The sequence below is a fragment of the Python bivittatus genome, unplaced genomic scaffold, assembly GCF_059951505.1.
Source record: "Python bivittatus isolate LINGU-HERP-01145 unplaced genomic scaffold, Pbiv_v1 ctg000850_np1212, whole genome shotgun sequence".
NCBI lineage: Eukaryota > Metazoa > Chordata > Lepidosauria > Squamata > Pythonidae > Python > Python bivittatus.
Window position 1 is genome coordinate 6,245,844 of NW_028277112.1, and position 137,992 is coordinate 6,383,835.

The 137,992-nt window shown below is 39.0% G+C and overlaps 1 protein-coding gene across 1 annotated transcript; it reads right to left on the minus strand.

Annotated features, from left to right (window-relative positions):
- Window positions 1-629: 629 nt before the first annotated feature.
- On the minus strand, window positions 630-58,653 carry TNPO1 (transportin 1). The gene is made up of 25 exons (XM_007438202.3): window positions 57,901-58,653; window positions 57,621-57,734; window positions 53,697-53,772; window positions 51,491-51,640; window positions 44,846-44,952; window positions 38,634-38,767; window positions 37,284-37,365; window positions 36,279-36,401; window positions 32,320-32,438; window positions 30,281-30,341; window positions 29,456-29,624; window positions 28,606-28,758; window positions 26,477-26,702; window positions 25,870-26,041; window positions 25,140-25,226; window positions 24,545-24,652; window positions 24,202-24,360; window positions 24,033-24,120; window positions 19,620-19,718; window positions 19,369-19,464; window positions 16,702-16,777; window positions 15,812-15,911; window positions 12,468-12,542; window positions 9,835-9,977; window positions 630-5,662 (listed from the first exon to the last, which is right to left on the minus strand). The coding sequence occupies exons 2-24, from the start codon at window positions 57,723-57,725 to the stop codon at window positions 9,870-9,872; spliced, it is 2,673 nt and encodes an 890-aa protein (XP_007438264.1). The 5' UTR covers window positions 57,726-57,734; window positions 57,901-58,653; the 3' UTR covers window positions 630-5,662; window positions 9,835-9,869.
- Window positions 58,654-137,992: the final 79,339 nt, after the last annotated feature.

Consider the following 137,992-nt stretch of genomic DNA (forward strand, 5'->3'; position numbering starts at 1 on the left):
TTAGAGATCTGTGGAAAGACAGACGTTGGACATTCTCCCTCTTGTTCGATAGTTCAGAATTCTTTTTATTCTCGTGCTGTTTTTTTAAGTTTATACTTTTTTATTTAAGACAATAAATGTACAATCCTAAAACTTCCATTTTTGCAAGTGTCATGTTAAGTATAGCTATTCAACTGTGATAAAAATCCAGTGAATGGATTTCACTGATGTAATTTCTAATCATTCAAGAAGTATCACTGTCTTGATACCAGACATACTAAATCATGGCAACATTTCTGTGTTGCAAATATGTTAAAATATATTGATGTATTAACTTAAAATTCAGTTGGCAAATAAGTCTCTGTTCTGATCCTAAAATGGAAGTTTAATTCATATTAAACTGTATAAAAGGCCCACATCTTAAAACCTAGTTAATTTTGTCAATTTCTGCTACAAGCCAAAGAAAAGCAAAAAGAAATATAAACAGTAATTCCATGCTAATTAAACCTACATGTTTTTTTCTTATAGCTAATGTTATCTTCCCAAATATCAAGACAAACTGGAAGCTACATAAATATATAATTCAGTTAAAAACAAATCAGAGTTTTCAATGGGCTCCTTCTCTTTCCATTAAGAATCAGAGTGCAGCATCTATTTAAACAAATTTTATTAACATAGTCAAGCAGTGATTAACATTCACGTCTATTATCACATCATACAAATGTAAATACAAAATTACTACATTACAATATATATTCTCTGCATGATCCAAAATATTTGGTGGCCCCAAAAATTCTTTAGAATTCAGCAGCTTATCAAAAATTGAAACCATATTGTGTTTAAAATGAAGCTTTGTTGGCAGAGGCAGACAAGAAAAACCAGCTTAATACAGTTTGAGAAGTTGCTGAAGGATATGTTTGAAGGGAATATTCTAACACACATAGAAAACACATCCAATTTAACGCTTCCAAGCAAAACTCATACAACCTAAGTTGTCAGCAGAAAGATCTGGCTATTTTACTATTTTTACTATTGTGAGTACATCCAATTCTAATAAACAACTTATGACAAAGTTGATTAGGAGAAAAATGATAGTATCTTTAGGGGAAAGAAGGCAAAAATGTGCCATCCAAAATGTTTTAACTGTACATACGAAAGTAGTACTGATTCTAAAATGAACTGTCACACAAGAATCAAGTTGGTAGGTGATGAAAGATAGGGAGATACCATATCATCAATGCTACAATTAATTTGCAGTTTAACTGTCTTGGTTAAAAAGTGCATTCATCCAGCAAAACAAGACTGAATAATTACTTTAATATAACCATTAAGAGTTTCCCTGTTATGATTTCACTCAGTCTTTTAGTGATGAAACTGCACTGCATGCCCATACTAAAATTTCACTCAGGACAGCCTAACACTGATTTGTTTTGACCAGCAAGTATGAAGAGTATAGCTTAAGTTGCAGACATTTTTAATTAAGTAGCATCTGAAGTTTTAGTGCAGTGTTAAATTGTATTAAAATGTCAAGATGTTCATCTAATCACTTCAAAATCAAAGTATCCTAAAGAGCCAAATGCTTACCACAGTAAATAATTCATATACAAACAGCAACATTATTTTGAGATTACTGCTTGGCATATAATAGTTTACAGCAGGAAAAAAAGGGTGATCTTCATGTTTATTGTCTAGGCATTCAGAAATGTTGTTCGTTATTCCAAAAAAACCTAGACTACTACACATGAACATACTCCAGAAGTATTTATATTAGGTAATAATCTGTTTTGTTTTACATCAGGAACATAACTTTGTACTGCAATATAAAGTCTCTTTTATGGTGATTTTTGGGTACTATTCATACAGATGCATTCTTCTCTTAAAAAGAATGTTATAACATCCTTGTTAATACATTCAATATGAATAAAATAAGCATTGCTGTCCCATAGTAACTCAATTTAGATATGAAAGTTTAAGACATTAGGCAGTTCTATATGAACAACAAACTGGTACTCTTATGACATAAGCCTCTATCTAAACAAAAGGGTACAAGATTATTTACCTGAGATAAAACTAGTATGAATATTTCTTATCCAAATAACAGAAATTTCAGCTTTGGAAATCCTCTTGCAATAGTATAAATCTAAATTACACAGTATTTATGTAGCTTAAGTACTTCAATGCCAATGCTAAAGAAAAAGTCAGAAGTATCACAGTGTCAATATTGTTTATTACAAAAGTAAAATTACTTTTAAAAAAACCTATTGGCTATGTATTTTATGAATATTACCCATGACTTCATCTTCAATGTGGCAATAAACCAAGACTACAATCCTAAGCATACTTACTTGGAAGTGAGTCCTCTGAAATGTATAGTATTTCAAATTAAATACGATTAAACATTGAAATCTAGATCAAAGACCTGATTCCTACACACCAGTTTAGAAAAAAATAAGATAAAAATCTTACAAAATGTTATCCATTCCCCTTCAATTGAAAGAAATGCAACAAAGACTTTAGATAAGACTTTTTCCCTTAATAGTCACAAACTCAACTATCAAAAAATCTTTCTATGTTAGCCAAGTTGAACTGCAAAGGAGATACTTTTACATTTTTTTAAAATATACTTTCTGTTACCAACTTAGGTTGATCAGCAGCTTTGTTCATTGTTAGAATCCTTCAAAAAGCAAAGGGGCCTTCAACATGAAAACAAAGCCATATATAAAACAGTAAACACTGACCTCCTGAGGTTCCTACAACAAAAATATTCAAGTAGAAAATCTACATCACTTAGCAGCGGCTATTTCTGTAGTTTAGCACACTAAGCACTTAATTCACTGTGTAAGGAGCAGGTTTTTAGTAAGCCGTGCTTGTAGCATGCCAAGAGGCAGAGAACACTGGAATGTAACAAAGACAAACACACGATTCTACAGAACAACATTCAATCAACATTCAAAACTGTCAAGAATACACAAAAAGAATTAAGATGTTTCATATATCCCATGATGCAATATATTTGATTTACAACTTAGTGTTGTATTAGAATTCTCCTTACCTCAAATTCTATACCAAGCAGCTTCTGCAAGTATATTAAATTTTTATTCATTATGAATACTATATTCATAATGAATATTATGAATATGGTTTGCTATGAAGCATTAATTTGTTAATTCTAATTTTAACTGCAGTATTGCTTTGTTAATTTTCTGTGTAATCAGCTAAATTACAGTAAAACAGTCACATCCCTTTATATTAACCCATGTAATAAAATTATCTCTCTATATAAGTGGCTTATATGCGCTAATCTTTAATGTTATCTGCAACTCTCAAGTTCAACTACAGAAGGGCCAAAATAAATAAAGGTTTCGTTTTAGAGAATTCCATATAGAAATGTAAACCCTTGCCAAAAGGCAAGTTCTAGCCTTAGTAAATGTTAAGATTTACTTTCTTGGGAATTCATATCTACTTCCTTGATTGAAAAAGCTATAACTGAATGGTCAATTGAAAGTTCTGGCTTCCAACAGAGCAAGTTAGTTGAAAGTAGATCACTATATATGATTTTATTCCAGTGGTTTTAATGGCATAGTAGCATAAACTTAATTGTTCATAGATTTTTATACAGAACATATTCTAACAAGTCATTTTCAAACATATTTGACCCCACTGAAATTTGCAAAGGGAAAAAAAAAAGGAATGTATAGGACTTGTGCATGCTCCCATGCATTAAACAAAAACCTGAAATAAGATTTCATAAATTCACACTCACACAAGATTGAACTTCAGTGCAATGGCTAAATCATACAATAATCAAAATCATGCAAAGTCAATCTCTACAAAAATGCTTATCCAGTATGTTTTTTCAATGTAAAGATGAGAAGCTAAAATGTAAGGCGGTTGTTATGGCTTTTCTTTTCTTTTTTGCACAGATTAATTTTGCAGCACTTAAGGGAAAATGGAAAAGTGTGGCTTCATCTCTGACCAGCAGAGTTATTTTCTTTCCATTTTCCTTTATCATCATGGGATACTCTTTATGCAACCTAAATTTATCACACTTTCACTTTTATAGTAACACAAAATCAAGTGTACCAGTTAGATTTTCACATTCACAGTACATAAGAAAATACACATGGAAAGAAAAGTGAAAGGTAAACTTAACAAGGATTTATTCACAGAAATACAAGCAAATAGAAAAGGGAAGCAGAAAAGCTAAACAAATGAAATGAAAAGGATCCAAACGAACATTCACTCTGTAGCTTTTAACTTGCACCCCTGTGTGCTCTCTCTAGGACACAATGGGCCACCAACATGCGCCGATACAGTGTAGATACCCTGCTTTACATATACTAACTTATGCATCTCTTTAAGATCATGCTTTGGGGGGGAGGGGAATAATAAAATATAATATGTTGGGTGTGAATAAACACAGAAATGTAGCAATCATGTCATCAATTTTCTACAATTGTCTTTAGGCATCAACTAACATTTATGTAACCTTTAACAGGTCTTACCTTATAACTCATTTTAGAAGATTTGATAAAAATCACTAATAGTATAACCATGCAGAAAGCACATCACACTGACAGCACAGAGGCAATACTTTGCACAGCTATATCTGCTTTCCACATTGTGCAGGTTACACAATACAATATCAATCGTATTCCTAAGAGATCCTAAAAGTTATTTTGAGGCCTAATTGTAACTACAGTATTTTATACTTATATCTTAATAAAAATAAAATCCACAGAATTTTAAAGGAATTTTAAATGCAGGGTTATACTGCACGAATTGGTAAACTGCAACACAAAACTGGCGCAAAGTAAGTAATGTATACCACTCTCACTCCTTGATGCAAGCATGCTACTTTCCCACTAAAAATATGCTTGATCACTATGATCCAAAATGCATGCCTGAACCTTAAACTGCACATTTAAGAATTATGCCTTACTCTAGAAATTAAATCTAATGAAGTACAACCATCAAATCATATCTACTACCTTTTAAATGTAAAATTAAAAAGATTAATCTTTCTTCTGAAATGCCCGTCCCCCCCCACCCAAAAATGAAAAGGAGTGACTTATTTGGCATCTTGCAGGTTGCTTCATTTGTTTGCTTTAACCTTTATTACTTCATTATGGGGTTATTTAAATTTGTACACTGCAAGTGCTTACTCCTAATACAGGTAGCAAGCTTCACCTTAACTGTACTAACTTCATTTGTTTAGTTCTTCATCAACATGCAATACCTAGGAATCCCATCAAGATGAAACAATGCAGAAACCCCTTGTTATACCTTTAACTGTCTGTAATTGCCATTCTTCTGTTTCCTTTATCGCATGAACACAATGTATTTTCTCTTTACATATTCCCTATGGATCTATTTTATAATTTCATTTTGGTACAATTCCCCATAATATTGCAGAATGTGCTGTTGTGAACAGACTTTTTTGCGCATCTTCACATCCAGTGCAGAATTGTAACAGGAGACAGATTTCCACCCACAAAAGCTCCAGATGTTAAAACATTTCCCAACATCGGCTTAATACAGTGACGGCAACACCTCCCTCCCGCCCCTCCCAGTAGGCTTGGGATTGTACTGTATTCCCTACTGGTTTACCCTTCCCCCCAGTAAAGGGTAACATTTTTCCCTGGGTGCAGAGGCTTCCTCCCAGTCTTCCAGGCTGAAGGACCTGCAAGAAGCAAATAATTAGTTTTTATTCAGAAAGCAAATGTTTAATATTATTATTAATACACAGTTCTTAAACAGATAGGAATACAAATTAATGTTGCTCTGTAGTATGCACTTCTAAAGCAAAGCACCATTATAGTATTTTCAGAGTGAAGTTAGCTGCTATTCCTTGAACTTTTTTTGTATTAAATACATCATCAACAGGTCTCATAATATTTCTAGTCCCATTTTAAAAAATAGCTGAAATAATAAGCTCAATTAAACCAGACAAATCACTAATGCCTAGAGACAAGACTGTGTAGGTAAAGGCCATCTTCTTTGCTATAGTTTAAATTTCTCTTGATTTTAGGAGTTCCAACTATGATACTTCATTAAAAGCTTATATATCATGTACAGAAATTACAAATCATAATATAAGCCTATGTACAGAAATTACAATTCAGGTATCACACTTTTACCTCCCAAACTCAGTTCTAGAGAAGAACTGATAAAGTGCAGACAGGGATAGTTTTCATTATGCATGTTTTTTTTTTTAAATGAGTTTACAAAAATTTGCTCTCTTCGTAAGTGGGATGAAAATAACTTGAGATTTTTTAAAAAACTAAATGGGGGGGGAGACCCCAAAATGATGGATTTCTTATTTATTTATTTACTGTTCAGTGATGTTTATTCAGACACCATTGCATTGATGGATGAAAAGGAACCGCATACTACAACATTATGGAATCAGGAAAGAATTGCAGTCATCTTTAAGAAGAATGGAGCATTCTCCTCGGTAGGTATGGTGAACCAGTAATGACCCTGGAGAAACTATGTGATGGTAGTTAGAAAAACATGATTTAAGGAAGAAAATGTAAGACAGAAACTCAAATTAGTCTGTCTTAACTCTACTGAATACAAGAGGCAGGGAAAACGCTGTCAGACTTTCAAGGCTTTGTTACTATAGCCTATATCAATAAAAAAGAGTTTCAGTTATTTACAGTGGGGCAAAAAAGTATTTAGTCAGCTACCAATTGTGCAAGTTCTCCCACTTAAAAAGATGAGAGAGGCCTGTAATTTTCATCATAGGTATACCTCAACTATGAGAGACAAAATGAGAAAAAAAATCCAGAAAATCACATTGTCTGATTTTTAAAGAATTTATTTGCAAATCATGGTGGAAAATAAATATTTGGTCACCTACAAACAAGCAAGATGTCTGGCTCTCACAGACCTGTAACTACTTCTTTAAGAGGCTCCTCTGTCCTCCACTCGTTACCTGTAGTAATGGAACCTGTTTGACCTTGTTATCAGTATAAAAGACACCTGTCCACAACCTCAAACAGTCACACTCCAAACTCCACTATGGCCAAGACCAAAGAGCTGTTGAAGGACACCAGAAACAAAATTGTAGACCTGCATCAGGCTGGGAAGACTGAATCTGCAATAGGCAAGCAGCTTGGTGTGAAGAAATCAACTGTGGGAGCAATAATTAGAAAATGGAAGACATACAAGACCACTGATAATCTTCCTCGATCTGGGGCTCCATGTAAGATCTCACCCTGTGGGGTCAAAATGATCACAAGAACGGTGAGCAAAAAATCCCAGAACCACATGGGGGGACCTAGTGAATGACCTGCAGAGAGCTGGGACCAAAGTAACAAAGGCTACCATCAGTAACACACTATGCTGCCAGGGACTCAAATCCTGCAGTGCCAGATGTGTCCCCCTGCTTAAGCCAGTACATGTCTGGGCCCGTCTGAAGTTTGCTAGAGAGCATTTGGATGATCCAGAAGAGGATTGGGAGAATGTCATATGGTCAGATGAAACCAAAGTAGAACGTTTTGGTCTAAACTCAACTCGTCGTGTTTGGAGGAGAGAGAATGCTGAGTTGTATCCAAAGAACACCATACCTACTGTGAAGCATGGGGGTGGAAACATCATGCTTTGGGGCTGTTTCTCTGCAACGGGACCAGGACGATTGATCCGTGTAAAGGAAAGAATGAATGGGGCCATGTATTGTGACATTTTGAGTGAACACCTCCTTCTATCAGCAAGGGCATTGAAGATGAAACGTGGCTGGGTCTTTCAGCATCACAATGATCCCAAACACACCGCCCAGGCAACGAAGGAGTGGCTTCGTAAGAAGCATTTCAAGGTCCTGGAGTGGCCTAGCCAGTCTCCAGATCTCAACCCCATGGAAAACCTTTGGAGGGAGTTGAAAGTCCGTGTTGCCCAGCGACAGCCCCAAAACATCACTGCTCTAGAGGAGATCTGCATGGAGGAATGGGGCAAAATACCAGCAACAGCGTGTGAAAACCTTGTGAAGACTTACAGAAAACGTTTGACCTCTGTCATTGCCAACAAAGGATATATAACAAAGTATTGAGATGAACTTTTGATATTGACCAAATACTTATTTTCTACCATGATTTGCAAATAAATTCTTTAAAAATCAGACAATGTGATTTTCTGGATTTTTTTCCCCATCTTGTCTCTCATAGTCGAGGTATACCTATGATGAAAATTACAGGCCTCTCTCATCTTTTTAAGTGGGAGAACTTGCACAATTGGTGGCTGACTAAATACTTTTTTGCCCCACTGTATATAGAGTCTGTTTCCTGACCTAGTCTAACTCAAAAGGCTGAAAGTAGGTGATTGTAGATCGTGTATGTTGAGGTTTGAAAATATGCAAATCTTTGCATGTTCAGGCTACTTCAATTCAATGTCTACACTCGAGACTTTTCTGTATTGCAAATGGAAGAAACAGAAGAAGAGGAAGAGTGTTTGGCCCATCTGCAAGAACACTGAAGACCTGCTTTCAAGTAGCTTAGTGGAGATGCCTCATTAAGGCCAGCTTAATTTTCTGTGTGAATTTAACATTAGATAAGAGGCTACATGTATTTGGCCAGATGGAAATCAGATATCATATTCTTATCCCATTGAAAGAATAACACTGCACACTGAAGTGGAAAACTGATACGTTTGACAGGCAAGTCATACAAGAACATCTAAATATATTTTCAGTATTACAACTATCATTTGTTATGTATAAAGATAGTACCTAGATGTTTCCATGTCTCTTTTGGGGCTAGAGTCTCAGAAAGATGAAACACAAGTACTGATACTTGTGGTGATGAATTATATGGCTGTGTGGAGAATGGAACAGGGTCCATATCCTGCAGTGGGGCCTTTCCCCTGTGACCGATTCCAAGCAGTGTTAATTATCTTTGTGATGGATGGAGATATAATTTTCTTTTTGCAACTGCTTTTTCCTAAAAGATTCAAGAGCTTCCTGAATTCCCATTCCAGCCTGAAGGGGAAAACATGATCTGCTGACTAAAAATCTCACATATTTTATTCCTCTCTAGGCAGACTTTAATCCTAGAATTACAAAGTCAACAAGAAAATGAAAGTAGTAAACAACAGTAGAAAAAAGAATTTGGGGCATTTCTGTTTTGTTGGATGTTTTAGACAGATGAGGCTCCCAGTATTAAAAAGAGGGAAAAACAATCAAGTATTAGGAAAAAGAGAAAGTTAAAACAGAAATTTAAAAAGTGTGACATAAAAAAGTTATGTATCTCTCTCTAGATAGAAACATGTATTTTAATTTTGAGAAGAGCAGAAAAGGAAAAATGAAGAACTTCCTTTCCAGAGACAAAGTAGCAAAGCTTTATAATTCCTGTAAATAATAACCACTCCCATTAATAAAAAGCCAAATTGGAGATAAATGCAACTTGGTTAATCCACTAAATCTCATAGGCTGTGGCATAGTTCCATGAACAAAAATGACTGGGTTTGAACCACAGACTAAGCTAAAATGTAGTTATTTGGTTTGTGTTTTTGAGTATTGTGAGAATCTAGATGTTGATTCAGAATGCTGTGTGAACTAGACCATTGCATTAAGCAATAGGGAGGCATATTTCATAGCACATTAGGTAAACATAGTAATTTCATTCTGCTAAACCTGGTTTAAAGATTTATCGGATTGTATAAGTCACTAAATGAGGCTGTCCCACTGACTGTTGCAAAACCGCTGAAGAAACTAGTGCTCATTTGTAGTAGAAAATCTGTAGTTAAATACATAGACCAACCAATAAAAAGTACACAGAACAATTCATGTATTGGAAAACACAAAGTCCTACAGGCAGGAAAGATCATGGGGGGTAGATAGTTGAGAGATAAATTATTTACCTCTAATTATGGTACTGCAGCTTGAATACATGAGGTTAAACTCCATAGTAAGCTGCCAGGCGCTCTTTTAGAGGAACAGGAAACTGGTCAGAGAAACGCCTCCAATTTTCATCTCCAACTTGATTTTTAAATCCATGAAGGATCTGAAAATTAACTGAAAGTTAACTTTTTTCAAAGACAGACTACATTTGAAAAATAAATTATTTAGTTAGCTATGAATTAAAGGCACAGTGCCCAAATATTAGAGACTTGTAAATCCTTTGGAAGATACGTTTTGGAATGCATGAGAACACATACAAAGCACCTCTTTTCGGATTGTTAAAATGGTTAAATCCACATCTTTTTGCAGACTCGTGTAGCTGTTTAGCAGCTGCTCTTAGTTATCCCTGCATGCATATGCAAATAGAGCCACTCTGCTTTACATATATTATAACAAATTAACAGCAAAGACGTAACAGTATATTTGCAATATAATGTAATATCAACATGAATAATAAAAAGAGAAAAGGGACAGAAACAGACCAATTCCAAAAAATAGTATTTAATTGTCCATTTATCAAAAATAAATGAAACAAACTCAAATGTTAACAAGTGACATATTTTAACAATCCATTTTTAAAAATCATACGGACATTTCCCTCTTTTTACTGGTCCATGCCCAAAAGTCCACAATTCTTGATCTTTTGATGAAACCCAAATTCTGGGTTTTAGCAAGAAGCCATACACAACTATCATCCAGAATCATATTAACGTATTTTTAGCTTAAGATATGTAGCAGTAATAGGACAAGTCTAAACCATATGAGTTAATGTCCAACTTCTAAATTTCATCCTCAACAGCAATAAAATGGCAATCGAACCTTACTAAAATTCTATGAAGTGCCAATATATATGAAACAAAATGTTTCATTGTATTTTATTGCATTTTAAGATCTAAGACCATTATTCCAGAGGTTGCATAAATAATCAGTTTCATAATATTTATTTATTTATTTATTTATTTATTGGCTTAGAAAGATAAACTCCAATCATTGTGGAAGTCTAATGTTAACTATAATGTACTTCCCCATTATTTTGATGCTGAAATATAAGCAGCTTAATGGTAAAAGAGTGAAAATTATATTAGTATGTCAATATTTTCTATAAATATCTTACAGCACTAAGAACAAGTATTAAAACTGATTCCAACATCAGCAAGGATTCAAATGCTTGTCAAAATTTCAGAGATAAATAGATAAGATAAACAAAGGGATCTAAATTTTAAACATAATTTAAAACCCCAATCCATACACTTGTCAGAATTCCTGCTATGACCCAGTGACTTTAGGTTAAATTTAGAGAATGAGAAAGGATAACAAATTGGTATTTCTGCCCTATCATTATATCATATCATTTTATGCTGAGCCTCTCACTGCAATTCTTTTACTTTCAGAATGTATAATATTATAGGCAAGAGGCTGTAAAGCGAGATTAAAAAGAAAAGGAGAAATAGAGAGCAACAATTACTAATTATTTTACAATTATTAATTACTTGTCATTTAGGGACATATCAATCCAAAGTACAAAACTTTAGGAAAACCCAAAGTATGTCAAAACCTCTAAACTTCCAAGAAACTGTTATCAAGTGTTCTTGGCATCTAAAGAAATAGCAGCTGCTTGATTTGTCTACTGAGGATTAAAGAAGATTTTAATTTAAAATGTGAAATCTAAAATTGTTAGAGCTTTGCATGATCCTGTATAAATCTAGCCTCAACTACATTAACAATAGGTCAAAGCAGTTGTTAAAATGTTAGCATCCTTTATTTATCACGAAAACAATTCTATAACTAGAACACATAGCAGGATCTTTCCCTGGTTGGGGCATAATGAAGCATATATCCCATCATCTATTGTTGAATAACTGAAATTATACAATTTGGAACAAAATATTAAGAACTGTTAATTAATAGATCTAGATTCTGTATACACTTGTCTGTGTGTATTCTGAACAAATGATAAAATATTTCAATGCATAATAGGCGGTTTTCAAATGTTCCTCTTAGCAATAGAGTCTTGGAATGATGAACACGAAGTAAGAATTATTCTCCTATGGACTTAGATGAATCTCTTTTGTACACATATATAATTGCTCCAAGCTCTTCAATATGGAAGACTAGCGTAATAATGGAATCTTTCATTTAACTGTTCTAATGTGTCCAGGGAATGTGAAGGACTTTCTGGGCCATCACAAGTCATGACAGTCCCACAGAAAGAAGAAATGAAAGGAAAAGTTGAAGGAAAAAAGTGAAGAGAAATGGAGACAAAAAGTAAACAGTAAAATTTCTCCAGGAGCTCTTACCAAAATAGGTAGCACCAAGGAACTGGTGGGAAAGTGCTGTTTGCTGCCACCTAGAGCTACAAAAAAAACATTCTTTGGTCTTGCCTATTGGTGCAAGGGGAAAAGCAACCCAGCTAAGGAAATCTTTTAGCAACTAGTGGGGAAAAAAATAATGCAATCATCCCTAATGATAGATCCACACACAGAAATTATGTACAGCATTTGCACGTTACCAAAATACAGTAGTCAGGTACTATTCAAAACACTCTTACCTCACACTTTTAAAAATAATATACTCCTTTGAAAAAAGTTATTACCTTACAGAACATGTCTCGGAGATCATCTTTTGGGCTAATCCATGATGCAACAGCATCACAAAAAAATATAAAGTCCTGCAAATGTTTATAGAAATTGTAAATTAGAAAGGTCCACTTACAAATGAACAGAAATGCAATAAATTATTTCAAAAATAAACCTTATACTCTTCTGCCTCACAATTTGAAATATCAGAAATAATTCTAAATAAAATGCAATTATCTTTCATACTGATATCTTATATGCCTAGAACATTCCCTTTTCAAAACTTTAGTCAGCTCATATATACAGGTAGTCCCTAGTTTAAGAACAAGTTCTGTTCCCAAGGTCTCTCCTTAAGTCAAATTTGTACTTAGCTGGAACAGTATTATTGTATAATACTGCGTAAGTAGTACTGTGAAATTAACTTGAACCATTGGTATATTTAACTCGAATCATTATGTATTTAACTTGAATTTCACTAGAGTAGGCTCTGTTCTTAACTATGGGTTGTCCTTAAACTGGGTGTTCTTAACCCAAGGACTACCTGTATTTGTTTCTTTGTTAATTAATCAAATTTGATTATTCAAATATTCAAAGGGGTTGAATCTTCTTAGTATTACATATTTCAGTTTGTGGAACCCCCATTCTTCCTGAACAATTAAACCGTTTCCTACAGAGATGGAAACACCAAGTTCCTCCGCTTGCTAATAAGGCTTGCCCCATTCAGTTCTTTGCAGGAAGTAGAAATACGGAAAAACAATTCCATATTCCTTTGTATGAACGATCTGCTTCTTTTCTTCAAAAGAATGGGATAATGGAATAATACATAATGGAATCCATACAATATTTTTTATCAGAATAAGTAGCTGAATTTAATTTAGAATATGCATTGATAGTTTATGATAGGAAAAGTGTGTTGTTGCTGTCTGAGGCATTTGATCTAGAAGTAAGTTCCACTGACATCAAACTAATACAAATGCAATTGTTATTCTCTATTTACAGAAACGAAAATAGGAGGAGTTGTTTATCTCATTCCTACTCCCAAAAGAATGACTTTGGAAGTGGGACTGAATGAAAACTCTGGAATGTGCATGAAATCCATGGACTGAGAACCTCCTTTATATGTGGACACTGCTATAAGCGAGTGAGAACAAAGCACTGGTAATGGGTTCTCTGTCTGTCCGCCTCATTTCGGTGCTCGCCTTCTATAGTTAGGAAATTCCTCCTCTGCTTTCCCTTGAACAGGAGTAGATTTTTGTAGGATTTTCTAATGACTGAACAAGATTAGGTCATAAGCATACCTACCTGGAATAAAAGCCACTGAACTCAACATGACTTACTACTGAGTAATTGATGCTTGCAGAGTCTAAAGAAATTGATGCTTGCAGAGTCTTAGTAATTGATGCCTACTTAAACTTTCTGCAATTAGTCCCTCCCTCCTTTCTTTCCCTACCCAGCATCATCTTCATCCTCTTTTGTTCTACACCTTCTCCTTTTCTCCTATCTCGTAACACTACAACTTCTTTTCACTACATCTCCATCCTCCTCATCTCCATCTTCACTATTTCTCCTAGAAGGGGGATATGCAGGAATGTGTATATACTTATATGTGAATATTTATGAGAGACACAGAATGGTTTGTGTACGAGAAAAAACTGTACAGTAATGTAACAGGGGAATCAATTTTACAAATGGATTGCCTTATTTTACAGGCAATATTAATCAGTGGTTATTAATTCAAGTAATATCGATTCATTTTTTGGTTCTCCCACAGTTATTTTTTCCAATGTAATCTCTGGCCAGCATCCATATAGTCATATATTCATACATACACACACACACACACAACACACACACTGGTTTCAGCTGGAGTCTGGAATCTTTAGCTGGCAAAATAGGGAAGTTGGGCAATTTACAGAATTTCTTGAATACTAGCTTAAATTTTGGATTGTCTTCTTTTCAAGTTAATACAGCATTTAGAACTAATTTTATTTTCCCTTCTCACCTAGTTTGGACAATGCTCACAATTTCTTTCACTTTAAAAAGGCAACTTGGGGAAAGGTGATTTGGTTCATAGACCTGGTAACTATTACAAATGATTATCTCCTTAAGTTGCCAGGGTTGCGGGGCAGAGAAAAAAGGATGACTTTTAGTTTCCCTAATGTATCAGTTACATTAGAGAAGATATGACTAACAGAATTGCTGGAAAGAGGTTAGACACATAGCTTTCCCTTCTTCATAGCTCCAAAGCAACTATTCCCACATCCTGAAGAAATGGGAAGCTTTGACCATCTATATGTCACATACTTGTCTATCTATTACTGTTTAAATTCCAGTTTTTTCTCTTTGTGAGTATTTAATCCAATTAGGCCAGAAAAATTTAAAAAGAGATCTTGGCTATAAGAACGTTTTAATAATCTAGTGGCCAAGCCAAAAAGCTAAAGCCAAACAATTTTGCAATGCCCAACATACAGTGGAATGTAGAAGTCTGATAATATTAGAACCTAACTTAGTCAAAACCTTATATAACAATTTCTTAAAACTGCAAGCAAGGATTATTAAATATTGTTAAGAATATCATTGCTGTTACATGTAAAAGGAATTGGATATTTATTTGCTGATACCTTACTTTTAAAAGAGAATTATGTAAACATCAGCATATATAAGATCTGGTGTTTTTAAGTTGAGAACTTGCTATAAAACAGTTTTAAAACTTCAAGTACCATCCTCATGTTGAGGGAGATTTTAAAATAGAGCATATTGGAACCTGACTATTGCAAGTAACAGAACAGCAGAGACAATTTTCATTTTACACAATTAACACCATTTTTGATTTCTAGAGTTCAGATATTCCTAGATTTTTCTTAATACAGGTAGTCCATCAGCAACTGCCTCATACAGCAACCTTTCACAATTGCGACAGTGATGAAAAAGTAACTTTACAACCAATCCTCACATTTATGAACTTTGCAGGTCTGTAAAACAAAGGAAAGCTGAAGTAAGATCATAAGCCGTCACAGTTTCACTTAGTGACTGCTTCACTTAACGACCTAGTTGCTGGTCCCAATTGCTAAACAAGGACTACCTGTACCTTTATATTTGGGGACAGATCACCAGTTTTAGAAGTAGCCGTCTATTAATACATATTGTATTCTGTCTATTAATACCGTTTTTTAAAGAGTTAAACCTTAGTTTATCAAAATTCCAGATTCGAGTCATAGGACTCAAGAATTTTGTTTTAATTTAGGATGTTGCCTTCCAGTGATGTTACTGTATTTAGCACATTAAAAAAAAAAAAATCATAACTGCAAAAGTGAAGAGATGTTTCAGTTTGCTGTCTTATCAAGACCAGTGCAAGACTTACTTGGACTACTCCACTAGGATTGACAGTAATCATGGTACAAATCCCACGGAACGCTGAATCTTTTTCCTCATTGTCCCTTATGTTTCGCAGAGAGGTGCACCTAATATAATAAAGAACCAAGTTTTAGTTTTGTTTTTGTTTTTAATTTTAATAGTATTTGATGGAATAAGTGTCACAGCAAAAAGACCTTAAAGACTAAACAACATAAATGCCATTAATCTTACATACTTTCTACATTACTTTCGTGTATATTAAGCCCTATTGAAATCCCCAAGGTTTGCAATATTAAATCAGCTACTTTCCTGAATTGCACAGCTGATATTGAATGTGACCTGTATTCCATTAAATACTTGTATTAATATAAATACATATATTTATAGGAGTGTCCATCACTAAAAGCAGTATATACTGCAACAATATAAAGTTTATGATGTACCAATAATATAACATCTTTAACTTGTTACAGCAGCAAGCAAGCAATTTGGTACAAATCTAGAAACATGTATCTCAAACAGCAAGTCAAACTGCAAATGATTTGAAGTAATGTAATGCGGTGTTTAATGTTTTATGCTATTTGCATGCATATTATCATTCTGGTGGATTTTAAATGCTTTTAATAATCAAGCTTTGACACATCAAGCATGTGACAATCTTATCCCATGCATCAATTAGTTGTTAGCCACAACATGAAATATATACACAACAGTACTGCTAAAAAACCTCACAAACCTGATAGGACAAGATTAGTCACATGGTTGGCAATGATTAAGAATAGTGATATTTGTAACCAACTGAAAAGTATATCTAGAAGTGAGAATAGAGGAAAGAAAGGAAGAAAGAAAGAAGAAAGTGAAGAAAAATGAATAAAAAAAAGATTGAATAATACACACCAGGGTCTTATAAACTGCTGTAGCATGGGGGCCACCTCTTGAGGACAAACGTAACCAAGACGACCAATTGTTATTGCTAAGGTAACGCAATCACGGTTATACACCACCAAACGCCAACCAAGACATGAGCAAATGAGGGGGGAAGGAGAAAAATAAAGAAAAAACAACAAATAACTCAGAAACAGAAACCAACAGAACCTGTGTATGATAATAAACATAAGATTTCACCAGTGCTGTTCATTACCACCCCAAAAAATAAGGGGCAGCAACATGTGGCATACTATTTGGCGGAGGGCAGGGAAATAAAGGAAAAAGGAATTAAGTGAATGAGAGAACACCAAAATTATGCTTAAAATCAAAAGATTAATTTAGCTCAATATGTTAATATTGTTTAATCTGTGACAAATATTTCTATTCAGGGCATTTCAAACATGTCTATTAATTAACCTTTCTGTGTAATATTTCAAATTAAAATGTAAAAGGATATTCATTTTAAAATCCAAATAGACAGAATTAGATCAGAGGTGATTAAAGTCATTTCATAACGCTAATTTTTTATTATTTAAAACTAAATTTAATAGGAAAGAGGACAATATACATATAGCTTCTCACAGTAAGATCTGTGTTTTATTAGGTATTATTACATCATTTATCACTGTTAAGTGTTTCAAAGCTAAAGATCTGACAAAATATAAAAATAATCTGCTCTGCTTGAACACATTCATGTCTTTAGTATGAAAATTTACCTTAATAGTGGCCATAAACCTGTATTAATGGTGTTCTTTCAGCTCACTGAGCAATTCTTCAGAAAAGGGAAAGTGTGGGTATGTTTAAGGATTATTTGAAGCAAACTACATGAATACTAAAATCCAGCAGATTTGTATGAAGCAGAGAAGCCTATGCTTAAAAGACATTATGCAACACTCCAAAACAGGCATTTGTGTGAACAGATCTCATGAACACATGCAGTAAAGCTGATGATGCTTTTTTTCACTGTGAGGTTTGGTGTAGGATATACCAACACTATAAAAGACAAATTCTCCTGTAAGACTATGTGGCTAAAATTATATATTCAGCTTTGTTTATTTTTAAATCACGCTGTTCATGAAACTTCGGTATTAATAATCAAATTGCTTTTTTTCTTAAAAAAAAAAAACAAATTGGATAAACTTCTTTACAGTAACATTGCTCAAAATTTATATACTGGCTGAGAAGAAGTGTATTTCACGTATCTTATGTTTAGCAGGTATTTTTACTTTATGTAATACTATATTGTGCCAGGATAACTAAATCTATGAATTTTGTATTTTGATTTCAGGTATTATATTCTTCTAGCAGAATATCCCACAACAAATCTAATGTGCAACACATTCAACATTTATTTATAGTATATAGTATGTCTGGGGTATCCATTTTAGAAAATTTAAGTGTAATTTTCAGGAAACTGATTTCCTTTAACTTCTGCATTTTATTAAAAGAAACCCAGTGCACCAATGATGGTTTTAAAAGGGTACAGTTTTCATTTCTTGTAATGGTTTGGGAGATTTCTTTCATTCAAAAGGATTGTTCCAAAAGATAAAATTATTAGCAAACTCTGAATAGTGCAATGCTTGTAAGATGCCAAATCACAGGTATAATTCATTTTCATTACAGAAGTAAATGTACTGCTACACTGCATTTTTCCATTATACATTTTAACAAACATACGTAGAATGAAACAACCCACATCCTTAAAAGTCAGCAAAAAAGACCAATCAATGTCTAAACTCTGATAACCATTCATTTCTATGACTATGACTTTAAATGTACATTTATAGTCTTGCTATCAGACTACAGTGCAGACATAGATAGCTAGAAAGATAACCAGAATTTTTTAGAGCACTGGAGAATTTATTAAAAGCATGTTCTACAAGTATAGGACAAGGCTCAGTTCCATTTTAGAGCCTCCTTCAATTCTAATGCCACAACATACGTCAACCAAATAGCGTATGTTTGCACAATGTATAATGTCCAGCCACTCAGAAATATTTGGTTTCATCCTGTTGTCCATTATAATTATGAAGCCTCCAAAGTAAGCTACATGCAAAGAAGTGACAATTTGTCTCATATGAAAAGAAGTCAACTGGATTACTTTAAGTATAAGTATAACCAGATTTTAGTAATATAGCTAAAATTTCTGAGATCTCATGTACTGTTTCAAAACAACCCTACTGGAAGGGAGATTTTGGGGCGACTTCATCCAAAGTATTGACAGTTTCATGCCAGCAAGACAAGGAAAAACAAATTTGCTCTTTCTTAACGCAAAACAAATACCTTCCTGTTAGTCTCAATTGTAGGGAATTCATTACCTTGGCTCCAAGTTTGCCCCAAACTTACTACTCATTTGGGAGCGCTCTTGAAAACTTGTTCATTAATGGGTGATCCCTCCCCACCAACACATCTCTAGAACATCTCATTTGCTCAATGATAGAATCCCAACATCAGAGAAGCAAAAGTCACTTAATTAATCTGGGAGGACTTGTTTATTAAACAAAATGGATTGAAAAAACATCTAAAGCTCCTCTTGTTTTTAACACTAATGGAATTTCCCTACAATCTTTAATAATACGTTTTAAAAGAGCTATCTACATAACTTTAGTCACTGCAAACAGTTCATTTGTAGGGTACCTGTGTTTTCTAACAAAGTCTTTGGTGTGTTGGGTCTGTTAATGATTTCTACAAGCTGGTGCAAGACCATAGGGATATAAGGCTGCATCTCTATACCTAGAAAAAACAACACGCAAAGAATTTGTTAAAAATCGCTTTTCATTATGGGCACATTAACATAGCTGACAGAATTTATAACTGGCTACAAGACCAAAAAACAATCTACACAATTGAAAATTCAAGCTAGCATTAAAAAAACAAGCCAATCTCACCCATCTGAATAGAAATTTCTCCAATTGCCCATGTGGCATTGTTACACACAGAAATGAACTCTGGGTTTAGGTTGGTTCCCAAAATTGGCATGAAATCAGCTGAAAAGAACATAAATAAGCCTTGTCATTAAGATTCTTCCTCTGCTAGAACATAACACTTCAGCATAATATAGTTTTAGCAGAAAGCTCTCTTGAGCAGTTGGCATTTCCCATCCCCCATATTTATAAAGCCACCCCTCCCAACAAAAAAGTTCAGAATCAAAACTGGAAAGTCCATTTACAGACATAACTGAATATATTAAAATTAATCTCCCTTCCAGATAAGGGGCTTTTTTTACAAATCTAAGGGACACGTGGATATATTTGTCACAGGAAACTGTTTTTTAACATATGCAACAGCAGTTTCTGAAGTGAAGGAAGCATAGTATTTATTAGGCTCTAGCCAGAAGCATGGTAGTAGATGAAAATTCTAAATCTAATCAAAACAGGTATTCAGGAGCCACCAAGTAGCAATCCAATAGGAAAAATAAGTTTATGCAAATGAGAGAAAAGGGTGAAAATTGAGATTTAAATATTAGTCACTATTAATAGCAATAGGGTATTTTCTTTAAAAATTGAGTGGGAGGAAAAGGGAACACAGGGCTTACAATGAAGAGTCATTTTCTAAAATGGACAGAAGATATCTTGGAAACTGGGTTGCTCCTCCCACTTGCTCCAATAGGCAGGGCTAACAAAATTTTGTAACAATACCTAGAGTGACAGAAAAAAATGTTTCTCTGTTGGATAGGCAAAAAGGCTGGGTAGAGACATATTGGAAAACGATATAGATATAAAGAAAACCAGTCAGAAACAAGTCTGCTAGTGACTGGATCCACTGTGGCAAAAACCAGACTGATCATGTGGTTATTAAGGATTCCTGAGGCTGCAAGAAGGGAGAACCAACACTCAGAATGATCACGCCAGCTGGAACTCCTGCCATCAGCTGGGCTTGCTTGTTGCTTGCTATATGCCACTTCAGTCACAACTGACTGTTTTCTCTTTCCATTTAAAAAACATAAAATACAAAAAAAAAAAAAGGCGAAGCTCCTCAAAGTCCTTGTGACAAGGTGAGCTGTCTGATTATGACAGTATGGTAATTTGTCTCAAGCTGGAGTTTAAAAGCACCTTTAAAAGCAAGATTTCTACGAGGGGATTGTCAGGCAAATTGTCAGGAGATTTTAGTTTCTGCTGTGTGATTCTGTGTCAATTGGAGGTGTTGTGCATGTATCAAGAAGCAAGGTGGTTGCAGTCACCGAAGGAAAGAAGAGAGGATCACCAGAAAAGGAGGGATGTGGAACTGATGACCCAGCTGATGTATGTAGAATCAGGAAGGAAGAACTGCAGAGCAGACTAACTGGTAAAAAATTGAGCAACAGAGAAAAGAAGCTATGACAGAACAGAGAAGAGTGACTAAGTGTGGCTTTCCAAGAAGGCTCAGCAAAGAGTGATTTTTCTCTTCTCCCCACTCCTCCTTTTTAATTTAGAAAAAGCTAGAAGCAGGAAAGAAAAATTAAAGCAAAGCTGTTTAGAGAAGGAGTTAACATAACAAAGCTCAGTGATTAGGTCTCAAAACTGTGTGGATAAAGGAGAGACCAATTGAAACAGTTAAGTAATTACTGTACAAGAAAGCATTATAAAATAAATAAACAAGATTGTATGTTGTTCCTTAATTAAGATATGCACACCCATCAAAGAGATAAGGCTACTGGAAATACAAGTACAAATTATTTACTTTGATTATCGCAATAAACATCACTCTTGATGAGAGAAGAAGTACACTGTGTGTATGCTTGGATTAATTCCTATTCCTTTCTTATTCCTCAACAGTCCTGAGCACTGGAGCCTGGCAGAAACTAAACTGGAAGGAGGAGTTGGGTTCTATCTCACTTAGCAACTGTTACCATCTCTTACTAATACCTACTAGAACAAGTGAAAGGAGCAACTCAGCTTTTAGGATGCCTTCCTCCACTGAAAGAAAAATTTAATAGTTCGTTATTCTCACCTAAATAAGATGAAGTTTTGAATTAAACTATCTGACATGTGATCATTCAAATAGCCCATCCTTCACTCTTTTATTGCCAAGAAAAAAATAATTAAGTGCCAGCAAAATAGTACATCTATCTCTACCAGAAATCTCCTTGAACACACAACCCATATACAATTGGAAGAGAAAGCTGGTGAACCCCTAAAAACTATTTGTAATCTTGCTTGTAATCAGTACTGTGACCTGCACTGTGATCAGAGCTTCATCCAAGTCCTATAAGAGATTCTGATTAACAAAAAATCATCCAAAATAATGGACCATGTCATCATGTCTTTCTTGAACACACTGAGCTAACATTCATTGTTTGTATGGAAAAAAATATGTGAAGCCCTAGGGTAATCAGCTTAAGGGAGTAAGTTGGGTTGTATATACAAATCAATCGGATAACAATCAGGGATAAGTCTGAGTAGGCCTCCCCATTAAAACACACACATACTGAATACCGCTACTGGAATCTGCTCCTCACAACACACATTTCTGGAAGTGAATTTGGTCCTGATCAAGAGAGATCTCTGTGGTGTACAAAATGTACAATACAGGTAGCCCCAGGTTAAGAATGCTCGGTTTGAGGACGACCAATAGTTAAGAACTATTGTAGCAAAATTCGAGTTAAACACACAATGATTTGAGTTAATTACACAGTGCTACTTATACAGTATTACACAATAACAAGATTCCAGTTTACATACACATTCGACTTAAGGACAGACTTTGGGAATGGAACCCGTTCTTAAACTGGGAACTACCTGTACTATGGGAGATTCCCCCCAAATCCTAGGATTATAGCAAAGAATCAGCAGGCCTATTTTATATTGCCAGATGTCATGTCTGATGTCAACTGTTCATAATTCTAGGGAAATACTGAATAAGAGTTGTGTGACTGGGAGGATATCTGGGAGAAAAGACTGTTCTCCAGAAAACTCACTATCATGTATCTTAACTTAGCCAAATTCCACCTGGATGTTCTAGCAGGCTACTAGAACAATATTCTATGGATAGATGAGATCAAAGTGGAATTTGCGGACACGAATAGAGAAATTATATGTTTGGAGAAATGAAACACAGTGTTCCACTGAAAAGGTCTCATCCCAATCACATAATACTGTGGTGGGAATGTCATGGTTTGGGGCTGCTTTGCAGCCTCAGGATCCAAATGGCTCACAAACACTGAAAGAACAATGGATTCTGGATTGTTCTTTCAATAAATTCTATAAGAGAATGTCAGGATATCGGTCTATGAGCTGAAGCTTAAATGAATGGGAGTCACACAATACAACAGTGATTCTAAATACAAAAGTAAATCTACAACAGAATATCAGAAGCAGAAGAAATATCACATTTTGGAATAGCCAAATAAATGCCCTACCCATATCCCAATTACAATGTTGCAGCACATTCAAAAGCAAGCAGTTCATGCAAGGCTGGCTTTAAGCTAAGGCTGGGCAGGCACTGGCTTAGGGCATAAAAGCTTAGAGCACCTACACTGCTCCTCCTTCTGAATCATTATAAAAATGCAGATGTTCACACTGGCAGGGGTGGCGCCATCAATGTGGCCTAGAGACACCATATATACTTGAATCAGCACTGAGTTCTTGCAAAACAACCTAAAACTGCAATGAGCTGAAGTAGTTCTGTAAAAAAGAATGGACCAAACTACCACCAGGCCAATGTGTGAAATTGCTCAACAGGTACATACAGAAAACATTTGGCTGAAGTCACTGCTGCTAAAGGAGGTGACTCCAGTTACTAAATTTAAAGCTTCACAAACTCCAACAAAGACAGTGAGTATTACATGTTCAATAAACACATGATGCAGTAAATTTTGTGTGTTGTTTGCTTGATCAGAATTTCTTTATTTATTAACAGGACCCAGATGAAACTCAGATCACATTGTAAGTCACAGTGCTGCAGGATAATGGATAGTTCATAAACATTACTATATGGATTAGAGGACAGGAAAGCTCTACAGAGTTGAAGAAAATACCTTTCAGCATTAAACTAGATTTATTTAAACCAAGGAAGAAAGAAGGCTGTGTGAAGAAAACAAACAGGAGCCAAGCACCTGTTTCCCATCATTCTGGATAAGAAATTATTCATTCAAATAATCCACAAAATATTTCTCCCCACCATGGCAAGTTGGTAATAAAAACATTTTAGATAAACAAGTGCAAATATATGCATACATATATTTATGGCAATTTTCCATTACTCCAGCAATCACTATCATCTTACAGTATAAACAATATACAATACCAAATTAAAAAACGCAATGACTATGAATGGCAGTTCAGCCTATGCATGATAACAGCTTGCAGTATTAAGTTACCTACCAATGCAGGGTTTCACATGTTGAAAACATGCCTTTGTCAAATCCCCTAGCAAAGCAAAAGAACTCTGTCGTACCTCAGGCATTTTATCCTAGGAGAAAAAGAAAGAAGTGAGTTTTTGTTTTTATTTAGAAAATAAAACAGCCCTGAGGCAAGAGATTATTTGTCTCACCTGCATACACTGGTACATCAGTGTCAGGATATTGCTCCGAGCCACTAGTTGTTCAATGTTGCCCCCAAGTCCTTCAGCTAAACCACTAAGTAAATCAAGAGCCACAATCATGAAGTCTTTATCTGGTGCTTCATACTGGTCTGGTTGAGCATTATGCAACTAACAAAAGACACAATCAAACAATGTTTAAAAGATTTAAGTGTGCAACTCCAGTGTATAATTTTTGCTGCTTCTATTCCTCAAACCAACAAAATGGTCAAAGAATATTATAATCAAGCATGGAGTTTAAATTCCATTGAAGTTACATCTTCTAATGCTATGAAAACTGGTAAAAGAAAAATACCATGGCTTGTGCAAGAGTCTTCTGTACCAGGTTCACACAGCGCTGGTAGACAGGTTCACAGTATGGAAGGAAGCCAGATTGCAAGGCAGTGGCAACCGAAGACAGGCACTGAAACACAGAACACACAATGAGGAACATGTGTGCCATCACACCATAAGTCAAAGAATATATTTGCTACATTAATTCTGTTTAAAAGGGTAAGTTTTGAAGGATAAAATAAATACATGTATTCACAGATGAAGAAACTTCACAACAGTGCAGGGACATAATCCTAATGCTGCATTTGCACAAACAAGATCAGGAACCAGGAACTCCCACTGGTTCTTTGCAGTCTAATCCTACAACTCCTTCAGAAATACATTCTTTCAAGTTGACTTGGAGGCTACTTTGTAGAAAATCCACAGAACTGCTACATTACGATGCAATCATATCAGGTCTTGTCAAAAGGTCTTCATGAAACTAATGGGGTTTAGTCCTAATTATATGGATGCAAAATTAGGATGCCTCAATTCCCCTGTTAAAAGCTGTCATCATAAGGGGAAGAAAATTTATAAAGTGACAGATACATCAAAGAACTAACAACAGCACCAATTACCTCTAATAAAGGGAAAAGATCTTTATCTTCATCCTTTAACATGTTCCATTTTTGGATTAATGGAGGCATAAGCATCTGAATGTATTCCTGTAGACAGTGAAAATTTCACAGAAATTAGGCTCTATACAACTTTATCAGTTTTTTAGTACTTACAGAGATTCCTTTGAATTGAGGATATTGTTTGCTAATGCTTTCCCCAGACTTTTTCTTTATTGCAGACAAAAACAAAGCCTTATTGACAACACTTGAGTCCCCCCCCCAACAATATTCTTAGCAATTTAGACTCTAGCATTCTTCTCCCACACTTCCAAATTAATAGATATTTGACAGTCACTTGTTGGCCCTGGGCAGGAAAGATATGTTTACAATATGGCTCTATCTAATCTAGGGATTGCTGGTTCCTGCCTTGCCAGCCTTGTTCCTTGTATTTATTACAAAGCAATAGAGATACTATCAGTGAAGCATTTGAGGACTTATCAGGAAAACAGCTAGGCATGGTTTTAAAGCTTTAGTACACAGTATTTTATTTATGAAGTCTGAAGTCAGATTTTATAATGTTTCTTAAGCGTCTAACACAAAGCAGGCAAAATTTGGACTATACATAAGTCCAGTAATGTAGTAAATAACTTGGGCAAGAAATCTCCAAAAATACTTGTCTAGTATAAATGCTCGATGAAGAAATGAATAAGAAGTCAAATTTTTATCTGGAATTAAGAGATACAATACTTACTGGTTTGTTTAGATGATGGCCTACAGAATCTGCTAAAGTTCCTATGGCATCATAAAGAATGAGCAGATTCTTATGCTGGTATTTACTAAATGCAAATACCAAAGTATCAAGTATATAAGCAAGATAAGGAACAAGCTCTGTACAAGCCTCCTCTTCTAGAGTAGCAAAGGCACTAAGAGGCAAAAGAAAACATTAGTCTACAGAATGAAGGAATGCACTTCTTCCTCTTAGATAAAATAACAAATCCTGTACAAAATCTATTAACCGTCTATATGGAATCAAAAGTTCCAATGGATGTGGGAAATTATTAGATTTCTTTTAAATAAATTCTTACTATAACAGCTACAATAGAACTTATTTATCTAATACATAATCCTGCTATAAGCTTAACAAAGAAGAAAAAGGTCCAAAGCAAAATTATAATTTCATTAGAAAAAAAAATACAATGCAGCCCTTTATAGCAAATATAATTACAGCAGAATGGCTAAAAATGGCCTCAGAAGGAAGCTTATTCAACTAGAAAGGAGCTAAACAAAAATAAAATAATGCTGTAGACTTCAGTATGTACCCTGAGAACCATGGCCAGCATTTCTATACTCTGACCTACCTGCAGGCAGCTTCTTGTACTCTCTTGTTACTATCAAGGATACGCTTTAGCAACTCAGTCATTAATGGCTTCAAGTATGTGTCGGGGGGTTGACTGACTACCCAATGTGCATAGCGACTAAGAGTCCAGCAAGTAATGGAGCGCACAAGAGCCTTTTTATCAGAGAGGCACTGAATAAGGTGAGGGATTAGCTCGGGAAGATATGGAATCATACCCTGCATACAACCTGTAAGAATAAGAAATGCTTACTTTAACAATTTGACAACCATATAGTGCTGCTGCTACTACAAATAATAATATTAATCACAAATTTATGTCAACATGTGAGACTGGCATTAATAAATGTAAGAAAGTGTGGAAACTAGGCAGGGGAGTTCAGTGGTTGTGAAAAGAGGTAGCACAGCCCAGAGGCAGGGGCTGTGGGAAGGAAACATTTCAAAAAGACTCATCCTTAATTGCTATAAAATCTACCTGCTATAAATCTACCTGCTATAAAATCTACCTTTCACAGTTTTCATGCTTAAGTTGAAACAAGATTAAAGAACCCTTTCTGAAATTTGTTATTCTCATGTTTTGAGTTTGCCAGCTGCATGGGGCTTGACAATAATATATTTTAAGTAGGGCATAACTATGGAAACCAAAAGCAAGTTTTCAAATTTTTGGGGAAAACATAAATACAGGTAGTCCTTGACTTACGACCACAATAGGGACTGGAAAATTTGTTGTTAAGTGGGGTGATCATTAAGCGAGGCATCACGTGACTGCACCCAATTTTATGACATTTTTGCAGCAGTCGTTAAGCAAATCGCCATGGTTGTTAAGTGAATCATATGGTTATTAAGCGAATCACACAGTAGTTAAGTGAATCATACTGTTTCCCATTGATTTTGCCTGTCGGAAGCCGGCTGGGAAGGTCACAAATGGTGATCACGTGACACCGGGACCTTGCAACAGTTGTAAATACATGCCGGTTGCCAACCACCTAAATTTTGATCATATGATCGCATGGACACTGCAACAGTCATAAATGCAAGAACTGGTTGTAAGTCAATTTTTCAGCGCCACTGTAACTTCGAATTACACACAATTATATTTATTAATATATTCAACAAAGGATCAAGATACCACAAAATAATCTAGTCAAAAACAACTCTGATGTGGAATTAGAAAAAGCCAAAATTGCTTCCGCTATTTTTTTTTTTTTTTCCAGCTTCTAGACTTTAGAATGCAGGCAATATTTAGAGAAGTGAGAGCTATCCCCTCCTGCTAGATTAAAGTAACCAGGGGAGGACTCGCCCTTTGCCCAAGGCAGGTAACTAATACTTTTTTTCTTACAAAAAGGAGCCAGGGAGAACCCCATTATTAAAGACCCTTTCCTTGGCCAGGAAGAGCTGGGAGTAAGCACAGTCTGGAGGGGAACTGAGTATTTATTTCCGAATCAGAGAGTTTTGCACATTCCTAGGAGGAAGAGATAAGGGACAGGATACCAGTACCAATGAGGAAAATGCCAAAAGCAAGTGAAACATCCCTTTTTTCTCTCCCCATAATTCATTCTCTTTTCTTACCCTTATATATCAATTTGCACATGTAGTCACATCTACACACATATGCATGTACCAGTTCATCCATCATCACAGAAAACCTGCCTCCTTCTTTTTTGTGCTCTTTAACTGGCAGCTCAAACGCAAACAGCCAAACTGCAGAGAAGAGCTACATTGTTCTTGGTTGGTTGTCCATCTCCAACACTTACAGTCTTCACTAGGGTATTTGGGGGGGCATGGGGGCATGCGCACAGGGTAGCTTAAGTTAAAATAGAAATTCCATATACCTAAGAAGCTCTATATCTGTACAAACTGATACTTTAGAATTTGTCTATTTAACTTCCATCCACCCACAATGACTTTTAAAAATTTCCTTCCAGGTAGCTTTAGGATTATTTCTCTAGTATCTTACTAAAGTGTAATTAAAACACATATAATCGAAGCCAACACATCACTGATTCTTCTTGCTCATATTCCTTGCAGCAGGGATGTGTTCTGTGTGAAGCACTATGTTTAGATTTAACATAGTTCTTTTTCTCACTATGAATATTAACAGAAGTACAACTTGAACCTCAAACATTCATTTACCTTCAGCAATTGCTCCTAGAACAAGGATGCCTGATTCTTTCACCACCCATTCAGGATGAAAAAGCAATTCTTTTAGAAGGGGCAAAATATGTGGTAGCAGCTCATCACGGAATACATTGGCAAGGACATCAAGGGCAGCAGCTGAACATTTCCCTAAAGAAAGAAACATATTCATTTTTGCATGATCTATATATTTTCAAAACCTTCCCTCACTTCATCCTGCAATATTAGTATGCTATTTGTTGAAAATTATGAAGAAATTATAAAAAAGAATAAAATGCAAAGGACTTAAAATTAACCTATCATACTAAACATTGTAGGAGGAGAGATGAATTAGTCTATAGTGGTAAAAAATCAGATGCAGTTTGGTAGCCCATTTTTGGATTACCAAATTTTATTAAAAGGCAAGAAAAAAGCCACAAAAACATATGCCTTTTAAATATGATAGTTGGAAAAGGTGCTATCAGACTTCTCCTGATTTTTTGCTAAGAGAGCTTGAATCCTTGTAACTAACTCTAAGTATCTATCTATCTATCTATCTATCTATCTATCTATCTATCTATCTATCTATCTATCTATCTATCTATCAGATTTATACAGCTGCCCATCTCACTAACATGACTCTGGGCAGTGTACAATAAAACCAACAATTAAAACAAACCTTCAGTAACCATTAGAAACAATTAACATAAAATATAAATAAGATCATGCGAGAACGCACCAAAATCTCATATACAATACAACTATCTTGTTAGTAATATCTAACTTCAGAACAATTGCTAAACTAAGCTTAATATGACATAGAGATATACTTATGTTTTACATTATTTCAGTTGGAAAAGTGACATACTTAAATTCCAGTCAGAAATAGTGTCATCATCATCAAGCTCATCTTCTTCCTCCTCCTCTTCTTCAATACCATCTTCTTCATGCTGCTGAGCTACTGTTCGTGAACGGTGAAACCGGGGCCTTATATCTTGTTCACTGTCTGGAATTGCTTCATCTTCTTCAACATCTCCCTATTACCAAAACCAAACAGCAGAATATAAGTAGAGACAGATGTTTCAAGAATACCTTGTCTCTTTTTATGCTATATCAATGCTTTTTTTTTTAACTTTTATATGCTGAGTTAACACACCAAATATATGTTTAAATTTAAAAGAATTAATAAGTAGAAAGTAGCAAACAACTTACAAAAATAAGTTAATGACTAAGAAACCACTAAGAATTATTAATAGTGCAATTCTATGCTTAAAGTTATAGGCAAAAATTTAGGTATCCTGGTCAGATTATATATTTCTATTAATCCCTAAGTGAACCAAAGCTGGCACAACCTCTACATAGTATAGAGTCTTCATATTTTGTATCTGTAAGCAACTGTACATAAAAAATAAGTATGCAATCAAATTTGTATATATTGTGTTTCACTCTGTATCACACAGAAGCTGTCTCAGCTTTGGTTCACTTAGGGATTCACTGAATCATGTATCTTGATCAGAAGTTATTAACTTCTACATATAACAGTACCTCTTCAGAATCAAGTCTCATTGAATATGTAGGACCTTACTTCCAAGAAAGTGGATATACTTCTGTTGCTGGATGTACAGAAACAACAAAACTCTTTTCATGAATATCAGAGGCAAAATATATTATTATTATTATTAGTTATTCCTACCTTCAGCAGAATGATATCTATTTCTGAATATTTCATACCATTTACTAGGACGGGTATCAACCTACAGAGAAAGAACTTAAATTATTGAATATCAATTCCTCAAGTTGAATAAGCAGGAATTCACATTAGTTAATATTTTCAAATGCCATTCAAACCCATGCAAATTACTTAAGAGAAGATACTGATGTAATGTCTCCTCACTTAATGTTCAAAGTTTTGGGCCTGGATTTCAGTGGCATTCTAAATGACATGGATTTATTTTAAATCAAATTAAAATTCGCATAACTTAAAATCATGAACTATAATGTTTAGAATATTTAAAGATGTAAAATATTTCATTGGATGCTATTTCAGGATACTGAAATGTTTCTTTGATTATACATATACATACATATCACAGCCAAATGCAATGGACCATACCTGGTGGGCAACAGCAATGTTGCAGGCCCCATATTTACTTCCAATTGGTTGACAGGTGCAATTCAAAGTGGTAGTTTTAATCTATAAAGCCCTGTAAAGCTTAGCTATTGGTTACCTTCAGGACTATTTCTTTCAAGTGGAATTAATCCATCTAGTATGTTCCTCGTGGGATAAACTAATAAGTCCCTCATTTTAGAGAAGTGAGGGAGAACAAGAGTACACCAACAGTGGTTTTCAGTGATGGCCCCTACTGTTAACCACCAGTAATCACACATTTGATGAATACATTTGATAAATAATAAAAGAAAATTTGACTCCATCACAAATATGCCTGAAGGCTTCTTTCACTGGACAGAAGAATCAATTACAGTGGTACCTCGGGATACGAACGCCTCTACTAACCAACTTTTCGGGTTACGACCAGCTCCGGCTGCAAAAATTTACCTCGACGTGCAAACTCCGCCTTGGGGTACCGTCATTTTTCCGCCCTGACACATGGTCTGCGGCCATTTTTCCGCCCCTGACACGTGGTCTGTGGCCATTTTTCCGCTGCGCCGCACCCGGCCGTTTTCGCGCCGCGCCCAGCTGTTTTCCTGCCCAACGCGTGGTCCGTGGACACCAGAACGGATTAACGGTAATTACATTGAACCTTATGGGAAAATTTGCTTCGGGGTGCGACCAAATTCGGAGGGCGGAACGGATTAACCGGATTTACACTGAACCCTATGGGGAAATATCCTTCGTGTTACGACCAACTCGGAATACGCCCAGAGTCACGGAACGGATTAAGTTCGTATCCCGAGGTACCACTGTACACTCAGTTTGTTTAACACAGCAAATTTAAAACATTTATTTAATTTAAGTGGTCTGCAGTCATACTACACAGCATGGAGAAGCCACTAGGTACTTTCATGGTAAAGCAGATTTTTCCTTGGTTGCACTACATGAAAGTTCTCACTATCTGATATTAGTGGCTTTTACTTACTTTCATAAAAGCTATCCTAGCAGGCAAAACTATGTTTTAATCCTAGAGCATAGCACAAGCTATTTTAATCAATCTTCAAAGGCTTTATAATTCAGCTATTTCTATCCTTGCTGTAATAGCGATTCTGTTCCCGATATAACACCACTGTGCTTTGATATTCCCAATAAAAAATTCACAGGAGACAGTAAATACGAACAAACATTCTTAATAACTTGTAATAGTTCCTTTCAAAAATCTGGAGTCAAAATTGCATGTATTCAGGTTTAGTAACAAAACTATATAGTAACAAAACTATATAGGTTTGTTACTAAACCTGAGTACATGCAATTTTGCTATTAAATTGATTACTGAGACTTTAAGAGTTTAACAAAATATGACCAGAAGACATATTGACACTTCTGAAATTCTGGGTACTGAAAAGTTAGTGTCAAGTTAGCATTCACAATATTAAAGAGGTGTGTCCATGGCTAAGTACATGGGCACAAAATGTTACAATTATCTCAATTAAAATGTACCAAATAATGACTATACAGGATTTATGAAACATTTTAAAAGTTTTTAAAGACTCAGTGAGATAAACATGGATATAAACTTCAAATAAGCCAGTATAATAGTAAGGAGAAAATAAACTTACTTTGTAAGATGCCGATATAGTACATCTTTACAAATTGGCTGTTCAGCCAAAGTCAACCAGAATTCACAAGCCTCCAAAGCCACATTTTCATCTTGGTCCTGAGTTCTTTGCAGCATGTACTACATATGATAAGAAAGTAAAAAGGAACAGAAATTGGGTCTCTTTGAAAATATGATGTAATTAAAACCCTTTAATATAACAGTCTACCATCATATCGGTAGTTTGGAAAAATGGATTTAATATTTGAATAAGTATAGGTGACAGATACTATCCACTATATTCTGGCTGCTTAAAGCACAACTCTTCTTTTGCCTTATGCAAACTTGTTCTAGCAGGATAACATTTTGACATTCAACCTCTGATTCAAAAATATTTAATCAAGGCTTTATTTTCAGAGTTCTGCCAATTTTTCTAGAATCTGGAATCATTTTTTTCCCTTAAATTCCCCCATTTTATTATTTAATAATCAAATACTGTATGTGCCCTGTTCTGATATTGGTAATTTAAAAATATTTATTGTATTACAAACTCATTTTCTTGACTGTCCCCTATTGTTATATTACTAATCTTGAAAAAGTGGAATGTTTTGTGCTGGTTCACATGTAGGTCTGTCAGTATTTGTTTCCTCAGTTTTTCACTTTTCAAACTCAAGTATCGTTTGTCCAATTTCCAAATCAGTATGCAGTTTTTAAAATCTGCAACAAAAATTGCATGCTTTTTCACAAACCATCATTTTCATGCACATTTTTAATGTAAAGCTGCAAAGTACGTGCATTTGTTGCAAGTAATTTTACTAATATAAAGGGTTTTCTACAGTATTTGACGTCATGTTTTTGTGTACACTGTTTTCCAGTAAATACAGTTTTAATTTTTGACTGAAGACTGTATAATTGGAAAGATCACATATTGAAATATAAATGGATTTTTGTTTACATATCAATTTAGCAAGTTAGGAAAGTTTACCTTAAACACACAAACTGAATGAATTTCTCCTTAATCTTACTACAAAGTAGCCATCTATTTTTTCAATGTTATCACTAATAATTGGAAACATAATTGCTGTGGCTGCAGAAATGATATCTATGGCTTAATTCACACCAAGGTTTCTTTATGCAATCTAATATATTAGAAAGAAAGCATGGAGACAATGTGCAGGCAATATTTAAATCAATGTATTAGCAATAGCAACACGTAATGATTTATATTACAAATAGTCCTCAGGTTATAACCACTCATTCACCAATGGCTCAAAATTATGACAGTGCTGTACAAGGGGAACTTATGACCGATCCTTGAAGTTCCAGCCATCACAGCATCTCCTGCAGTCACGTAATCGCAATCCAGGCACTTGGTACCCAGCTTGCGATGACGTTGCACCAAGCCATGGTCAGGTGATCACTGTTTCTGACATCCCCTGCTGGCTTCCCACAAGCAAAGTCAATGGGGAAGCTGGTAGGAAGTCAGAAGTTGCTCCAGCTCCCACTGCTTTTTCACCTGCCCACATTCTGTAGTGCCCGCCCACTGCACTCCCCATAACACCTGCCTGTACTCTGTAGCGCCTGCCCACGGCACCCACCTGCTTGCCTGGAACTCCCACCTCTTTCCACTTAATGGCCCACATTGTCCTGGGCTTATTACAGCAACCAGGACTGCCGTTGCTAAGCGATGTGGTCATGTGACACCATACTTTATGACTGCATTGCTTAGCGATGGAAATTCTGGTCCCAATTGCTGCTGTAACTCAAGGACTACCTGTACCTCATAATCCTAAAATTGGAAAATCATAAGAGGTGTTTTAAGTATCCACATTTAATGGCTGGAGATTTCTAACTGGTATGGTGACATGCTACATTTATGAGAGCCAGATTCCCTCCCAAGTTAAAAGCTAGCTCCTAATCTTTTCATTGTTTTATTACTTTTCTTGTGTTTTTCATTTGATTAATTATGGGTCCAAAACCTAGAAGAGAAAATGGGACTCAACCCCTCCTCTCTGGAGCAACAGCAGCTTATCAAGCAAGCTGAAAAACAGCAGAAAGTCTGCAGGTGAATTTATTCCAAACCCACCAAAAGAAAGTAATAGAAAAGAAAGCTATGTGGACTTGCTTATCACTATGTGGACTTGCTTATCTTTTAGAATAACTAAATTTAGTTGTTCTACATTTATGCAGATAAAGGCTTCATTCTATATGTCCATTGGAACTTTCTGGAGCTGAATCAGAGATATACTGCTTAGAATCAAAAAGTGGCAGACTGAAAAAAAAAAAAAACTAGTGTGATAGATTCACATTAGACTCAGCCTGAAAATTCTAATACACAATGTGAAAGAGTGTTGAATGTTCAAGATGAAATGTTTGTCTACAGAATGTATTCATACAAATAATTTATAATTCCTAAACAACCTTTACAACACCAACCAAGGTCAGTCAATGGTAAATTATAAATAAATGTATGTGTAAGGATTGTTTTTATTGAAGCTGATACGGCCTCAAACTGAAGCTACTTGTCTGTGAGTCTGTATGCCGATTCTGTACAAAGACTTAGTCTTATTCTCAGATGTTTGAAAACTACACTACAGGATTACATTCTGCACTGAACTTGGTGAGTAGATTCTGGGAATGGAATGTAAAAAAGAGAATGAGTTTTTCAAATCTGCCTCAGCAAATCAGTTCAGAAGGGGAAGTTATTTAGTAAAGCCCATTTGATATCTAAACCAAAAGGGAAAACGCCTTTTTTTGTTTGTATCTTCAGTTTACTACTGGATTCTGGTATGAAATTTTTTGATCCAGAAGCTGTATAAATTTTACTATTTTGTTATCATCGGAACTAACAAAATAAGAGTCTTATTCAATGTTTTCTTTTTTCACATTTTCCAGAAGGAGATGAGACATCTTTGACATCTTTGCTTTGGAAGCAATTCTTACTTGGTATTTTCATTCTATATAATTATTGGGATAGACTGAAAATACAGAGGATCTGATGTCCTAATAACAATAATCTTTTATTTTTTTCTATTTCTTTTTTTAGGTTTGTTTTGTATTTTTTTAAGGAAGTCTTTATCGCTTTTATTTTCACTTTTATTTGTGTGTGTGTGATTTCAGTTTGCTGAAATGAAAATTCTTTTTTTCAACAAAATACTGAAAATTAGTTTTTTACGAGCAGTTTTTTCAGACATCATTTTTAGTTGCCTTCTTCCAAGAAGAAACAATATTTACTAAACTGGCAGCTTAAACCTGAATTTGTATCTTTGGCAAGAAACTCATTTCTTTTTACACAATATCATGGCAGGGGCAAGTATCTTAAAGAATATAACATATACTTCTAATGAACTTAAGATGAACTTTAGTCAACAAAATATATTTACTGGGCGCCTCAGAGAATGTCTGAGGCTATCAACTTCATTATGCTGTAAGAGGAAAATGATGGACATGTGTATGGGACTGCTTCACTATCATCCCATTTTGGTTTCATATTCATAGGTTTGTTAATATGGTTTTGGGAAGAGTAAAATGTCTTAAAGATGTGAAAGTGATTTTGAATGATGCAGTATTTTTTAAAGTTTTTTGTCTTCTAATATGTTGTCTTTTTTGTATTGTTTTGTTCTGTATACTAAAGCAATAAAAATTCGCACACACACACAAACTTAAAGGAAAATAAACCCACGGACAAACATAAATAGGACATTTAGAAACAATTCCGAATTACAGATTTGACTTTCAAGCACTCTGATATATTTAATACTGGAAAAGTTACATCTGCCAAAAATCTCTAACTCAAAGAATGCATCATCTTAATACATTTTTAAAATATACGTTTCATATCTGAGACACATACATCTACACATACACACACACACATTTTATGGCACATACTTTGAATGTTACCTATCTATTCCTTTTATTTTTTTACTTACTAAAAAACTATTCTACTTTCATTCACTTTGAAACAGCATGCAGTGTTACCTCAACAATACTAATCATATGAGGAAGTAAACGGTCCATTCTAACTTCCAGCAGCATTACCAGAGCCCGACAGACATTTTTACGTACTTCAGGCTCCTCGTCCCCAGCCAATGCAAACAGATTCTGTTGAAGGGGAACAAAAGAAAAACAAGAAAAACTCAAGTATTAGATAGATAGATAGATAGACAGACAGACAGACAGACAGACAGACAGACAGACAGCTATAAATAAAAATTCACATTACCAACTTTATTTTAGTAGTCTATATTATTTGGAAGCAAAAAACGATGGACGTAAGAGTTTGATTTCTAGATCTCACTGTTCTAGAAACAGAATGTCACCTTTAATTCAACAATGCAGATATTTTTATTCCATTATAAACACAACAGAAGCTAAACCACAGATAAGGCTTTCTCAGCTCAGATACTTTTAGTAGATGAGCAGAACTGTATTAATTTATACAAGAAGTTCTGTCTCTTCTAATGCTCAACACCATTCAGATCAGCTAACTACAAACAAAACTGGTTGTTCTGTATTACCTACACATTTATTTACAAGCAAACAGCTACACCAATTAATCCTGCCAGGGCAGAGAATAGACAATTTAACTGCAGGCAAAGAGATGTTACCTTTATTGCCCTTACCCACCAGATCCCAGCATAGCTGGAAGACAGAGAAATGGATACTACTTAAGCTGCTTTTTTGGCCAAACATTAATATAAAGCCAGAAGATTTGGGCCCTAGAATTGTCTGAAAAACAACAGCTTAACTCAATTATTAACTCAGAGAAAATTCTGGATTTTTATGGTTACTGGCTCAGTTTTTAAAGTAGCTTCTTTGTAACTGTTTCAACACTTTATCGAGAAAAAAAGAGATATTACTGTCTGCTTGTTCTCTCTTCAAAGCCAAACAGGACCATTTTGAAGCAATGGAAACTTCCATTTAGAAAAAGAGGAACACATCATAATTATCCACAATAGGTACAGTCGAATATGAGTCACCCACCTCAATAAATCCATCAATGTGCAGCATAAGGGCTTGAGTCCTACTGATGATAAACTGATTGACACAAGCAACTGCATGGGACCTATAAAACGTAATTTAAAAAAAAACCTGTACACATCAATAACTGTAAAAAGTCAAAGGAATAAATTTGTCACTTCTTAGAATTAAACCAAACATCAATCTGTTTGCAAAAGGAAAAAATACCTTGCTATTTAATGCTATGAATAAAGCATGTGTGTATATTGCACATCTGGAGCAGTTTCAGAAATGTCAAAAATATTCTGTATCAGTTACACTAGTTTTATAGTCATACTGTTGTTAAGAGAGCACCTCAAGGATATTAAACTTACTTAGTAGGAGCACAAACTCTGGTTGAATACCTTCTTTTTTGTCAAGTATTTATTGATTTCTAAGGGACAGTAAAATGGTGAGTGCTGTCATCTAAAGTTCAAGAAGCTACCAACTGAGAATATCCAGAACACAAAGTTTAGTCACCTGTCAGGTAAATGTCTCAATATCACATGCCAAAAGAACAACTTGTGGCACATGAACTAAGACAATAATGGAATAACTTTTCCAATTCAGAAAAAACATTTACAGTTAATAGTCAGTTCTAGTCAATAGAAAGGGACTTTTTCACAATGTTTAGAGATCTGAGGAAGCAAAGAATGATGTTCAAAGCCCAAAACCTGGATAAAAATAACAAAGAATATCCAAAGAAAATATCTCTGCTATGCGAAATTCATGGGTTACCAGTGGGTTTTTGAGTGCAATTCAAGGTGCTGACTGCTGTCTATAAATCTCTGCATGGCACAGGTCATGGATATTTGAAGGATCATCTGTCTCCAATTGTCTCTGCCCATCTGGCAAGATCCAACAAGGTAGGCATGCTTCAGGTCCCATCTATTACAAAATGTCATCTTATGGAACCCAGGAACATGCCTTCTCTGTTATGGAGCCTACCTTCTGGAATAGCACTTTCCCCCAAGGTTTGCACACCCCTATCCCTGTCTGTATTCAAAAGAGCCTTTAAGACCCTGCTCTTGTCAGCCCACTATTTAGTTTGAGTTGTGGTTTCCCCCTCCCTGCCTGACCATTTCTATTTGTGCTTTAAATGATTCATATCACTGTTTTCAACCTTTGTAAGCCACCCAGAGTTGTATACAAGTGGATGGTCGCAGAAAACGAACAAATGAATGAATGAATGAATGAATGAATGAATGAATGAATGAATGAATGAATGAATGAATTTCAACAGTACACTCATGTTAACTATATTTAAAATGCTTCCCTACAAATCTTGTGGACATAAATGTTTCAAATAACTGAGTAGGGACGTTCATCTCTTACCTTATTTTTGGACTGCTGTGCTTGAAGAACTGTAGAAACTTAGGGATCATGATATTGAGGGGACGATCTAAAGCATCACTATCTAAGATTTCGGCTGAATCTTCACAAATCTTCTGAAGAGCTCCAAATGCACCCTGCCAGATAAATTTTGTTTTTTTAGATACTTATATAATGACATCAGACACACTATTATTTAAAAAAATTACCTTCTTATCTCAGTGCAGGCTGAATTGCAAATATAGCTGACATTTATTTATTTATTTATTTATTTATTTATTTATTTATTTATTTAAAATATCTGTATGGCCACCCCTCTTAGAACACAATTTTGGGCAGGTGAAAAGAACAATAAAATCAAGAAACAATACCAACCAAAAAACCAAAAAGAAAAAGTACCTCAGTCATCCTCCTTGGATGCCTCCAACAAAATCATCCACAGCCTCCCATCCCCTTACCCTAGTGCCTGAGGGAACAGCAAGCTCTTTAGAGCCTTCCAGAATGCTAAAGGGGTGGGGACTGACAGATCCCCAGTGGAAGGGTGATCCAAAGGGCAGGGGCTGCTACAGAAAAGACATGCTTCCTATGTCTTATTAGATGGCAACATTTAAGGGAAGAGACCTGGAGCATGCCTACCATATCAAACCTGGTGGGGCCAGCAGATACTCTCAGGGAAAAGCAGTCCTGCAAATAACCTGACCCCATGCCATGTAGGGCTTTAAAGGTGACAAGCAGCACCTTAAATTGCACCTGGAAAGAAATTGGGAACCAGTGCAGCTTGTGCAACAGCAGTGTAACATGGGCAAACTGAGAGGTAGCTTACACTGCATGTGCCGCCGTATTCTGGACCAATTGTAGCTTCCAAGTGATCTTCAAGGGCAGCCCCGTGTAGAGCGTGTTGCAACAGCCCAACATCTTATTAAAAAGTACTTTTCCCCCCATAAATATAATCAGAAAGGTCAAACAAGACACTTTTCACAGTAGAGGAAGGAGAGATAAACAGGAATAAAGTAGGTTTTTTCCCCTAATCTAGCATCTAGCTGAGTAAGTCTTTATTTTTAGAATGATATGCTTTCTTTAGTTAAACTAAGATCTCTCCTAACTGCAGAAAATGTCCTGGGAAAGGCAACATTTTCCACTAATCAAACGATGAAGCAATATGTTTTTCTTTAGCATAGATGTTATGATATTTTACAATAATGCAGTGGCATTATTAAATTTTTCTTTTTTATGTTTTGTATCTGCTTGCAATATTGTATATGTTATTTTTTGTAAATCAGTCATTATCTGTAAGTTTAATATATACATTAGATGTTTAGTTTCAACCCTAACTCCCTTTATCATTGTAATTTGTTAAATTTTGTTAAGGTTTTTAGGGCTTTGGGGGAGTCCTTTTTTTCTTTCTTGTTTTATTTTACTTTCTTCATTCTTATTTCTGGTTAGTTTAATCTAGTTATGTTGTATATTTGGTACACTGTTTATATTTTCTAATCTTCTAAAATTAAAAAATAAAGTAAAAAATAAGAAAAGGTTCTAGTAATAATTACTTTGCTTGCTCAAACTCTGCTAGAGGAATAAACTTGTTCCTTCTCAACTGCAGATGAAAGTTTTAGACTTAAAACTGGATTAAGCTAATCACACACGTATCAACACAAGTAGCTCAGATACTATGAATCGTTGATAGGAAAGTATGCCAGGAATATACTTTATGAGAAAACTACTTCCATGTATACATAAAAATATACATTTAGTAAATAATAAAATTCCCTTCATTCTTCCTAATAGCAGAACAACATTTGCAACTGGGATACGCATGCAGAAATACCAGATTTATAAATGTTTGTACTAAACCATTCTGCCAACCCTTTAATAAAGGGTCATGTTACAATAATGTAGCCTCTTGAGAAAATATAATTAGCAGTTCTTCAGATCTCTTTTGCTGGCCTAGGAGTCTCCATAGAAAAAACCCTAATATGCGCAGGGTTTCTGTACAGAGATTATATATAAAGACAATGCATTTCCTGACTCAAAAATTATAACGCAAAAAACTCCCAAAAAACAAAACCATGCCCCATTTCTCCCAAAAGTGTGTTAGACATATGACAGCAGTTTTAGTAATTTAGCTCATGAAATATAATCCTCCCAAATGACAAGTCTGTGACATTCAAAATGACCCAGATAAGGCAGACAATTGTAAGTTAATTTTATATTATTTTATATCATTTGCAGCTACTATGACAAATCATTTACAATTTAACAGACTTTTGCGAAAATGGACACCTCCTCATACCTAGGTTAACTTCCTCTTGCTGGTTCTGCAAACCAAAGGTGTACATTTTTTACAGCTGATAATTAACTTTCAATTTCTTTTCCAAGAAAATCCATAAAGAAACTATTCTATCTATGGTGCTTTTAGACTGTTTCCACTGTTCCCATGCACCAGATTCTGCTGAAGAACATATTTTAGCAATGATTGGCCAGATATTCAGTGTTATTCTTTCAACACCTGAACATTTTTATGAAGAGCTGAAAAATATGAGGTTAGAATCTATTCATTCTGATTTAGAGTTTAATAGCTGAGACAATCAATTCTAATGTTAACATCTACATCATGATAGATGTTAGCCAGTACCAAAATTCTGTATGCCTCTTCATAAAACTGCTTATTCTGGTCTCTTCTCACTGACTGAAACTTGTAGAGGTATTATCTCAGTTTCACGTTGAGTTCTTACTCTATTTCATGTCGATTTGCACAGTACACAATCCACTGAAACACTAAATCAGAGTCAGAAAGGGCCATTTAAACTGTACAGTCCACTTCTGTTCAGTGGAGGAATTTAAAGTATTTGCTCTAGATGGTTCTCTAATCTCCATTTGAACACACCCCGTGATGGGGTACCCACCATCACCAACCAAATAATTGGTTCCAGAGTCAAAATGGTGTTATCAATACAGAATAAAATGGAACTATTACTTCACCAAGTATGGAAAGTACACTTCTGTTGATAAAGCCTAAAACTGCATTTGTTTCTTTTGCAGCCACATACTGCTAACTCATATTTATTTTGGAGTCAACTAGTACTCCCAGAAATGTCTACAAGTCTTATTGCAAAGCTATGTGCAGTGGGGCAAAAAAGTATTTAGTCAGCCACCAATTGTGCAAGTTCTCCCACTTAAAAAGATGAGAGAGGCCTGTAATTTTCATCATAGGTATACCTCAACTATGAGAGACAAAATGAGAAAAAAAAAATCCAGAAAATCACATTGTTTGATTTTTAAAGAATTTATTTGCAAATCATGATGGAAAATAAGTATTTGGTCACCTACAAACAAGCAAGATGTCTGGCTCTCACAGACCTGTAACTACTTCTTTAAGAGGCTCCTCTGTCCTCCACTCGTTACCTGTAGTAATGGCACCTGTTTGACCTTGTTATCAGTATAAAAGACACCTGTCCACAACCTCAAACAGTCACACTCCAAACTCCATTATGGCCAAGACCAAAGAGCTGTTGAAGGACACCAGAAACAAAATTGTAGACTTGCATCAGGCTGGGAAGACTGAATCTGCAATAGGCAAGCAGCTTGGTGTGAAGAAATCAACTGTGGGAGCAATAATTAGAAAATGGAAGACATACAAGACCACTGATAATCTCCCTCGATCTGGGGCTCCACGTAAGATCTCACCCTGTGATAAAAATGGGGTCAAAATGATTGCAAGAATGGTGAGCAAAAATCCCAGAACCACATGGGGGACCTAGTGAATGACCTGCAGAGAGCTGGGACCAAAGTAACAAAGGCTACCATCAGTAACACACTACGCTGCCAGGGACTCAAATCCTGCAGTGCCAGACGTGTCCCCCTGCTTAAGCCAGTACATGTCCGGGCCTGTCTGAAGTTTGCTAGAGAGCATTTGGATGATCCAGAAGAAGATTGGTTTCATCTGACCATATGACATTCTCCCAAAGTAGAATGTTTTGGTCTAAACTCAACTCATTGTGTTTGGAGGAGAGAGAATGCTGAGTTGCATCCAAAGAACACCATACCTACTGTGAAGCATGGGGGTGGAAACATCATGCTTTGGGGCTGTTTTTCTGCAAAGGGACCAGGACGACTGATCCGTGTAAAGGAAAGAATGAATGGGGCCATGTATCGTGAGATTTTGAGTGAACACCTCCTTCCATCAGCAAGGGCGTTGAAGATGAAACGTGGCTGGGTCTTTCAGCATCACAATGATCCCAAACACACCGCCCGGGCAATGAAGGAGTGGCTTCGTAAGAAGCATTTCAAGGTCCTGGAGTGGCCTAGCCAGTCTCCAGATCTCAACCCCATGGAAAACCTTTGGAGGGAGTTGAAAGTCTGTGTTGCCCAGTGACAGCCCCAAAACATCACTGCTCTAGAGGAGATCTGCATGGAGGAATGGGCCAAAATACCAGCAACAGTGTGTGAAAACCTTGTGAAGACTTACAGAAAACGTTTGACCTCTGTCATTGCCAACAAAGGATATATAACAAAGTATTGAGATGAACTTTTGATATTGACCAAATACTTATTTTCCATCATGATTTGCAAATAAATTCTTTAAAAATCAGACAATGTGATTTTCTGGATTTTTCCCCCCATTTTGTCTCTCATAGTTGAGGTATACCTATGATGAAAATTACAGGCCTCTCTCATCTTTTTAAGTGGGAGAACTTGCACAATTGGTGGCTGACTAAATACTTTTTTGCCCCACTTTATATCCCATCCTTTATTTTTGTATTTGATTTATCTTTTCCTAAATGTAGAATTTAGCACTTTTTCTTTATTAAATTTCATTTTTTTACATTCAGGTAATTTCTTTAACCTATACAGATGCCCTGCCCTATCTGTGGGGATTTTAATGTTGATCTTGATTCCCCACTGGCTGCAGAGGAATTTTTTTCTGTCCTGTCATTGTACAGCCTCTCTACCCTTTCCATTGGTCCCACTGATATCCATGGACAGATCACAGAGTTGGTTCTGTCTTCAATGATTATATCCTCACTAGATTTAGTTTTGCCAACATCAAAGCGCACTGTCTCCAGAACATTTGGGATAAGTGAAATCAGCAAGGGATCAGAATGTTCCTTCTTCAAAATCTAGTAAACCAAAACTTCTTTTTGTCCCAGAGAAATATTTTTGTTTGTTTTATTTACACAGTTATCCCTTACTGTAAAGCTTTCAAGTAAAATTTGATTTGGCAGGTTACAGCAATAATGGAATAAATTATCCAATGAAAATCCTAAAATGCTTCTCAGATTACTCTGAAACAGAACTTTAAAAATGACACACCCAAATCAAACTTGCCTAATGTACTCTTTGCTAATACAGTTTATTTTCTCTGATAAGAACTGTTAGAAAGTTAATCAAGAGGTCAGAAACAGCTTAATGATATGTGGAACACTCTGACCTATTTGGGCAGAACTGCCTATGATTTAATTCCCATCAAACATTTCCATTAACTCAGATGGAAGGAAGAGTACACCTCTTCTTTAAAATGAAGAGTAGCACTGCTACTGGAGGAAAAGAGAAATAAGGTTCATTACAGAATCCAAGAAAGTCTTCTCATATCTGCTGAAAAAAGATCACTGGAAAGGACATTTTTAATGAGGAAAAAACCCTAAGATAATATTTTCTAGGAGTTTTTCAAGCACTTGTCTTCTGTCTTTGAGAAAGCAAGTTTGGGAAGTAAGAATTCCTTCTGAAGGATGATATCAAAGATTTTTGTGCAACTATGAGGACTGGCGCATCACTAATATTACAGTATCTCATGATAATATATAATGCTTCTAACTGATGAGTCCAAAGACTAACTCCAACAATTAATGATATTTTAGATTTCTTTTAAGTGCTTTTTAATATCTGATGCTTTCTTTTTACTGCTATTCAAGCTAAATAGATAATTTATGGCAATTTCCAGTTTCATTATCTACTAAAAGTTGTTACTTACATTAAATAAACACAAAATAATAATCACTACATTAAAAGATTTTAAAAATTCCAATCTCTATCTTATTTCAAAGTGTACTATGTGAAAAATGTCAGGTAGAAAAACATAAAAGCAGTAAAAATAATAATAACCACACTGTTGACCTAAAAAACTAGGAAACCATTAGTTGATTATAGCATGTTAGAACAATTTAAAGCTGTCATAATCAAATATAGAGGCATGTTAAATTAGAAAAACAGGCCCTCACCTCACAAGTATTGTAGTCTTCAGAATCAAGCAGGCTACAAAGCTTTGGTAAAAGTTCAGGCCAGTTCTGCAATTCTCCTTTTGAGGCAATGGTTGTAATCAAGATACCTTGAATTTGTTTGAAGGAATTGAAATACAAGTTACTGATAATAAGATGCTTTAATATAACAATGTAACAAATTAATTCATAAATAAGGAAGGCAACAGAAAAAAGATTTAAAAGCTTGTCTCTTTAGGTGACTGAATAAGGTGTGTCTGTGTTTATAGATACATACACACACATATGTTTTTAGACTTAAATATGGACTGATATTCAATCTGGGTAGAAAGCTAATCTGCAGAGGAACGTCCTGGTACTCTTCTCAGTTCTCCTCAAGCCACAAAACATTGCCTTAACACTAGACAAGTAGATGGCATATGTAACTGTATGTATATGGTTAGAATATACACTTAAGGAAGTACTATTGGAAATGGGGGAATCTGCTGAAAGGCTGAAGCTGCAGGCAGTTCTTCCGTGATTTAATACAAAGATCAACTTTCACCCTTCAAATATAAGCAAGACTCCACTTCTACTATCACTAACTATTGGCCACACCAACTGGGGCTGATTTAATATAACAGCATCTGAATCGTCAACAGTTGCCTTTCTCATCTACTGATAAGGCAGACATACTTTGATTCTATATTCTGCAAGTAGAAACCATTACAGCAATTAAATAAACATATAAAGTAACTGCTGCTCATGAAACAGTGATTTTCCTTGCTGTTACTCCCCCATGCATACCCAAATTTGCTCTAAAATACCTCTCATTCTTCCAAAGATTTGGAAATATGTAGGAGGATCTGCTGACATATACAACTGACACAAACATAGGGGAACACTATATTAATTAATTAATTAAATTTGTATAGCCATCCATCTCACAAGAGAGCGACTCTGGGTGGCATACAACACTCAATTAAAAAGAACCAATAAATACATAAAAAACAATCATTAAAACTATAAAAAAACACACAAAACAGGAGACTATGATGTTAACTGTAGTAAGGGAGCCATTGCAAAATCTCCCCAGCCCCCTGGGACTCCCAGACCTGATCACATAGCCAGGTCTTGAGGGACTTGCAGAATGATAAGCAGGATGGGGCTAACCTCACTTCCGGGGGACAGAAAATTCCACAAGGCAGGCACCATGGCAGAGAAGGCCTGCCTCCTGGGACTGGCCAAATGTAATTCCCTGACAGGTGGGACCCACAGCATGCCTTCTCTGCCAGACCTGATGGGACAGGTAGATGTAACCAGGGAGAGGCGGTCCCTCAAATAACCCAGCCCCATGCCATGAAGGAATTTAAAGGTCAAAACCAGCACCTTGAATTGCACCCAGAAGCTAACTGGCAACCAATGCAGTTCGCAGAGCAGAGGTGTAACATATACCCTTCTAGGGGCACACATAACTGCCCACACAATTGCATTTTGCGCCAGCTGAATCTTCCAGATGCTCTTCAATGGCAGTCCCATGTAGAACACTTTACAGAAGTCCAAATGGGGGGTGACTAGGGCATGAGTGACAGTGAGCAGAGCCCCCCGATTCAGGAACAGGCATAACTGGTGCCCAACCCAAAGCTGTGCAAAGGCCCTCCTAGCCATGACTACCATTTGGTCTTCAAGCAGCAGTCATGAGTCCAGGAGGACCCCCAGATTGTGCACTGAGTCTGTCTGGGGCAGTGTAACCCCATCCAGCACCAAAGATGGCATAGTCCTAGAACTGGAAGGCCTCAAAACCCAAAGCCACTCAGTCTTGCCAGGGTTCAGCTGAAACCTATTGTTCCCCATCCAGACCCTCACAGCCCCCAGGTACCAGGATAAGACATTCACAGCATCGCTTAATTCGCCAGGGCAGAGATGTATAATTGGGTATCATCAGTGTACTGATGATACATCACCCCATGGTGATGGATGAGCTCCCCCATGTAGATGTTGATCATGTAGATGTTGAATAGGAGAGGGGAGAGTACCGAACACTGAGGCACCCCATACAGTAGGGGCCGAGGGCAGGATCTCTCCTCCCCAACTACCACCAACTGGAATTGGCTGTGCAGAAAGGAGGCAAACCAGCACAACACTGTGCTGCCCACTCCCAATCCTCTAAGCCAATCCAAAGGGATACCATTGTTGATGGTATCGAAAGCCACAGAGAAGTCAAGTAGGGCAAAGATAGATGCACAGCCTCCATCATGTCCTCACCAGAAATCATCCAAAAGCACAACCAATGCTGTTTCAGTCCCATACCCAGGCCTGAATCCCAATTGAAAGGGATCCAGATAATCTGCTTCATCCAAGGTCTTCCAAAGCTGCTGCGCAACCACCTTCTCAATCACCTTCCCCAAAAAAGGGAGGTTAGATACTGGATGAAAATTGTCTAGCATAGTGGGGTCCAGCGATGGCTTGAGGAGGGCACGACCATAGTCTCCTTAAGAGGTGAAGAAACAACCCCCTCACTCAAGGAAGCATTAACCATCACTAGAACCCACTCACAAGACACCCCCTGGTCCACTTTAACCAGCCAGAAGGGCATGGATCTAAAGACCAGATGGCTGAGCTCACAGCCCTAAGGACCCTGTCCACTTCCTTAGGTCCAACAGGTTCAAACCCTTCCCAGATAACAGGTCAAGACTCCTCCCTAGGCATCTCCACTGGACCTGCAGCAAAGCCAGCGTCCACTCTGAATGAATCAGAGCAAATTTGTCCAAGACATGCTAAGCAAATTCCTCCACCTGCCCCACAAGAGGTTCAGAGAACCTGACCCCCCCCTTACCCAGGAGGGCTCATGTCACCTGAAACAGGCCCATGGGGGGAGGTGTTATCTGCAGACAAGGGACAAACTTGACCAAACATGGGTAAGAGCTACTATTAAGGCCTACCTAGTGGCGGAAAGGGTGGCGAAGCATCATTACTCCTCCACTTTTATTGTGTCTGCAGATATGGAATGGCCTGCTCCCCATCTCCCACCATATTTCCCCATGCTCGTCACCACCATAATACTTCTACCTGCCTCCATCCCATCAACAGCAGCCCCATCTCCATATCCAAGCCCCTCAGTTCCCAAGACCAGGAAGCACCTACTGTCCTCACTAGCCATCCCTGGGAGGGGAAGCCAGGCACCCTGAAGCATTTTAGCTTTACCAGCTTTCAGCACCTTCAAGGTACCTAGCGACCACCTCCCCACTTCACTGTAAGACAGTCACACACAGAAACATTCACGGGCACTCTTCCCCTGCTGCTCCCACAGGCAGGTAGAGGGCATCCTTCCCATTCACCCTCCATCAATTCCTCCTCTGACTGTCACCCAGAGGAAGGAACCCACACATTCACACACTTTCACACCCCACTAACATCCAAGGTACCCCCACCCTGCTGCTCCCACCAACTGGTGGAGGCTCCCATCCCATTTACCCTCTCCCCACCAAATCTACCCCCGGCTCTCACCCAGAGGAAGGGAAAAAAACGAAAGGATCAATTCACAATTCACAGTGGGAAATCCACAGTCCAATTCTCAAGCACTTCACTATTAAATAGGAGCCACGGGGGGGGGGGGTCCACAGTAGTCTGCCACACTATTGCAACCCCCACCCTGCCCAGCCACTGCTCGCACCTCCAAATCCCCAGAATCCAACAGCAAGGCAGATGGTAAAAAGATGGTAAGAAAGAGGGCTGTTTTGGACTTCTGGGGAAGCAATGGTGGACTGAAGTTGTAGAGCCAACAGCTGTGGCGAAAAGAGGAGCTGATGAATGGATCAGATCCTCAGAACTCTTCTCCAGATCAAGGAGAAGACTAGGTTCACCCACAAGTTTGCTTCATACAGAGGCTCCTCTAAAAGACACTATAAAATAGCCATCTCTGGCACGTTTGAGAGTTCTGGGAGCCAGGGGGAAATCATCCTGCCAAAGCTGTGATTCAGTGCCTTCAAACGGAAACTGGGTTCTTCTACTTCCTTTCTTAACCAACTTAGGAAATTGCTTGTTATTGATTTTTTGGATGTTAAGAACCTTCTGAAGGGCAAGTTTCATTGCACTAGGAGAGATTCCTTCTATCCTGGATGAAAGAAGTTTCATGTAAGTTTAACAATTAAAAAGAAAAAAATTAGTTTTTGGAAAACAGCAAAAGGGGGAGTAGAATGCTAATTTTGGAAAGTTTTGGAAAGTTAAGGGGCCAGATGGACTTGAAAGAATATTTCCTGTGAGTTGTTTAAAATCTTATAAAAGTATATATGTGTATTTTGAAATTAACTCTATGAAATCCTCCTGTGGAAAAGTTTTGCTGATTGGAAAATAAACAAATCATAAGAGGGGACTTTGAAGGTTGACTAGAGGGAACCAGAGAGAACTAAGGATTATAATTAAAGGAGAAGAGACCTATTAATACAATGGAGCAATATTACTTGACTATAGAAGAAATTAAAGCAGTTTGGGAACAATGTACTCAGAAATACCTTCAAGATTGTCTGCCACTATAAAAATGGATCTAACAAAGGCTACAGAAGAGGAACAGACTACTGGACAAAATGAGACTGAGGCTCATTTGAATGTGGATTTGAAAATGGATTTTTTTAAAACGCCCGACTACAAGAGTGATATGGGAAAAGATGCTATGGATTTGAAAATGGATTTTAAAATGACAGACTATAAGAGTGATATGGAAAAAGATGCCACAATGGATTTACAAATGAAACTGGCTGATGTCTTAATAACTAAAGGGGACATACAAATAATAAATCAGAAGAGTAACTTGGATAGCCTTATCTTAGATTTACAAAAGGAATGTCTTAAACTGTTAAGCTGTTCCTGAGAGGATACAAAAAGTGATAAGAAATCAATTTGTGGGACATTTTTTGACAGGATTAAAGATTACGCTTTTTAAAAGTAAACAAAAGGAATACAAAGTGGACTTATTTGACCAGGGTTAAAATATATATGTTGTGGTTTCTGATAACTATTAATGGATTTTTTTTTTAACCAAGACTGAATAACAAGGCTTTAAAGATTTGTTTATAAACGGGGAGAGATTTCTTTTGCTTTATTTCTCAGAGAAAGTGTTAAGTTAGAATACAAAATGAATTCATTTGATTAAGGTTAATCTATATATGTTATTATTTCTGATAGCTCTTAATGGACTTTTGCCGATTAGGACTGAATGATGAGTTTTTACAATTTGTTTATTGGTAAGAAATGAGATATGGGAAGAGATTTTTTTTTTATTGTAATACCAGAAAAGGAGTTAAGTTACTAGAGTTGTTCATACTTGTCTAGAGGGAGGGGGAGCCATTTCTTCATATAACTTTTAAAATTTTTTCCTTATTTTGTTTTTTTCTTTCTCTTTGCACTTTTCTTTTTATATTTTTCTTAGCTTGTATTAGTCTTTTATCTTTGTATCTGTAAACTTTAATAAAATAAAAAGAAAGAGGGCTCTCTCCCCAACACTGCTGAGCTATGAAACACGATTACTATGGCAGGCAAACAGATAGAAACAGCCCAAGCGGTCCTCCAGAGCAGCCCAAACAGGTCCTTCCAGCAGCAAAAACAGCCAAGCCAGACCAGAATATGCCAAGACAGTCCAAAATGCTGCCACCAAATTCAAAAAAGCCGCCAAGTTCGCAAATGCGGCAAACGCGGCCAGAGCAGCAAATGCAGTCAGGGCAGTAGGCATGGCCAGCGCCACAAGACAGCAAGCACCGCCATCCTCCAACACAGTCCTCCAGCCAAAACAGTCCAAATTGCCCCAAGCAGTCCAGCTTCAAAGTCCCTCCACCCAGACACAGCATACCACATACATAAAATCACAAGGACAGCGGCTCCATAGCTTCCACTCTCTCCACCATCTTAACTGGAAACATTTAAGGCAAGAGCAGAGAACATAAGGCTTCCAGGTATTACTGAACTAAAACTTCCTTATTATCAATGATGCTAGCTGTGACCAGAACTTAGGAACATCTGGAGGACTCCTGGTTCCCTACCCCTGAGCTAAGGTATCCAGAAATATACCAATTTGAAATATTACAAAGAAAAAAAAAAGGATTTTGCATTAAAACCACCAGAAGAATCCTAAGGTGACTACATTAAAGCTGGGCTTTGAATATATGTTTGTAATAAGTCCTTTCCTATGTTTTGACCATGTTCCTTTCAAGACCCTTCTATGTTCAGATCATATGCCCTTCAAGAAGAACAATGATCATGTGTCAAGTAAAGCCAAAGAAATAAGTCAACTTTTTTAGACTGAAGATATTTTAAGATTAAAAGTAGATATTCTTTCTGCTAATAGGCATTAGGGAATTCATATTATCATATTATCCTACATCTAAAGGAGCTAAAATAATCATCCGCATTTTTATCATGAAACAAATTAAAAGCAGAAGACTTAAAATAAATTTATTGGAAATATATATTAAATAAAAGTATGATGAAATGTATCAACTGATATACTCATAGCAACCTAATATTCATATATCTGAACCAATCAATTACCAAAACAATTATTTTTGAAGAAAAGAAAAAGACCTAGCATTTTAGAATAGCACACTCAAAAAATGTAATACTTATTTACAAGGTATTCAGCATAAAGAAACAGAATATAAATAAATATTCATGACTCACCCACAGTGGCTCTGATTAGTGGAGAGGAATCACCAATATTGTTTAAGCACTCAGTTTTAATGAAGTCAGTTACTCCATTAGGAAAGTTGTGAAAGTGAGCTTTGACATTATTCTTCAAAATGAGACCACTCAGTGATCTTGTTGGTTCATCTGTAATAAGTTTTAAAGAAAGTCATTTAGGCTATAATCTTCCATATATCTACTTGGGAGCAAGCCCAACTGAAATCATGAAATCATTATGAAATAATGCAGACTTGCACTATTTAATATTACAGTACAATATTAAATTGTATGACTCCATTGACATATTATAGCTTGCCAGTATCTCCCAAGGCAGTGTTAATGGAGGACCTAGCAGGAAGTTTAACTTGTGACCTCTGAGATTATTTTATCAATAAAAGCAAGTTAGAAAATATTTCTTTAAATAAAACAAAACACTGTGGTCTTGCAATGCACCTTCTGATATATCAAGATATTCTGTGACAGCACCCACGCTACCAAGCACATACATCCAGTTTTTCTGTTGCAGTTTTCACTAAAGAATGGATATCCTTTTACTATAGTATCACCTAAAAAACAATGCACTATTTAGAATTTGAGATGTAAAAACATTTCAAGCTTGAAAGGAATTGTTCCACTCTTGCCAGAAATGTTCAACACTACTGTATTTCAACCTTTCCAGATGCAGCTGAAGTTCCAGATGTTTCTAGAATGGTTGCAATAGCATCAATACTCTTCCAGTAGCCAGAATAGCTGTTTCACACTCCAACAGTTTCAAAATCAAGACACTGTGTACAATATTACACTAAATTTTTTAAAGTACAATGAAATTTCAATTTATCAGATCTTGATGCACCATCTTCAAATGGAATGAACTGTTTTTTGACTGATTTACTTCATTTGGATAATGACATCATTATGTAAATGACTTCAGATTCATTATACAAATTATGTAAACTGACGCAAATGACATCATTCGCATAATGGCATTACCAAGTGATATGAATGGCAGCAGGTAAGTTTAATTTAATGTAATTTAATATACATTTAATCCAATTTAATGTATATGAAAGGTTTGTTATATATCTAATAAATTAAATACATTTGTTAATAATGTATAGCCATTCCCTTACAGAATATTAGTTTGGATCTTCCCTTGATCTGCAAATTTATCCTAAAGCCTAATGATATCTTAATTTGTTAGCCTATCATAGTGTACAGAACAGTAAATGAATGCTGTCTTCAATAATACAAAAAGTGAGGGAAACTGGTGTTTTATTGTAATAAAGTCCATCTGAAAGAGGAAGTTGTTTTAAGAATAGAAATGAAGCATTTTTAAGGAGAACATAAACCATGACACACTTTGCAATTTGAATTATACTTTTTATTAAGAAAAAAATAGATTTCCCCCCCAAATAAATTATTCAGCTTAATCTCAACAAAAAATTCTTCTAATTGTATTTTGGACAGCCTAAGCAAAATAGACTTATTTTGGAAAATGTTCAAGATCTGGACAGATTCAGGCTGCAATTATATAAACAATTCCATCATCATCATCATCATCATCATCATCTTCATCATCCAAAACCACATCCCATTAAAATCCACTTTCTTGTATAATATGCATAACAGGACAATATGGTTTTGGATCATATCTAGGGCTTTAGAACACCTTAGGAAAAATATACTATATGCTGAACAGGAATATGCATAAAAGATTAATTTTTTAAGAAAGTAGAACATAATGCACCCTATTCAGCGTTAAATTACAGTGAACTAAACAATGAAAAATAGGCATAAATTAATCAACTAACAGTGATGACTTATGCACAAAAAGATACCAGAAAGATAGAATGCTTTGGCATACCATTTTAAAGATACTGTAGTCAGTATGCTACTATAGTATGTCAAAATATGCAAGGGTTTGCTAGCACAATTTTAATATTATAACAAAAGTATTATTAGAATTTTTCTTGATGCTGCCCAATACATTCATTGTATTATTCCAAACAGATTTACTTGAAAAGAAATTCCATATATTTCTGAGCAATTGTTCTTGTACACAAAATAAGGAAGAAATATTTTAGTGGAATCTAGCCTAAACAATCTATGAAGTCTTGGTGAGTAAAGTATCCAGAAACCTTTGAAATTCTGGCCTAATTTATTTAGCTCTGTAATTACTTAATACAAGTAGTATAAGACTCACCTTCAGTTTTTAGCTTTGTAAGAACAAATATCAGGTAGTTGTTGAAGTCTGGATACTGATTGAGTTGTTCCAGTTTCTAAAGTAGATTATTTTGTTAAAGGCTATTTCATGTAAGATATGAAATACTGCAAAATTGTATTAAATGCAAGTGAAACAGATTTAAATTATTTTTTAAAATATCATTGCTGGAAGTTCAACAATCTACCAACTAAGTTTAATCAGGACCACAATTGTTACAAAGAACACATATCTCATATATTCTTACTTGCTAATTATTGGGATTTTTTAATCACAAAACTTTAATTAAAAATACTAGAAATAGCAGAGCTCCAAGCAGAATGCACAAAGGATTCTGCCTCTTCTTTTTCCTATGAAGATCCATCTTTATAATTATCCATTTGTTGGTTATGCTTATATCCCACTTTGCCTTCAGGACTTCAAGGTAACGTATGTAACTCTTCTTCTTCCCATTTTTCCCTGCAATAACAATCCTCTGAGGCAGGTTGGACTGAGAGAGTGACTAGCCCAAAATCATCCAGTGAGCTTCCATGGCTCAGACTAGACTAGAACCAGGGTCTCCCCAGTGACAAACCAACACCTTAACCACTACAGCACACTGGCTCTCTCATGTAGCACTGTTCTATATTGGACACACATGAAATGCATCCCAGTTACCTCTCCCACTTAAGATGGCAGACATAGTCAGGGAACATTCAAACAGAATGAGTTTTAAAGAAATAACATCAATCTATCTGCTACAGACTAGACCACTGGCACAACAGCATTGGAAGAAAACTTCCACCTTCACCCTTATTTTCAAAGGTTATGTAGAATGTTATTACCTTTTAAGGTAGTTATGTGTGACAGACCGATCCTCAATTGTCTCCTGGTATAGACACTGGTAAGGCTTGAGGAGCTTCATAATTATGTTAATAAAGTTTATACTTGTTGACATTCCATGATGCTCATATGCTTAATTATCTTATAGCACCGCTTTATGTACACCTATTCGAAAGTCAGATTCAATGCAATTTAAGTTTTTTGCAGGCAGATATTTGCAACATTAAGCTGCAATCTGCTTGTATTATTACAGCTGTATTCAGCAAGGCTAGGCTAATGTCTAAAATTGCAATCTGAAACAGGGAGCAAGTTAGAATCTTTAATGCAAATTCCAACTTGGTAAAATGCTGTGCTAATTCAAATGTTGCGATTCTATACACACAGAGATGTAAATTCAAGTGAAGCTACTTTGGAGCAAACATCTATCAGTACATATATTATTACAGTATTTTGTGTATCTTGTCACCAGAAGGAAAAGGTATTACTACTTTCTCTTCTTACAAAACAGCAGTTGAGCATATTACACAATAGAATATCAAAATCAAAAGTCTCTTTAAAAATACAGATTGGGTTTAAATACTGCACTGCCATGGTTTGTATAACCATGGTTTATTGAACTACAAATGACTGAGCGATATACTTTAGATTACAAAATATAACAAATTCCTATAATATGCTAAGCCAAAACCAAGCAAATCATAATATGGCTTACTACAGTGTGTAAATCCACCCTGACGGTAAGGAACAGATAAAACATACTTCATGACAGTAAGCTGCAGACAGTAAGACGTAATTTTTCCATTGACAAGCAACTCAGAACACAGAAGTACGCCAAACAAAAGAGAGAAAAGCAGCCTAGCAATCAAGCTGGAATCAAGACAACTCTACCATAACACTCTGAGGTCTGTTTTTTAGCAAGAGAAAGTATCCTGACAGAAGATTGCTTGTGAGCATGGTCTGTTATATGGCTTATCAGGACCTCTCTATATTAAATAATCAAAGGATAGAATATGCTTTTTCAACATATCTGACAGTCATATATTTTTGGTGTTTTTTTTTGAACAGGGGACACACTAGATATAACACATTCCAAGCTATTTCTAGAATAGTTAATTTTCCTTACCATCTTAGTTTTAAGAAACTATATAGAAGGGAGCTTCTTACATAGTTTTGCTACTTAAAAATGTGCATATTACTGTCATGCAAACACAAAATTTAAAATTCATTGAATAAAACAAAACTACGTTAAAACAAAAATGGCTATAGCAGCAAAGGTTTTCAAAGTATTATAAAACTCAGGAAGTATAAAGCTGCCAAGGAAAATTCAACAATTCCTTTTCAGGATACATGCTGCAATGATCAAATTTAAAAAAGTAAGAACATAGTACTTTACCCAACAGGAAAATCTACTAGCTATGTTGCACTTTAGATGAACTAAAACAATTGTCTCATTTAGGAAACCTAAGAATTATTTGCCAAGACAGTTTTCTTGGCAAGGTTTTTCAGAAGTGGTTTGCCATTTCCTCCTTCCTAGGGCTGAGAGAAAGTGACTGGCCCAAGGTCACCCAGCTGGCTTTGTGCCTAGACGGGACTAGAACTCAGTCTCCCTGTTTCTAGCCTGATGCCTTAACCACTACACCAAACTGGCTCTCATTCCCAAGAACAGCCTGTGGAATAAACACCAGAGAAGGAAAAATGGCTAATAGTTGTACCAAACAATATGGGAGCCTGACTACAAGGTATTTTTTATACTTCCTTTGTTTGTTTTGAATTTTCCTGCCAATTCACTATCTCATATTTACATTCAAATGTAATGTAAATGTACATTTCATTTTAAACTACTTCTTTAGGATGTGAGATTATTCAAATGTAATTTCATTTAGCAGGAGTAAAACAGAGTTTGATAACTGAAAATCCAAAGATGCCCTACTTAGCATTAATTCTTTTTAAAATTAAACTACCTGCCTTAAAAAAAATGCATGCACAAACAATGCACCAAAGGTATAATTACTGATATAGAAGAGGCATTTACATCTAGTTTGTACCCAAATCTGTACCCCAGGGATAAGTAAAAACATTTATTTTAGATCCTAAAATTCTGCATACACAGGCACACTCACTACAGCATGCACCCACATATAAAAATTGCATGTCTGAAAAAAAATAACAGTAAGCATCATTGATTTGAATACTTTTAGTGCTTATCAATGATAAAACACTATGTGTAGTTTACAACTATTTCCCTTATACAGAAACTTAACACTTTAATCACTTCTCTACCGCCTTCAAAGAGTCAATGCACCAAAAGGAAAACAAAGAATTAAAAATCTATAAAATTCGTATCTTATTATTTTCCTTCTCCTGAAGGTGATCCACTATGAAATTACAGGCCAACAAGAAGCTCCTTAGGTGGCCAAGAATGATCAGCTTCCTGTACATTAAAACGTCCCAACGGAAAGAGGCACCTAAAGGTACAAAGACTTATTCTGCCGGGTTTCTAAATTATCGACAAGGATCATTCGAGAGAAAAGGAGCCGGTTGGAATTTTCCGAAAGGAATTTAATGGCACAGATGGTCGGATCTGCCGCTCCACAAGACCAGCCCGAGACACAGGCCAAGAGACAGGGGCCGAGAGCGAGCCTGGGAAAAGGACCGACACCGGAGCTGCTAAAGGCGGGCCAAGCTTTGAAAAGAAAAACGGGGTTTGGCGCCAGGCTTGCAACAGGTGCCGGGCCTGGGCGCAGGGAGGGGGAGGCAGGAGCGGAGCAGAACGGACGCCGCCGCCTACAGGCTCCCTTCGCGATTCAAAGCCCGCGCCAGGCCAGGCGGGGGCTGGGCCTGGCTCACCGCTACGGTCGGCCACCTTAGCGGAGGCCCGGAGGCGTCATCCTCTCCAGGGCGTCGCGCGCGGCAAAACCCCCTCCCTGCTCCCTAAACGACAAAGCTGAGCGGGCCGCTGCCTTAAGCGCTTCCTCCTCCTCCTCCTCCGGGCTCGGAGTCATGCGGCAAACCGACCCAGCCGCTGGGCCTTGCTATCTCCGGGGCCGGCCCGCCCGCCCTGCCCGGTTCTCTTTTGCAGGATACTTGTTGCACGGCTCTCTGCGTTGTAGTGTCCGGGGACTGCGACTCCTTGAGCAGCTGTAGGATCTGCTGGAGCCCCTGCTCGTCAGGTTTCCACTCGTACTCCATCTTGGCGCTCTGCAAAGACAACAGGCAGGAGCCGCCGTTAGCGGCAGTCACGGCGGTAGCGCTAGGCCCAAGCTGGAAGGGAAGCGCGGCGCCCAGTCCTTCCGGCCCTCTTCGCTACCCACGCCCAACCGGCCCCCCTACGGTCGCCCCGCTGCTCCCGCCGAGCCGAACGGACCTGCTGCTCGGTATTCTCCGCTCCGGCCGCCGCTGCCGCCTACTGTGCGCTGCGCGGAGCCGACTGAGTCACGGAGAAGAATTTGCAATCTGGCTCCGAGAGCCCGGCTGCCCGCGTTCCCCTGGGTCCTAGAGCCTCCTCGCCACCCAAGGTGGCTGGTCCCCTCGGCCGCGCCACGGGCAGGCTGGCTAACGCAGCCCAGGGAGGGAAGCATCAAAGCCGAAGAGAGGCGGCTGAGCAACGCGCGCGCATCTCTTCCTTCCCAACCGAGGAAGGAGGCTTACAAAGTCGTTTGAACGAGTGCCACCTATGTACACCATAGTCCTAGCCGTGGGACTCGAGCAGTGAGACTTCTTGCGGCAGCCTCACTTGAAGAGAAGGCATTTCTTCTAATGCCAGCCCTGTGGTCTTTCTCCCACAGTCTTTAATTTTATTAAACGGAAATTAGTAATTCAGTCCCGCTCGGGAAACCACTTTTCTTCTGTAGAGTGCTCAGATTTCCAGCTCTTTTCTGCACAATGCAATCCTCTGCTCAGAAATGGGCCACATTTGCGTTCAGTGTGACCTGCTTCCAGGGAAGATCATAATAATAATTTATTAAATTTATATGCCGCCCAACTTTCAGCAACTCTGGGTGGTTACAATTGCTAAAAACGTTTAAAAACAACAATACAAAAATACAAAACAGCACAAGACAAAGCATTTCAGCCTTATACTAGGAGTTTGGGGGAAATTATCACAGAGCTTGGACCTTGATGCATTTCAGGTTACTGAAAACTATCCCTGAGGTAAAGTGCTTTTCTCTGGCTATGTTCACGTCATGTCTATCTGTAGTCTTTTTAATCATGATCTATTCAACCTGAAGTTCTCTATTTGAATCAAACAACACAGTATGCTATGTACAGGTAGTCCTTGTTTAGCGACCACAATTGGGACCAGTAATTCAGTTGTTAGGCAGAGGTTGCTAAGTGAAACTGCAACTGTGCTTATTATCTTACTTCAGCTTTCCTTTATTTTACAGATCTGCAAAGGTTGTAAATGACAGGATTGGTTGTAAAGTTATTTTTTCATCACCGTCATAACTTGAACGGCCACTAAACAAGGCAGTTGCTAAACGAGGACTACCTACATTAATAAATTTTACTTTATTTTGGATGGATTTTAAAATGATTGAAATCCATTTCTTAATAATATGTATTATAGAAATACTTTTTTGTATTTTTTATTAGCTTGCTAGATTTATATCTCACCTTTCCTTCAGGAGTCAGTGGCATAGCTCTCCTCCCATTTTCCCCCACAACCCAGTAAATTAGGTTGGGCTGAGACTGGTGAGCCCAAAGTTTCCTGGTGACCTTCCAAATTGCTAATTGTCAAATTGCCCCTCCCCCCGTCATCTTGAATGTTTTTTAGTATTTATGTATAGGGTTGTTTTTAGTCAGATTTTAATTGATTGATTTTAATTATTTATATGGTATTGTTTTTTAATGGCTTGGGTTTTTGGTTTTAATTGTGAACCACCCAGAGTCACCCGTTGGGGGAGATGGGCAGCATACAAATTTAATAAATAAGGTGGACTTGAACTTGAGTCTCCATAGTGCCAGTCCACTGTCGCACATTCAGACCCAATGAGAATTCTGCCTTTCAAGTCTAGAGAGCCATCAACGCATCTTGTATATGTTTAAACCTCATAGACTAATATAAAATCTATGCTTTTGTTAGGAAAACAACTTTTACTTTAGACATGCAGCTGTTTCCCCCCTTTTCTGTTCTGATGGAAAACAGCCTAATAAAATATCCATAAGGAAATTGGGAATGCTGTACTTATTTTAAAGGATGGTCAAAAATATAATTACATGCTAATTGTGTGTGTGTGTGTGTGTGTATTTTTATATCTATCTATCTATCTATCTATCTATCTATCTATCTATCTATCTATCTCTTCCTACTACCGCACACACTCACACCTGCAGTTCTTAAACTTTTATGTTAAAGGATCCCATAATAACAATTTTAAGGAGGGGACCTTATAATAAGCAATCTGGACCTTAAGACGTAGCTTAGCTTTTACAAATGTTATTCATCCCATAGTATTTTTGGAGTGAAGTCAATCTGGAGTATCCACATTTAGAAATGTTACAAAGCTTCAAAATGACATTTTTCTGAATTTGGAATGAAGAGTGGGGTGAGGGGACTGTATTTGTCAAGGCATGTATTTTTAAAAACTGATTTGTTGAATAGAGAAAAATTGTTGCAAGATGAACTTTGTTACAGACACGCGTGTTGTTTCCAAGGGGCAGGAAGATGAAAATGGGTGCTTGTTATGGGGATTTCTGGCAGAGAAAGGTCACCTACTGATTACAATGGTACCTCGGGTTACGAACGCCTCTGCTTACGAACTTTTCGGGTTGCGACCAGCTCCGGCCGCAAAAATTTACCTCGGTTTGCGAACTCCGCCTGGGGGTACGAACCGGATCCGCGGCCATGTTCCGCCCGTGCCACGCAGTCCGCAGCCATGTTCCGCCCGGCCGCGCAGTCCACAGCCATGTTCCGCCCGGCCGCGCAGTCCACGGCCGTTTTTCTGCCCTGCCGCACGGTCCGCGGCCGTTTTTCCACCCTTGATGCGTGGTCCGCGGCCGTTTTTCCGCCCTTGACGCGTGGTCCGCGGACACCAGAACGGATTAACGGTAATTACATTGAACCTTATGGGAAAATTTGCTTCGAGTTGCGAGCAAATCGGGTTGCGACCAGAGTCACGGAACGGATTAAATTCGTAACCTGAGGTACCACTGTATTCTGAACCGTGGACAGTTCTTAGTAGGAAAAGCCATTTTGTGGAGGCATGACTGAGAGGGAAACATGCAGTGTTGCTGACTCTCTTCTCCCCACTGAACCATGCACATAGCCAAAGGCAGCTGGTCCCACTGGCTTTTCCATTCTTCCACAAGTCACTACCTTTGATGCCGACTCCTGATTTGATGGAAAGACATCCTTTGATCAGCTGATTCAAATCCATTTTTATAGCTCTTCAGCTAATGTAACTTGCCTACATAGGACTACACCTACAATGAATTCAATATTATAGGAACATTTTAATATACTATAATCACTTGCAATGCAGCAGCTGGAAAATAAAGAGTGAAGAAACTTAGATATTTTGATTAATACAGTATCTTGAACTAAATACTCAGTCAAAACTTAGTATTTTTTCAAACCCAGTGTCTGCTAAAGGATAAGACTGTATTCTTGTTCTGTAGTTTTAAAGATGTTGTAACATCGACTTGATCAACTAATACCAGCAACATAAAAATAAGGGCAAAGTACATTGTATAAACACCAAAACGTATGACTATACTTCTGAAAACTCCAAAAATACTGTACACACAGTATGTTTTCTGAAAGTAATTTTCAGAAATTATTAGCCAAGATACTTAATAAATTATAAACCATAATAGCTGTATTCCACATGTTAAGCCAAAACACCAAAGATTAATGGCACTCACAGTAAGATATAGCCAAGTGTGATTTGTACAATTTTTTTCTGATAATGTATGTGTAGATATGCATCAGCTTACCTTTCCTCAACTTATTTTGTGACATCTACATCTTCTTGTTCACTTCCTGGTGTATTTCATTGGTGAGGTCATCCACCAGTTTGGGGTTTGGTATCATCAGTATGCTGAGGATATGCAATTATATCTGTTGACATGGGGCCAGCCAGGTGAGGCTGTCAAGGTGGCTGAGGAATTCTGGGAGTTGAAGTCCACCCATCCTCAAGCTGCCAAGGTTGAGAAACACTGGCCTAGAACTTGTGCATGTTTGGATGGGGAGGAACATCTCCAACTCAATCCAGCAAGACCAAGTAATTGTGTATTTGTGTATCTGGCCACCCAGATCTGGAGATATTCCATCTTTGACCTTTGATGGGGTAGCACTTCCCCCTTCAAGGTTGATATGTAGTCTGGGGATCTTCCTGGACTCACAGCTCCTGCTTGAAAGAGCAGGTGTCAGCTGTGGCCAGGAAGGCCTTTGCACAATTCCATCTGGTGTGCCAGTTGTGCTCTTTCCTAGGTTGGGGGGCCCTTCAGATAGTCACTCATGCCCTAGTCACCTCGTGGATTGACTACTGCAGCACTTTACATGGGACTGCCCTTGAAGACCACCCAGAAGCTTCAACTGGTCCAGAATGTGGCAGCACAAGCAGCAATGGGGATGCCTCGGTATGCCCATGAAACACCTCTCCTTCACAAGCTGCATTGGTTGCTAGTTTGCTTCCGGGTGTGATTCAAGGTGTTGGTTGTTACCCATAAAGCCCTACATGGCATAGGGCCTGGTTACTTGAGGGACCACCTGTCTCCCATAGCATTTGCTCAGCCAGTTTGATCATACACGGTTGGCACACTCTGGGTTCCTTTGCTTAAACAATATCATCTATCAGGACCCTGGAAGTGTGCCTTCTCTGAAGCAGCACCTGCCCTCTTGAAGGAGGTTCCCCCCTAGATCCAGATGGCCCCCAGTCTGCTGTTGTTCAGAAGAACTGTGAAAATGTAGTTCTTCATCCAGGCCTTTGGTGAGGGAGAGTGAGACTCATTTCATCACGCTTACCATCTTTTATCTTTATCTTTTATTGATTTTATTCTAATTTCTTTGATTATTGTGAGCTGTCCAGAGTCACTGAGAGTCAGGGGACATACAAGTTTAATAAATTATTATTATTAGTTCTCAACACAGAAAACTTTTATATTGTTTACTTATCTGATACTGAAGCTTGCCATTACATATCTGCTCCATTCATATATTTCAAGCTAAGCAAGTTTTAATTTTAACTGAAATTTTAATGTTTTTATTTAATTCAAATTTGCATCATATAATTAATACATAAGATTTAAAAATTACAGGACATGATCAACTGCTAAACCTTTGATTATCCCAACCTCAATCACCTGTGACATACCAGACTCCTCTGTATAAAAGGGGGAAAAAATCAAGTTTTATCAAGTGTCGGAGAGTAACATTAGACTTCTGATAACAGTAGAACAGCATGATTCAAATAATGGATGTCTATTTTCAATAATATACTTGTGCTAAGTTTTTCACTGATAAATAAATTTCTAATACTAGAGGTAAAACAAGATTGATAATACTGACAGGAAGGCAAATTCATGTTTTACTACTGAACATATTCTTTAATTTATATTCTTTTCACATTGACAAACACTTTTACTTTGATGAAGTATTTGAATAATTTAATTTTAATCAATTACATTTTTCTTCTGCAGTGGATCTGACTAAAATATAAATTAAACACTTGATGCTTCCGACAAGAGTTACTTCTCAGACTTTTAATCAATCTATGACAACTTTTGAGACCCACTATTGGTTGGAGTTTGTCTGTTCAGGAGATTGGTGCTCTATCTGTTTGGACAAAGTCCCCCCACATGGGAGAAATTAACTTGTATAGTATCCCAGAATAAAATTTGCTGCGGTGGCAAATTTCTAACCATATAGAACATGACCATAACGTGAAACGTAACATGAAACATACTTTATAACGTGAAACATACTTTACCAGTTTAGACTACATCCGAACCTGAACAAAGATAGCCCAATCTCATATTAGTGTGTGTTAAATGGGATTGCCCCTGAAGACAGTTTGAAAACTACAGTATGTGTCATTTACATCATGACATGACAGGTACAAATTACATAATTCTCATTATTTGCATGATGATATTGATGCATATGATGTCTCATGATTTTTGCAGGACACCTATACATAACACTAAGATGTTACAAGCATGTTATGTCTTTTATCAAGAGTGCATTCCTAAGCAAACTTTTATTAAAGTTTGAAACACAAGAAGAACAAGTGAAGGAATGTATGATAAAATAGGCTAAAATGTTGGTTATAACATATAAGTGGGAGAATATGTGGATGAAAGGATTGAAATTTGCATAATATTATAATCTTACAGAGAATTTTTATAAAATGATGTATTGTTGATATTTATCACCGGAAAAATTGTCTAAAATCTATAAAGGTACTTCAAATTTATGCTGGAAATGTGAACAAGAGGGGACTTTTTATCATGCTTGGTGGACATGTAAAAAAGCTTAAAAAATTGGATTCAAATACATAAATACAGAAGATTTTAAAGATTACTACACAACTAAGCCAGAGATGTTTCTTTTGGGATTGATTGACAAAAAGTTGGAAAAAAATCATGGAATTTTGTTTTTATATATGATAACAGCAGCAAGACTGTTGTTCCACACGGTGGAAAGATTTGACACTACCGACAATGGAAGAGTGGGTGGTGAAGATGATGGAGCTTGCTGAGATGGCTAAATTGACAGTCTTGATTAGAGAAAAGACACTGAATAAGTTTAATGCCAACTGGAAGCCCCTTTTAGACTTTTTGTGTGAAACAGAAAAAAATGAAATTATGATATATAGGTTTGATGATTAGAAAAAATAGTAGTTGACAGAAAAAATGGAAGTTATGTTGTAACCATAGAGTAAGAGGTCAATTTAAATTTATACCTATAACTGGTAAAAGAAAATTGGAAGTCATTTCTTTTTGTTTTTTCTTTCTTATCTACACCCACCCACCCACCCTTCCTTTCCTTCCTTCCTTCCTTCCTTCCTTCCTTCCTTTTTTTCTCATCTTAAACATTAGTTTCTGTTTTTATCTTTCTTGCTTAAAATTTAATAAAGTTATTATTATTTTAAAAAGTGCATTCCTAAGCTAATATCGAAATAGTATTCTTGATTTTTAAGGCTTTTCTTGACTTGAGACTAAAATTCATGAAGGATCATTTATCTGTACTCTGAGAATCATTATATATTCCTTTGCAGAATCCCTTATCAACTAGTATCTGAGATTTCAGAATTGGTTCCCTTGCTCTGAAAAATTTGACCGGGAATGTCTAAATTTTTGCATATAGCTGTATTGTATACCCTAGAAGGTATGCCAAGGACTGCAAGTTTAGTTAAAGCATATGAAATTTTCTTTAGATACAATATTAAAAAGTACAAAAATAGTATCAGATATCTGTAGTTATAAGGCACTGTGTAGAAAGGAATCTCTTCTAAGATGGATAGATAAAACTTCCAGGCTAACAGCACTTATTTTCACTGCTGTCTTATTTCAGCAATGATTTCAAGAGAGAGAGAGAGGAGACATGGTGCTAAAACTGCCATTTACATTTCCAGTAATACACCATTATCTAAATCTTTCTGGACAGATGCAGCTAATCACAACTACAACAGTTTACATGTGCTTATGCTTTTAACAGAATATTTGCACCACCAGATATGTAAAGTTAAATATTGACTTTAGAGCCTCAACAGTACAGTGCTACCATTGTATTTCTGTATTCAGAACCAAAGTCTAAAAAATCATCAGTATACTTACAAGTATTCTTTAGTTTGACCTGTTGAGCATTTCTGAATAATCCTATTAGCTTAATAAGCTTTCACATGTACAGCAATCTGCATTAGATGACAATATTGAATGAACCCAGGTCCAGCACGCTGCTGTAGATATGATTAGGAATGAATCTGTTGCTCAGAGAATTGCCCCATCTTTCAAAACTTTTGTGCAGCTACTTCAGGGCTGTTCCCCTTCTGTACATGTCAGAAGTTGAATAGTTCTACCTTTCCTTTATCACGTTGATATTTTGCTGTCTTGATTGAATTGCTGATACATTCCTTTTATTTTGAACATACAACCCTTTTTGTTCTTAGCATCACTTACCAACCTCAGCTTTTTCTGAGCTTTTGATTTTTCTAATATCTCTATAATTCCAGGCTACTTTTGGGTATACCTTGGTGATAAAGGGGATTTCTTGGTGATTTGGCCTTCTTTCCACATGTGTCCTTTTGGCTTTCAAATCTTAACTAAACTTACTATGTAGCCACATTGGCATCTATGTCTGCCTTCATTTTTTCTCATTGATATTTTTTGTAGTTGTACTTTTAATGCTTACTTTTGGGGAACTCTCATCCATCTCAAGCTCCTTTTTCCATTAGCTTTTATTTTTGCTCTGACTTCATTAAAATCCATCTTCTTGAAACCCTAAATATACATTTCACTACACTCACCTTCTGTTTCTCTTAAAATCAAGAACTCCAGTATTACATTCCTTTAAATTACTGCTACTTCCACTGCCTTGACTAATTTTTTTCTATTGTTTAATAGTTCAAAGACAGCTGACCCTCCTTTACCTTCCTTCCATTCTAAAGGAGAAAATTATCTGCTTTCTGTATCTGTCCAAATAGATAACTTTCTTTGCTTTAGTACAATGTTGGTGGATTGTTCTCTTCGCTGCAAATTTGTACCTGTTTCTTCCAAATACTGTATGCAAAAATGAAAAAAAAAACCTTACATTTCTATGAGTTCCATATTGTAGCTTCATTTAAAACAAAAATTAAAAACATTTAAAAGTACATGCAAATAATACATTTATCATTATTATATGAATGAAGTATAATTTTCAGTATAATCCATAGTTTTTATTATTTTAAGACCAAACCTAGATGTACATGTTACATTTTATAACATAACAAAATGAGTATATATGTGTTAATGGTGTTAAATATCAATTATAGTTTAGATTTTCCCCAAGTTTCTGCTTTTTTCCTCTGAAACTTTTTTAAAAAAAAATCTTGTATCAAAATTTCTGGAATTTTTATACCTCTACTATCAGTTTATGTCATCAGGATTATGAACTGTCAGATATAACTATTTTTTTTCTAAAATGCCATAGGATTTTGTTTACTTTGTATAATTTCTACACAGTAACATATTTTTAATTATCATAATAATACCCTGACTTCATATAAATATCTTATGAATAAATGGACTAGCAAACTTTTAGGAATTTGGCAGTTATTTTGAGGTTTAGCTTGACAATTCTGAAGTTAAAAATTATTTATGAAGATTGATATATTAAAAAGTGATTTCTAAAATGTGTGACTCCTTGTTCAGAAAAGCTGATTTTTTTTATACTGCAAACCTTCATACAGTTACCAGCAGATAAACATAATTGAACTATATGGGGACTCTCTGATGCTAGGGCTGCAAAAGGTTGGCTGTGTCATGCTAACCTTAGGTAACTGTTCACTGAATTAACATAACAGGGTTCTCACAATGCACCAACAGCTATAAGGTAGCTACATTTTAACCTATCCTGTTGTGCGAACCTAGACATGGCATTGATAATGTTAAATACACTTGCTTGGGATGATAAACTTAATCAAAGTTTTTTATTGGCCTAATTTCTGTAAGCAAGGTTTTCTGCTAACAGAAACTTATTCCTCTGAGTTTTCTATCATCTGTTCTCCATGATAATGCTATTGTAGAGAATATAGTTTGTTCGAAATATGATTTGTAAAAGGACAACACTAGTAAAAACACTGTATTGTATCTGGCATGATTAATATGCCTATAAAGCATTCATCTGCAAACTATTCAAATTACATTTTGTAACATTGGAGACTGGAGTCTATAAATTGGAAAAGATGTGCTACTTCAGAGAAATACTTTTTATCAAAGACAGAAACAGCTTCAGTTCATGAAAGCCATCTTGAGGATCCTTTTATATTAATAAAAAAGCAAGGCAGAAAGCAAAACAATCATTGAGAAAGTCTGTTTCCCAGATTCCAACTGAAGTGTTGCATATCCCTACACTGTTTTAATCCTGATGGCTGCTTACAGTGGTTACCTCCAGATAGAGGGCAACCAATAGAGCATTGACACATCTATTCCATCTTACCCTGATTAACAGGATTTTCTCTGAAAATAAAACAACTGAAAAAAATCAAGGGTTACAAAAGGAAGATGACACTGTTTAGATATATACAGTCTATTGTGGAAATATCCCATTTTTCTTTCCTTGTAAGGCATTTTGAAAACTCCACCAGCTAAATCCAAGGCTGTTGAGCTTCTTTGTACTTTGTGGCATGACGTGCTGGACTATACAGGGTCAAGGCTGGTTCAGCACATCTTCAGTAATCCAAGCAAAGGAAAATCATACAGATAAAAAAAGAAATGCTAGAGCCACGTGGGATGATCCTTTCCGTGTCCAACTGATGCTCTGGACTGCAAGACCGCCCAATACTTTGCCCTACTGAGGCTAATCAGAGTTGTACTGCAGCGTCTCTGAAGAGGTGTATGTTAGCGAGCTCTAGTTTAGCCCGACAGATTCATGCTTAACGGCAACGAAGATCGTCTACAGAACCGTTAAAGCCAGAGGCTCAGCTGACTAGCTAACATATGGCGGCTCGTCAATAAGCTAACGCTAGATCTGCGCTGAAGGCGTTGGGAGGCACGTGGGCCGCTCTCGAAAATCCCCAGCGCGCCTAGTCAGGAGCTTCGAAATTAATTCCGCCCCGAGGCACGAACCAAGTCTCCGCCCCCACACTCCTCCCGCCCTCTCCCATGACCTCTGCCTGACCTCCTGCGCTCCTCCAACCCACGCCGCGCCAATCTGCCCCAGCAGCGGGGGGAGGGGTCGGCCCAATCGCAGCCTCGCTTCTTTTCGCCTCGCGGCGTCACAGAAGCTCAGGCGAAAAATCGAAGAGTCCCGGCGTCCCGTTGGGCGGAAGGCGAGACGTGGTGGAAGAGTCCGGCCTCCTTGTGGAGTTTCGCCGAGGCTTGTAACCTTAGAAACGGCGGGCTGGTCCCTTGAGGTGGGCAGACGCCGAAGCCAGAAGAAAGAGGACCCGGTCGCCCGCGTTAACGTTCCAAAAGCGAATCCCGTGGAACCGTTTGGGAAAATTGATGCTTTTTTGTAGTAGCTTGTCTCATCCAGTTTTTGCTGAGGTTAAAGCAGGACCAGTGACTGTCTAATTCACACCATTTAATCCAGTGTTTTTCAAACTTGGCCACTTTAAGATGTATGGACTTCAACTCCCAGTATTCCCCAACCAGCAGGTTGGCTGGGGAATTCTGGGAGTTGAAGTCCACATAGCTTAAAGTGGCCAAGTTTGAAAAACACTGATTTAATCTTACCACATACTTTACTGATTCATAGACTGAGATTGTAAGTTTCCATATTTTGTGGCTTTTTGTTCCCTTGTACCTTCTAATGTTCCAACATAGTCATTGAGGTCTTAACAGTAATTATGAGTACATCAGAGCCTAGTGGCATTTAAAAAACTAAGTGTGTTCACCCAAACATAATTACCCTGTGGTTTGCTTAGCCATGATTTATTGAATAAGCCATGATTGGCTGGATTTACACTATCCACAAGTCATAAACCATGGTTTGCAAGCCACAGTGGCAAAGCTCACAGTATACCACAAATGACATTGGACTTTGGATGTTTTCTGAACGCAGTTCGCTGTTTTTTCTGAACTGTCTGATGGCTATTCTGTTGGAAAATAAGCAAGAAACATTTCCAGAACACATTCTACAGATTGCTTCTGCTGGCTGTGCAATTCCTTCTGACTGAGGCCAACCAATACTGTGTTCTTCACCTGAGAAGAACACAGGAGCAAATTCCTACAGAAATATCCCAAATCAGGAGTCTCTCAGATACTTTTGCCTTGGGCATTTTTACTGTCATAGCAGGAGTTATTTAACTATGTAGAGTCTAATTGTCAGGTTGTATACAGAAAACAATCCTATTTTCAAAATGTATTTGCTGATTACAAAAATGAAACCAGAATGTTAGCCTCTCGATACTGAGCAAAAGAATGGACACTAACTGCTCCTTAATCACAAACAGAAATCAGATGTGGGACCATGGCCATTTTCCTGAACATTGAACAAATTTGAAATATTTTTTTATACACATGGGCTGGTGGTATTTTTATCACAGGTGAAAACAGTGCATATTATCCATTATTGCACTTAATTCTAAACCATTTGTGCAGCTCAAAAAACAAGTGTTTTCTCTGTGCTAGAGAACTGGGAATGTTCATGTGCCTATGCACCAGAGAAAGTAGTCAAATCTGGCTTTGCATACTTACTTTACACTATTTACACAGATGGCTTTAGTTATGCTGCCCCAGTTCTTCACATCTGGGGACATTCCTTGCCTCTCTTTTTTTTCTTTCTGCTCACTGGCCTCTTATTTCCTTTAACTGTTTTCCAGCAATTTTGATACTTTTGAAGAAGTAGAGAAATAAACCTGTTGCTGCCTAGTTAATGGAGGTAACTAGCAGTTGCCAGATAAGATAAGGAGTCACAAGTATCACTGCCATTCCTTGCTTTTTTAGACATGGGTCTAAAGCATGTGGTAGATTTTTAAGACAGAAAGTGAAAAGGACTTTTGAAGTTATTTTCTTAATATTTCCACAGATCTGATCATCCGAGGAGTTTAAATAAATGGTAAAATGTCTGGCCAAATATTCTTAAATAATTGCCAAATACTCTAAAAGCATTAACTTTATTAGAGCAACAGTTTATTACTGTTGCATGCTCTTTTTAAATAATTTATTAAAATGTAACATTTAAGAATTAAACATTTTTTGAAAAATATTGGTTATTAGTTTGTTTAATTGTAAACTAAATAGCTATATGCCTATATTACAATTCTATAAAATTATAAAATTAAAAAGATAATATAAAGATTTCTAACCTATTAGCATCACTGAAGCAATGAGCATGAAACTGAGCAAACTCAGGGAGGCAGTGAAGGACAGGAAGGCCTGGCGCAATATGGTTCATGGGGTCACGAAGACCCCTTAGTTTAACGACTAAACAACAACAACAACAACCTATTATATATTAAAAACACCTATATGGTGAAAGAGTATTAATACTAAACTGCCTTTTCTTTTTTGTTCTTTAGGGCATTTTAATCAAGAAAAAAACTTAAATAGAAAGTTAACAATTACTGTAAATGAAACTAAAAGAAAATCACGCAAAACAAACTTAAATGATATGTAATGGTAAATTTAAAGGGAAAAATTAAAGATGAAAAAACAGGCTATCAAATTCTATAACTTTTTTCAATTTCATTGTTATGATTCAATTTTTGAACAATGAATTAAACCTAAGCTAGGTGGAATGATACTCTCCAGTCTTGCCTCTCTCCTTCAGTACAAAGCTAATTCAAAGGTTGAGAGATGACAGATTTCATTAAGCCAAAGTTTAGCACTCTTCCATGAGTATAAAATTATCTTTTTCACAACAAGCTCAACATATCCACAATTCTTCTAGATTGAAAGAATCCAGATTTGGGAGATACTGCATAATAAAATATTAACATCTTTAACCCTTAACTGCCTTCACCATAGTATTAATAGTTAACCCACAAGGAATTACAGGTGGATATGCCCATAATATATGATCCAAAGTTCCTTCAAATTTATGACATCTCCAGTGTAGAAGGGATAGGAATTAACTTTTTAAAAACATTCTTTGAGGACCTTGAAAATATTATTTTGCTCAATCAAGTGAGTTTTTAAGCCATCATAAACTTATCTAACTTTCCTTAAAACCAGAAATCACTGACTGGGCAATATTGGATACTGTAATTCTCTGCCAAATTTTTAATATGTTCTCCACTTTTTTTTTTTTAGTTTTGGTAATAATCTGTCGGCTTAGTCTCAGAAAAGCCATTCTCCAACACTGTACACTTAATGCCTCTAGAGTTTTAGAGGTTATAAAAGCATTTGGGACAAATCTTGCATGTAACAAGTGTATTAACTGTATGTATTGCCAGTCATTATATTTATTTTTTAAAGATTTCAAAAGGTTTACAGGGATATTCATTCAATAGCTGGGTAAGAATAAATATTACCTTGTGGGCCCATGTTTTTTAAAAAAAACATGTTGCCAGCCAAATCAAATTTAACTGTTCTGCCTAATAAAGCCCAGACATATCCACACTCAGTGCTGGAAAAGTGACCAAATTCCTATGTAATTAGAATCAAGAGCATTCTGTACGAGCGTTGTAAGGGTACTAAATAGTAGCTCTCAAGCTGAGCCCACAATGGTAAATAGTTAATATTATTTCCATTCCAGTACATAATTGAAGTTAAGCCGCCCAATGGCATTGTTTAAAATCAGAAAAATTAAATCCACCATCAACATAAGAGAGTTGTAACTTTAACAAGGAGATCCTGTGTACTTGCTCCTTCCATAAAAATTAACTATTAATTTATCAATCTCTTTAAAATATTTAAGGGTAACTAACATGGACATTGCTTTCAAAATACATATCTGTCTTGATGTAAAATTAGGGTATTTTCATCCACCTCTTAATGTCCTCTTTTCTCTAGGTAATACATTTTGCAATGTTCTTATTCCTACATTGGATATTTTTCTGGTCACAGTAATCCTTTATACTAATCTAAATTTTTCAATGCTCTTATCAGCACATCATTCTTAAGGCAACATCAGACTTGGTTTCAACATGGGAACTATACTTTCTGGTTCCTGCAGTAGGCAAGATGACATCATGGGTGGTCCTAGATGACATCATGGTAGTATTTTACTTTGATATACAGTTTTTAGCACTTTTATTTTAATTTTTAGATTAAATAATATTGCTTTGTTTTATATATATACATAAATGTAAAATGGTTACTATTGTATATTTTGATTGTATCTGGCCTTAGGGCTGTAATAAATGTGTGTGTGTGTGTATCATGGGTGGTCCTAGATTTCTGGAACGCTAACTGCATTCCAATTTAGATATGCCTATAGTTTTAGCAAGTGGTAAGTAAGACAAATTTGGTTATGGTGCTAAGTTTACGTAAGGGCTGAATTTGATAAGGTAGCAATCCGCAGTTCCCAGGCTATAGAAAACAGCTATCTAAATGTAGTTCACCTGGCCTCCCAAGGCCATTAAGAGAACAGCCAAGTATCTGTTAACTGTTGGAATAAAATGCTTGCTTATCAGAAACTTGATTCAGGCTTCTGCAGTGTGGCCAGGCCAGTGGCCGACACACGAACCAGAAACCTAGGATGAGGGAAGGTACCAGATAATAAAAGCACCTAAAAGCACGATAAGGCGATCACTGCTTGAGAAATACCTGATGCTACGTAAGCAAGTAGGGAAACGTATAACCATGACAGGCTATACAGGAAACATAGAATAAACCAATAGTGTTGCTTAAAGCTGTTGCATGACTATAAAAGGCTATATGCCCCCACAACCTGCCCCCACCACCTGCTTCCTGATGTGAGAAGGCAGGGAGAAGTGAGGGCCTCAAACGAACCATGTTTGCTAGGGGAGAGCGCTGTGCACCATGGGGCAGCCTTGGGGGGACGGCAGGAGGGAGGATGGGCAGAAGGCACACTCGCATCAGAGTGGAGAAGGACGGCAGGAGGGAGGAAAGACTGCAGGCAAGAGGCATGTTCGCTCCAGAGTGAAGAGAAACGGCAGGGGGCAGCTGTCGGGTCAAGTGGGGATTGGAATGTGTATTGCGCTGATTGGATTCGGAAAGTGGAATGTCTGCGGTTTTGCGGTTAATTAGCGGCGCTCCGGGGCGGTAAAAAGGTGAGATTGTGAGCCAAGCCCTCGTAGGAGGGGGAGGACAGATAGGGGGTATAAAAACCTGTCAGACCTTGCTTCGGAGTTCCTCCATTGCTGCGGGAGGGACCCACCTTTGCAAACGTGCCCAATAAAAACTTCTGTCTACTGGATAACCGAACCCGTGTCTGTCGTTTTCTGACAAAATTGGCGAGCCAGCCAGGAGTCCTCGACGTGGACCGGACTGTGGGGAACCGGTGAGTAATCGGCCGTAACACCCCGTTGAGGTGTCTCCCGTTTTCCCCGGAGTCGGGTCCAGGACGGGACTCCAATCGCCAGTCAGACAGAAGTAAAGAGGAAGTCGGCCGACGAGGGGACCTCCGGGAGGTCTGGTGAGTACAGCCTACCCATAATCTCGGGGAGATTAGCGTGGTTACGAGGCGTTGGACGCCGCAAGGGGACAGAAGAGTCCGGGACCTTCTGTAAGGTGGGAAACGTAGTCAGGAAGGATGGGTAAGGCGCAGAGTAAGAGTGTAAGGCCAGGGGCCAGTGGGAAAAACGCAGTAGGGGGAATCCCCACGGATTCTCCATTAGGACAATTGTTGCAACAGTGGGAGACACCCTGGTTGTGTCCATTCACCAGGGGTCTGGAAAAACCGACCATGATAACTTTGTGCACTAAAGAATGGCCAAAATATCCACTAGTGGACCCCGAATTCCCCTACCATTGGGATACTCTTGGAATCCCCAGTAATTACTGGGTGACCCAACTAAAAAAAAAAAAAAAACTACATTGTGGAGCATAAAATGTTAACACAGGAACCCTATGTGGAAGTCTGGTTCCATGTTCATTGGGAGGGGCCTCGACCCAAGTTAGCCAAAATTTTTGTCCAAAAAGAACAGGAAGATGAGGAGGACCTCTGGCTGACTGGACCTCAATGGGGGCCGCCACCTCCTCCTCCTCCTCCTCTTCCTACCGCTCCCCCTCCGGCGCCCCCACCCTATCCCGGGCTGCGGAAAGAGCTGGACCAGCTGAACCAAGACATTCAGAACTTGCCCTTTATTCTAAGGTCAGCCAGTGCCTTCCCCGTCCGGGAAGTCCCGAACGGAACGAACGCACAGGGGGTGACCGTCACCAGTTACGTAACGGTTCCCATCAAACCCAGTGAGTTGAGGGAATTAAAAAAAAAAAAGACCCTCCCTCGTATGCAAGAGAACGCCCATACCGCCGCCGAACAATTGGAACTTTTTCTCGGCCCGGTGGAATACTCCTGGGGGAACTGAATTACATTTTAGCCCACCTCTATACGCCAGAAGAGAGGGGCCAGATTTGGCGAGCTGCACTCGGGGCTTGGGAGCAAAGGAATGCAAATGTCCCAAATGCCCCGGCCGCAGATACTAAATTCCCTCTGGCAGACCCAAATTGGGATCCCAATAATGCTGAACATCAGGAGAACATGAGAGGAGTTTCCCCCTGTACGACTAGGGGGGTCATGGTTCCCCAACCGGGACCCACGGGGAACCCTTGGTAAACATCACGGTGGGTCCCACTGGCGAGGAACAGCAGTTCCTCGTGGACACCGGAGCCTCTCGAACATCGCTGTGCCAACCGATCCCAGGGATTGCGAAATCCCGGGGCACGTCGGTATCGGTGATGGGGGTGGGAGGCTCTCCGGTCAAGGCAGACGTACTGGAGGGAGTGAGACTGGAGTGGAATGGGAAGGAGGTAACTGCAGATGTGTTACTGATCCCACAGGCGAGAGTGAACTTGCTGGGAAGGGATCTAATGGGTAGTCTAGTAGTGGAGCTGTGGAATGTGGAACAGGCAGAAAGGATGTGTTTGTTGCGAGAGGCGGACGTGGAGGTTGTGAACCCTGAGGTATGGGCAGGGGAGGGGGGGGCGGGTCGGTTTCGCATCACCCCAATTAGCATCCCCTTGAAACCAGGGGTGACGGGTTTGCGGCAAGCCCAATACCCGCTGTCCCGGGATGGGAGGCGTGGGCTGAAGCAACAACTGAGATGGACGGTGCTGCCCCAGAGGTACACCGAGAGCCCCCTCTTGTTTGGACAGGCATTGGAAGAGAAACTCCAGGGGTTCCGGGCCCCTGGGGGTTCTCGGGTGCTGCAGTATGTGGATGATTTGTTGGTGTCTGGAGAGAAGGAAGTAAAGGTGAGAGAAGACTCAGTGGCTTTATTGAACTGGTTGGCTGAGGAAGGATTGAAGGTGTCAAAAGGGAAGGTCCAATTTGTGGAAAGGGAGGTCAAGTATTTAGAACATGTACTCCGGAAGGGCGAGAAGTTGATTGATCCTTCTCGGATACAGGGGATAATGCAGTTGAAGCCCCCTCATACTAAAACGGAGGTGCGGCGGTTTCTGGGTCTAGTAGGATATTGCCGGCTATGGATAGATGAGTACATGAGCAAGGCTCAGTTTCTGTATGAGAAGTTGAAAGGATCATCTGACAGGGTAGAATGGACAGACGGGGACACAGAGAAGTGGGGAGAATTACGAAGGAGCCTGGTGACGGCCCCGGCTCTGGCTCTACCGAACTTGGCCCCCCCTTTCACCTATACGTTACAGCCCATGGGGGAACTGCCATTGGAGTGCTGACTCAGAGACGGGCTGGGAAATATCAACCAGTGGCCTTCCTGAGCAAAGCCCTAGAACCAGTGGTGAGGGGATGGCCGACTTGTGTGCAGGCAGTGGCTGCCGCTGCTGTGCTAGTGACAGAAGGGAAAAACCTCACTTTTGGGAGCCCCGTGATTGTCCATTCAACCCATCAGATCTTAAGTGTGCTTAGTCAGCAGGCGGCTGCTTGGATGACAGAAGGAAGGATGTTGAAATATGAGACAGTTCTCCGGATAAGTCCTGATGTGGTGGTAGGAACAGACAGGAATTTGAACCCAGCGGAGTTTCTTGCGGGGGAGCGGAAAGAATGGGAGCCGGCGGAGCACGAGTGCTCCACCCTGTTGCAGCTGCAAACAAAGACCCAGGAGGACCTGCAGGCGGTCCCGCTGGAGGAGGGTGAGGTCTGGTTTGTGGATGGGTCTAGCCGAGTAGAGCAGGGACAAAGGAAGTCAGGATATGCGATAGTGACGGCGGAGGGAGAGACAATAGAGAAGGGGGCACTACCAGCGGACTGGTCGGCTCAGCTGTGTGAAGTGCACGCTTTGAAACGGGCACTAGAGTTGGGAAAGGGAGTGTCCCTCACCGTCTACACAGACTCGCGATACGCCTGGGGAGTAGTGCACACTTTCGGGAAAATTTGGCTGGAACGGGGTTTACTCACAGCTGCTGGAAAGGGAAGGTTGCAGGGAGGAAGCAGGTCATTGGGTTACAATTGAGGGGACCCCAGTAGTGAGCCGTGCTGACATGAGGGGGATGGTGGAGAAACTGCACGAAGGGTCTCACGGGGGGTGCAGGCTTTGATAGACACTGTAAAGCCGTGGTACTGGAGCCTGGGGGTTCGATGGGAACTCCACACCCCTTGGCATCCTGACTCCAGTGGGAAAGTGGGAAGGGCCAACGGGGTGTTGAAGCAACATCTCACCAAACTGGGATTGGAAACAGGGCTACCTTGGACAAAGACACTTCCGGTTGCCCTGCTTCGAATGCGGACAGCCCCTCGCAAGGATGTGGGGGTCTCCCCATTCGAGCTGATGATGGGAAGACCTTTCCTGGCTCCAATGGGAGAGCCTATCCCCGAGCTAAAGGATGCCTTCCTGAGAAAGTATCTCTTGGTACTGTCACAATCTCTCTTGTCTCTAAGAAAACAGGGACTCCTCGCTCAACGGCCCCCCTTGCTGAAAGACCAACACCCCCACAAGCCAGAGGATTGGGTCCTGATAAAGACGTGGAAGGATGAGAAGCTGAAGCCGTCTTGGGAGGGACCATACCAAGTTCTCCTGACAACTGAATCAGCGGTTCGGACCTGACAGGGTTGCTGGACCCACTACCATCGGGTTAAGCGAGCTCCCGACCCCCGACCATGGACTGCCCAACCGGGAGACGGACTCAAAGTAAAACTTAAAAGGAACTGAACTAAGGCAGGGGAGGAGATGACCAACATAAAGGCGTAGAATTGGCACAGACAGCTTTGATCACTGGGGATGATCCCCGTGGGGGGATGTTCTATCATTTTGGGTCTTCTCCCATACCAAGACCCTGGACTAATCAAAGGCAAATGGCTCTAAATCTCTTGGGGATAACCAATGCAACTCAATGTGTATATTTCAACAATACCCAGAACCGTACCCCCCATTGCCCTCAAACGGTCCTGCTTTCACTTGTGGAGGGGTCTATAATATCCCTTACGCCTCAACCCCTCTATACCTACCTAAAGGTTTCTTTTTGTTATGTGGACATGAAGCTTACACCTATGTTCCAGCCTATAGTTCAGGGGGCCCTTGTGCCATAGGGCGCCTGACCTCTCTATATGCCCTGCCTCCAATGCAAGCGCACCCATCAAAAGAAAAAAGAAAAAGGGAGCTGCCATCTGATTGTGAGAGTGATGTGACACTCTTGTCCAAAACAGAAGCCATGGCTCTGGCCCTCTCCTTAGTAGGGGTTCCTGCACTAAGCGGAAGAACTTATCTGGACCTAAGGAAGGTGGCCTGCCTCCTGGCTAAAAGTGTCAACCTTACATCCTCTCTCATTGCAGCCCTCACTGAAGAAGTCACTGAGATCAGGAGGGCGGTCATTCAAAATCAGATAGCTATAGACTATCTCCTATTAAGGGCAGGACAAGGCTGTGAATCTTTTCAAGGTCTTTGTTGCTTTAACCTAACCAACAATAAGAATTATGTTGAAGCAAAACTAGCCAAGTTGAAGACCTTAGCCTCTCGCATATCCGAGGATCCAGAGGGATGGAATTGGTCGTGGCTCACTAGTTGGTTACCTAACTTTGCTTGGTTAAAACAACTTTTTGTACTAGCCATTGGTTTCATTGCCTTACTGGTCCTAGTATGTTGCTTAATGCAATGCCTCCCTGCTTGTGGGAATTACCTGTCCCAGTGTGTGAAGCCCCGGGTCCGGGACGAGGGAGCAATCCTGTTAGCCAGGTTTGAGGCCCAACAGAGGCGTGAAAAGAAAAAGGGGGATTGTGAGAAGGCAGGGAGAAGTGAGGGCCTCAAACGAACCATGTGTGCTTGGGGAGCGCGCTGTGCACCTTGGGGCAGCCTTGGGGGGCCGGCAGGAGGGAGGATGGGCAGAAGGCACACTCGCATCAGAGTGGAGAAGGACGGCAGGAGGGAGGAAAGACTGCAGGCAAGAGGCACGTTCGCTCCAGAGTGAAGAGAAACGGCAGGGGGCGGCTGTCGGGTCAAGTGGGGATTGGAATGTGTATTGCGCTGATTGGATTCGGAAAGTGGAATGTCTGCGGTTTTGCGGTTAATTAGCGGCGCTCCGGGGCGGTAAAAAAGGTGAGATTGTGAGCCAAGCCCTCGTAGGAGGGGGAGGACAGATAGGGGGTATAAAAACCTGTCAGACCTTGCTTCGGGGTTCCTCCATTGCTGCGGGAGGGACCCACCTTTGCAAACGTGCCCAATAAAAACTTCTGTCTACTGGATAACCGAACCCGTGTCTGTCGTTTTCTGACACTGACTTGTAATACCCAATAAAAGAGTAGTTCAGAACACGCTCTGGGCTCACTCACCTCGAGGAAAACCTGCGTGTTTGTCTTCACTCTCGCCTGTCGAGACCCCATGAGTGGCCCACCCTGATGCGGACAGCAAAACCGCATTGTGGTGACCCCGACGTGATCGCGTGATTTCACGAGGTGCGTCTCGGACCGTCCTTACTTATTCGCTCGAGGGGAGCTGTGCACTCGTCCCGTCTGAAACACGGCTGGATATTCGTAAGTATGGGCGGAAAATTCTCTCAACAACAGACAGCGCATCTGAAGGAATTGAGGGAATTAACCGAATCTTCCTCTAAAATTTCTTCAAACGGAGGCAAAACCCTCCCCCGTTTGAAAAACAAAGAATTAATTGGCCTTTTGTCTTACATTTGGCAACAATGTCCATCATACCCTGAAAAAGGGTCACTGAAAATATCCACATGGACAAAATTGGGGGAATACTTCCACGCGGCCCCTAGGGCCCCGGTCCAAATTCTGACCTCATGGCGTGTGGTCATGGAATGCTTAATGATTCACCATAAATTCGACAACCAAATGCCGGCAGAACCCATACCACCCCCGTATGATTCTGTTAAAAATTCTCCGGCCACTTTACTTCCCATGTCGGCAGGTTTTGGGTGCCTTGATCCAGCCAATGGTCCCACGGCTCCCATGGCTCCAAGTCCCCCCCTGACTATAAAACCTCAAAGGGGGGGTCACATAATCAGAGCTATGCAGACTGCTCAGCAGTCAGGTCAACTCTCTGCTGAGGATCTTGAAGCGTGTGCAATGTTTCCGGTGACCTGGGTGGTGCCCGCCGGAGCTGCTGCGGGCGCTCCCAGCCAGCCGGTGCATACGCACATAGATTACAAACAAATCAAAGAGATTAAAAGTGCTGTTAGAGATTATGGCCTGCAGTCGTGTTATGTTATGGGCTTGCTTACTTCGCTTTCTACTGCTGCTGTGGAAATGCTGCTTGCAGATTGGCAGTCGCTTTTTGGCATGATTTTAACCCCTGCTTAATATGTAATTTGGAATTCGGAGTACGGCAAACAGGCTGCCGTTGCCATAAATGCCGGACTCCCTCAAAATGTTACTGCTGACGATGTCCTGGGGACTGGCACCATCAGCACTATCGCACAACAGCAAAACTCCGATAGAGCTGCTTTTCCTATTATTAAAAATTGTGCCTTAGCGGCCTTACGAAAGGTTGATGACAATCAGGGCAAACCTTTGCAAACCTTTTCTAAAATAATTCAATCGCCTACAGAAGACTATTCTTCCTTTATTAGTCGCCTTCAAGTTGCATTAGAACGCCAAATTGACAACGTAGATGCTAGAGGTGAACTGTGTATGAAATTGGCTTATGAAAACGCTAATTCGGACTGTCAAAAGGTGCTCCAGCCCATAGCTAACAAACCTGGCATCACCCTGGCTGATTTTCTCCAAGCATGTCGTATTGTCGGAACCACCAGCCACAAAATGGCTGCGCTGGCCTCCGCCATTACCACAACCTTGCTTCCGCCTTCTTCTTCCTCCCTCACGCCACAAGACGCACTTCCTGTGTCACGCCCTGCCGGACCCAAATTATTTCCTCCATTTATCAAGCCTACTTATCCCCCTCTATCGAACCAACTCTTCTATCTTTGTTTCTGTCCTTACAACACCTCATTTCTCAAAGGACTCATTCTTTCCATGTTGCACACATTCGTAGCCACCAACCGTTCCCTGGTATCCTCCAGGAAGGAAATGGCGTGGCCGACGCTGCGGCTGCAGCTGCATCCTCCTCCCCACTCATTTTTGCCTTTTCCTCTCCCACTCCTTGGGAAAGTCATTCCTATTTCCACCAGAATAAAAAGGCGCTCATTAAGCAGTTCAAAATTTCTGCTACAGAGGCCACTGCAATTTTACAGCAATGCCCCACCTGTAGCAAACAAGCGCACTCTGTGCCCATGGGAGTTAACCCCAGGGGGACAGAGTGCAACCAAATTTGGCAAATGGATGTTACCCAATATGCTTCCTTTTCCCCATGGAAGTACTTACACGTTTCCATTGACACTTACTCGGGGTTCATCATGGCCACCCCTCAAAGGGGCGAAGCCTCTAAACACATTATTAATCATTGTATTCGAACCTTTGCAACGCTGGGACGCCCAAAAGAACTTAAAACAGACAATGGGCCTGGCTATACAGGCAGTGCTTTTGCCGCCTTTTGCCAGAAATGGGGAATCACACACAAATTCGGCATACCATACAACAGCAAAGGTCAAGCCATAATTGGAAGAGCAAATCAGACCTTAAAACATGCTCTTGACAGATATATAGAAACAAAGGGGAAAGGGCCCCCTAGCCTCCCAGCGGTGCAAGACATTCTCAACCTTTGCCTCTATACTCTTAACTTTCTCAACTTGACCGGACTACCTGCCACTTCTGCTGCTTGTCGTCACTTTGCCTCACAACCTGCCGCTGACCACCAACGACCACTTGTCTACTATCGTTGCCTGCGAGACCCCGCCTGGAGAGGGCCTGCGCAACTCATCACCTGGGGTCGAGGTTACGCGGCCATTCAGCTTCCCGATAAGGTTCTGTGGGTCCCTGGTCGTTGCGTCCGTCCTTGTCATCTCCCGCTTTCGCCGGACGCCCAAGACGCCCCTCCTCCTCCCCACATAAGAGGCCTTACTGGTGTCACTCCGGAAGCTGACCCTCAACGTACGGCCGAGGAAGAGGACAGCAGGGACAACAGAAGGTAGACCAAGGGAAGGGCCTCAGTCAAAATGTCACATCTGCCTCAATTGGGAAGAATACTGTGGTTCCCGGTTGCCCTTCAGCTACTGAGCGTTGCCCTCTGCGCACCTAACTATGCGCAGCACAATCCCCATCAACCCCAGAACCTAACGTGGGCGGTATTGGACGCACACGCAGACATCCTGAACTCCACTTCATCTATGGCGGTGCCGGGGTCCTGGTTTCCTGACCTGTACTTTGACTTTGGTGTGATGATGGACACCACCACTTCTCCCAACAGACCGGGTATGGTTAGCCACAGATGGATCAAGAGATGGCCCCTTTATGTCTGCCCCGGCCATGTCAGGGCAACAACATACCGGAAGAAGTGTGGTGGGGAAAACGATTACTTTTGTGCGGACTGGAGCTGCGTCTCCACGGGAGAAATAACATGGAACCCCCCTTTCAGAGGTGATTTTATTACGCTCAGACGGACTGGTGGGAACGTACGTTGTGAGCAAAACCAATTTGGAACATATGTTAATTGTAATCCGGTTAAAATCTCTTTCACCGCTGAGGGAAAACGACACACGGGGTGGCAGTCAGGGGTCACTTGGGGAGGCCGAGTTCATGATAAAACCGGGGAGCCGGGGAATATTTTTACTATACGCCTAACACAAACCCCCATAGAACCCCCGGTACCGGTGGGCCCCAAGACAATACCAGCCAACCGCAGGGAGCCACCCCCACAACCCACCCCCACTCCCGGGAAAAGTTTGCCTACTTCCATCGGTTATTCTTTTTCCCCTTCACAGAGCCGCCCTGGGAACCCTCTTTGGGACATCGTCACAGCCACCTATCACATGGTCAATGACACCAATCCCAACCTTACTACAGCCTGCTGGTTTTGCTACGATGTTCGACCCCCATATTATGAGGCTGTAGGGCTTGTTTCTCCATACAACACTTCCTCGAATGACAAGGCATGCAGATGGAAACATGGCTCACAAACATTGCAGTCAATCTCAGGCAAGGGAACCTGCCTTGGACAGGTTCCCACACAGTATGAACAATACTGCAACACAACACATAGTGAGGTTGATACAACACTCTTTTACATACCACCCACAGATGGATGGTGGGCTTGCTCTACAGGCCTCACGGCCTGTGCCCATGGTCATGTAATAAGCACCAAAGGTTTTTGCATCCTTGTCCAGGTCATGCCACGCATATACTACCACACAGAAGAAGAAGTTTACAACATTTACTCAGGGTCAGAACTCACAAGACACAAGCGTGAACCCATTTCCACCCTCACAGTAGCTCTCTTGGTAGGACTTGGCCTAACAGGAGCAGGAACTGGGATAGCATCCTTTGCAAATCAGTATGTCCAATACCACCACCTTAGGGCAGCCATCGATGAAGACTTAGAAAGAATAGAAACTTCGATCTCTCACTTACAAAAATCCCTAACCTCCCTCTCAGAAATGGTCTTGCAGAACAGAAGAGGCCTTGATTTACTTTTTCTAAAAGAGGGGGGGTTATGTGTGGCTTTAAGAGAAGAATGTTGCTTCTATGCAGATCACTCTGGCATAGTGCAGGACTCCATGACCAAACTCAGGGAGGGCCTGGATAAACGTAAAAAGGAGAGGGAGGGTCAGCAAGGATGGTCTCAATCCTGGTTCAACTTTTCCCCATGGTTGACCACCCTGATAGGTACCATAGCAGGACCACTGATATTGCTACTCCTTGCATGTACATTTGGCCCCTGCATTCTATCTCGCCTAACAAAATTTGTGGAAACTAAAATAGGTGCCTTGGAAAATATGGTACTGGAACGCCACCATTACCAACCAATACGGTCTGGAGAAAATATGGAAAAAGCATCCCTCCGCATAATAGACTCTGACGAAGAGTTGGAATCCACCAGTTTTACTTTTAAAACAAAAACGGAGGAGATGTTGGAATAAAATGCTTGCTTATCAGAAACTTGATTCAGGCTTCTGCAGTGTGGCCAGGCCAGTGGCCGACACACGAACCAGAAACCTAGGATGAGGGAAGGTACCAGATAATAAAAGCACCTAAAAGCACGATAAGGCGATCACTGCTTGAGAAATACCTGATGCTACGTAAGCAAGTAGGGAAACGTATAACCATGACAGGCTATACAGGAAACATAGAATAAACCAATAGTGTTGCTTAAAGCTGTTGCATGACTATAAAAGGCTATATGCCCCCACAACCTGCCCCCACCACCTGCTTCCTGACTTGTAATACCCAATAAAAGAGTAGTTCAGAACACGCTCTGGGCTCACTCACCTCGAGGAAAACCTGCGTGTTTGTCTTCACTCTCGCCTGTCGAGACCCCATGAGTGGCCCACCCTGATGCGGACAGCAAAACCACATTAACTTGGAAAAGTAAGAGGAAAAAGCCTAAATTTAAACACTGGAACAGAGACTTGTATAAAGGCTTTGACTTCTTTACACTGCAGAATGCAAACCGTATTTTGTGTACAAGGCTTCATTTTTGTTTGGAATAAAGATTATAATTGAGTCATGTCTGAAGATCTTCTACCAAGTTAAGCTAATTGTTGAATAAGGGATTAAGGGTCTGGACATCGGAGATTTACTGCCTTGTGCTTGTATAAAGTCTACCAGTTTATTCCATGGATGCGTAACTTCTGCAAACTAAGAGTTGTCCACCAACCAGTACTAGAGGGATGCATGCTTGATGGCAGGTCTTTTTGGTTGTGGCCCCCATACTTTGGAACTCTCTATTCTGGAGGTCTGCAGCCCCTTCCTTCATGGGATTTGAAAAAGCAGTAAAAATGGCCCTATTCTACCAAGGTTCTGTCCCTAGGTGATTAATAGAGATCTATCATGGGGGAGCTGTTTAGAATTCCTATATTGTATGTGTGTGTGCGTGTGTGTGTATATACAGTGGTACCTCGGTCACGAATTTAATTCGTTCCGCGACTCTGGTCGCGAACCGAATTGGTCGCGAACCGAATCAAATTTTCCCATAAGGTTCAATGTAAATACGGTTAATCCGTTCTGACCCCTCCGAATTTGGTCGCCAACCGATTTTTGATCACGTCCCGAATCAAATTTCCCCATAAGGTTCAATGTAATTACGGTTAATCCGTTCTGAACCATATGTTTTGTTTTGTTTTAAAACTGCAAAAATGTGACACAAAGTACAGTACGAAGAGAGAGAAAGCTAACCTTGCTCGACGCGACTTCTAGAGTGGAGGACAGGAAGGCGGGTGGGGAGGTGGTTACTGCTTGGAGGGAGAGTCCCCCTCCCTACAGGAAGCCGCGACCACGTGTCACGGGAGGGAAAATGGCTGTGGATCCTGTTCGTAACCCGATCCGGCGTTCGGGAACGGAGGCAAAATTTTGTGAACGGAGCTGTTCGTGAACCGAATTGTTTGTGAACAGAAGCGTTCGTGAACCGAGGTACCACTGTATGTATGTATGTATGTATGTATGTAATGTATGTGTGTGTGTATGTGTGTGTGTATGTGTGTGTGTATGTGTGTGTGTGTGTGTGTGTGTGTATATATATATATATTCTCTTTTGTAACCCATCCAGAGTAATTTGATTGGCATGGGCTGTAAAAGCTCTAAATGAATGAATAAATAAATAAATGTAAAAGCAAGAATGGTAGTGCCCATTTGGGAGGGGGTTTCATGCGTTTTAAGCATTTGCAAAGCTTAAGGAATGATAATGTCCCTTATATCCCTCCCACCAAAAAAAGTTAGGAAAACATTTTGATCCCACATGGGAGGATGCAAAATGGATGCTATCTGGCCATACTTTTTGCATGTAGAGTTAATCTTAATGGCTATCTTGCTATCAAAGGACAGTGTCATGAAATTAGTAGGCTGCCTTCTCTTCTGTAGTATTGTTTTATTAAATATTTCATCATGGATGAATAATAGATTTATTTACTTTTATTTTTCCAGGTTCAAAGCTACCCTACTCCTTAATAACTCTGGATAGCTTACAGATAAAAAGAAAAACAAGGGGAAGATACTGCAACAGAGTAGGTGTGTTTCCTGTAAAATGACATTATATAATTGAGGAGACCTGGAGTAAACCCATTCTGCTTGATCATAGCAGATGGGAAGAAACCATTGGAGATAAGCAATCCCTCAGACGGTCAGCCCATATGTCATAAAGAGCGTTAAAGGTGATAACCAGTACAGTACCTTGAATTGCACCTGGAACCAGTGCAGCTCACAAAGCAGTGGAGTCACATGAGCATAACTCAACACCCACATCACCGCCCATATCACTGCATTCTAGACCAGTTGTAACTTCCATGGTCTTCAAGGGCAGCCCCATGTAGACCACATGAATAATAGATGATCATCTGCAACCCAGTTTAACAGTATCGGGCCAATCAGCCCTACCTGATACCCAAGACAAATGATTAATTTGTTTACCAGCAAGATAGTAATGATTTTCTGTAGTATATGTACCTTTCTTAAAAAATAGATATGCAGTTGTGAACACAAAGATCAATCTCTTTCTATGGGAAGTTCTAATCTGTAGATAAAGTCTGTATCCTTACAATCTCCATCTGTTAACTCTGGTCCTGTCCTCTGATGAAATAGAGAACTCTGATCCATCTTCTCCAGGTCAACATTTCAGATATCTGAAGACTCATCGTCATCTCCAGGCTAAACATACATAGTTTCTTAACTGTATCTCATAAGAGTTGTTTTTCATGGTCATCATCAATCTGGTCATTCTTCTCTGGACAATGCTGCAATTTGTCAATGTCAGTTTAGAAAGGTATTACTGATATCTGGACAAAATATTCCAAATTGCTCTGACTAAAGCAAGACAGAGCAAAACTATTATTTCTTGAGACCTGGATTTTACAGTATGATTTTGTTAATGTAGCTTAAGTTTGCATTGATTTTTTTTTTTACTTCATATTCCTGCTACCTGCACTTCATCAAGCATTTCTTTCCTGTTGGTCAGGAATGAATTGAGGACAGTAAATTCCCTTATTCCTTCTTTAATCTTCTGCATAGATTTAGAAGGAGATGATTTTGGGGGTAAAGTTACATTTCCATCAAGATAATTGAAACCTCCATTTCCTGCTGTTTCCTGCAATTTACTTCTATTGCCTATTTTTGTGAAAGCTTTGTCATCTGCTCTAGAAAAGTGCCATCTGTGTCTTTTGACGGCTATACTATCTGTAGCATATTTTCACAGCAATATCACTTCTGTTTCTCACTCCTTCTATCCTTACCCAGGTGCTTGGTTTCTGATTCATGGATTTCTGTACTAATGCATCAATTCTTCAACTATAATGCTACCTTCTTTTTTGTTGTCTTACTCCTTTTCAACAACGTAGGTTATAAACCTAAATGTCATCTCATCAAATCTTCATGATGCCTATTAGATAATATTTGCCATCCTAAATTAGAATGTAATTGTATCTTATTTCTTATGTTCCATACTTATACATTAAACGGCATGAATGCATCTTCCCAGTTCCCTTCAATATTTATCTGCATATTCTTGAATTCCAGCGCTGCTATATTGCTGTCAATTTCTTGGTTGCAGTTCTTGCCCAAATATTTATCTCAGCAGGTAGTGAAAGCTTTGTTATCCTACTCTCCAGTAGCTGGTTGAAAGCTGATTTGACCAGGATTGCAAGAAGTCTGGCAAGCACATTACTTTCTGTCTTTCTGAGGTGAACTCCATTTCCTGCAAGGAACCCTTTGTAGTGACACTGTAAGTCATAGTCTTCAAAGTCACTTTTTCCTGACCACACTATCGTCATTGCTTCTCCGCCCTTATTGCGTCTGCAGAGGGCCGCCCAGCGGTCCTGTTTGGGATCACCGGGTCCCTCCTTGGTAAGGGGGATGTGGTGGTTCATTTGCAGGGCCACACAGAGGAATTTGCAGAGCACCTGCAGGATAAAATCGCTCGGATTCATTCCAAGTTGGACTCCGAGCGTGGTGCAGGGTCTGGGTAGATACCAGGGGATTGTTCTTGCCTAGTTAGCTGGGAACAGTTTGATCCTGTGGTTCCTGAGGAAGTGGACAGGATCCTCCAGACTGTGAGGGCCACCACTTGTCATCTGGACCCATGCCTCTCCTGGCTGGTGAAAGCAGCTCGGGAGGTGACATGTGGTTGGATCCAGGCGATGGTTAAGGCATCCTTGCAGGAGGGAGTGTTTCCAGCGCCCTTTAAAGAGGCGTTGGCGCACCCCCTCCTCAAGAAGCCTTCCCTGAATCCTACTGTACTGGACAACTTTCGTCCAGTCTCCCACCTCCCCTTTTTGGGGAAGATGGTTGAGAAAGTGGTGGCTTCACAGCTCCAAAGGGTCCTGGAGGAAATGGATTATCTGGACCCTTATCAGTCAGGTTTCAGGCCCGGCTATGGAACGGAAATGGCATTGGTCGCACTTATGGATGATCTCTGGCGGGAGCAGTATGGTGGTAGTGCGACCATCCTTGCTCTCCTTGATTTCTCAGCGGCATTCGATACCGTCGACCACAGTATCCTATTGGGACGGCTCAGGGATATGGGGGTGGGCGGCACAGTTTTGTGCTGGTTCACCTCCTTTCTCCAGGGCCAATCCCAATCGGTGATGATAGGGAGCGAGAGGTCCCATCCTCGGCCCCTTCTTTGTGGGGTGCCACAGGGTTCGGTTCTCTCTCCACTCCTTTTCAACATCTATATGAAACCGCTGGGTGAGATCATCCGTCATCATGGGATGAGGTATCATCAGTATGCTGATGATACTCAACTATACATTTCCATCCCTGGTGAGGTAAGTGATGCTGTGACTGCCCTCTCGCGGTGCCTGGAGGCTGTGAGGGTCTGGATGGGGAACAACAGGCTCCAGCTGAACCCTGGCAAGACGGAGTGGCTGTGGGTTAATGGCTTCTCTATATCCGGGACGTTGTCATCGTTGGTCCTGGATGGGGTAACACTGCCCCAGACAGACCCAGTGCGTAATTTGGGGGTCCTCCTGGACTCATGGCTCCTGCTCAAAGAGCAGGTGGCAGCCGTGGCCAGGAGGGCTTTTGCACAGCTTCGGGTTGTGCACCAGTTACTCCCTTTCCTGGATTGGGATGCCCTGCGAACAGTCACTCATGCCCTCGTTATCTCCCAGATAGACTACTGCAATGTGCTCTACATGGGGCTACCCTTGAAGAATATCCGGAAGCTTCAGCTGGTCCAGAATGTGGCCACGCGAGCAATTTTTGGGGCCTGAAGAAGGACCCATATAACACCTCTGCTCCGTGAGCTGCATTGGGTACCGGTTTACTTCCGGGTCCAATTCAAGGTGTTGGTTATCACCTTTAAAGCCCTACATGGCATGGGGCCAGGTTACCTGAAGGACCACCTCACCCCCACGATCTCAACCCGTCCCACCCGATCTCACAGAGAGGGCATGCTCCGGATCCCCGCGGTAAAAGAACTTCGATTAGCGGGGTCCAGAAGGCGGGCCTTCTCTGCTGTGGCCCCCGCCCTTTGGAACATCTTGCCCCCAGAGGTGAGACAGGCCCCCTCACTCCAGGCCTTTCGGAGAGATTTGAAGACCTGGCTCTGCCATCTGGCCTGGGGCGGGGAGGGAGGATATCAGAAATGGGGTTGGCTGGCCCCTTAGAGGCCTGGTGTGGCCCCTATCAGCCTCTTGGATTTTTTAGCTTTTTTATTGTTGTAATGTCTGGTTTTTATAACTTTTAATTGTATTTCTGATTTTAGTTTGTTGTAAGCCACCCAGAATCCCCCGTTGTGGGGAGATGGGCGGGGACAAGTCAAATTAATAATAATAATAATAATAATAATAATAATAATAATAATAATAATAATTGCAGTTTACTCCCGTATTGTTTTTCTCCCAATGTGCTGATCCTGGACAGGAAGGAGGGATGAAAACGCTTGTGAAGAGAAACGTTGCAGATCAGTGAAGCTTATGGCCATCCATTTTTCTATTTGCACGAACTTTTGGATCCAGCTCCAGAATCTGGGGCTTCAGCTGCCCTAGCAGGTACTTCAAGAGGAAAGATGGCCCCCCCTCATAGTAACCATTGGGATGTGTATTTTTTCTATTGCAAATAACAGTTAAAAATCAATATGAAGATAGGGCATAACTGGCAATTTATTTCCCTCTTGTTGGGAGGGGAAGTAATCAAGTTTTCTTGCAGGATCTGTGGCAGGCGGCTCATGGTGGGGTAATGTTTCTTGCTTCTGGTTCTCTCCAATTTGAGGTCAGTTGGTTTCTAGCTAATTGTGGACTATCTTCAAACTGCTTTTGAGAGACTGAGGAGTTGAAGGGTAGCAGAGTGGAAATGCCTGCTTTCACTCATCAATTGTTCATTCTCAGGAAACAGAGAAGTTTATTGTGGTACTGTACTGTGATTATCTCCAACTGGACTGTAAAATTCAGTTTTAAGATATACTTGGGGAAAAAGGGAACAATCCTGATTTCCACATTTGGCTCTTTCCCCGTATCTTCTTTTAAGATTATGAAAGAATGATCTTCTGATAGAGTAATCTTTGGCAGCCTCAAAAGTACATTAATCCACTTAGAAGATTGGCAATATCCAATTTTCAAATACTGCAGCAACTTTGCAGCATGTAGGTAAAAACTGCGTTGAGTTGTGCAGTCTTATAAATCTAAATCAAAAATAAGATAAGATATGGAAACCAAAGGGTTAGTTGAGAATCTATCTTTAAAAATTATTCTGCACTAAAGTAAACTGTTCAGGAATGTAACAGTTGCTGTTTTGCTTGGTGTCAGTGCTGTATCCTCATGTAGTTCATTGCCTCTGAACCAGCACAAGGGAGACATTCCAAGAGTTCTGAGCTCAAACATCTCTTGGCTGTCATGCATAATTCAGCTGGCATGAACTGAGTAATAAATCCTACAAATATGTATGCTGGTACTACCATGAAATGATTTCTTATGGTATCTACAGCTACGTACAAAGCACAACAGAGAGATCCTAAAAAGTCACTAGCTGCTTTTTTGCTTCTTTATTTTAAAATTATTTTTAAAAAGCAATTAAATGTTCAGTATTAAATGCCCCTAAAACCTCACAAACCATTTTTTGAAAAAAGTATGAAGTCCAAGTTATTGTATTTTGTTTAGTGTATTTTGTTTTGTACCAAGATGATCTACCCTGATGATGCTGTCTTATGAATAAAATATATTAATTTCTGGACATTATATCAAATGAATGAATGTGGAGTAAGAATGAGGACTAAAAGAGACATGTAGGTTGGTAAAAGTAAGGTATTATTTTTTTAAAATGAATGCATGAAATAATAAATGTTAGCACATATATTTTAGAATATATCCTGAAAGTTATCTATGTTTACTTTTCCATTCTTAAGCAAGATTCTGGAGCAAATAGTCATTTTTGAACTCCCCCTACTTTTGGAAGACACTGTTTATACAGATCATCTATTCCTTTGGAGTTCATGTCTGATTTTGGGACTAAACCAGCTTTGATCATTCTTGTGGACTGCATATAATGAGGACAGGACAGGGGATGCACCCTTGTTAGTTTTCCTGAATCTCTCAACAGCCTTTTATACTATTGACCTTCTGGACTACCTGGTTCATTTAGGGGGTATGCTGATAAGTGGCTCCAATCTTTCTTGGCAGTTTGGTTCCCCAGAACTGTATATATTTGGAGATTTCTGTTCTGCCATGTGACCTTTGCCCTTTAGTGTGTCATTGTATCACTGATACCCATACTAGTCTAATGCAAGACCCCTTAATTCTGGGCTCATATAATGCATTAAATCTTAAACCTGGGCTAGCAAAACACAATTGTTATGGTTGTATGATATGCTGTGCCAAAACCAACCAACCATATGATGACTTTATGTGATGACTTTGTTCACACAGCATGCTAGGACAATGGCGGGGTTTCCATGCCATGCTGAGTCATGAACTATCCAACTCCATTTTAATCTAGCCTAGCATGTTGTGCAAATGCAGCCACTGCTTGGGTCTTTTCTTTTTTAATTTCTGGATGAGCAGCCTTTTAGAGGCCAGGGGCTGTGCATAAGATAATTGAAAGGGACAAGGGCCATGGCAGGCAGAGTGATGTTACAAAATTTGGATTGTCACCATACGTGCATGACAGGAGCTAGAGTTTTCCTTTCTTTTCTCACTTTCTTTTTAAAAAAGCAGTTGAGTTCTTTCTGCTTAAATTATGTCAAACCTCTTTAGGAATTATAATATAGTTTTCATGGATTTCTCACTTCAAATTGCTTATTTTCAGCAATTACACTGCTGGATATTGGAGAGAGTTCCAAGGTCCATTAAAAAGATCCAAGGGCCCCCAAAAATCCAAGTTGCCAAATCCTACTAATTTCCATATTGCGGTACCTGAATTGCAGCCCAGCAAACAATTCTAGGTCTCTGGTTTATTTTACAGAGTTCTTTTCTGTGCCATAAATAATCAGAAGCCAATAGATCCCACAGTACTACATTATAAGAAGATACTGTAGTGAGTGCAAAGTATAAAAACTGCTACAGTCCTACTGTGGATGTTACATTTTTCCTAATCCCTCCATTAAGTTCTTAAATGAAAAATTGTGTGCTAGCCTTCATATTGTTCTCTATGTCTGTGTGCATTATCAACACTGAAATCCACCATAGCCCTCTGATATATTTCATATTTTGTATGAATTGCAAGCTACAAGAACATTAGTTACATGACAGAGTACTGTGCCTTGATTTAATCTTAACTACTAAAATAATTCTTTTTAGATAAAAGAACTTTAAAATATATAGCCTACTGCTTGATATGCAAGAATTCCATTCAGCTAAACATTTTCTTCCCCTAACAACTAGCACTGAACAAACCTACAGAATGAATTTGCTTATCCTGCTTTAGATATCACTGTATCACCCTTGGGGGAAAGTAATACCTTTTACAGAGCCTACTTCTACTGGGAAACCATGGAGGATGCAAAATACAAAGGTATCTTGTTCAAGCCAACTCGTGGGGAAAAAAACTCATATCATTTTTACTAAGAAATAAATGGAGCTCTTAACTTAAGGGATGTAAAGAATAGCTTTAAAAAACATATTAATAATTTGTACCTAGCTTCTACAGGGCACCCAAAAATGGAGAATAATTAATCATAAATCAACAAAATCACAATCTGCCATTTTTTCCATACCACCTAAGACGAGAATAATTGTAGTGGCTCAAGGGTCAACTTAGGACTGAGAAGACTCAAGTTTAGCCATGGAGATCATTGGTAACATGAGTCAGTTACTACCTCACAGGATTGTTGTGCATATAACTGAGTGGAGACCATCATGCAAACCTAGTAGGGCTCCTAGAGGATGAAGATGCAGATGCTGACTGACTGACTGACTTCAAGAGATAGAAGGAGAACCTGATCCCTGCTGGACTACTGGGGTATGTATTGTTTGGGTATGCTGCCCTGAAATTCCTGTGAGCAATCCTGTTTTTAAATGGGAATCCCATAAACTCCCTGCTTTGTGTTTGTTATTCCTGTAAGAGAGGTGTATATGCATTTGTTTGTATATAAGAAAATTTCCAAAGAATTGCCTGTTGAAAACTAGTTTTCACATTATTTAATGTCCAGAATATCCCCAGAGTATTAAAAAAGGAGACATGATATATCCATGTAAGACTCATCTCCAGCATTAATTTCCTATTTGAACTTATGGACAGATTGAGGCAGAATGCAAATACCAACCATTTGTTGGTATTTGATTGATTGATTATGTGCCATCAAGTCATTTTTGACTCCTAGCAACCACACAAATAGATTTTCTCCATGACTATCTATCCCTAACCTGGTCCTTCAAGTCTTCCAACAATGCACCTATCACTACTGTAACTGAGTCCATCACCTTGCTGCTGATCATCCTCTTCTTCTCTTTCCTTCCACCTTTCCCAGCATTAGAGCCTTTTTCCAGAGAGCTAGGTCTTCATATAATGTGTCTGAAGTAGGATAATTTGAGCCTGGTCATTTGTGCCTTAGATAAGAACTCTGAGTTGATTTGTTCAATGATCCATCAGTTTGTTTTCTTGGCTGTCCATGGTATGTCTCAGGAGTCTTCTCCAACAGCAAAGTTCAAAGGCATCAATACTCTTCCTATCTTGCTTCTTTAAAGTCCAACTTTCACTTCCATAGAGTGTCACAGGGAATACCATGGCTTGCATGATTTTGATCTCTGTAGTTATAGACACATCACAGCATTTGAATATCTTTTCCAAGCCCTTCATGGCTGCTCTTCAAGTGCTAGTCAGCAGCGTATTTCTTGACTGCTTGTTCCTTTACTATTGATGGTTGATCCTAAAAGGCAGAAGCTATCCACCACTTCAATATCTTCATTGTCTAATTCTAATTCTAATGTTGGTATTACAGATGTAAAATTAATCTGGCTCATCACCTAATTAGCAGATAAAATTAGCTGATATGTGGTGGTACAAAGTAAGCATCTGGCCTATCCTTCTAGTTTGATTAAGGAACAACCAATGGCCAGATTCTATTCTAAAGTAGTAATGCAAATATGAGAAGAGAAGGAGATTTGCTTCAATTCATATTGTGCCAATTCAGCCCCTCAGTTTTCTTGGGGTAGCACAGATACGATTTTCACTTTAGATGCACAAAGTCCTGGCCTATTTTTTTGAAGATGGAGTGGAGCTCAGCAGCAGAGCACACACTTTGCATTTTGATGATTTCAGTTTCAGTCATTTTTAACAGGATTTTAAAATTTTAAAAGGATCAGGTAGTAGCTGATGCAAAACATTTATGCTACAGACCAAGCTAGCTGAAAATTCCAATATACCTGGAAGATTGGGGAATGCTGTTCTATGTTGATGTTAAACTTGATTCTGTTTAATTCAGTCTCCTTGCCCATGATTAGAAATATCACATGTTGAAAATACATCATTTCATAATTGTTAGGTACTGATATTGTATAAGCTTTATTAAATCAGTGAATAATGCAGGATATAAACAGCAACCTTTTTCTTTGACTATAATCTCATACATATTTGGGCCAGAGCTGCTGTTTATACAACAGATGGAAATAGTCATAGTATTATCACACTGAAGTAGAATATAATATGCTATATTGTACCTACTATAAGGAAACATGATAGTCAATATCTGATTTTTTTAGGACTTCCAAATTCAAGATTCAAGAACTCAGATATTAGTATCAATATAAATCCTTTGACAGCATGCTCAAATCAGTCATTTAAGAGATATTTTTATGATTAATAGGTGAAATTATGTCTAAGAACAATCCTTCTTTGGTTCTTATTCTGCCCAGTTTTAGAACCTTTAAAAGCTAATTAGGTAGAAGTATGTACCACCTGCTATCAGCTGTCATCCTTTTGCTTAATATGGAAAGTAAAATTAGTGGTTTTAAGTGGTTTAGTAGAGATGGTGGGAGACAGCATGTTAAACTGTTAACAGCTGCCTGAACCCTATGTAAATATTTTTCTCAAGCCCAAATCTCACAGTATTCTCTTAGCAAATTTAATTACAATGAAAGTAGGAATGGTACAAGAATCCCAGCAATTTCCCACTAGAACTAACATATATCTGTGTATCTTAGGGGAGGATGTTTCTGATTCTCTCAGAACCTCCCAGCGTAAAAGAGAAGAAGCCAATTTTCTTTTCTTTCTTTTTCTTTTTTTGATACAGGGGAATGGTCTGCAGCTATGGGTTGTTTAGGTAAGGTCTGTTGAACCTTTATCAGGCTGAGAACCAATCCTTACATAGTGGACTGAAGGGAAAAAATCAATGTATAACTGTGTTCTTTCTTCTGGGTATATCCATATACTGTTTTGACCACTCCTTCTTGATCCTTGTCCTTGCCTGTATTTGGTTCCTGACATATTCTGTGTGGTTCTTGATCCAACCCCCCCTCCCCCACAGACATCCATGAAGTAGACAGAGGCTACTTTCTGTGCAGCATAATGAAGTGAGGCTTCAAGTGACACCATAGCAGGTGAATAGGAGTAGACCGGAATTGATATCTATATGGTAGATTTTAAGGAATTACTGGTTTTAATCAACATTCTGAGAATAAACAGCCAGACCCTATAAGCAGAAAAATAATAATTAAACAGAAAGCGAAGTTGTTTGAGTAACCAGTTGAATTTAACTTGGAAAGCTCCAGAATGGGCTAGCCCAACTATTCTCTACAGGGCTAGTATAGTTTCTTTCTGCTGATCAGATCAGGCACATTACAACAGTAACCTGGTTTTTCCTGTTGGGCCAGGAAGTTAGATGGTATCAGCCCTTCAAGGTAGTCCAGACCAGGAAACCAAAGTTATGAATGCTAATACTTCTTTTATTATAAGGTTACAGTAACAGAATCTTGCAAGTATGAATGCACCTCTCCCATCCCCGCCTTTACTTTCAAGAGAACAAGTCTCAGACGCTTTCTCAAATTGCATTCCTGCTTTAGACTCAGATTTCTCTTATCTGATGGTTGTCTTGGTTGCAGCCCATTACAGATGGCCCTGTTTTAGGGGGGTTATCTGTGTAGATATGTGAACTGCCCCAGGCATATGTTTTAATTGTTGGTTATTTTCCTATAATTTTAACTGGATGTTAGCCACCCACCATCACATGACAAGAGGGTGGCCATACCAATTTAGTAAGTAAATAAACATAAATGATAAATACTCCAGGGAGATAGGTAATAGAAATCTAGGGTGTGACCATCCTTCCCTACCACCAATAATACAGAAGACATTTCTTTAGAAGCCTTCAGTATTATAAAACATAGTAGTTTAAAACTGTGGAAATCACATGTATACACAAGCTGGAATACCTGCCCTATATTTTAGTGTTGGGAAAAGCTCAGTATCTAATGAATAAGTAATGCATGCAATAAACGGCACTTGCTCTAAACTTAAGTGATGTTCCTGTACACTTTGTGCTGAACACTCTCTGTGCATTATAGCTCCTTTTAGTCAGAAAGCCTTGGACAGATGTTTTTCCCAGGGACAGGTGTACTAAAATATATGCACTGTACTAATATAAAACAGCTAGTGTGGTGTAGTGATTAAAGTGTTGGATTAGGAGCAGGGAGACCCATGTCTTAATCCACCTCAACCGTGGAAGCTGGCTGGATGACTTACAGCCAGTCAGTCTCTGTCAGCCCAACCTACTTTACAGGGATGTTGTTGTTATTATTTATTATTTGTTTATTTACATTTATTGGCTGCCCAACTCCATTGGACTTTGGAGCAAAACTCCATAGACTCTGGACTCTATGGGGCAAAATAGGAGGAGAGAGCAATACATACACCATCCTGAGCTCCTGAAAGGTGAGGTATAAATCTAATACATAGATAAAAGTTGAGGTATAAATCTAATAAATAAAAATAGCAGCCAAGAAATCAAAACTCCATGTCTTCCTAGTAAATCAATATAAAAGATGTATTAAAATGTATGTGTAGAATTTGTGGGGGTGGGGTGGGGGTGGCCTATATTGTTTTCTGGTCATCTTGAGAGGAAAAGGCCCAGTTAAATGTAGGACCTTGGTGATAGGAGATCATATTTTCAAAAAGATCTTTCAGCTGTTATTTATTTGTTTATTTGATTTGTATGCCACCCAATCCCAAAAGGCTGTAGGCATCTAACAATCTCATAAAGTAAAACATTGATTAAAAGAAAAAGAAGAAGAAAAGAAATAACCCAGGAATACAAAGAAACTGTCAGACCTAGCCCAAGGAACTCCAAGAGACAGTGCAAATTCAGTCCAGTTATGTTTATTAGCTACAACCTCTAGCAAGAATCTTCCCAGACTGAAACCCCAGATCCCAAAGTCAGCCAGCCACAACACTGTGAATTCCTCAGGGAGGTGTCAGTCTCTTCCTCTTATTCCTCCCACGCTCTTCTGGGGAGCTAAGAAAATGTTTATCTCTCTGAGCCTGGCCTTCATAATTCCATTCCATCACAGAAACTAATCAAAGTAAAAAATAAACCAGAACATTTCAGTAGCCATGCACCACAACCTCATTTTCAGTAAAAGCATCCATTTTCCTGTGCTAGATGGAACAGGTGGAGCTTTTCTAAAACTAGGAGAGGTGGAGACCACCAAATATCCATAAGAAGAGAGTTCCAAAGTATGGAGGCAACTATTGAGAAAGCATCTTCTGAGGTCCTACCAGCTGGCAATCACAAAGGGACAAGACCTGGAGCGAGGTGACCCTGTTCGATCTGCTTAGACAGCTGGTTGATATGAGAGAAGGTGGTCCCTCAGAGAGACAGGACTAGAAACAAAACCAAAGGAACACAAATTTCCTAATGCTAGACTTGACTAGAAATGGTAGGTGTTATATAGTTCTAATTTATGCACACATTTAGTGACCACAGTTGGGACCGGCAACTCAGTCGCTAAGCGAAGTGGTTGCTAAGTGAAACCGTGACTGTGTTTATGATCTTACTTCAGCTTTCCTTTGCTTTACAGACCTACAATGGTTGCAAACGTAAGGACTGGTCATAAAGTTACTTTTTCATCACTGTTGTAACTGCAAATGGTTGCTAAACAAGGCAGTCACTAAACAAGGACTACCTGTATAAGAAAATATTCTTGCCTGGCAGCAATTATGTTTTACAGCACTTTCCAAAAGCTGTTACCAATAAGGTGGTGTAAGTATTTTAACTTTCAGATGCTAAAACACCTATACAGTGAAATGACTTAACATGTTTAAAAAATGACAGCAAAGGGATTGTGGGAGAAATATTTGACATAAAGCATATGGTATACCTAATTCTATCTCAGCCAAGAAAGTCTTAAATAAAATTCATATCAAATACATACTATTTGTCTTCCTTTTAGTAACAAAAACTACTCTTAATAGTGAATTACAACAATCAAAACAGAATTAACAGCAAGAGGCATTTTGAATAAATAGGCTTTAACTGCTATGCTGACAAATTCAAAGCAAACAACCACATTATTGCTGTCTAGCATTATTACTTAGCAGTCCAGTAACTTAGAGTAATGGCTTCTAACACAGAAGAAACTTAAGCAAATTAACTGAAGATAGATCTGCCAATAGCCATTAACCATAATAGTTAAGTGAAACTTCCATGCAGACAAGGTCCTCTGAATGCCAGACCTTAGGAACAGACAGCATGATAAACACACAACTTTTGAATTTCACCATTGTCTGACTACCTAAGAAGACAATGGTGTATTAGGTGGCTGGATTTCTATAGTCTTTTTAAATTGAACCAAATTGAATTTAATCTTTGCCCTGTGATTTGGACCATTTTGGGTATATGGCCCCATTCAAAGTTCAAGTGTGGCCCTTGGTCTGAAAATATAGCACACTTTCACTATTATCTCATCTAGCATTTCCACCACAATGAAGATGGCATTTTGCTCTCTTTCTGATGCTTCATGATGTTTGACACATGTGAATCAAATATAGTTCACTGCATCTTTGACAAGTTAGTGATTGCAGTAGAGACAGCAATAATCAGTGTGAAACTTCTAAGATATTGATAGATTTCTGTGAGTTAATTAGTTTTCTCTTTCAGCATGACACAAGTTCTACATTATTTTAAAGAAACCAAGGGTTGGAAGATTTTTTTTAATACTTCCTATCACTTAAATTTCTGTTGCATGTTTTTCTAAAAGCCACAACGATCAGAAGTCTTTAAGAAGATGCCAAAAAAAGCTTTTATAAAACCAATGGATTAAAATAAATCCTATCGCCTTAACAAGACTGAATGATCATCTCCACAAGACTGGCTATATCTGATATTCTTTCAAAATATGTAATAATAACATGTCCATAAATAAAGCTCATTCAGAGCACCCACCAAAAAGTGGCTATATCTGGATTTTCTATACAGTGAATATTTTTCCTCCTGCATATCTTCTATGATAATTTTCCTATTTCCTGCTATGGTCTAATTCAAACTTCCCCAATTTGATTCCCTCAAGATGTACAGATATACATACCCATCATGCTATTTTAGTATCTTTTTAAAAATTGGAATGTGCTTCTTAGTAAGCACAGTAAAAGATCTATTTTTCCCCACAGCAACAACTCTGTGAGATGGATTGGGCTGAGAGAATGACTGGCCCAAAGCTTCCATGCCTAAGAGTAGACTAGAACCTGGGTCTCTCCATTCCTACTCCAACACTTAACCACCACGCCACACTAAAACTCATACTGAATCTCTTTGGGGGAAAGCAGTGTTATACAAAATGCTGAAAAGGAGTAAGAAATAGTAAGCTGAAGGAAATTAAAGGCATGAGATAAAGGGAAAAAGTACAGCTAAAACTAATTCATGCCAATATTTTGCACAATACCTCTCCATATTCTGCAAACATACCTTTGCAAACTATCTTTCCTTTCATGATGTTGCATACTCTGCTTCATATGTTGTGTTTTTCTTCTTTAAACTTCTGCCTCTCTCTTTTTCAGGATTTCATCAGCTCCATCCAATAACTTTCTTGGTCTTCTTCCTCACAAGTCATTCACTCATCTTTCATAAATTTGTTTTATAATTCAATCCTCATTCATTCTCCCTATATGACCAATTCACTTCAACCATGTCTTTCATAGTGGTCACTGTCACTTTTGTATTCAATCCATTCATTTTTTGACCCTATCTCTTCTTGTTTTACCACACATACTTCTTAAGTACTCTATTGGCATTGCACTCAACATATTTTATGTTTCTGTGGACATACCAACTCCCACTTTCATATAACAAGGTAGACAGAAGTGTCATTTTTTTCAACAAATACTCATTTCATGCTACCTACTACCTTTCTGGGGGACGCGGTGGCGCAGCGGCTTAATGAGGCTGAAAGTTGCCGGCCAGAAATGGTCGACGCTTCAGCGGTTCGAGTCCAGCCTTCGCGTTAAACAGGGTGAGCTCCTGTTTCCTCCCCAGTTCCTGTCAACCCAACAGTTCGAAAACTTACGTGAGTAGATAAATGGGGACTCTCACTCCGGTGGGAGGAAAAATGCTGGCGGCGCCTTGCAAAAAAGGAGTTGGGAGCAGTTGCCAGTAAGCGCGAAAAACCGCGCGCGCCCGAAAAGGGCGCGAAGCAACGGAAACCCTGCCTCCTGCGCTCCCCAGCTGGGCTCTGCCCTAGGAAGGAGGCTCTGGCAAACCACTTCCGAAAAACAGTTGCCTTGAAAACTGCAAGGACTCGTCCAAGCAGTCACTGCAGGGTCAGCAATGACTGAGCGCAGACAAAAAAACAAACAAACCTACCTTTCTAGATATCCACACTTTATAATTTCTCCATTTGTTTCCCATCTTTAGTAAACATTCTACCAAAGTACAAACATTTCTCAATTTGCACTATTTTTCACCATTTCTGAATAACTTGCGATTGCTCACTCCGTGTTCTCTAATCAAAGACAATTACATAAATTTTCAGATCCATTCTCCTTGTTCCATCATACAGTCTGACATTCACTGCAAATTATTCAGGCTCTGAGCCAATAGCATGACATCGCTGGCATACTAAAGTACTTGTACGATCGTGTTCCCAATCAGCACACTTCCAACGTCATCAAAAGCATTCTAGCAAGGGACAACTCACATTCTTGCTTTCTTCCCTGTTCAAGGCTGAACTATTCACTAAGCATTCCATTTATTCTCACACATGCTTTACTCCATTATATACCACACATATCATATTTAGCAACCAACTTTCAGCTCCATATTTATGTAAAATATTGTGTATGTTAAGCTTATTCACTTATCATACACTTTCTTTAAATCAACAAACATATGATAGACTTTATTTTTCACATTCATGCTTTATCAATGGCTTGCTGCAGATGAGTGCATAAATCTCATTTGTATACCCTCTGTCCAGCATAAAACCACAGTGTGTTCACTTCTCATATCCTTTCAATACAATTCAGCCAAGTACTTTTTTAGAAACATTTAACAAATTAATCCCTCTCTAGTGTTTGCATTCACTATTTTTATCCTTACCCTTTATCCTTATCTGATCAGGGAATAAGGACATTCTTCCAATCATTAAGCACAGATGCAGTCTTCGCACACACATTAAACAAACTGCACAGCCACTCCATAAGCAAGCCACATCCTACTTTAACATTTATCCAGTTATACCATCTACACCTGCATCCTTACAATTTTTTTCAACATTCTCATAGTACGTATGACTTTTTTTTTCCTTGGCACTATCTATCATTTATAGGATTTGTTTTAATTCATTTTTTTCCCATGGGTGGTCACATCTCATTCCTGACACTTAAATCCCGTTGACTTTCTCACTATTAACTTTGGTTTTTCTGCTTGACTTCTTCCATAGCTCCCACAGTGTATCTTTAATTCTCCCTTTCTTTCAGCTATCTCTCACAACAGCTGTCCAGCTGTCTTCTTCCTCCATTGCCTAGGTAACTGCTCCCCCCCCCTTGCTGGATTTGCTTAGACACTCCACTCCCAGCTCCATTCACCAAAGCAAGGTTACCAATGAAGTACTGATGCTTAAATCTTTTACCATCATGGTTCATCTTAAATTGGGGCAACCAGATTTTTCATTCAAACTAGGCACATGTACCAAAGAATATACTTTATTGTAAGACAGAGTGTGCTAAGAGATCCCTGAAGTTGCTTAAAGCTTAATTTTAAGAATCTGAGTAAAGAATTATCATGAGGAAATGTCACAGCTACTTCTCTCCTGATTACAGTAATAATTTAGATGCTACCCATGCAAAAAAGCACTTCTGCAACAACAGTGAACTGACAATAAGGGACAGCAGTAACTTTAAATAACACCAAGAGGAAAGAAATTAACTTACCCTCAAAGTGTAAGGTTACAGATCATGCAATAGAAAAGGAAACAGCTAAGAAATAACAATCTACATGGCTGGCTAGAAGTGTATATAGCTGTTGACGTTTCTTAGAAAACTGTCTACTTTTTAACATAGCTAGCTGACTACCTTCCAGGTCAAGGGCAGACACCTTCTTGTGATCAGGAGACAGCCTTCAATTTTTTTGGCACTGCAAAGTTTGCAGAGGCTAAAGGCACCTATTTTGCTCCTAAAGTTTCCCCAATGACAAAAAGCAGCCTGATTTGGGGAGATGAAATTTTAACAAGTGAAATGCAGTTTAAACCTCTACAAGGCTTTAAAGAACTTATTTTATCCTTAAATTCTCCTGATCCACCCTAGTGCCACAAAAACTAAAAGATTTTGCTGTGGCTACTTTGGGGTTCTGGGGGCTGCATTCAGGCTGTGAGCTGTGAGTTGCCGTCCTCTGCCACTGTAAGATCCAGCATGGAACATTGGAGCTGAGCTGAATAATGTTTGATTTGGGAGGAAAATTGTAGATCACTGAAATATGAAAAGGAATATAGGACTTATCTTACTTTTTCAATTAGTTGATTAATTAAGTGCCATCAAGTTGGTGTTGACTCTTAGATACCTCATCTGTTTCCATCTTCAGTGTCTTTATAGATGTTGTTTTAATACTGCTACTTGTCTCTTCTAACTGCTTTCCAATTTCTTTGTTAAGTTCCTTCATGAGATTTTTGTCTTTTTCTTGGCTTTGATTTTCTTTTCTTCTTGGCAATTTCCACTATCTATTCTGGCATCCAGTTTGCTTTTTTCTGTTTTGTGGTTTTTTCATATTCATCCTTAATAACCACTTTGATTTCATACCACTATTCTCCTGGTTTCCTATCAGTGGGATTCAGGATAGTGATTCCTGATGTTTTCCATGAAAATGGTGGGTATATGTTCAATATCATATTGTGGAAATTGGTTGACATTGTTGTCTCACTTTAACCTGACTTGGAACTTGCACATGAGTAACTTGTGATCTGTTTTTCCACTAGCTCTGTACAAATTTCAGATTCCTACAGTTGACTTTTGTCACAGAATCTTGCTTGTATCATTTTTTGATTTAAAAAAATCATTGAATGAGTAACAAAATCTGACAGCTACTTTTCAGTTTCTATTGCCCAGTGATGGCACTACCAGATCCAACCTATGCATTTACAATATCTTTCAAAGATTTTAGCATTTACGTCAATTTTGTAAGATTATTAATTGCTGCAGGTTTCAAGAGGGACTCTGAAAAGTCCAAAGACAACTAAGGCATTTATCACTACACCCATATAAGGTATTTCTGAAAACATTTTAAACACTGGGAATTAAAACAGATATGCTAGAGAAAAAATTACTTGCTTTTCATGCAGCTTTTTTAAAGTATGAAAAGTGTTTGGAATGCATTTAGTGAATGCATTTAGAAGACAACAAGATGGAATGTCTTCAAACATTTATATGCTAACCATTCTATTTTAGGAAATAGAAAAAGCCTCTCTAAAGCAATTGACAATAATTACACAGCATAGCAAAGTTCTAATAAAATAAAGGGAAAGTAACTCCCATCATTCCACAAAACAAATGTTAAAAACAAATTCATCATAAAATAGCCTTTTCTATCTTGTAGTCATGGAGGATATCAGATTGGGAAAAGCTACCATTAAGCCTTATTTCAATAACATTTTGGCCCTTTTACAATGAATGTGTGTAACAGTGAGTTGTGGCTTATTTTTTAGAATGAGCATCTCAGTGCCTCTGTTGCTCAAGAAAGTGAAATATCAGTGCTTGAAGCAGGATTATGTACCCATTAAATGAAAATACCAGAATTAAGCAATAATAAATACTGCATCATTTTGACAACCATAACTTATTTCCTCAAGATATCAAATAAGCCAGTTTTTTTTTATTTGTACTTTTAAAAGATGGTGAAAAGTTACTCTATTAGCTTATGCTCAAGGTGATGAAGGTTGGAAGCCACTTCTTTATTATTGTCTTTGTTTCTTTTTCTTTTCTCTTCTACTCTTTTTCTTTTGTTTTTCTTTTCCTGTACCTTCTAAACTTTTCTTTTACTTTTCTTTTTCCTTCTAGTTTAGTTTGTATTAGTTTTTACTATGTTTAGTAAAAACTTCAATGAAATTATTTTTTAAAAAAATATACCTAATAAGCCAATGCTAGGACAGAAGTAACTTATAAGTCCACCCCCACTTATTTATCATATTCATAATACAAACAAAGCACATATATACAGTTATGTGTATCAACCTAACACACTGATACGAAGCCCCTGCCTTAAAAATAATTTAAAAGATACTGTTATTTGTTCTGTGTAAAAAGCCTGTATGCTAGGCAGTATAAAACACTCATGCAAGTCTCACAGGGAATCCATCCTAAATAATCTATATACCATATTACATTGTATTCAAATATGAAGAGATAATAGAAGGCAGAAGCAATGAGCATGAAACTGAGCAAACTCAGGGAGGCAGTGAAGGACAGGAAGGCCTGGCGCAATATGGTTCATGGGGTCACGAAGAGTCGGACACGACTTAACGACTAAACAACAACAATAGAAGGCAAATTGTCTTATTCCAAATGGATGGGATAAGCAAGAAAAGAATAAAATTTCTAGGGCTTAAATAGAACTGAATGATGTCAGATTATGATTATCTCCCAGTATATGTAACACATTGAAACAGAAATTAAATGCTGAAAAAGCAGCCATAGCTCCAGACTTTAGACGAAGTCTTGATATGGAAGCATTTATAATCTTGAACTTTGTTAGAAGCTTTCTGCAAAATTAAATTAAAATGTATTTTAAAATGTCTTAAACATTTTAACACTCAAATGATCAACATTTTGCCTGTCTTTAATTACTGGTCTGTGGAATTTGGCTTCTTCCACATAAAATTGCTTAAACTTCATTTCTGGATGGGATCCATGGAGATCAGTACTGTTGTCACTTGAAATCACTCGCATGTTGTGAAGGAACTGCTGCAAATCTGGCAGCACACCAAGGCCAAAAGTCATCAAGTTGCATCAGCAAGATCACTCTTCCCACTGAAAGACATTTATTATACTGATTCATATTTGAACAATTAATCATCTCCTTTTCATCCTATAATTCCACCAGTCCCTAACCTTCTATTCTTTGAACTATTTTCGATTGATTGATTGATTCGTATTCCTATATGGGAACACATAAGCACTTTTCATCCATATGGCCCTCAAAGAATGTTGTCCTGGAAAGTAGTTTGCTGAAAGAAAAAAATAAGACCATTTTTATTTATTTATTTATTTTATTTGCTGTCCTTCAAAATCAGCTTCCCTTTCAATATTCAGACTTGTTAACAACAGATGAACCAGAAAATGCTGGATATAATGCATGTGTTTAATTTTTTACAAGCAAATGACATGACTGATGTCACTACATATTGTTCTATATGTAGAACAATAACAGTCTATGTTTGACTTAAGATTATTGGGGAATCTCCTGGTATGTAATAGCTACAATTTAAAGAGCTTGCCAAAAGCAGAGACAAGATTCAGATAAAGAACATCCTGATTTGTAATTCCAACACAATAATTAGCCACTGCTTCTCCTTTTTAGAATTCTTCCATTTAGTTGCCTAACCTGCTGTTCCTTATTCTAATAGCTGGGTGTCAATTGGTGTTAAGAGGTCAGAGAAAACTCTTTAAATCTGAATAATAGTATCTAATGGGAATCCATTCTGGATTCAGTCCAACTAGGTCATGTAAAAAATAACATAACAGAGTCCCAAAGAAATATGGAGAATTGCTCAATAGTTGCTGACCTTGTAAACATGCTGCTTTGCATTGACAGCAAGGCTGTTATTTTTCCTCATTTTCTCCCAGCACTTTTCAGTGTTCCTGTGGCAGGCATGCACAACAAGTATCATCTACCCCGGCAACAATGGGTTAGATTGGTAGAATAAAATCAATCGCTCTTTCACAATCTTATGGCAACTTAAAAATAATGATGCTGTGAAATCAGAAAGGTTACAATATCAATACAAAATGAATGCAACCCCCCCCCCATCAGTTGGATAAGAATTTGTGAGTCTCTATATACGTTGCTTGTCTGAAATGTTATATACCGTGGCAGTATGGCATATTGGATTTTGACTATCTTTGACAGGTGCAAGAATTCCGGACAGCCTGTACATTTGACAGGCAGCAGTCAAAGCATGCCTGGGGCTTTAATAGTTGTCATAGCTCACTGAAATGAGATTCAGATTGGAGCTGGGACATCCAATACCAGTCTATGAAACCTAATGTAACTTTGAAACCTGATGCCGTTCCATTAGTACATAATCCCCACAATGGAGCCACTCCAAATCACTAGCCTGGAAGCTCTGCTATAAGGTACATTGATTATTTAAAACAAAAGTACCCAGGAATGAAATTAGATTTATAGCGACTTCCAGAAATATTGTTGCAAAGTCCACGTTAATGTTTTATTTAATATTTAAAAGTATTTGGCACACAAAGCTGAAGTTTTGGGGATAGCTAAAAGTGTCACTGGCAAAAGGACTGTGGCTGGCAAATCATTCCAGCAAAGTTCAAAAATAGATATATAGATGACATACAATCTATACACACTGAGATGCAAACTATTCAATATAAAATACATATATGTGAATGTTCAGTGCAAATGCAGATACTCCTTGCTTTTTAGCTTTGTATTTAGCTTGGTGAGTCTAGGTGGAATCTCGGGGTCTTCAGAGTATACTGTCTTTGTAAAAAGAGGGGTGAATTGCAATAAATAGTTCCTAATTGTGTACACTGTCCCATATTTTCAATCAAGTCTTATGCAGGAACCTGGACATCTTTAGCTCCTTCTCTGCTTCCCTGTCCTTGTTCCAAAATAAGTGCTTCTTCCTCATATGCACAGTCCTTACAACAGCTCTCATCCTTAACTGGGGCGTCCATGATTACCTAATTCCTACAGCTTCTCCCACTCCAGTGAAGTTTCACTATTTCCATGGAAAAGATATTTGACAGTAAACTCATCACCCCCAAAAGGTTCTGCATATTCTTGCAGGAAAACTGAACAACTACTGAACGGAACAATCTAAAAATTTGAATGAGACAATATTCTCATTCAAATATGTTGAATGAAAATTCAAATGAATGAAATTTGAATGAAAATGAAAATATTGAAAACAATATTTTGCCAGAACAAACAAATAGAAGAGTGGAGGCATTCCTAGCTAAAAGAGATTACTATCTCCTAATTTAATACATACACATAAGGGATCCAGTTTACATACACTAATATATCACATATAGATCATGTATAGATAACTATAGAGTTTTTATGTTATATTAACAGGGAATTCTTACTAGCCAAATTGTTCAACAACTTTTATTTCTGACATACTCTAAGTAATTTGCTGATCTATATACCATAAAGCAATACAGGCTGGGAAACAAATTAACATGCATTTTAGAATAACTAGAAATAGTTCCAACAACCACACATGATCCAAACATTAGGCCTATTGTCGGTGGGCCATTGCACGGTGTTAGTAATTAAGAAACTAAGAGGATGGATACTGATATAGCTAATGCATAATAATGTAAACAGATAATGATAACTGGGGAAGCCAATGGTTGTGGGGTCAACTGCATACTTGGATAGCATCACACTTGTTATAAAAGTACAGCCTTCGGGAGTGATTGTTTCCAGACATCAGCCTTCGGGAGTGATTGCTTCCAGACATCTCTTACAGAGAAGTCGTGTTTTGGAGAGCAGAAGGAGGAGTGTATGCATAAGTCTTTTTATGATGATGATGATGATGATGATGATGATGATGATGATTAAATTCTGCCTTTGCTTTCAAACTATCAGTGAACTTAGCTTGAGGAGGAAGCGCAAGCATCCTCTTTGTGGACTTACGTGACATATGCATCCATATTGTATTTAAATGTGTGAAACCTTTTTTTCTTTTTTAATGAAATAAAAGTTGAGTTTGGTTTGTGATATCCAGAGGGTTTTAAAGATGGGAAATGGAGCAGTTGTCCCCCCAGAGATTTCCCATGACTATTCCTGCCCTCAAAACTGCCAAAGGAAACAGGAAAAAAGGGATGAAAAATCAGCCCTGCCCTTTCATGTGGCATCACCACATTTCCAGCAACAGTACCTGCAGCCTCCACTTGGTGGCAGTGGGGAAGTTGGGGGTCCTCAATCTTGGGAAAGTTGTCCACCCCTGGGGTAGGATTACAGAAATTTCCTTTATGCATATTAAATAAAGTGGTTCAAATAAGTGTTCTTACTGCCCCAGTGAGTGATGGAGCTGAATTTGGGGGGGGGGGGGTATTGAAATAAGGACACCGGAAGCTGATTATGAACAAACTACTTACTTTTTGTAAGAAATGTCTAAATTTAATGTGATAACCTGTGTCTAGCTGATACAGAATGGAATACCCAAGTAAATATTTATATTATGATTGGTTCCAAATTCCACATTTTGAGTATGAACTTAACAGTAGATTGTTACATAAACATAGTAAAGAGGCATTTCCAATTAGGAAAATTATTTCTGCAAAATGTTTACCTCTAGATTTACTGGACTCAATAAAAAAAGCAACCAGAAAATATTACAATGTCATAGCAATTTTATTCCTTAAATTAAAATGACTGGTGGCCACTGCTCATATAACTTAGTTACAGAAATAGAGTTAAACATTTTTAAGTTCCTTTCTTGGTCTGAAAGAAGACTATCAATTGCTCAACAGGAGAATTGGGGTGTTTAGTGTAGTTGCTCTATCTTATTTACAAAGGGGAGCAGAAAATATCATTTTCATTTGTCACCCATATCTTCTCCCACCTCATTCTTTTTTCCAGAGAACATCAGTCAAGAAGAAAATAAATGAAATACCTGCATTATACCTTTTGAGAATGCTGGGTTCATTTTCCTTTGTCATGATTAGGCATTTTAAGTATTTGTATTTATATATTACCAGAAAATTATATGCCACTTGATGCACCAGATGTGTTGTGTGAACCCAGCCATGTTGATTTGTAAACCATAATTTATGGTTTAGCATGCTATAGGAACCCAGCTGGCTTAATCAGCAAGCTGTAGTTTAATGTGATAGTTGTACTCAGCCAGTTAAGAAAGGGTTTGGGAGTAAATGGAAGTGGCGGGAGGAATCTACTGTTTTCATTGTAACTGGAATATTTGATCCATTTTTTTTTCACTCTCTCTCTTTCTCTCTCTCTCTCTTTCATCAATCTAGGACAGCACTTTAAAGCACAAAATTGCCATGTGCATTTGAATTGGAGGAGAAAGATTGTCAGGACTGAAGCCAGAGATGAAAGAGTCAATCCTCCATTCTCTCAGCTCCACACTGTAGTCTCAGTGTAAGTATCTGGCTACACTCTGTTGCTCAGCCTTATTTGGCCTTGCCAGTGGGAGGACTTCTGGATCATACTTACCCATTGTGTTCCCATAACAGGTTGGACCACAAATTAACCACACTTTGTCATACAAATCCAGGAGAAAAATAGGCTGAGTAAACCAGGGATGGGCAACCCACAGTCTGAGTCGGTAGCATAGCTGGAATTTGGGTAGCATATGGTGGGCATGGCCAGTCACAAAATATCTATATTCTCAACTCAGAAAGACTGTCTCCCTAAGGTACCATGAGTCCCATAACACCATAAACACAATTATGCCACCAAATAATTGTCATGAAAAAGACAACATGTAAATGAGCTGTAAGCAACTGTAGACAAGCATGAAAGAATATTTTAAAAATGGTTCTTGCACAAAGATTGGTTTTTGAACAATTGTACTTGGAGCCCTGCAGACACAGGGGGTGTTCGAAGGAATGGCCTAACTAACTGTAGTGAATCAGTCCAGACTTTAGTGTGTTTTTATCCTCTTTTCAGGGGAATATAGATGATAAAGCACATTTCATTTTGTGTAGGTATTCTTTTATTTCAAATCTTCCTTTTAAGTAATTGCCCCCTTTAAAAGTAAATGTATAAGTAGGAGATGGGGGGGATTATCTTCATCTGTGTGGAATGTGTATGTTGGTTGCTATTCATATGAGAGTTTGTCTTTAAGCTTTTAAGACAATTGCGATAAGTTTTGTTGTGTCTTTTCTACAATTAAACAAAAGACACTAGAGTCAGGAGTAGGGTTTGTTGTCTGCTTTACTGAAATTTATAAAAGAAGTAACTCCAGTGAGTCTGCAACAATTATATATTAGCAGCCCAAGGTAATTGAGCAAGAGTCCTAGATCAGAGGCATGCTTAATTAGTGAATAACAATAATAATGCAATATCTACACCCTTCCCCATGAAGATGCAAACCTATATTATATTCACAAATCTAGGCCCTGTGGTGGCTTTGTTATGCAAATGGAATAACATCTGTCACTGCAAAAGTGAACGCTGTACTGGTGAGTGTGGAGCACTCTGTGTGTCTGCTTTTTGATAAATCAGGAGTAACAGATGAATCTCCAACCACATCAGTCGCAACTTTTTCTTTCTGTGATGTGGTTCTCTTTAGCTGGTCAGTGTGTTATCAGGAGCAATCTCTGCAATAGAGCCAGATCTTCCTTTGTTTTTTCTGTTGTCCATTATACTGGACACTACTACACTATTCTTCTATAGTCTCTTGCTAGCACAGTTTGTTCAGTGGAGAAGTGTCATAATTATGATGGAAAGGTTCTCTTCTCTGGTAAGCGTTGGTTACATTCTGTGAGCATTGTGTTTGAGGACACCATTTTCTTTGCTGTTGTGAAAGCTTGTTCACACTGTCATTCTATCCCCATTTGTAGTCAGGTATTCAAAGGGTACAAGACTGTAACTAAATTTGGCAGAAATCTGTTAAATTAGTTAACAAATCCTAAAAAGGATCATTGCTTTGACACGTCTTATTCACATCAATTATGTCATGCTCAAAGACCATAGTCCACCAATCTCTGCAGTACTATCTTGAAATTTTGCAGATGCACCTCATCATTTTCTTAGGTGACAATGATGTCCTCTAAATAGCACTGGGTGTCTAGATAGCCTTGAAGCACTTGGCCCAGGGCTCTCTGCCAAAGCTCTGGTGCAGATGCTATTCCAAATCCTGATGGTGTATTTATGGTTAGAAACACTTTGGAAACTTCTTTCATTTCCATTTGTAAATAAGCCTCTGCTGGGTTTATTTTGCTAAAATGTTGTTCCTCAGCACAGTTAGTGAAAATGCCCTTAATTGTAGGCTGATTTCTAGGGAAACTGAGTACACTCTGCCACAGATTATTTTTAATGGATTTTTATGGTTTTTATTGTTTTGCGTGTGATTTTTGTTATGTTTCTTGTTATTTTGTTGTATTGTTTTTGTGTTTCAACTTTGTACACTGCTCAGAGCCACGTATGTGAGATGAGTGGCTCTATAAATTTACCAGATAAATAAATAAAGTAAGCCTGTAATAGTCAATTAATGGTAAATTTAAAATCACCATGGATCTGACAATCCCATTCTTTCTAGCTACTGGAATCACAGGTATAGCTGATGGACTCCAATTAACTTTTGAAGTTTCCCCCTTTTTGCACAAAGAACTGTGCTTTGCAGAGGCATCCACTAGGACAGGGCCAAGATGGCAGGCGTGACTGTAGTAAAGCCCCACCCTTTGTATATGTGTGCAGTGGCCACACACGTGGATAGCATTGGGGCTTCAGTCATGTGACTGTGCCCTCTATCTTGGCCCCTTTAGCCCTTGCATTGCAGTGCTCTGTGAAACTTGAGTGTACTATATTATTCTACCTTTAATATGCTAGAAATCAATGCCATCTTTGAATGCAGATGCAGCATCTTCCAATACATTTTCAGCTACCCGTCATTGATCTCCATGAGAGGAAGTGTTGGGTGCAGGCTGTTGATGTAGCCCCTGTGAGATTTGCCCCGTTCGACAGAGAAACTCTCGTGACACGTGTGGTTCACAAAGAAGGTTTACTCATGCGTAACGTAGTAGTCACAAGCAAAGCCAGGACTGGCTTGGTACAATTGCATCACTTGTTATATTCCCCCCTTCCCGCGCTTTTTCCCGCCTCGTGATCGCATTGCAGCTGTGGACTATTGGGCCCCCCAATGTCCCCCTTGATCGTTCATGATGGCAGGGTCGGTCAGAGTCCATTGTCCTTGATTGCCAGTCCCCCTCCGGCTGGGTTGGTCCCTCCCTGCTACGTGCAGGCCCGCGGGTTCTGTGCTGCGTTGCGATCTTGTTTCGCTGCCCTGCGGCCCCGTTCCTTGCTTGCTCGCGCCGTTATCAGTTCATAGTTAAAAGCTTCCGCTGTGGTTTTCCTGTTTAGCTGGCCGCAGGTGGCTCGTTAATTAGCGGCGCTTTCGGTTCCTCTTTTCCCCGCTAGCTACCGCCGGTGGATTCCGCGTGGTCTGGTTGCGAGCTTCCCTGCAGCCCCGTGCTTCCCTGAAGCCTCGTGCTGACCGAACCTGACATGCCGCCCCCCTGAAGACAACTCCCCCCCCTCGGTCCTATTTCGGCTTCCCGGGGTATTTACTGTAAAAGTCCCGCACTAGGTCCGGCGCCCTTATGTGGGTTTTACTCACCCATTCGCTGTGGGACTTGGGGAAATGTTTCCATTGCACTAGGAGCTGGGTCTGCCCCTTGTGCCTCCGGGCGTCCAGTATCCGGTTGATTTCGAAGTGCTGCTCCCCCCCGACCATGATGGGTGGCGGTACTCCCTCCACCTTGTGCCAGGCGTTCCCCGGCTGGTGCAACTTTAGCAGGCTGCAATGGAACACCGGGTGGATCTTCCCGAGGCTTTTCGGGAGCGTCAGCCTGACGGTCACCGGATTGATGACCTCCGTAATGGGGAACGGCCCCACAAACCTCGGGCTGAGTTTTTTCGATGCCTGGTGCGTCTTTAGGTTTTTGGTTGACAGATACACCTGGTCCCCCACTTTCCATTTCTCCTCGGGGAGCCTCTTGCGGTCCGCGTGCTTCTTGTAGTCAGCTTTGGCTCTTTGCAATGCCGCGTGCGCCGCTCGCCGGGTCTCGTCGATTTGGGCGAACCAGGCGTCCAGGGAGTTGATCTGGGATTCCAGCTGAGGCAGCTCCGGCATGGGGACGAAATCTCTCCCGGTGGCTACTTTGAACGGAGAGAACCCGGTACTCTTGTGGACGGCGTTGTTGTATGCCACCTCCGCGAATGGTAGTAGCTCCGCCCAATCGTCCTGTTGGTGCCCCACGTAGCAGCGCAGGTACTGTTCGAGCCCCCCGTTCAGGCGTTCCGTGGCTCCGTCCGTCTGCGGGTGCGCCGCGGAGGATAGGGCTTGTTTCGTCCCCACCCGCTTCAGGAACTCCCGCCAGAACCGCGCGATGAAGTTGCCGCCCCGATCGCTGACGACCCGTCGAGGTGCGCCGTGGAGTCGGTAGACATGTTGCACGAACAGTCTCGCCAGCCCCTCGGCCGTGGGGACTCGCCGGCACGCTACAAAATGCGCTTGTTTGGAGAATAAGTCCGTGACCACCCAAATGGCGGTCCTCCCCTTACTCTCCGGGAGCTCCACTATGAAGTCCATGGCGACCTCTTGCCAAGGGCCGTCGGGTTCTGCTACCGACTGGAGTAGGCCTCTAGGTTTGCCTTTGGCCCCTTTCGCTGTCGCGCACACCGGGCAACCCCCCGAGTACGCCTCCACGTCCTTCCGGAGCGTGGGCCACCAAAACTGCCGCCGGATTAAGTGGAGTGTCTTTACGAAGCCGTAATGCCCCGCGCTCCGGCTGTCGTGGGCTCTCTCCATGACCTCCCGTCGGCAACCCTCGGGCACGTACAGCTTTCCTTCGTGCCACCACAACCCCTCTTGGCCGGTTAGCGCCTCTCGGTTCTGCTTGAGCCAAGCGTCCCGCTCCGCCGCCTCCGCGAACCCTTGCCTTACTTCAGGCGCTGCGTCCCGTCGCTCCCCCTTGGTCTGGCTTCGGGTCACCGCCTTCACGCCTTCGGATCTGGGCTCCTGGTAGCCCAGCTGGCACGCGGTTTCCCCATCGCTTGCCATCTCCTGGTGCCGTTAATCAATTCCTCTCCGGTCTTGGCTGCAGGGAAAGAAAGGTGAGCGCTCCTCGGTGTGTACCGGGTAGCACTCAATGTGAGTCCTGGCTTTATGTGAGATTTGCCCCGTTCGACAGAGAAACTCTCGTGACACGTGTGGTTCACAAAGAAGGTTTACTCATGCGTAACGTAGTAGTCACAAGCAAAGCCAGGACTGGCTTGGTACAATTGCATCACTTGTTATATTCCCCCCTTCCCGCGCTTTTTCCCGCCTCGTGATCGCGTTGCAGCTGTGGACTATTGGGCCCCCCAATGTCCCCCTTGATCGTTCATGATGGCAGGGTCGGTCAGAGTCCATTGTCCTTGATTGCCAGTCCCCCTCCGGCTGGGTTGGTCCCTCCCTGCTACGTGCAGGCCCGCGGGTTCTGTGCTGCGTTGCGATCTTGTTTTGCTGCCCTGCGGCCCCGTTCCTTGCTTGCTCGCGCCGTTATCAGTTCATAGTTAAAAGCTTCCGCTGTGGTTTTCCTGTTTAGCTGGCCGCAGGTGGCTCGTTAATTAGCGGCGCTTTCGGTTCCTCTTTTCCCCGCTAGCTACCGCCGGTGGATTCCGCGTGGTCTGGTTGCGAGCTTCCCTGCAGCCCTGTGCTTCCCTGAAGCCTCGTGCTGACCGAACCTGACAGCCCCAATCAAACAGCAGCTTGCCCAGCCAATCATAATCTCAAAGTGTCAATCCACCAATTTCACAACATATAAGCCCAATGTGCTTTGCTGGTTATTGTATTTTACAATTACAGATACCATTCCGGTGGAAATGATCTTTTCTCTAGGATAGATTTTCAGCTGTAGTTCTGATGGCTTTAGTTTAGTATCTCTGATATGTTGTTCAAATTCATGCTGTGATACAACTGATACAACCGAATTAGTGTCCAACTGCATTGATATGATTTGCTAATCACTTCTGGTGTGAGCGTATTTTGGTCTCATTTCACCTTTTAGGTTATAATTTCCAGATTAATTATTCTTATTTCACTTTTATTATCAAATTGTTCATCTATAGCATGCACCCCTTTTATATAAATTTGATGGATAAATAAATACATTAAGTAAGTAAAAGTGGCTTGGTTGTTTAGGAAATGGTTAGCTTTTCCTTGAGTAATAGGCTCTGTGAACATTTCCAGCTTTTTCATGTTTTCTGCAGTTTCTCCTTTAAATCTCCTTTGAGCTGGTGGGTGGGAATAATAGACATCTGTGATGGGGAAAGGAAGGATAGGAGATAAAATGTGTGTCACAACTCAGGGATGCAAGCTCTACCTGTTATATACTTGAGTGAGACATTGCAATGCAAGTATAAAAAGACATCATAATACTCCTTTCATCATTTTGGTATCATCATGGTTAGTAACAGATACTTGTGGTGAGAACCTTTGCCACAACAATAGTACAGTTCATTTTGAACTCTCTGTCTGTTATTGCATGTTTATACATATTTGCTTTCACTCCTGCCTATAGCTCTACAATATGCTGGCTGGGGAATTCTGGGAGTTGAAGTCCACACATCTTAAAGTTGCTGAGGTTGAGAAACATTGCTCTATAGTATCTAAAACAATACTCTAATCAAGGAACTACCAAGGAGAAAACCACACCTCCACCAACACTGGCAGGGCAAGCTACTGTATATAAACAGGGAGCAAACCCCACACTCACTAGCACTAACGATGTTACCTATCAGGTATCGAAACATCTGCTATATTAAATCTGTAACAGTCTTTTTTAATACTTTCTTTCAAAATTCTAGAGACTAACTGATCTCTCTATGTATTGTTCAGCCCTGCACCAAATTGACAATGTTGAGACAGCCTCTTAAGTTCAGCCACATATGCTGCAATGGACCCTCTTTCTGTTCATGCTCATGAAATGTGAAACACTTTGCGGTCAATAATGGTTTGTACACCAAATGTTCCTAATGATTGGGCATCAGCCTTCCAAAGGCCCATCAAGGAACAGCTGTAAAAATGTGGGGAGATATCCAGAAGATTAAACAAAACAAACAAGCAAACAAAAAAATAGAGATGGGGCCTTTTTTATGTGTATGTGGTGAGGAAGAAGGCATGTAAAGAAGAAAGCAAGAGAGAGAAGGCAGAGAAAATATTGAAAGGACAAGGCAGAGAGAGAAACTGACAAAATAGAATATGTTGTTTGGGTGGCAGAATGTGGCAGTTAGGGGGAGGTATTGGGAACAGCGAGATGGTACAGAGAGGCAACAGCAACAGGGTGAAACAAAGTGAAGAAAGAGACAAAAGGTAATTGGAGGAGGAGGAGGAGGAAGCTTAGTATTGCAAAAATTGGGTAACCATCAGAAGCTTTATTTATTATGAATTTGTCCCATTCAGCTCATCTGTTCTTGAAGTAGGGATGACAAAACCAGCCATTTGCGTACTTGTCCAATATCCAAAATCAAATGTCATTCTTTCAAGGGAGGAGGCAGTAAGAGAAACAGTGGTTAGCTTGATTTCTAAGTTGCCATCATGCCTAAAGCTTATCATCATTAGCAACAACATTGCAATCTTTGAGTAAATTGATACATCAGGCTAAGCTATAGTTCATTCAACTATAGTGTGTTGAAAACCGTAATTGTCTGGGTTCACATATTGCAGTAACATGATTTGCAGATCATTATGGCTGGGTTGCCAATACCCAAAACTGAAATCAAACGACGTGTGTGAGCCTAGCCATCCACTCTCCTCTCCCTGTCCTGAATCTTCCTTCATCACACAGTTGCCCTTTATTCAAGCCCAGGACTCATATAGTACTGCATCCAAGTCCTCAGTCATCTGTTGGGTATCTGAGGAGGCTGGTTTCACTCTGAAAAGAAGTGTTGCACCATAGAGGCCAGCCAATGCACCTAGCTGAGACTTCAAGGTGACACAATTTGTCTTTTTGAGATAAAGTGTACATGGGCAAAAGCTTTTCACAGTAGCTATCATAGCTGACTGGAAACATTGGAAGAAAGATATATACCTGTGCAGCATACATGCAAAAGTCAGCTAATTGAACTGCCACAGGAGGCAGTCACACTAGGCATATTGAAGCAACATGGCTGCTTCACTTTTGGAACCAAGGGAAAGGGGTGTTCTTGTTGCTTTGCAAAGTAGCTTCCAAGGAGATTTTGATTCAAAACATCATCAAAGTGATATCCTCCTCTGAAGCTTCGCACAAGCCTATCAATAGTAATTCCACTCCACCCCTCTAATGCTAGTTTAGAAAACCTAAACTAGGATTACTGTCCAGCTATTTTCCCCCAGATTGGCATTATTTTAAACCATCAATTGTCTAACTGGTTAGTTATTCAAAATCTAGCAAACTGTCCAAGTTTAAGAGGTTGGCTGGAGTGCATCAAGGATTAAACTGAGCACGAGTGCTGGGATTCCTGGAAAAGAACATGGAAACAGAAATCTGGAGAGGAAATAGTGGGATCTCTTTTCTGAGGTAGAAGGGAGGATTTCAAATTTTTGTACTGGAGGCATGGGAGGCCCCACTGCAAATGAGATGGGGAGAGACCAGGTTGATCTTTGCCCTCCCTCTGTCTTGTTGCAAAGCACTCTAGAAACGGATCACTTTCCAAGGCTGCAATTCTCCTTTTATTTTTAATCTGCTTTTCTACTGAAAGGCACATGTCTGTGCTAAAGCCGAGGCCATGCTGACTGTTGATGCTGGCAACTGTAGCCTAATACTTATTGAGTGAAATAACCCAGTAAGGCTTCTCTTTCAAAATATCAAATTTGGGGGCTCTACCTACTCTCCTTTCTAATTTAATTTTTGTTGGTCACTAACTTTAGTCACCTATTCTATATTCTTTCTTGGTGTGTGTGTGTATAAAACATCAGTTGATACATTTTTTGTACTCTGAATCAATAGTGGGAAGCTCATCTAGAGGCATACTGTTGTAGCAACCTGTGAATCAGCTCCTAAAGGCATTCTCCCTTAACTCTGAATATAGTTCAACAAAAGTGGAATGTGGTAGAGATGCCAAAATTTTCTTTTTGGACCCCAGACAGTCTGATAAGGTTCTCCAGGTGTTGTATTTATTCAGACTTCATGCTTTTAATTTTCTTCTACCATCAAAATCAGGCCTCTAGCCTTTGGAGGGTTCATGTCAAATCTCATTGTGCATTTGGTTCAGGTTCACTTTATCATGCTTTTTCCATGTTATTTTTATGGCTCAGCCTTAACAATGTGGTATCAGGGGAGATGATTTTAGGGAACAAAGTGTTCAGCTCAACTAGATGACTCATGCAAACAGAACACTTTTTAACCAAGGCACATAGTGACAAGCGAACAACTATTCCCATTATTATTCAGAAGGCAGTACCAGCTGCCTACCAGTTTTATTAATTTATTAGGGTGTCGTTGATCGATTCCAGCAGGCATTGTACCTGGTGCTCCAAATTATTAGGATGTGTTTTCTCTTCTGGTAATGAAAAACATGCATATTTTGCATACATACAGCTGTGATGAGCAACTGTTACTATGCAAATCTGAATGAGTCAGTCTTATATCACAGCTTAATTTCTCAGTAAACCATTTACGACACAATAGTTCTGTGACACTTCTGAAATATAATATGTCATCCCAGCCTCCTAAAGCACTGGAGAAGAAAATCTTTCCTTGGTTTGTTCTTTCAAAATAACACTTTCATGGACCATTAATATTCTGCCATACGTGATTTAAAGATAAGAGAATAACCCAGGAATAGGGCAATGTACATAAGAACATTGCTCAGAATATATGAAAACTATATACTGAAAATGCAAACTGAATTTCAGATGTGTTTTTTCACAGTTTTCAAATTTTGTAATTCTTTTCATGTCAGTCAAGGTTTATAGATTCCTTATTTGTCCCAATTATTTTATAAATATTTTGTTTATTATTGTTATTGTTATTATCATTATTATTTCTCCTCCTCCTCAGATTTCAAGGCAGTGCAAAGAGTTCTCATTTATTCTCAGAAAACCCTCCGAAGTAGGTAGGTTGAAAATAGTAATTAACAATGTGGTTCATGGCTGAATAGAGCTCTGAACTTTGGTCTTTGTAACTTAAGTCTGACATTATAAACTGCTGTCTAGTATTGTGTGGTATGATTAATATCTGTCATCTCTGTCTTATCGGTAAAATGTAAATTGTGCATAGAATAATTGTAAGGAGTGGTTGATAGAAAAGAACCAATTGTCCCTGCCAACATAGCTGATTAATATACACTGGATCTCTCACAGAATGTAGTATTCCTTATTGTAGACAAAACCTGCTGATATATCTTTGGGATCTAGAGTAGATCAACAAAGATTACTGACTACTTATTACCACTTAATAGCAGCCGCTTAAGGGTATACAGCATTGCTCTCTTAAGAACTCTGATATATAGTAAATTGTATGGAGCTTAAGGTATGTATTTCTACATAGAGACCATGTAGAAATACATACCTTAAGCTCCATACAATTTAGGCCTATCAAAAGTGGAAATTGCAATTAGATTTTAGATAAACATTGGGAAAACCTTCCTAACTGTTGCAAATGTTTGATTAGGAAACAGACCATGCCAGGTTGTGACATATTCTCCATTGATGGATATATTTAAGGAAAGACTGAATGGCTATCTCTCAAAAATATTGTAGTTGCATCTTGCATTGCGTGTTTTCCTGAGTTGAGCAGAAAGATAGAGCAGATGGCCTCTAGTGTACTTTCCAACAGTAGGATTCTGGGATTACTGAAGTATATTCTTTCCAGATCTGATAAAAATTTACTAGGCTCTACTTTGCAGCAATTGCTAAAGATACTAAGAGCTATTTTGAAAGCTACATTTGAGTGAAGGAAACAAATATTTCCAGATAAATAAAGAGGACAACAGCCTCTTTTGTTCTGAATATAATTTTACTGTAATTTATTTACAGATTAATATTTTAATTATTTATTTTGACTAGAAATTTTCATTTTGTCTTTTGAGCTATTTTTAGTTTTATCTTGTTTTTCAAAGAAATATTATCTCCCAAATAAATTCATATCAATTAAGAAGCAAAAGAGAACGTGGTGTTTATTGGTGATGGGGGATTATATACTGAAATAAACTTGCCCACCTGAATGCCCTCCTGTTGTGAGGACTTAAGCTCCAAGAATTCTCTTCAATTGTCTGAGAAATTCTGGGAATTAAGATCTAGGAGATGTCAAAGTTGGGAAGGCTGCACTAAGATGTGTGTGAAGAGAGAAGTGGAATGAAAAAGAAGAGTGAGAATGGATTTGATAGTGATAGAACTCAGGGCCTTTCTGCACTGCAGCCTTAAGCTTGTTGACTCCAGCCAGCTGGAAATGAAGCCAGTTATAGAAATCCCTTTCCAGATGTCAACCCTTTCCTATGTTTTGGGCATGGTGATGATCTGATCTCTCTAGGCTGCATTTTCTGTCCTCCCTGATTGGTGAATGCCTTTGCTTCTTTACCTCTCTCACCCATTCCAGGAAAGCAGGCACCAATCGCTTTCCTTTTCAAAGGCTGGTATTTGAGACCATGATAGACCTTTTGTATGAGCTCTTCTCAACTGAGCCTCCCTTACACTGAACTTCTTCTCATCTGAGGCATCTACCCATGGAAAGGAAGGCAGGTAAGCAGGAAACACAGGTGGAATGAGAAAGTGCCAGAACTCTTGCCAATTTCACATTTTTTTAAACTGTTTCAGTGTTCAACTGTTCCAATTCAGTAGTGAATGTGTAAAAAAAATAGCCATGGAGAGCAGTGTCAAGAGGAGAGGGTGTTCCTGCCACAGATCTTGGTAGCCAGTTAGAGTGGAGGCATTTGCCTACAATGAAATGAAGTGCAGAAGTGAACTGGACAACTCCCCTTCACTGGCATAAATCAGAAAACACTACTCTTGACACATAACAGGAGGGGGTCATCAAAGGTGGTCTTCCTGGTAGGCTGGGATGGACAGAGGACAATAACATACATTTCTGCCCTCAAGAAATAATCAGTGGTCTGTACTCAGGCTGGTTTTACAGATCTAAGTGCTAAATTATGCATAGGCATCTCATACAGTTACAGCCAGGCTTTTTTTCCTCATTGTTGGTAATCTTGGTCCGGGTGTCTTTGATGTAAAAACTCTTTATATTATTTTTTCAGGATTTCTGTGACATCCCATTTTGTTGTTTATTAAATCTTGACTGGAGATGGATGTTTTATGCAATTTTTAATATCTAAAATTATTATTTAACAGAATCATTATTAATGAATCTTAATGTGTTTTTTTTTTAAGTAGGGCTCTACAATATAGGTTTACAATAGGAAAAAAAGATGCAAAGTGGGGGGAACTATGTCAGTAAATAGTGCATAGTTAATTATTCACCATGTGAAGACAATACACCCCACAACACTAATGATTCCAGATTAGGCCAATAGCAATGCAGGAAATTGTTCATTTAGTGCAATATTAGTGAACCTGGATTTCCATGCCATGATGTGGTTTGTTTCATTTTGACATTATATGTTGTCTGGGCCAAGCCATTGTGATTTGGCAGCCATGGAATGTTCTTTAGCACAACATGTCTGCCAGTTGTGACTTATTCAACAAACCATGGCTTAGTGAGATATGTGAATCTAGCCACTGACTAGCACCAGCTCTCCAAAAGTTCATTTATGAGTCCTTCCAGTCCTATCTGGAGATGCTGGGAACTGAAGCTGGGACCTTCCGCATTCAAAGTATGTGATCTGCAATTGAGCCACACATCACCTCCCGTTATACCTGGGGTGCACTTTCTCCTGTGCATGTGGCAGAGTACAGATGTAAATCGTTTATGGTGACTTATCATTATGGCACATTTGAAGGAGAGTACCTTAATACCCATGGGGAAAGAGCTTTCATGAAAGGATGTTTGTGCTCATTCTGTAACTGTGTTTCTGGGTTAATGCTGTTGTTTCTCCAGGACAATCACATATATACACTAGAAATCTCCAGAATTAACTCTTCATTTTGTATGTCTGAGATTATTTGACAGGGATTCATTTCCAGATTTAGGAGTAAAGGAAGTCAAAAGCATTCCCTAGCATTAGATCATTGGATTCATTTACTCATGACTTTTCTGTGATGTTTACAGACAGAAAATGGTATTATTTATTTTTAGATTTTTAGCCTTCTTGGGATTAATATTTAGATTATTGTAACAAAGATAAAGCTAAAACTCTTGTGTTAACTATTGTCACTAGATAGTCATTTATCCGGAGACACTGCTTTTGGAATGTAATGTTCCCACTGGGAAAAGTTGGTTGTGTTCATATGATATATTTTCCCTTGATTAACCATGATTTATTGGGGGTTTCCATGGTTCACTAAACTATAAATTAACTGCACTGACTAAATTTGCACAAGATACTAGGCTAAAATGTGGCTGATTAATTGATGCATCAATGCATCACATGAACAGTCTTTGAATTCCATAACATGTGTACTTAGTCTCTTCCTTAGAAATGTAAAGCTTTGCAAAATTGGTTCTCTGGAGTTTGCAAAAGCACTTCAGGAGATCAAAAAGCACTTCAGGAGGACAAGGGAGACTTCTGATCTAGAGCTAGGCTTTATTAAACTTGGGTTGGGTTAAAACCACAAGTTATTAAGGATTAAATGTTGTATGGCAAAAGCATTGTGGCTTTCTATATAAAAAGAAGATGTGGTTACTCCTTTCAGGTCATGGACTGGGCATTGATTTATGTCTTTTTGATATAAAACAAAGTTATATACTTAAGGGATTCCACCTGGTGAAAAAGCACAATAATGTACAGTTTTATTTGTTACATATAAAGAATGTAATGCAGTATTTATAGGCAGCTTTTTACAGACTGCAACACTGAAATATAAAATACTGGCTCTTCTTGGAGATCTAAAAGCAATAGGGGATAATGTTCGAAAGGGCCGGTGCCATGGCAGAGAAGGGTCTCTTCCTGGTTCCCATCAGATGACATTCCTTAACAGATGGGACCCACAACATGCCTCTCCTGCCAGATCTGATGGGACAGGTAGATGTAACCAGGGACAGGAGGTCCCTCAAATAAGTGAGGTAGTCCCTCACTTACATACCAGAGTTGGGACCAATTAATCTAATCTTGTATGTTAAATCAATGGGTAAAGAAGAAAATAAGGACCTGCTTTATCTCTTCTTCACATTGCCAAGAATTCTCTGAACTACATTTTATTTTTCTATCACTGGATTCCCATCATACATCACTCTGCAAAATGGCAACAGACTAATGCAGTGTATCTCAACCCTGGCAAATTTAAGATGTGTGGACTTCAACTCCCAGATTTCTGGGAGTTGAAGTCCACACATATTAAAGTTGCCAAGGTTGAGAAACACTGGGCAAACGTGACACCTTAAACACTAACTTATTTATCACAAGCATTCCAAAATAAAGCTATTAGTCCATAAATCTGCTATTATTTAAAGTATCACACACCTTGTTCATCAAACTAACATTTGACTGACATTTAACAGGAGGAGCAGGAAACAATTTTTCATTCTTCCTTCAGATCCGGTTTAAAATTCACCTATTCAGAGCTGTCTTTGGAATAACTTCCTAATTAAACCAAATTCTATATATCTGAAATAATTGCATAGTTGTCTATTTACATGTACTCTCTACTTCTCTCTCCCTCTACTTCCTTTTCATCTATTTTTAGAACATAATCACTTTGGATCAGAGACCTCTCAAATCTCCCCCTTGCCAAATGCCAGTCATACAGATGATAAAACATCCTGCCAGGATTAAAAACAAGCCTATTTTTTTTATTAAAGCTCATAATTGCCTTCTTTTCTGCCTTGTATCAGTCATTTCTACAATGCCCCTTCTTCTCTTTAAAGTAGGAATTATTCCATCAGTGAAATAGAAAAAAACAGTTACAGTACATGGTAATAATATATGGTATTAATCTACATGGTAGTAATATAACTTGTCACATGTTGAGCATAGGCTTGCTCTAGTAAAGATTAGATGTTCTATAAATTTCACCCTTTTAAATTATTACCTCTACAGCTGAACACTAGGTGTCACATTTAGATAACCACTTAACACAGTGAACTTACCTGGGGTTATAAAGGAAGGCTTCTGGATAAACATGACCAGCAAATGAGTCACATATCTATTAGGTCCTGTTGTCCTGCATACATTTATTTATTTACAGGATTTATAAGGCCACCTCACTCACAGATTGTGATTCTGGGTGGCAAATATGAATCTAAAAACCCAATAAAATAAAAAATAAATACAAAACAGTTATATAACAAATGGAAATAAACACATAAATGCACAACTGAGGTTGAGTATAACAAACCCACTCAACAGAATGGGCTCATCTAATATCTTGGGTCCAATGTGCAGGAGAAAAGTCAAGTCTTCTCAGCTGTACGAAAGTCCATCTGAACCTTGGCATGTGGGAGGCTTGTTCCAAAGGGCAGATGCAGCAACAAAGAAGGCATGTCTCTTAGGTCCCATTAGATGACACTGCTTTAAAGAGGGACCTGGAGCATACCCACCCTATGCCACCCTGTGGGATGGAGAGCACTAACTGGAGATATGCAATCCTGCAAATAACCTTTCCCTGTGCCATGTAGCACTTTCAGGCAATAATCACCATTATGAATTGCACCAGGAAGCATACTAGGAGCCAGTGCAGCTCGTGGAGTAGTAGTGTTACATGGGCATATCAAGAGGCACCCATTATGAAAGCCAATGCATCCTGGACCAGTTGTAGCTTCTGGATGGTCTTCAAGGGCAGCCCATTGTAGAACCAGGAAATGACTAAAACATGAATTATTGTGAGCAGAGCCTCCTGATACAGAAACAGGCACAACTGGCCACAAGATGGAGTTGTATGAACACATTCTTAGCTGCATCTGCCATCTGTTGCTGAAGCAGAACCTGTGAGTCCAGTGGGACTCCCAAATCACATACTGGCTCTGAATAGAGGAGTGTTACCCCGCCCAGAATTAAAGGTAGGAAATCCCCAGATCAGGATCCTGGAGGGCCCAAAACTCACAGCTACTCCATCTTGCCAGGGTTAGGTTGAAGCCTATTCTTCCTCATCCAGACTCCCTTAGCCTCCAGACACTAGGAAAAAAAATGAAAGAAGCATCATCTGGTTAGTCCCAGGCAGAAATGTAAAACTGAATATTATCAGCATATTGATATTAGCCCCATGCCAACAGATGACCTCATCCAGTAGTTTCATATAGATATTAAACAAATGTGGTAGGAGAATGGAGCCCCGAGCCATCTCACAAAACAGGGACGTGATGCTTGACCTCTCCTCCTCCCAAAACTGACTGGAATTGGCCATTGAGAAGGGAGGAGAACCACCAACTAATACCATACCTATCAGACCAGTAGACCAGACTTGAACAGCAAAGTTATGAATACTAAAACTACTTTTATTATAGGGTTACAGTAACAGAATCTTGCAAATCTGAATGTGTCTCTCCCCTCCCTGCCTTTATCCTAAAGAGAATTAGGGAGGGTCCAGTGTGAGACCCTTTCTTAAATTCCTTTCCTGCTTTGGGCTGAGATTTCTCTTATCAGACCATGGCTCTTCCTCCTCTTCCTCAAAGTTATTCTCACAGCCCATTACAATACCTCTCACTCCCAATCCCCAGAAGGATACCATTGTTAATGGTATTGAAAGCTTCAGTAACCTGAGTCTGCCATAGGATATCAAATAGTGTGATCAACACAATCTCAGTGCTATATCCCAGTTTGAAACTGGGGCCCAGATAATCTGTTTCCTCTAGGGCCCTTTAAAGTTGCAACCTGACTGTTTTTTCAACAACCTTGCCTAGAAAGGGAAGGTTGGAGACTAGATAGAAATTGTCCAACTCTGTTGGATCCAGTGATGCCTTCTTGAGAAAGGAACACACTGCCTTGTTCAAAGCTGGTGGACCCCTACCCCAGCCACATGTCACTTCACAGGAAGCCTTGACCAACCTGGAGGGGCGTGATTCTAAATTACAGGTGGCTGCACTTATAGTCCCACTTCCTCAGGACTAGCAGGCTCAATTCATCCCAGATAACTAAGCCAGATTGTGCCAACTCAGAGCAGATCCAAGTGATTTTATCCGCCAGATGCCTAGAATAATCTTCACAGCAGCCATATGATTCTCCCCTGGTCCCTCCATACCCAGAAGCAACTGGATCATCTTAAATAAGGCCTCTGGCCAACAGCCTGCAGATTCAATAAGAGCTCACATTGTGTTGCTCTTATTAACACAAGGTAATCCATAACAAAGACTCTTACATGTGCTTGGTCAGATTCATTCTTCATCTTCTGCAGCATCACTCTAAGTGTCTCTTCTGCTGTTTCATCTCCTGGAGCACCACTGAAAACCAGAACCCCATCCAGGATTCATGGACAGAGAGAGTCTGCACAGGCACCATCCAATCCAAGGCAATTGTTGCTCACTTATTCCAAACATCAGCTAAGGTTTCAGACAACTGTTCACCCAGACAGCCCCAGGCTCCTGCATCTTAGAGAGAGAGATCATCTTTTCAACTGCCCTTTGTACTTAATGGTGCACAATATTTATGAAAACACTGATTGTACATATAATGCTGAACCCCTCTCTATAAAAAGCTCACATTATTGGATGGCCACAGTTTAGAAATAGCCAGTAAATCCATTTGGGGGATAGATCAGGCATCTCCTTAATGTTATTACTAGACCAAGTTAGCTCTGAAGAAGCAAGTTTTTAAACATTGTTGTACTTAAAACTAAGTTTAATTTATCACAGCATTTTCTCAGCATTCAGTGATGACATTAATTATTAAGCTTATTCAAGTTAAACATTTATTTGGATTATTTAGTTTTGAGGCTCTTGATGCTTATGAAGATCCATGTCTATTAGAGGTTTTAGAAGAATCAATTGAAGCTTTTAATTCATTTTTATAAGAAGTTGAAGGAATGTAATAAAATTATATTAATTATTGATGCAGTCTTTGAAATAACAAGTTTGAACATCTTGTACTTGTAAATCAGTAAGTTGCTTTAAAGAATGTGAAACTGGTCTCTTTAGATTTGAAAATAGTTAATACAACAGAAAAAAATGTTTCACACACATCAGACCCTAAGGTTGTGCAATGCTTTGCCCATGATTCAAAAGAGGCATCTTGGAACATGTGGAAAAGTGAACACAGCACTTGTCTGCAGCTCATTAAAGAATTTAATGAAGTTTATAAAGTTAAAGAAGTTCACCATAGAAGTTAGTAGAGAAGTTTTCTTAGATCTGCACAGGTGCTGTAGGTAGGCAGCTACAGCTGCAACCACGCAATTCTAAAACAAGTGCAGTTGTTTTAATGAGTCACAGACAGATGTTGCATTTCCTCCTCCCATATGTTACAAAGCATCTTCTTGAACACAAAGAATGTTTAATAAAAGTTGGTTAGCATTGCCTTACTACTGGAGATGCAATTCAGGATTTGAAATCTTAACTCATGTCACTTGGGCTTGTTCTGTTAGTACCACATTTCAGACTGAAATCTTTAATTATAGAGTTAGACCAATCCATGTGTGTCATAGATAGATAGGCTCTTTTTGGCTATATCCCTAATATTTGGAATTTATCAGATTGTGGACTTTTCACAAATGAGGTATAGCCAAAAGAATACAATACTGGAGGAATATAGCTACAAATGATTTGAAACAATTAATTGTTGATTGCACTCAATATTTGAATTGGTCTTTTGTTTCCAACAAAGGAGGAGGGAAAGACTTGTGAGCAATCTGGTCTTTTTTTTTTTTTAGAATTCTTTTGTAATTTCACAAGTTTTTTTATTTTTTATTTTTTGCTTTATTGTTAATGCATTGTTAACACACACACATTTTTCTGTTTGATATAATGATATCATCATAATCATCCCTGCCACTGACCTATTCTTGAATGTACCTGTATGTCATGTACTTCACCAGATTTGCTAAACATTAGGATTATCCATCTGTTTTATCCGAGACAGGTATTACATACCACTTGCTTAGGTAAAGGACTTCCAGGCAATTGTAGTGAGATGTGCTCAAAACAGATAGCCCATAGTCTTCCTGAATGAATAGCTTGTCCACTGCCACCAGCTGCTAGGGAGACTTCCAGTTGTGCCCCAGGTCATTAGCAAGTGCAAACAAGGCTGTCTCAGTACTGAATCCTGGCCTGGAACCTGACTGAAACAGGTCTAGATAATCTGCTTCCTCCAAGGTTCTCTGAAACTGTAGATTGACCACCTTCTCAACAACCTTCCACACAAAGGTAAAGTTGGAGACAGGATGATAGTTGTTTAAAAGTGTTGGCCTCTTTTTTTTAATAGTAATTTTATTAGAAATTACAATTATAACAATAAAAACTAATATAAACTAAAAAAATAAAAGTATTAAAAGAAAAAATAGAAGGTGCAGAAAAGAAAAAATAGAAAGAAAAACAGAAAAGAAAGAAAAATAAGAATATAGTAAAGAAAAAGAAAAGAAATATATAAAGAAATTACCTCCCCCTTCATCACAACAAGTATAAACAATTTTAGTAACTTATCACTTTCTCTTAAAATACAACAAATTATCTCTTCTTCCCATATCCCATCTCTTACCTATAAACAAATCTTTAAAGCCTCATAATTTCAGTCCTGATGTCAGCAAAATCCCATTAAGTGTTACCAGAGATAACAACATTTCTATTTTAACCTTGATCAAATAAGCCAACTTTATATTCCTTCCTCTTACTTCTAACAATCTTGATTTTTAGTCCCTTCAAATAATGTCCTAGAACTTGATTTGTCTTCATTTTTTCTTTGACTCTTCTCACAAAATTCTTCAAAGCTTTAACAAGTCTCTTTTGTAAAACCAATATAGGAAAATTATCCTGGCCACTCTCTCGGTTTGTTATTTGTATATCCCTTTTGATTATTAATCAAATAATAATCTTTCTTTTCTATGTCCAGTGTAACATCTTTTTCCATGTAATTTTTGTAGCCTGTCATTTTTAAGTCCACTTTCAAATCAGTCTGAATCTTGTCAGGTAAAACTTGTTCCTCTTCCATAACTTCTTTTAAACACAGTTTATCTGTAGAGTCAGGCGCTCTTAAATTAACTACTGGGTCCATTGTTCAAAAATACTCTTCAATATGTCCAATGTTAAAATATTTTGCTTCATTCTGTAAGTTGAGTTTAACTGTTCTTCTCCTATACAGTGGTACCTCGGGTCACGAACGCTTCTGTTCATGACCAATTCAGGTCACGAACAGCTCCGTTCGCAAAATTTTGCCTCCGTTCGCGAACGCCGGATCGGGTGACGAACAGGATCCGCAGCCATTTTCCCTCCCGTGATATGTGGTTGTGGCTTCCTGTAGGGAGGGGGACTCTCCCTCCAAGCAATAACTGCCTCCCCACCCGCCTTCCTGTCTTCCACGCCAGAAGTCGCGTCGAGCAAGGTTAGCGTTCTCTCTCTTTGTGCTGTATTTTGTGTCATATTTTTGCAGTTAAAAAAAAAAAACATAGTTCAGAACGGATTAACCGTAATTACATCGAACCTTATGGGAAAATTTGATTCGGGACGCGACCAAAATCGGGTCGCGACCAAATTTGGAGGGGTCAGAACAGATTAACCATATTTACATTGAACCTTATGGGAAAATTTGATTCAGGTCGCAACCAATTCGGGTCGTGACCAGAGTCGTGGAATGAATTAAGTTTGTGAACCGAGGTACCACTGTAATTGTAATCTTTAGTTCCTTCTAGTTCTCTCTAGTGTCCAATTTTTAAAGTCTTATTACATTTTTTTTAAAATTCAAAACAAAAGTATTTTCCCATGGGAAAGATTCTTTATAATCAATTCCAAAATCATATTTCAAATTTATCTAGACCCTTAGTCCATTTGTAACTTTTCAAAATCAAAGTTTTAATCACCCTTTTGCTGTTTATTCCAAAAAATTTTTTAAAGTCCTTTAACTTGTATTTAAAACTTCTTTTGCTAAGTATTGAAGAAAACTCACCTGGTGCTGTAAAACCTATCAATCCAAAGGTTCCTAATAGCTGTGAAGCAGACAACAAGCAATTTCTGAAAGTGATTAGAAAAAGAAGTATGCGAACCCAGTGTCCTTTCAAAGGTGCCAACCGTGGTTTGAGCAAGATGGTTATTCCCTCACCTACCAGAGACCACTGTCTTGCAGTATTCTTGTGAGAAGCAACTGTCTGGAGCACTTGTGGGTGATCTCAAGTCCTCTCCTTGTCTGGAGAAGAATTATCAAAGAGCTGGCCTACTCATCTTCTCTTCATTCCACTGTGGCCACCAGCTCTGCTTTTTGTGGAGCCGTCTTAAGTCCTCCATTTCTTCAACAGAAGTCTAAAATCATTGGCCTCTTGAAGAGAGGGTGCACCATCATTTTCTTCAAGGTCAAAGGCACCACCCTATGTCTCCACCATGGCTAATATCACAGCATGGACCTAACTACAGTTCACCTCCTGATTGCCTTAATAACCCAGGAGGGACCTGAGTCCAATAAACAGATGGCCAATCAAATAGAGCAAAGAACCCTGTCCATTTCCTCAGGCATCATTGACTCAAACTCATTCAAGATTAGAACAAAAAGGAGAAAGCAAAACACTCCAAATAAAGGAAATAGATCTTACATAGCAAAAGTATGCACTTTGGGCCCACAATCCTAACATCTCATATATATAGTGCAGGAATATGAACTGATACTAGTAATGAGATTTTGAGGTTCTGATGGATAACTCAGTGAGAATATCAACTCAGTGTATGGCTGCTATAAAAATACATTAAAATAAATGGCCATAGGTGAGGGAATAACCATTGCCAATATCATAATGCCTTATAAATGATCACACATTATATATGTGTATGTTCCGTTCCTCAGAAAGGAAAGATGCATAAATGAGTGACTGAAATGATAAAGTTCAATCTATTATAGAGAAAGGCTACAATATTTGGGGATTTTTTTTTCCTTAAAAGGTAAATAAGCATTTTTTGGGGAGGAGGGTCATAATAGAGGCATACAAAATGTATTGACTTGAAAAAGCAGATATAGAAAAAGCATTCTCATAACACCAGAACCCAGTGTCACCCATCTGAATGGTGGGGGATTTCAGAACAGATAAAAGGAACAATAAGCATTCCATACTTAACTTGTGGAACGCATTATTGCCAGATGGCCACCAACTGGGACACATTTTAAATGGGCAAATTCATAAGGAATAAGGCTATCAGTCATTATTATTATTAGTCATTATGACCATATGTTACTTCCAGTATCATAGACTTTATGCCTCTCAATATCAGATATTGAAAAGGAAGTTGCTACGCTCCTACTCCACAAGTAGGCATCAGTAAGGGCAATCAAAATAATCCTGCATTCATTTTTATCTTAAACTGGCTTGAAATATGCACCTTATTGTGATTCGACTAAGTGCTTGCTAAGTTTAAAGTCAATAGATGGCACTCTGTCCTTGAACTAGTAAGCTGTGACCTTATTAGCATTGCCTTCTTACATGAGAATTATTGTTTTCATAAGAAATGCTAAGGACACTTTTTGGTTTGGATGTATCATCTCTCAGTGCTGCTAATGTGGAATACAAAGCAGAAGAGATCCATTTTTAAATCAGATGTGTTTTCTTGCCACTATAGGTATTTAACTGAATTTAAAATTGCAAACTGAGAAAATGTAGAAACCTGCACCCAATAAGTTTAAATATCCTGCTAAGTTTACAGTCTTATAGACACTTCCCTGAGAGAAATCCCTCTGAACATAATCGAACTTACTTCTGAGTACATAGATTTAGACATGCCCAATAAATTTGAATATTCTAGCCTAATAATTCACATTCAGCTGCCCTGGCCATTTTTTTTCCTTTCAGTTTCAGCACAGATGGTAACTTTTCATTTCTGCCTCCCTAAAGCCCAGCTGTTACAAAATGTATCACACCATTTTTTAGCCCCACAACTGGAGAATCCTTTAGTGGAGACAGCTGTTGTTGGGAAATACATGACAGCCTGAACACTGTCTATGAATGGAGCAACAACTCTCCGACAATTCCCTCTCACTGAAGGTGTGCAGCATTTTTGTAAGGTGCATCTATATAAGTATCTGTTTTTCTACTACCTCCAATATCTAAGGTGAAAGGAATGAGCATCAGAGGTGAACCCATTCAAATGCAAAATGTCCTAATTTTCTACTGTATGTGTGTGCACACATGCATGCACCTTGAAGTCACTCTTGACTCCTGGCAACTGTCTGGACAAACCCATGCAGCTTTCTTGGTAAAATTTTTGGAAGTGGTTTGCCCTTGCATTCTTCCTGGGGCTGAAAGACAGTGACTGGCTCAAAGTCAGCCAGCTGGCTTCACGTGTAAGGCAGTACTAGAACTCACAGTTTCCTGGTTTCTAGTCCAGTGTCTTAAACCACTACATCAAACTGTCTGTCTCTCTCTTCAGCAATAGAAATTAATAAGTACTTGAAGGGCTATTTTCATGGAGGCCCTCAAAGGTGACGGTAAACCATTCGCATAGGAAGTCCTTACGCTAGGTCAGCAAAAAAATGTGATTGGCTCAGCTCTGGTTCTTGCATTTAGTTTTGTTTTTAAAGAGTTGAAGAGGAGAAGTTGTGTGAGAGTGCTATGACAGTCACCCAAGGAGGCAAATTTAATCATTTTTATTGACAGTTTTTTTAAAGACAATAATAAAAGAAAATATAAACTAACCTCAGAAAAGAACAGTAAAGAAAGAGAGAACAGAAAGTGCAAGAAAAAGGGAAAAAAGGAAGAAAAAGTAAAAAAAAAAAAGCAAAGAAAAAAAGAAATATTTAAAGAAGTGACTTCCAATCTTTATCACAAGTGCAAATAAACTTGGTAATTCTTCACCCCCTGTAAGGTTACATGCAAGTATTTCTTCTTGCCATAATCCATCCATTATCCATATGCAAATCTATAAATCATTAACATTTCAGTCTTGGTGTTAGCAAAGTCCATAAAAAGTTCTCAGAATTCTATAGAAACATGTCTTATTTTAACCTTGGTCAAACAAACCAACTTTGTATTCTTTCCTTTTGCTTCTAGGAAACTTAATCTTTGTTTCATTCAAGTGCTATCATAGGATTTGATTTCTCTTCACATTTCCTATTTCCCATTTCAGAGGCTTTTTCAAGGTTTTAACAAACCTTTTTTGTAAATCCAGTAAGGAATCACTGTCCAAGTCATTTTCTTGGCTTATCATTTGTATTTCTACTTTAACTGTCATCTTTATCTTATAATCCACAATGTTTTCATTTTCTAGTATTTCAACAATTTTTTTATATTCTAATTTTTCTACATCAGATAAGGCTTGTTTCAGCTCTTTATGCTGTAGATCTTCCTAGGTATCTCTTTCAGATCTGTCATTTCTTTTTTGTTATCTTCTGGACATAGTCTAGCAATAGAAGCAGAGAACATTGCTGCCATTGTAGCTGCTAGTTTCTGTCCCCACTCTTCAAATATCTCCTGGAGTATTTCAACTGTCATACTGTGATGGAATGTACCTACGAGGAGGAGAGTGATGTGGTAGATCAAGGCTATTAGGAAGGAGGGGGTACATTCCAGGAGGGGAAAGGAGACAAGAGGCAGCATAGTCTGCAGGGGGAGCATGAGAAGAGTAAGAGATTCAGGATAGCCATTCCCTAGAACCTCAGGATATATCCACTAGTTGCTGTAGTATAGATTTAGTTTGGCAAGATTCTGTCTATAAGGTGTAAACAAATAAAGGAACTGTACTAGACTGGACTGTTTCATCATTGTTCATGGGCTGGGCCTGACACATACCATTTTCTGTCATTTTGTCCAATGCTGACCAAAGACAAAAGGCAAGCCTGTCTCTATTTTTTCCCCCCTTTTATACCTGGAATCTTTAGTCCCCTCTACTGTCCAATTTCTGAAATCATAAAGTCATAAAATCATAAATTTCTGTTATGACTTAAGGTAGACTAAACAATTTAGTTTCCATGAAGGTGCTGTTTATTTATATAATTATTTCCAAAATCTAATGGCAAAAGTCCTAATATTCCAAATTTGTCTGGTCCTTTCATTTTTTATAAATTTCTTGAATTAGCTTTTCCCATTTATTTCAAATTATTTAGATTCTTCAGCTTATAGTTAATTTTTCTTTTGTTCTAGAATGAATATAAACTTACCAGGTGGCTTTGCAAACTTGTTGTTTTGAAGATCTCTATTAGCCTTAAGATAGTTCAATAGGTAATTTCTGAAAGTGTTTAGAAAGTGAGGTTAGTGAACCCAGTGTCATTAAAAAGGCTCTGCTGCAGTTGAGAGCATGATGGCTTCCCTTCGTCTCCTGGCACTCAGACCTACAGGAAATGGCTATCCTGTGGTCTCCTTGTGAGGAACAGCCATCTGGAATACAAGGAGGCAATTTCCCATCCTCTCCTTATCCATGGGACTGGTCTACTTACTGGTCCTTCGGTCATGGCTGCATCGTTGTCTCCACTCGTTCAGATAAGTGCTAGCTTGCCATTCCTTTTTCTGCCCTCTTAAAGGGGTGAGCTTTTAAGCTGACTTACAGAGTGTTCTCCAACCTGGCAACTTGTGATTGCAGCTGCTGTACTGGCTGGGAAACCAGAGAACATTGCTAGAAAGGCTGACTGAACAGAATTGCCAGTAGTTTGATGTATCGGACAGAACTGCTGCCTACACTTCATATTTCATCATATATAACTGTCTAGCCATGTTTTGTGTCTTGTCCTCCATGCTTCCTTTACCACCTCCACTGCTTTGGCAGCCTTCAGAAGATGAATTAAATAGCAAGCATTTCCCATTGTACTGATATGGAGCCAATTTTCATGCCCAGCTCTTGCACATTTTGATACAGTATATTATTTTTTTTAATGATGATACTTAACCCCCTTTAGAAGTAAAATAAGTTATGGCACAGTGTGAACATGACTCACTAATGGAGTTTAAATACTAGCACTGTACAATCATGCTATTTTATTTATTTATCAAATTTATATAGCCGCCCATCTCACAAATGTGATTCTGGGTGGCGTATGGTAAAAACAAAACAATTAAAAACGACCTTAAAAACCATTAACAGTTAAAAACATAAACAAAGCTATGAGAGAATGCATTCAAGGTCTTACATGCAATATAACCATTTCATGGGCTCCCTGAGCCTGCTGACAAAACCAAGTTTTAAGGATTTCCAGAAAGTCAATATGGTCGGGGCCAATCTTACCTCAGGTGGGGGGGAGATAATGTTCCAAAGGGTGGGTGCCATGGCAGAGAAAGCTCACCACCTGGGTCCCACCAGATGGAAGTCCTTCACAGATGGGACCTGTAACATGTCCCTCCTGCCAGACCTGGTGGGATGGGTAGATGTAGCCGGGGAGAGGCAGTCCCTCAAATAACCCGGCCCCATGCCATGTAGGGCTTTAAAGGTCAAAACCAGCACCTTTCCAGCCTTTTGTAAAGAAACATGGTAAAATCACATGGTTAAATATTCCTTTGTAACAATAGTCTTACTGCTTCTGGAAAGCTAGCCTATCAAGGGAAGAGATGATAGCCCAGGTTTCTTCCTGATGTCTTATTATCTATGAACAGGGAGTTGTTTTTTCTGCAATGTTACCCAGCCAGAGACATTTCTTCAGTGCTGCAACATGCAGTGCTCTGTTTCCTTTCCTTTTCTTTATTATTTTTAATATATTTCTGTATTTTGCTCTGAAAAGAATTAGACCAGTATATAATAAACGGTATAGAATAAATATGTGTTATATTCACTCACAGTAATCTTAATCATTATGGAAAAAAGGTACACTTAGAAAGTCCTGTGCTAAGATTCCCTAATTAAGTCTCGACTCTTTCCGCTCTACCCACCTCCCATGTGATTCAGGAGAATGTTCTTCCATTCAACAATGCTAGTCTAAGCAAACTGTGCTACAAAAATACCCTCTTTAAACTTGTTTTCCCCTTTTGTATATTTTGAGGAAATGCTACAGACTGAAGAGCTCTGCTGATGTTCACCTACTGTATGTGATTGTTCTGGCTGAGGGCCTCTAACTGCTTTGAAGTTTGCTACTCAATATATATTGAAAATGATCTGACTTTAAAGTGGTGGGATATCACTGGGATATCAGGAAGATGGGATGAAACTACTTCTAGTGTTTCCCAGCAGTCTTAACTATCTCAGCAGTCTTATCTGAAATATATTGTTAGATTTATTTGTATTTATTGATTTATATTCCACCTTTCCATCCAACACACACACACACACACATACACGACATAATACAAATACATGAATATTAAAATTAAATCAAAAACAAATTTAAAAGATGGGGAAATGAGCTTCAAGGGAGTGCATTTTATAATTTGGGAGGAAGGTAGGAGAAATCTATTTACCATGTGCTTAACAAAAAAACCTTTGAAAATGCAGATATCTTTAAGAGGATTTCCCCTGCGTACTTAAGTGTCCAGACAGGATCATAATTGGAGATGCAGTCCATCAGCTAGTCAATCCCTACTCAATCTAAGTTCTAAAGGCTTCAGGTTCTAAAGGCTACAATCAATCCTGTGGTTTCTGCCAAGAAAGTAATGAGCAACCAAGGCAGATCTTTCATCTTGACATGATTGGATCACATCACTGTACTTTCATTTGGTTGGTGATTTTGTATTATCTGAAGTTTCTGGACTTTCTTCAAAGCAAGCCCCATGTACAGTGAATTGCAATAGTATAGGAATGGGAACAGCTAACACTCTAAAGATAATTTTGGAAATGTACTTCATGCTATCATCACCATCTGGAGATCCAGAGACAGTTGGAGTTCAAGGGTGGTGTGTAGACCATAGCCAACTATCCATTCATTTAGTTATGAATTTATAAAGCACTTCAGTCAATGCTGCTCTAAGTCAAACATATAATAACATACAAAACAGAAATACACTGTAAAATTATGGTAAAAATTATAATTTGTATAATGTTCCTGCAACTGGGAGTTCTATAGCACCTAAGTCCTAAAGGCTTTCTGCAACAGCCAGGTTTTTACAAGGTCCCAGAAGACCATGAGAGTGGGGGCCACCCTTGCCTTGGGTGGCCAGCTGTTTCAGAGGAGAGGAGCCTCCACATAGAATGCCCTCTTTTGGCTCCCCTCCTGTCACACCTCCTGATAGGTGGGGACCTTCAGCAAGTGTCTGTCCTCCTGAAAGAGGTCTTGAAGATACTCAGACCCTGAGCCATGTAAGGCTTTCTAGGTGATATCCAGTACCTTCAATCGCTCTTTCAGGAGAAGCAGACCCTGATGCAGCATAGTCTGAATTTCCAGCCCCCAAGCCTGCTTTCCAATAGATACTTTCCAGTGTTGTCTGGATTGCATTTCGACTTTTCAATCTAG

Bases quoted from the DNA above. Each gene is read 5' to 3' on its own strand.
- TNPO1 (XM_007438202.3), bottom strand. From the start codon at position 57,725: ATGGAGTACGAGTGGAAACCTGACGAGCAGGGGCTCCAGCAGATCCTA. The intron at 37,366-38,633 runs GTAAGAGATGAA...TACGTTTTATAG, and splicing joins CACAGCAGTCCAAAAATAAG to GTCCCATGCAGTTGCTTGTG. The intron at 26,703-28,605 runs GTAAATGAATGT...TTATTCTTACAG, and splicing joins TCTAGGAGCAATTGCTGAAG to GTTGTATGCAGGGTATGATT.